Source organism: Cibotium barometz, chromosome 21 (genome assembly GCF_041138505.1).
Source record: "Cibotium barometz isolate CiBa-2024 chromosome 21, ASM4113850v1, whole genome shotgun sequence".
NCBI classification, from domain to species: domain Eukaryota; kingdom Viridiplantae; phylum Streptophyta; class Polypodiopsida; order Cyatheales; family Cibotiaceae; genus Cibotium; species Cibotium barometz.
In genome coordinates this window covers 52,748,656-52,885,245 of record NC_141066.1, presented here as the reverse complement: position 1 = coordinate 52,885,245, position 136,590 = coordinate 52,748,656, and the positions used below count along the sequence as shown (strand labels likewise).

Below are 136,590 nucleotides of genomic sequence, written 5' to 3'. Positions count from 1 at the left end.
TCTTAAGAATATCTTGACCTTTGAGAAAGATTAAAAATAACCTTATAATCTGGTGATAAAAAGGTTTTAAAAACGTTTGTGATCTAAACCTTATACCCTTAATGAGGAGCTTTTTTATTGAACCTTTGTAAAAGGATTGTTTGTGAATAAATTACACCTGGTCAGAGGAAAATCAAAGGAAATAATGTGGAAAAGAGAAAAGGAAGAAATACTTTGTCGCCTTAACTTTGTAGGGGCTATGTGGGCATCTTCACGGTGCAACGACTTTGTCAACTTACATAAGTGGTTCGTCTTTCAATGTTAGTTAGCCAATCACGTGGCTACATATTGTGAAGCCTTATGCATCAAATCTATCTTGGAGATTTCTTCATTAACACTTCAGCAAGGCTTTTGAACACTGATGTGTCTTATGTAACCCCTTCTTGGTTTGCAAGCTCTATTTCAGAAATCGCTGCCGACATTCATGGTAGCTTCATCAACTTTGTAGTCCATACTTTGTGTTGTTGCAACCATCTTTACAGCCAAGGGCACTGTACTTGTTGGCTCCTTGGTCAAGCACGCCTTGCATGGTTGGATGCTTAATCAAGAGAATGTAAAAAAAATGGATGATGAAGCATCCATTTATTCTTAGTGAATGTGTCTAGACTGGGTCATTTTTCCTTGTAATTGTGCACGAGTTAAAATAAACCTAGGTAAAGACTAGAACAAGCTCATTGGCAAAATAGAATATGCTCTAGGTGGCACAACATGGAACCTACTCATTTATTGTGAGGAGATGGAGAGATTCCTTTGGGATCTTTAGATACATGTACTTTCTGCTGATTTCATGAATTAGAGCTTAGTGAAATGCTTTAAAGGTTAATCTTTTTCATGTTTTTCATGATGATTCAATTTTCAAGCTTTCCATTGTGCTAATCACTATTTTTTGAGTCCACTATTACCATTACAGAGTGATTACCAGGCTTATTTCCAACCTCGTTGAGTTTATTCCTTGCAAGTATGAGTTGTAGATTCATTCTCTTTGAGACTTTGTGAATTGTTACTCTCTCTAGACAGTGGCTTTTTTTTTTTCAACTGGCCTTTGGCCCAAGATCCTCCCATAGTTACTAATTTTCACCACCCGTATAGGCGGCCGCACGTAGGTGCTTATTTATCCACCCGTAGACATGCCACCGAGGCAGTACCAAGGGGGGTTTTGAATCCAAGACTTGAACCCAGGACCTCTTGGTCCTAGGCAAACACCCTCACCACTTGAGCTATCACCTCATTGGCTAGACAGTGGCTTTTTAAGATAGGGTTTAAATATTCTTTCTCTCACTGTTTGTTGGGTACACCCTGTGAATCTGTAGAAATGCATATGATGTTAACATCTTTACAGCTTCATTAATGAATCTGTTTTTAGATCTTCGTTGAGATCTATATCCCTTAGGTCTTGCCTTGCCGTATCTATTCTCAACCTCTAGGCATTTGTAATACAAATCAGGCCTTCTTTGTGATAAATTTGTGTGTGCGCACATGCAAGCACAGTGTTGCCAAGCGTTTTTGAAACGGCTTATAAAACCAGTATTTTAGAAATGTTTCAAACATTTCTTATGTCTCAGAAATGTTATTTAAACTTTTCATGGCCTGTTGCATACAAAAACTCCTGAATAATGCATCTCATCAATCTCCATCCTGCCAAGAAAGTGTACAACACGAAGTCTCCGCAATCATGGCCTGTTGCATACAAAAACTCCTGAATAATGCATCTCATCAATCTCCATCCTGCCAAGAAAGTGTACAACACGAAGTCTCCGCAATCATGCGTCACCTCCCCCTCTCCTCCTTTGTGCTGCCCCCACCTCCCTCCTCTTGATACCTTCCGCCCGCCTTTGCCCTCCCTTCCCTCCCCTTCTCCTGCCCAATGGCCCCCTGTGTGCTGCCTTGCACTGTCTGCCCTCCTTGTTTTCTTGGTGCCCTGCCTTCAACCGTCCTGCCTACTCATGCGTGCCCCCTGTTTTCCACCCTTCTGCCCCAGCTCATGCCTCCTTCAATTCCCTCAGCTGCCCTTCCTTCCGCTTTCTCCCCCTCCGTGTCACCGCCTCTTCGAACCTCCCCTTTGCCTTTTGCCTTTCTCCTCAACTAGTGCTTCTCCTCTGCAAGTTGTTTACATTCCGGCTGTTTTCTTTCGGCAAGTGTTGGCTTCCTTTGGTCTTCACAATTTCAGGGCGACACCATGGCAGCCACTCCATCATCCCCGACCGAGGCTGCTGCCCCCTACCTCTTCTTAAAAGCGGACCTCCAGCTCCTAGCATCAACAGTAGCATCCCTCACACCTCAACACTGGTTTGCAAGTTTGCAAAGTAGCTGTCTACCGCACTGCCAGATTCGTGATTTGGTCCAGGCCAGCCTCCTTGGTGAGCCCGGCAAGATCATAGATATCCATACCCTCTAGTACGGCTACTATCAAGTGGAGTTCGACACCCCAGCAGCTTCGGACCATGTGCTTCGGCTGAGCCCCGTTGGCGTTTTGCATTACATGGCATTTTTCGCATGTTGGCAGCACGGTTTTGATCCCGCCTCCAACCCTCTAGCTGGAGTATCTGGATTCCCAGTCACATTCCCTTTTCTAGGCCTTTTTTCCGAGAAAGATGCACTTCACCTCCGCCTAGCTGCTCTATGATGAGAAGGCTATCTCATATTTGGGGGAGGAGGGGGGGGGGGGGGGGGGGGGGGGGGACAACCACATGGCCCACGGGTGGTCTCTAATGCCAAGTGAGATCACCTCCTCTATCCGTAAGAAAAGGGCCCGGCCGCCAGAGCCTCAAGAAAGCTTCCTGCCGCTTCCACATGCGATCAAAGCCACACCTGCAACTTCCCCCAGTGACTGCGGAGGGTATGAATGATGTCGAGTCAAATGCTCTCGATGGAACAAGTGGCTGGGAATCCTTCACTCCGGATCAGCTTTTCCCCTCCGGAGACACGACCACACATCATCTCTTTGATGCCTCTAGGGGGAACCCATCCTTCAGCGGGTGGAGTACTCAGGCCTTCCAAGCTAGTGTTTCATTTGTTGTAAAATGGATCACCTCGCCACCCTTCCTTCCGCTTTCTCCCCCCTCCGTGTCGCCACCACTTCGAGCCTCCCCTTTGCCTTTTCCCTTTCTCCTCAACTAGTGCTTCTCCTCTGCAAGTTGTTTACACTCTGGCTGTTTTCTTTCGGCAAGTGTTGGCTTCCTTTGGTCTTCACAATTTCAGGGCGACACCATGGCAGTCACTCCATCGTCCCCGACCGAGAATGCTGCCCCCTACCTCTTCTTAAAAGCGGACCTCCAGCTCCTAGCATCAACAGTAGCCTCCCTCAACACCTCAACACCTCAACACCTCAACACTGGTTTGCAAGTAGCTGTCCACCGCACTGCCAGATTCGTGATTTGGTCCAGGCCAGCTCCTTGGTGAGCCCGGCAAGATCATAGATATCCATACCCTCTAGCGCGGCTACTATCAAGTGGAGTTCAACACCCCAGCAGCTTCAGACCATGTGCTTCAGCTGAGCCCCGTTGGCACATCAAGTGGAGTTCAACACCCCAGCAGCTTCGGACCATGTGCTTCAGCTGAGCCCTGTTGGCGCTTTGCAGGCCCAAGCATTTTTTGCATGTTGGCAGCACGGTTTTGATCCCGCCTCCAACCCTCTAGCTGGAGTATTTGGATTCCTAGTCACATTCCCTTTTCCAGGTCTTTTTTTCCGAGAAATAGATCCTTCTATTAGTTAATGAAACAGTCACAATGGGCCAAATACACCCTCGCTTCATGTAGAGGGCGGGGATCAAATAATCAAAAGGGGTGGACCAAGATGCACTTCACCTCCACCTGGCCGCTCTATGATGAGAAGGCTATCTCATATGGGGGGCGGGGGGGGGGGGGGGGGGGGGGGGGGGGGGGGGGGGGGGGGGGGGGGGGGACAACCACTCGGCCCAACGGTGGTCTCTAATGCCAAGTGAGATCACCTCCTCTATCCCGCAAAGGGTATGAATGATGTCGAGCCAAATGCTCCCGATGGACTCCGCAGGCAAAGTGTGGGTACCCTCGATGGCTTCGTTGCATCTAGCTCGCCATATGTGCAAAGCTGCAATGCTACTACAAATCTCCCATCTCTCACATGAGCCTCGTCTCCAGTGGTAAGTCCCTTTTCCAAGCCTTAGGGAGTACATCATTAGGGAGAAAAATAGAGCAGGTTTGGAATCCTTGACGACAACAGCCTCAATTCTGGCACGAGTGGCTGGGATTCCTTCACTCCGGATTAGCATTTCCCCTCCGGAGACAAAGACCACACATCATCTCTCTTTGATGCCTTCAGGGGGACCCCATCCTTGAGCTGGGTGGAGTACTCAGGCCTTCCAGCTAGTGTTCATTTGTGTAAAATGGGTCACCTCGCCAAAGATTTCCTCATTGGCAGTCAAGCCCTCCCACCCCCCCCCCTTCTCCCCGCCAGCAGAGTAGAGAGAGTGGTCCGAGCGCCTTAGCACCACCTCCCCACCCGATGAGACAGAGCCTCGACACCCTATGCCCGAGGACGAGGATGGGGCTAGACGACCGAGCCAGGAGGAAGCAATACCGACACCTGGCCAGAGCAGCCAGGCAGGGATTAAGGCGGGAATAGTCGCGTCAAAGAACCGTTTTGAGCATTTATCTCAGGATCACTTCTAGAGTGGAGATCCCACCTGCTACCAGACGGTCCTAGCATCGGGTCCAGCCTAGAGACCAATCAAGTACAAGTCTTACCAATTTTTCGGCACGCACCCCCCCCCCCCCCCCCATCATTTTCTAGAAAACAGGTGCCCTCTTAGGAGCAAGAGCAGGACCAGATGCCATCTTCCCCCACTCCCCAGGATTACTTTCCCTCCCTCTCCTCACCTCCTGCCTCCTTCTTCACCCCCCAAGCCCCCTCCTCTAATGCTCGCTCCTTGGATCCCCCCCTCCACCCTCGCCCGCAGCCTCTCTCCCATCCTAACTCCCAAAGCCTCCTCCCACCTCAACACCCCTAGCCTCTTGAGCACTCGCCCTCACCATCAACAGCCTCTAACCTGGGAGGAGTGCCAGGAAAGTTCTGTCCGCAAATTGATCCACCACTTCTAGGAGTTTGTAGCAATGACAGTTGTCACTTCCCCAATGAGAGCCCCCCTCCATCCCCGCCACACCCCCCCCCACCCCCCGCGCGGCCCCGGGCAAGTCATGGACAGCCAATGGACTTCATCTCAGTCACAGGGGACGTGGGGGACGAACTCCTGGGACGGGGAACACCGTCACATAACGTGCGGGAACGGAAACGGACAGGGGACGGCCAGGGGACGTGTGAGCCCACACTGTAACAAGGGGACGGCGATTTCGGGATGGCGGGACGGCGATTTGTGTGGACGGAACGGGACGGGACGGTCAACTAACCAGTTGCGCAATGTTGACCAATCTGCCGTTGGGCGCCTAGCCGTTGAGCAGCCATCCCCACTTGGCCCATGGCTATAAGAAGAGCCCCCATGGCACATGCTATAGGAAACTTTCAAGTCTTCAAGGCTTCAAGACTCACCCCGGGCCTCCTTGGCACTTGCTCTAGCCTCTTAGCTCTTGCCTCTTGGCACTTGCAACACTCCTCAAGGCTCAAGCAATGCTCAAGCTCAAGCCTCAACGCTCCTCAACTTTCAAGGCTCAAGTCGAAAGCTCATTGGCTCAACACTCCTCAACTTTCAAGGCTCAAGACTCAAGTGGGCATTGGGCAACCCCGGCAAGGCCCTAGCTCTCCTCAAGCCTCAAGGCTCAAGTGCATTGGACCTTGGGTACGTTGTAATTTCAAGTTGTCACTTGTAGTCTTGTTGCTCTCCTACACTCACCTCTTGCTCTAGCCTCTCCATTGGCAAGCCTCTCCTACATCTCTCTCCTCCTCTCACCTCCATTGCTCAAGCCTCTCCTACATCTCTCTCCTACACTCACGGTCTCACCTCCTCTTGCTTTAGCCTCTCCTACATCCCTCTCCTACACTCACCTCCATTGCTCAAGCCTCCATGGCATCTTCATCGCGACCATCCCCCGCACCTTGTTCCAACGGCGCCAATACGAATAGAGGAAGGAGGATCGAAGGTTGGTCTTGGTGGGAAGAGGTCAACTCCGATCATCCCGGAAGTGGAGGCGGCTCTCGCCCATGGTCCTGCAAGCTATGTCCATATAGACGAACGGGTGGGGCGGATAAAGTGAGAGCTCACCTCTTGCATGAGCCCGGTCATGAGGTCCGATTTTGTGATCAGGTCACACCGGAGACGAGGAGGAGGCTTCTTGAACGTGTTGCCGCACATGAGGCCTTGCTTTCAAGGAGGAGAGTGCCGCATGTGGCCGTGGATCCCGCACACTAGTGAGGCCATCCCAAGGTTCAGCATCCACATCGGCATCCCCATGTGCATCCACTTCATCGGCACCCGCAGGCGCATCACCCGCCCCACAAGAACGAGCCCCAACCCCATCCTTCTCCATGCCGACCGCATCCACACACTCACCCGGCAAAGTACTCTTGAGGATAGTTGGGACCCCAAGAAGAAGGAAGAGGTGATACGGCCCATAGCCCGTTTCTTCTTTTATGACCACATTGCTTTCCATGCTGCAAGGTTAAATCAAGAATTAAGATGTCTAGCTTAAGATCTATCATTTTACAATGTTCCTCTTACAAGTTACTTGAACTTTGAACTTTGAAGTTGATCGGTTATTAAATTATTCATTTTTTGTGGATAGATCGGACTACTTCAAGGTCATGGTGAAGAAGATAGGGAGTATGGTCCAAACTATACGCCCCCATCATCGGAGTTCTTGCGCACCACATTGCTAGAGAAAGAGAAGAGGGTTGTGGAGCCAAGCAACAGAAAACACGAAGTGACAATGGGCAAGGAATGGAGTGTCCTTGATAGCCGATGGATGGAGTGATACGCGGAGAGGTCCATCCATGGCCTTGTTGCATATTCCCGCGGTGAGATGGTACTTCATCGCCTGACATGATGCTTCTAGGACCGGGAAGAGAGCTGATGTGCTAGCAGCAGAGTGGGCTAGTGGCATAGAGATCATTGGCCCAGACCTAGTTGTGGGCTTTGTTGCTGATGGGGAGGCTTCAAACAGGGCAGCCGGAGCGATCATTGGAGCATGTACCCCAACATCACCGTGTCATTTTGCATGGCACATTGCTTAAATAATGTCTTGAAGGTATTGGGAACTTGCCATGGATCCGGCCTATCATCCAAGTGGGCAGCCAAATAGTGACATTTGCCACAAACCATCAGTTCCTACGCCATGAATTCTCCAAAAAATCTAGCCGTCAGCTCCTCAAATACTCAGATACGACTTCTTGATGCTCCACCAATTGAAAGAGTGTAGTGGTTGCATTGAGACAGTTGTTCATAGTGACGAGTTCACTTCTTCACCATTGGCTTTCACTGAGACAGGAGCTCTATGCAAGGAAAAAGCAAAGAGCCCTGATTTTGGGAAAAAGTGAAGTGCATTGATGCTATGGTTCAACCTATTGTCCACTTGATGAGGCTTGTAGATGGTATGAAGCCATGCATCGGCAAGGTATATGAGGCTATGCACAGCATGATTAGAGAAGCTGAGGGATTTGGAGCCAGATGAGGACAGGTAGAGGAGATCCGTGCCCTATGTGCGCGTAGGTGGAACTCCTACTCCTCTCCTTTGCATGCAGCAGCCTATGTGGTGGACCCTGAGTTTCAAGGTAAAGGGCAAGAAAGTGACGCAGAGGTGAGCAAGCTATGGAGACTTGTCTTGACTCGACTTGTGCCTGACCCAAATGTTAGGTGGAAGATCCGTGACCAGTTGTCCAGGTATAGGAGCTTTCAGGCTCTTATGGAGACATTGGATGCACAGGATGATCGCTTCAAAGTTGGGGCCTGCTTTGTGGTGGGAAGATTTTGGTTCGGATGGACTTGAGCTTCCAGCATCTAGCCATCCGCATTCTCCGCCAAGTTCCTCTTGCCTTGCTTTGCAAGAGTGCAACTGCAAAGGCTGATGCATTTACCGAGTGGGACATGTCTCAAGATGATGAGGAGTTGGAGGAGCAAGTGGAGGACATCTCTATGGAGCCTCTACGCATTGCAGGGACCCATGATCGTGAGGCCAGCACTTCACATGCCCCTTGAGGCTTTTTGACATATGTACTACTCTAGTGATACTCTCTTTTTTGTATGCCACTTACGTGGTTAGGGCCTAGGCCTTTGCCCTTGTCTTTTGCTTTAGCCTTTGGCGACTGGGTCCTGGGTGCCCGATCTCCTTTTTTGTAACACCCATTTTTTTGCTAGTATGACTTAATATTGATGCTTTGGAAGTGTAAAATGACTTTTTTTAGTATTGTTAAGTTTCTTAAATGAGTGCTTACTTAAAATTGCATATTTTGTATGTCGTCCCATGCCGTCCCTCGTTCCCTGTCCCAGTTCCGAGGAATCCCCGTCCCCGTTCCCCATCCCATTCCCCGTTCCCCGTTACGAGGAATCCCCATCCCCGTTCCTCGTTACGATCCCCATTCCCCGTTCCCCGTCCCATGTTACTATGCTTCAGCTTCCTCAAATGCCTACCAATGGATGTAGGTGCTTTTACAGACGCTTCAGCTCCTCTATGAGTCTGTCATCTTTCACAGATCCAGACTAGCCACTCCAGAGAGTGGACCTTCCCACTAAGTGCAACAGTAGAGCGTGAGTGAAGTCAAGAGTCGGTCTCCTCCACTATTCATGGACACGTGACAGAGCTTTCTCACCACCTAGGACCTGTGCCTCACAGACATTTTCTCTCATTTTGGCCCTTGGCCGCATGGAGCTTGGAGGATCATGCCACGAAAGCCAAGATAGTGAGCTCAAGAGCTCAAGCTTGGGGGTGATCCTCTTCGTCTACCTTCATATATTGTTGGAGGTCCCCCTTCTGCTGTCCTACAATACCTTTACTGTGACAGCTCGAGCCAAGTTAAAGCAAGACAGCCGATTTAGAGCGGAGTGGGCCCACATGGAGCATGGGATCGGGGAACACCTCAGACATCTACGCACCAAGCCAGACCGTGACTACTCACCAACCCACGCCCAAGTCTCACAAGGTGGAGGGCAGCTTAGACACATCTCACCCCACTAGACCCCTTTGATGGGGATGGTCTCTTGGAACTTTCATGGATTGGATGGCCAGCTTCGTGAGGAGCTTCAGAGAGCCTTAGTGGGAGGCGCTATCCACATTCTCTTTCTTCACAAGCATCACTTGTCAGCTGGTCGTACCGCACATGCGGTAAGATTTTGCAAGGCACGAGCCACACCTTTTCGTCACCCGCATCTGGGATCTAGGGTGGAGTATGCATCTCAGTTTGTTAGCAACTTCTTCCAACAATGGTGGACTCCGGCACCTTAGTTGCTAGGGAGGGAACAATGGATGATTATCAAACTTGGGGACGACCGGGTGTGCCTCCTCAACATTTACACCTCTACCTCCATGGCAAGAAGAGCGGATTTCTGAAGCATGATTCAGCAGGGTCTCCCTCACATTGATTTCTATCGTATGCGGAGCGACTTTAAATATGTTCGAGACCATGAAGGATAGACTAGGTGGTAGCCAAGATACCATTTCTCGTGCAGAGCTTGCGGCTTGGGAGCAACTTGTCTTCATCACAAGGGGACAGGAACCCTAGCATCTCCCGAAGCTTCGGTGTAGCCAGGGAAGTCTAAGATTCCCCAAATCTAACAGGAGGAGCACATGCCCCAACCTCTCCCGTTTGGACCATTTCTGTTTGGATGAGTGTTAACAATCCTAATATGGGATTGATCATGGTGATAGACACAAGATTAACCATAAGATTAAGGTGGGTTATACCACACTAAAAACTCCATGAGTAGAGAGATAGAGAGAGAGATTGCACACTCAACACTTGATCTCTAATGCATTCACAATGAACCATACAATGATATAGGCTTTCTAACCTTATTCCACCTTACACATCATCATCCATGTGGCACTCTCTTTTCCACTCTTTTGGTCAACACGCACACACCATACAATATTACATATGGCATTCTTATCTTACCACAATATCTTGCACCTCTAGGGTGCTCTCCCACATACACCCAACACTGCGATTACATCTCTCAACACCCCCTCTTAATTGAGGTGTTCCACAACCCACCTATCACCCATAACACCAATGTAGCATTGCCAAATACAACGTGTCTCTCAACAATCCCCCTAAATGTGAAATTGGACTGTTAGCCAACGAACGTGTGTGTGCGTGTCTACCATCTTAGACACCAAGTCCATTTTGAGCCGACTTGCTCACAACGGAACCACTGAGTCCGATTTGAACATAGAAATTCGGGTGGAAACCAACCCATGCACGTGCACCTCGCAAGTGCATCGCTCATGCACACATCATGACAACCATTTTGAGCTTCTCGGTGAGCTTGGGTAGGGCAACCCTCATACCAATGGGTGAATACACATCTCGTTTTGATCATGCAGGCTCGGGCACGGTTGCCCTCATATACATGGGTGAAACAAATACAATGCCTTTTGGCCGAAGCTGGGAAACAGACCCACGTGTGAAGTAACTTTTGCCGTTACATCATCTCACAAAACGAAAACCAATCCAAATTTACAACTCCTTACACCATGTGGACAAGGCTTTCAGAAGCAGTGTGTGTGAATGAACCCTTGTTTAAGTGTGTTATACACCACACATGAAAACATTAGGTTTTTCAAACCTTATCTTTCTATCCTCCATAAAAAAGATAAGGAATATATGCAGCTTCTGTTCCAGCGGTCATCGTCACTACCGTTTCTCACTGCCATAGGCTGCCTTTGTTCGCTACCGTGCTTTGGTGATCTCATTGTGCTTCCTCACTTTGTCTCTCTCTACCAGGTGCTGCTAGCTCTTCTATTGTTGTGAACATTGGATGCTTCTTTTGCATCCATGACTGTCTTCATCACTGATTATTTGCTACAGTTTGTGAGGTTGACCACCATCGCTTTGTTGCTTGTGAGCTGTTTTCAACTGCTGCTTTAGCATTTTCTCAACTTTGATCGTGGAGCTGTTGCAATTGCCGCTTGCCTCTTCGCATATACAGCCGGACATGTCAACACCACCCCGGCGCACTTCGCAACACCCAAGCATGTGGTTGACTGTTCGCTTCTGTCTCAGTGGTGGCCCTTTGTGGCCACGTGATGCGGCCGGCTGCCTACTGCTACAGATAGTAGTTCTTCTCTCTCAGGGTTCTAAATGTTGCTCACTTGCTTACTATTGTGCAATTTAGGGCTACATTGTGAGCTACTCTTTCCGAGCTTCCTCGTTCTTGCTGCATGAGGCTTCTTCTTGCTACCATGACATGCCGCATAAGATTAAGGTGGGTTATACCACACTAAAAACTCCATGAGTATAAAGAAGAAGAAAGAAAGAAAGCTGTATTAACGTCTACTAAAGGCCGAACTCAACCTATGAGACAAATCAATGTACAATTGTCAGGATGTCCAGAAAAAAAGGACAAAATGAACTTTAAATAAACTATGAAAGTACTGAGCTAGTGGGGGGGTGTGATGAATGAAGCACTACTACTAGAGGCTCAGTATGCAACCTATATGCGTAGGGTATACAAGAATGCAATGCAGACCTGTCTAGCTCCAACCAGTACTATAATCGGGTGTAATAAGTGATACATAAGCGATGGCGAGGAAAATATCCCTCGGAGCATGATCTCCGGGTGTGAGTGTAAGTGAGCGAGCCGCTCCTGGATATGGTGCTAATGTCGAGCCCGTATATCTATGATCTCCCTCTCATGTAGTCTAGGAGTCTGGTAGCCTGGTACTCTCGGTCTCCGTCTGGCTCGGAGGTCCGCAGCGCGCTGAAGTGTAACCCCCTCCTATGTCAGAGTAGGCACTGGAATAGATCGTTGGAAGAAATCAATGCGTTGGAGGTGTCGCCCACCTCTCCCTACGGTATGAGTCCGTAGCAGTGTCTCTCTGTGGCGTTGTGTCTCTAGCAAGAACTGGCCAAATCTACGCTGGTTTGCAGACTCCATGATCTGGCGGAGTGAGGGATGTCCACTAAAGATGGTGGTGTATCTCTTTCTAATGACACTATATGCTTTGCATCTGAGCTCCCATGGTCTCCACCTCTAGTGTGTGCATCACCTCGAGGTGCTCGAAATCATGAATGTCACACCGTCGGCTATGTGTCCGTGCATTGAAGTCCCCCATTAGGAGGACTTCCCCCAGGTTGGAGTCGTGTATGATCTCATCTGAAAGTGCTGCATATGGTGACTCTCCCAATGGCCCTGTGTCCTCCTCCTCCTCTCTACTCTCCTCCTCTGCTGTCATGGCATATCTTGATCCTCTAGGAGAGAAGTAGCATAAAGCAATGTATAACACCCTCTTTGCCGAGAGCTGCAGTCTGATCCACATGTATCTAGCCTCCTGGTTAGGTGCTACCACCTGTAGTAGGCGCTCATGTAGTTCTCACCTGAAGAGTGCCGCTATACCTCCATATCCACTCGATGTGCTCTGCCGTGTGGTCCCCCTGTGTGTAGACTCCCACTGATAACCCTCTACTTTGGGTAGCCCCCTCTCTAGGCTCTGGTGTCTCTATAAGTAGTATGATGTGCCGTCCCTCCATAGCCGGTGTCCCATAAGCTGCCTGGCGCTAATCGGTGGCCTTGCCATCGATGATGACATGACCATCGCGATAGATTGCTCTCTTGTTCTCTTTCCGGGCCTGTAGGACTCTCGGCATGCATGTTTTCCTATGTTCTATCTGCATCCTCGTAAGGTCCTCATCTAAATAGATGGGATCTCCCTGTAATCCTCATAGAATCACCCTCTTCCTCATGAAGGTGGTCCTGCTTGTCTCCCCTACAAACTGTAGGATGAGGGCTCGCTTCCGTGTTGAGTCTTTCCTGACTCTCCATGCTTTGGTGAAGGGAAGAGGGAGAGGAAGAGAGAGAGAGAGAGATTGCACACTCAACCCTTGATCTCTAATGCATTCACAATGAACCATACAATGATATAGGCTTTCTAGGCTTATCCCACTTTAAACATCATCATGCATGTGGCACTCCCTTTTCCACTCTTTTGGTCAACACTCACACACCATACAATATTACATGTGGCATTCTTATCTTACCGCAATATCTTGCACCTCTAGGGTGCTTTCCCACATACACAACACCGCGATTACATCTCTCAACAATGAGTGGGCCTACGGACGAGGCGGTTTGGTGGGTATTTTAGCTAGCACTACCTTTTCAAACCATTCACCCGTCATCCTCTCGCTAGAGGACCCTTGGCAACATGATAGTTACTAGAGGCTCGGCATACCCGAGAGCTTGATCCATGACCCGGAGATTTCAAGAAGGATTGAGGAGCTATGGGAGAGATTGGCCTTTCATGAGGGTACAGTGGCAGAAATGCTCAATACTGGGCACCGTGAGATCAGGACCAAGCTAGGACAATTTAGAGAGCAGTAGGGAGTCCAGAGCCTAGCCTCCCTTCAATGCTAGCAGGAGCGCACCCCAGACAGCCATTGGATTGAGGCTCAGATAGCCACAGCCCCTACTGAGATCAGCTCCATAGATGAGAGGAAAGTGGAATAGGGATTCCATGCCCCTCCATCTTTCAAGACACGGTCTGGAGACAGAGGCACAGAGGATTTCGTTGAGAGGACACAAGACCTCACCACTGCAGGGATGGCATTAGAGGATCAACACCATTGTCTCTGAACCGTCTCAGGTTCGAGCCATAGCCACTAGCTTCTTCAGTTTCCTCCATACTGCAGTGTCTCACTCCCGCTGGTACAAACACATGAGGTGGTCCCACCGGCTCTCTAGAGTTTCTTGATGACACCCTTCTCTTCTGAGGAGATTGTTCACGCTTTGCAAGTGCCCTAGTAATGATAGGCTTATGATTCCCTTGTTTCTTCGGCACTGGGAGCTAATGTATGACAGCTTACGAGTGGTCTTCAATGAGATCATGATTTTTGCATCCATGCCAGAGGGACTGCCAGAGGGTTTGACTTACTTGAACCCCAAGGAGGGAGGTGACAGGTTGGAGAATCGCCAGTGAAGACTTATCACTCTCTTGGGGACAGCCTACAAAATCCTAGCCAAAACCATCGACCACCATTGAGTGCAGCCCCTCGCCATTTGGAGTTTCTTAATGATGCACTTCTCTTCCGAAGAGATTGCCAAGGGGGCGAGCATCCCCATGCATGCTTTTGGGGGTGATTGCTCCGTGGGTGCAGCCAAAGGGTGAATTTCCACCACACGGCCTGCTTGCTCTGGCCCAAACAACAAGGTATCAGAGAGCGGGCCGGATTTGCTGGACCTCACTGCTATGCACCTTGCTTGTCCGGTTGCGATTCTGGTGGCTGCTCGTCTTGTTGATGGGGGAGGCATGCATGCCTGTCTGGGTGGCAGTGCTCTGTGGTGTTGGTTCTCTCCATTCGGTGCTGCAGAATAGCATCATGGTTGGGCAGTTTCATTAAGGGGGCTTGTTGGATTAACAATGCCCACCCTCCTAAGGCATTACTTGGAATTGTTCCACGTGTGGCTGAGAGCTCTTGTGGAGGGTATAAGGGCTGGTGGAGACGGGGCCAGATACCCCATGCACGCTTTTGGGAGTGCTGGCTCCGTGGGTGGCTAGGCGGCCGGGTATGGGATCTTCGCGGCCCACTTGCTCTTGCCCAAAATGTGTTTTGCACCATTTCAAAACATAAGAAACGTGTTTCTATGCAGCTCTTTGAGTGTGTGTGTCGTACTGTTTCAAAATCACACATTTCTACGGAAACATGTGTGCGGAGTGAATGCATGCCTGAGTGCATGCACATGTGTGTGTCTAGTGCCAGTACAGTCTTGCTTACACCCCTGCTTAAACTAAGTACAATCTTTGCTTGCCCTCATGCTTAAACCAAGTGTCAAACCTTAGGAACATCCTGGTGTTAACCTGCTACCTCTAGCATTGCTCCCACCACCATCTTCTTTTCTCAAGAGAAGGATATGTCCTCCTCATCTTTGGACCATCTCCCTGCTCTTATGTAGGGTTAATCTTGCATTCAAAACCATCTCAGTTCTCCACACTATTTTGAGACTTTCGACCTAGAGTCTCCTTATCTTCAGACTACCCCGTGTAACTATGGTTGTCAAGTTTTGAGAGAAGAGACCCCAATTCCAAGCCATACATTTGGACATAAATGGTCTAGTTCAAGGATGAGAGTGAAGAAATTGGTTTAAACACCAACAAGTGCCAATAATGGCCGTGGTAGGGATTGCAGTTCCTTGCATTTAATCCATAGTGTGGTAACGTTTAGAGTTAAAGTACTCTATGAGAAATATTACATTTGGAGGTGAATGGTCTAGCTCAAGAAGAAATTGATTTATAAGTTGAATCTATAAATACCACCAAGTGCCAATAATGGTCGTGGCAGGGGTTGCAATTCCTTCTATTGTTCCTTTTCATGGAGATAGATGTTGCACCCATTTCGAATTTCGAAAGCAACTAAATGTGGCTTTAGACAAGCAATTTCCAAGAATCTACAAATTTTGTTTTTTCTAGTAGGTTTGCCTGTTGGGTCCCATGGCGAGGTGTATGACGGTAGCAAGGCAATTTTTACTGCATAAAATCACCAGTCCAACCATGGTTGTCACGGTACGAAAATACGATACCGTACGATACGATACCGTATGGGAATTTTCGGTACGATATGAAATTTTCGGATATCGTATGGTAAAATACAGTTTTTATGTTTTACACTTACAACCTATGGAGCTTCAAGCTTGAATGTGAGGGAAGGTTGGGAGGGGAGGAGTCTACAGTGCTTGAGGAACCAGAACATGGATATGTGTCTCTCTCGGTTGGATCTCCCGATTGTCTCCAAAAAAGAACTTGGATGGGTAATGCAATACCAAAGGTCTCCCAGTGTAGCGTTTATGACTAAGGGACCGTCCTTGCACAAATACGAGGAGTGCATCTAGGGTGATAAGTTTAGGGACTCCTCTCTAAATCAAAATTGCCATGTCCAAATCTTCTCCCTCGTACATAACTTGAGAATCTAATTGTCTAGCCTACCTATACCAGGGATCCCCAAGTGATGTAGCAAGATTCTCTCATCCTACCAATCAAGTGTACACTACCAGTCTACATTGCCAGATTTTTTAGGTCTCTCAACAACCCCATATGGAATATTGAGTGGACACGAAAGTTGCGAAGTATTGCGAGCATTTGGGATCTTCGTAAAGCAGGGTTTCTATATTTTTTAAGCATTTGGAAAAAAAAAAATTCAAGGAAAAAAATTTTGGGAGAAAAAAAACCTCGTACGATATCGTACGGTATCGTACCGTACGGTACGAACTCATTCGTACCGGTACGAGAAACAACTATGAGTCCAACCAACTCTATAACAACTAACAGTGCATGCATGGGCACGGGGCCCTTCCCAACATCAAAGATAACGCATTACTCTCTCAAAGAAGGGTTATATTTTTTAAAAATTGTCCATACCTGTGTGATATTTGTCCGATCCAAACAATCTACACAGTTCACCCGTACAACCCCCCTCTGCTTTTCGATGTCTCCATCCGGTGTCACCAGGAAAAAACTGCATCAGAAATAACATGGTGTCATGAAAACAAAACAATTTCCTTGGGGAAATAAACGTCTAGTCACCAATGGGCCTTACTTACCCCTGCCAGTTACATTCCTCCTTGATTTGATCATAAAGAAGTGACAAACGCTCAAAATGTACATGCCCGCAGGTTCTATGAAAGTCGAAGGGTACATATCTGCAAAAACCAAGCCACCAGCATCGTTTTCAACTTCCCTCTATCGTTCTCCTCCTTACCAACAGTCTTTTCGTTCTTTCACCCAAGGAAAAATGTACCCCATGCACTATTAGGGCAAGAACTAAATAGAGCCATTACAAAGCATTTGGCAGATATGGCCTCCCTGCACAATGAGTTGTTACCAAGATCATTTTCTCACATTGTCGGCGGATAAGATGCCATGAGACCTTTGTAAACCCATCTGCCAGGAGACTTCAGGAATCCGGATTCTTATGTCACGTGGACACAGGATGGGCCAGATCAGAATCACCTCACATAGACTCCACACTAAGGCCAGAATAAAGGTGGCACCCATACGGGAGCATCCAAAGCTACTAGTATGCAAGATATGTGGTATGCCAAGAGATTGAGACCATGATATGCGGGAGACTTCCTTTTCTTTAGTGGACTCCTCCCATTCGATGTTTAGTTATCCCTGATGAGAGACTCCTTTTCCGGTAATAAAAATGACCACATGTACCTGATATTCTGATCAGCTATATTTTGCATGGCACTACCATATGCTAAGCTTAGTATCTCTTCACTCCCTTGCTACAAGACCAAAAGAAAACAAATTAAGAAAGACCATTCTTTGGTTTAAAACAAATCAATAAAACAAGTCCAACGAGATCATTAGTTTCAAAGCAAAGGCTAGTTAGGGCATTACTTGGTTCACCAGATCAACCACCAATATTGAACCATATCGCTGTACAAGGTCATGAAAATGACGCTCCAGAACCTTGGGCTGCATGGACATGGTCAATAATAACCTATCAGAGAATCAAAAATTTGGTATAGAAAGTGTTTAATCCGCATTTTTCTCTTACCAATGTTTTCTTGTAAAGTGAACAACACTGGATTTATATATATAACTAAATGATTAGATGTTATATGCATATGTGCACGAACAAACACATTGTATATACGTATGTACATATGTACGCATTGATCTAAAGATTTCACACACTGGAATCCTAGCATGTGTTTGTACAATATACATAGTAGCTCGTCTTCATTTTCTCTTTTTCATTACCGCACTTGGATGCCCTACTCTCATTTCTAATCCTTGTGGGAACGAGCTACTTGGTTTTTCAATTCACTATCCACCTCATTGCCTTACTGAGAGTGGATGGGTATGTATTTTTCTTCCATTACTTTCCCCTATAAGCCATGTGTATATTGCTAGGAACATATCTATTTTTACTCCCCTTTTACCGGATGGCCCGTTGACCTTGTACACAAAGCAACTGCACTAGTTGCGTCTCCAACTCAGCTTCCAATGCCTTGGACAGACGATACGGAAACTTACGGGGCAAGTCAGTTCCAAGTACCAAATCGATACAATGGTCTTCAGGACAAGAGGGTGGGGGTCTGGGTGGGAGATCATCTCGCAACATGATGTCCTAAAACTGTTGTGGAGGAGTCATGTCATCTGTGGCTCTAATGAAGTTGCCGTGGATGTCGATATCTATTGTGGGCGGACAAATCATCGCACACTCTACTCCCTTTCTGATAGCTCTACTAGCCTGGAGGTGGGAAATGAGTGGAATACCTTGAATGCTCTGATCCCCGCAAACGATAGTGGGCTCAAGAAAACCTTCAAAGATTGTGAAGGTGTCCTACCTCCAATCAGGAATGGGCACATCCTAGCAGAACCACTGAATCCCTAGAGGATTATGTTGCGTCCGAGGAGGGGCGAGACAATGAAATCCTTCTGTAACTGGGCCTTCTGTACTGTGAAGACAAACTATTGAGCTTTCTGGGTGATATGGGTACACAGGCCGGGAGTGAACCCATCCATGTCCAAATGATAAGGCACTAGGGCACATCTCATCTTGGTCGCCAACCACGGAGAGATGGCATCTTCGGAACTGCCCATGTCGAAAAGAACAATGAATTGTTGCCCCTTCGTCGTGCCATAAGCTCTAATAAGACCTTTCTGATGCTCAACAACTCCGCTCTCCTTATCATCGAATACCACTGCGGGTATTATAATCAAAGCGGGCAAGAGCTAAATAGCATTCATGGTTGAGGGAGGGGGTGGAGGGGGTGGTACAGCTACGGTGGTAGCCTTTGTAGAGGCTTGTTGTTTACCTTTTTCCGCTTGCCATTTGGAACAATCCTTCTTTGCATGTCCCGTTGGGTGGCACAAAAAGCAACGGTTCTCTTTGAAGTACCACTCCTCATCGTACTGTAAGAATCCTCCGATAAGACGCTCCTTGATCTTTTCTTCAGGGATCTTCTTGGGTCCATCTTGTTGCTCCTTCCTAGTAGAAGAGCTATTCTGGCCCTTCTTCGTCTGGTCATTAATGTTCGGTGCCCCCTTACCTAACTATTGATTAGACACTTGATTCTACTAGTTGGTCTGCATCTACTGCTACTAAGGTTTGGGGGTGACTGGAGCAGTTTTGGGCTTGCCTCCATTGAGAATCATCTCATGGTTTTGCGCAAGAGTCAAAACCCTATCATAACTCTCGGGGTTCGAAGTTTCGAACAGGGATTGTCATCGTCTGCTTTTTGCGGAAGCGTTTCTTCGAATGGTTTTTCTTTTTTAGTGATGTCTTCGGAGCTTGATGCCATGGTGGATGGACGAGTGGTTTTCTCGATCTTAGCTTTTCCATCCACAGAATGCTCTCACCTAGGTTGTCGGGTTGAGTAACGTCCCAAGCTCTAATACCAATGTAGCATACGCCAAGCTAGTAGCAAACAACGAGGCCTTCTTTAACCCTGAGTTTAGTGACACTTTAGCAATCCTTTAAACAGCATACATGACTCTGAAAGATGTAGTCAAGATGACACTAGATGGGGTCCCAAGTTACCCACTCAAGGGCCCCCCCTGCAAGCACGAGTATTTGATTTATTTCTTCTTGGAGAACTGAATACAAGCTGAACTGTGTCCACAAAACTGAGCGGACAAACTGACTGACTAACGACCAAATGCAAGGACAAAGTGACCAAACGCTGGACAGAACTGTGCATAAGCTGTAGGCAACTGTCAAGCTATCTTCAAAGAGAATACACCGGCCCGAGGCTGAGGGTTGGTGTGCTCAGAACTCTGGGAAGAGACTAAGCTTCGATTGCCTTGGCTTGGAAAGCACAAAGAATGCTGAAAGTATGCAAAGGCTGGAGGCCTAAGCACACATGCTTGACTGTTTGCTTGATAACTTGGATTTTATCTGATCATCTATGGATTGACCATGGCTTGCCTTTTTATATGACTACTAGGTGCTGGTCGGCTGGTTTAAAGGCTGTCAGCCTATTTAATATTTGCCACAGCTGGTTTTACAGCATTAAATGCTAGATTATGCGTGGGCTTTTCTTGTCTGCTGGCCATCTGCTGCCCAAGACATTTTGATGGCTGCCAACTATGCATAGATGGTGGCTAAGGGTGTTTACAGCCCTCGCAAGGTTGTCCCCTCCTTGGGGTTGGCCTCTACTACATGGATGCAACTAGTATGCTGCTGATGCATTCTTCTCCTAGGCTGACATCTACATGCACCTACATGAGGACTCCTTGCTGAATTCTCCAAAGTGGGTTAAGAGGACTAACCTAACAGAACTCTATGGCTGGGAGACTGACCTATGTAGCTCGTGCCTGACATGTCCCTGACATGTCCCGGACTGGGGCTCACAAAGGGGTCACGGCATACAACAAAAATACCCTAACAAGGTACTACTTATGTACATGATTTTTTCATTGTTGATGAGCCACTGTGTCGCCACGTACCACTGCATGGGCGCACGTGAAAACTCCTCTCTGTATAAAATGGCCACTCCTCCGGAGCCTCTAGTGCCTCTAGAGAGAAAGAAAGAAACAAAGAAAGTTGTATTAACGTCTTCAAAAGGCCAAAATGACCTATGAGACCAAAAGGTTACATCACATCCATGAGGTACATAATCCTGGGTACAAAATAGTAATAAAGAAAGATAACAAAAATCTAGAACTTTAAAATCTGATCTAGGTACATGAGCAGAGCTCTCATATCACCCTAATACATCCCTCATGGGCCGCTGTGACATGGTGCTCAAGGTGGTAAAACTGAGCTGGCGCGAGAAGGCCCTACGATGATGGGAGATGATGGACAGGATCTTCCTATGGTGGCGTGGCCGTGGGCGAGGGCCATGGGGTCTAAGACGTCGAGCTCTGCATAACTCAATGGCTCTATCGAGTGTCATACCTCTCGGCCGAGCTCTTGCACTAGCCTGTGGTCTGGGTATGATGGGTGGATCGGCCCTCGGAGTGCTGGTATGGAAGAAGCAGTGAGAGCTCTCTGTGCTGGTCCTCGCGCAAGTACAGCTAATCTGGATCTCACTAAGGACTCCCTATGTCTACGGAGCTCTAGAAGAAAAAGTCCTAGGCATCTCTAGTCCGGAAAGTCCATGATCTTGGAAAGTGGTCCGAACCCAGCTCGGAAGAGGCAGTGGAATCTCCCCCGAATCTCATAGTACACGGGGCATCGACATATGTAATGGTCCTCTGTCTCGGGCTCTGTGTGACAGAGCTGGCATATCCTATCCTCTGGTGCGGCCCATATCTGATAGTCTCCACTCTCAGCTGGTGGGACGAGGTGCGGATCTGGCCGATCGCACATCTCACCCCAAAGGATAGGTGTATGTCCATGTAGCGTGGACGGATGATGAACCCATCCTCTGTCAGGCATAGGAGGTAATCTCTGTAGAAGGCCATCTTTGTCCCCAGTGGATGACTAGGTGAACTCCATGTCCTCTGGGTATCCAGTCTGACAATGTCCTTCTTGTTACCCTGTTCCGCTCTGTGCCGGGCCAAGAGCAAATGACGGGGCCTCTATGGTGTATTGGAAGGGAGTGCCTCCATCTGCATACCGTGCATGCCAAACCAAGTGCCTACCTGTGCACACTAGCACTCCATATCTCCCTCAAGTGTCAACTGTCTCCAGGACTCCAGGGCTGGCCGGCGGCATCTATCAAGTGGAAGCTCCCATAGCCTATGCCAGTATGTCACTGTCTAGAATAGAGCCTCTGTCACTATCGGTGCAGCCCCCATCTCTGCCCGCACAATCTCATGTGGCACTGATGGTTTACTCCTAATCATGCGTGAGATCATCGCCACTAGGGGCCTCTCCATCGGCCGCCTTTCGCATCGAGAACAGAGGTCCAGCAAAAGTGATCCCAACTCATACATACGAGGTAACATACTCCACAGGCTCTCCACTGTATGTAAATTGTACTGCAGATCTACTTATCCACTGTGAGGAGGTGTTAAAGATCATGACCTTGGTCTTTCCAAGGTTCACAGTAAGGTCCCGGTCCTAGCAAAAGGCATGTAATGCCTCTGCAGCCCCTCTGGTGAATCAGAAATAAGAACAATATCATCTGCATACAAGAGGATCGGTATCAAGACTCCTGCCAAATATCCTCTTGGTCCTCCCTGTCTCTCTATGTAATCCAACATCTCATCAATGTATAGACCAAATAGAGTAGGAGACAAGGGGCAGCCCTGCTTCACCCCGATAGTGCATGGGGTCACCTGCTTTCAAGATACTTACAATATTATTCGATGACCAGCTGATGGGGAAGCCTTCACATAAAGCCCTCTTAAGCATGTGAACCAGTAAAGGGGCTAGCGCGTTTCAAACTTTCCCATCTTGGCATGTGAAAAATCAATACCATATATGATATTTATATGCCAGAATATATGGGATCATTGATAGCATTGATAAAATGATAATATGTTGAATATATGCATGCTTGTATTATGTATCAGGATTTAGTAATAAGTATGTACTATCATCTATGCATAATGGGCCCATGGCCCATGGGATAGCAAATGCCAAATATGCCAAGGCAGTCATCCATGTTCAAACTTCAAACTCAAAGTTTCAAACTTCAATCCTAGATAAAAACAATGCAAGAAAGAAATGAGCCATGGTGTATGCTGAATATGTACAAACTACAAAGTTCAAATGCCAAACTTTAACTTCAAAGGTTGCAGGCTGCAGCCTGCAGGTTTCAATCATGATTCATTGTCTGGCGTATGTGTTGCCATATAAAGGCTCCTGTCACCACCGTCCCTGGAACTGAAGCATCAATGGCACGCATAAACATTACGCCCTTGCAGGAGGACACCAAAATGTTATAAACATTCCTTTTCCGCATATCTGTCCAACCATCACATAATATGGTGCATCCATATTTATGCCATGTTGCCTTCAAAGGCTCCATCTCAAGCTGTACAAGATCTTTCTCATCTCTCAAGTGCTTCTTGCGTAAGGAGTAATATTTGGGACCCTCCCACTCATACCCAATGCGGCTAATGGCTCTCATGGTCTTCTTCCATCTTGGAGTGCGCACAATGTGAAATGACAAAGCACACTGAATAAACAACCTTGTCAAATCACGGGTGGCCTCAACAACTGCTGCGTTCTGAAAACGAGCTTTAATGCTTGCACTCTTCAAAGAAGGCCTAATGGGCAAGGAAGACCTGTGGGCACAAGGAGCAGAGGTAGAACCTACAGCCGTTTGACTCTGCATCTCTTGTTCATCACCCACTCTAGCTCTTTTGGTGACATCCTCCTCCTCTTCCTGCATGTCATCATGGCTGCTTCCAAATCCTTTCATGGCTGCTTCTTGCTCCCTCCTCCATTGTAGAAGAGAGGCTTTGATATCCTGGGGCACTTTATCACAAGCACCAATGCCTTTGTCTTTTAGACCTGAAAAATGAGCCTTTATCCTGTTTGCAGATCCACCTGAGACCTTATCACAATACTTGCACTTCCATTTTTCAGTGCCTGAACCCCCATACTTGCCCATGGGAATGACATGAGTCCACATTGAATCTCTAGCACGAGGCATTTTGGAAGCCTGGAAGGATGTTGCCCAAATTTCAAGTTTTGAAATTGGTGCAAAAATCAAGCAAAAATATGAAAACAGACAAGTACCAACCTTGCTAGCACGGTGCACAGGTCCCGAGGGGGCGGGTGGCGGAGAAATCACACGAACGAAGGCAAGCGTGGGGAAGGACAGTCAACTTTCTCCTCTGTACTATGCACGGCGTGTTTTTTTTGCTCTCTGGAAAGCGACTGAATCGACTGATATGACCCGTCTTAAATAACATTAAAAAATAAAAAGCCAAGTTTGAAACGCGTTTCAAACTCCCAGACGTTTGAAACGTTTCAAACGGGTCTGCTAAAGTTTGAAACGCGTTTCATAGCAACTATGATGGGGGAGAGGTGGCTGCTCGAGGACATGGCAGAGAGAGGTGGCAAGGTGTGCCAGGTGTTGGGTGAAGTAGAGAGAGAGAGAGAGAGAGAGAGAGAGAGAGAGAGAGAGAGAAATATATATTAAACATCTTCAAAAGACCTAGTGGGTCTATAAAACCAAACATGATACAACGGTGTCCATGTAATCTCGTCATGGTACAAAAAAAAACAAAGAATAGAGCTATGAGCGCAGAATGTCAAATCCGAGCAATATGATACAAAGTGGGACCATCATCATCATACAACCTATGGAGCTAACCCCCTATATCGAGCATGGGGTTAGCCTATAGAAGGCTCTGCAAATCCATCGGGCATCGGAAGGTGGCTCTATGCCTCTCCAAGATCTCCTGAAGCTGGGGGGTGATGTCTGTGTTGCTGGCAAGGTCCAAGGAGTTTGGGGCATCGTGCTCACTATAGTGCCGTGGCCCGGTCTAGAGTCACGTGAGTGGGGTCTGGCAGGGGGTCGGGCACTCAAGAATGTGTGGCTCGATGACGTTGTGGGTATGTCATCCATGGCTGATGGGGGCGTCCTCTCGTGCTGAGAAGAACTGAGTGATGATCGCATGGGGCCCAAGTGGATGTCTCCCATGGGGTCTCGACTCCCTAATCAATGTGGCGGTGAAGCTGCTGTCATCCTGAAAGAGCCTGATAAATGGGGAGTCTGGGTCATACTCCAGTGGGGGGAGGCGATCCATCTTGAGTCCCGACTCCGTACCTCGTGAACCAGGTGCATACTCAGCTATACCATCACTCATGCCCATCTGCTGCTAGCTGCTGGGAGGACTCTAGGGCAAGCCTCGGGAGTCTTGAGGAGGGCATGGCATTGATCCTACGAATGTATGTGACTGTCAGGAAGAGTGGCTCTACTACAATGGGTGTTGCCACAAACTCTACTAGGATAATATCATGTGGGACCGATGATTTGTTGCGCATCATACGGGAGAGTATCATGACCTGAGGCCTCTCTATCCTCGGCCATTTGGCTGTTGTAAGATCAAGTGCCCAAAAGGGTGCTCCATACATCAATGCTGGAGTGACCAAGGTATCAAATAGCCACATCTTAGTCCTCGGCTGTTGGAAGTGGGCTTGGAAGCATTGTCTCTCCATGAAAGCAAGAGAAGCATACCCTCGTATCAGTCTAGCCTCTGCAGCATGGCTCATCGAGAAGACTGGTCCTGTAAAAGTGACTCACAAGTACATATATGAGTATGCAATCTCCACTGGGCTGCCCATATAGGTTAAGCTCAGTCAAGATGTTGAAAGAGGGGATGTGTTGAAGACCATAACCTTGGTTTTCCCAAGGTTCACTGTGAGATCCACCACCACCAGGTACAGCCGCCGCCACCAGGTACAGCTCTACGGATGGGCGCTCCTGCACAAGGAGCTGCTGCTACTGCTGGGCGCTGTTGTGCATAGGGTGGTACTGCCACTGCCGCCAGGTGCTACCGCCGCCGCCGCCGCCAGGTGCTACTGCTACGTATGGATTACAGTCGGGCAGCAAGGGGCAGCCAAGCGGGCAAACAGCAACAAGGGCCAGGAAGGTGACCAGGTGGCTGAGCATGGACTACTGTCAGCAAAAAGCAACCAGACAGGTTTCAGGAAGAGGCTGCACGTGTGGAAGACCAAGTGGCTGCACATATGGGCTGGAGCTAGCAAACAAGAGCCAGGCGGATGCAGGCAGGTTGCATCTGTGGAAGCAGCCCGCAGAGACCAGAGACATCTCAAGGCGACTGTTGGGTTGGACAGCACGACTCTCTCTCTCTCTGGGAAGAAGGCGAGCTGAAGGAGACACCGAGGGGCTAACAGCCAAGGGGTCTCTCTCTCTCTCTCTCTTCGCAAAGTAGGCTTTGTTTACGAGATTTGGATGCAAAGAATCAAGTTAAGATGCACAGGATGACATCCTTGAAAGAGATGTGTGTTGCTCTTCATCTTGGACCCATGTGTATTCAGGGATTGCTTGACACATCCTCTATCTTTCTCTCTCTAGGTCTTTGACATCGCGATTGGATGGTGCATATATGAGGATTTATCTGTCATGGGAAAACAGGACATTGGTGTTTCGAGAAGAAACAGGACTTTGGTGTCGAGGATACAGGACTATGGTTTATGAGATACAGGTCTTTGGTTTATCGGATACAGGTCTTTGGTTTCATGAGGAAAGCATGTCTTTGGATTCATGTAAATAGGTTTTAGTTTTCTCGAGGTTACATGCAAGCTGTGACTATAGGAAGGACATATGGTTTGGTACAGCCCTACTGCTGTTTGGGGAAGGGTTGTGACAATCCATGATTGAGATGGAGAAGACCTTTTCAAGCAGGGAGGTGTTGTACAGGTGTGCCTTCTCTATGGAATGCTTTGCTGTACTAAGCGAGAGTTCTTATTGGAAAAAGTCTTGGGTGAAAAGCAAAAAGGGATCCTATTGGTAAAGGATTCGTCAAGTTGTACTTTGTACTCATATTTGATCAAGTAAAGAAATACCGCAAGGGGCGCCACTGCGTTTTGGGGCCAATCGGTGTCCTTGTACTATTTGCAGGAGCACTCTAGCTTCCCTGTTTGTTTTACTTTTCGAGGTTCCCATGGGTGATGAAGTGTTTTGTGTGCGAGTGTTTGTTCCACCGCCCGTCAGATTTCTGAAGGCCGGTTTCACTGCCAGTAGTTTGGCTCGAGGCACTGTATCAAATGCTTTGCGGAAATCCACAAAGCAACAGTGAACCCGTTGGTGTCATGCTTTAGCCTCTTCTATGATGGCTCAAAGGGTGAAGATGTGATTCAAAAAGTAGAGAATGACCTACAGAAACCTGTCTGCCCTGATGCTCTGTGCCCATGTCTCTCTGCTACTGTGTTGAGCTCAAGCTCAAGTACTAACCCATAAAGTTTGGCTAGTGTGTGGCCAATCATGATAGTCTTGTAGTTGTTGGGGTCCATGGGATCTCCGGCTTTATGGATGGGTGTGACGATACAGGCGGTCCAGGTGGGTGGGAAGCCTTCCGAAAGAGCCTGATTGAACATATGGGCCAGGAGGGGTGCTAGAGTCTCCCCTACATGGGAGATGTGCTCTGCCAAGAGGCCCTCGTGGTCCTCTCATCTACCATTTTTGAGTCTCTCGATGGCTTGGGCTACCATGACGGATGTGAACAAGGTGGATGTGATGGTGGTGGGATGGGGGGCTCATTTGGTACTTTGTATAGGGATCCTACATATGTGTGCCATATGGATGGGGATGTGATGGGTATGGGTGGGTGTTTCTCCCAGATTTTCTTCCAGCCCTCAGTACAGTTCACACCTTTGAGAGATTGGTATAAGTCCTTGTATTGGCCGTTCACATGTGCTCGTTTCTTACTTCTGGTTGTGTATTGGTAATCTTTTGAGAGATTGGTACAAGTCTTGTATTGGCCCTTCACATATGCTCGTTTCTTACGTCTGGTTGTGTATTGGTTAATCCTTTGAGCATCTCGCTCTCGGGTTTGACCAGTGAAGAGATGCTCACGTTGTGCGGCATTCCTCTTCATACCAATCGTTCTCGGGCATGATGCCAGTGGGGGGTCTCGCAATATATCGGTTGGCGGATGGAAATGCAGCTATGGCAGAGGTGTGTTTGATTATCGTGAGCTAAGATTATCGTGAGCTAAGAGGTGAGGTCGGCTAGTGGGAGATTGGGGTTTACATGTGTTAGATGTCGGTAGAGATGGTCGGAGTAAGTCGAGTCCCCATCATGGTGGTAGTGAATCTGGGTGTAGTGGGAGATAGGCAGAGGTGGTGAGGATGGGCGGGGAAAGCTGAGGCTGAAGGAGAGATGGGCATGGTTGGCTCCAAGGGGTTGGGTCGGAATGGTGAAGGTATGTATGGATGTGGCTAAAGCCGGAGATCCCATCAAGTAATCCACTGTACTCGAGCCTCTACCATGTGGGAAGCATGTGAGAGCTCCGGAAAAAGGCCAATGGGACATCCCGTTGAAGATGGCTAAGCCATGTGTGGTCCCCAACATGAGGAACTCTATCCCTGATGCTGTAATGTCCCCTCTACCCTGTAATGCTCACTGAAGGCCAATCTTCTCAGAGTCAATCTCCTGCATGGTCAGTTGCTCCTGGTCATATACAGATGCCTACTTGCTCCCAGTCCTGGCGTTGAAGTCCCCTAGAAGGAGAACTTCGCCCAAGCGTTAGAACTCAATGATGTCTGCATGGAGGGGATAAAACTACTCTCCCTCCTCCAGAATAGCATATGGGGACTTCCAAGGTGGGAAGTAACATACTGCAATGTGTATACAACTCTCCAGTGTGACTTGCAACCTCACCCACATAAAGTGTGCCTCTCCGTCCCTGCCGACTATGGTGATCATGGGCTGTAGATGTGTCCTGAATAGTACTGCCAGACCCGCATAGCCCACCACGTGTGTCTCCTCTTGGTAGGCGTATGCCCACTCATAGCCTGAGATATGTGGCAACCCTCTCTCCGGGCTCTAGTGTGTCTCTGTGAAGAAGATAATGTCCGCCCCTATAAAAGCTTCCCTAAGTCCCCCAATGTCCAACCATAGTGTCCCATTGCCAAACTGACAACTCCAAGTGTATGGTCCCACAGACCCCGCGTCCTTATTTGGGACGCCGCTCTGTGATGATGACTCGCCCGTCTCTGTATACTGCCCACTTCCTCGCCTTGCAGGCCTCGTGCACCTCGGGCATGTTCGCCTGTCTCTGTGCTCCAAGGTCACTGCGAAACGTTTCACTATCGAAATGAAACGATACTGAAACAATTTATTTTGGAACAAAACATTTCAACACCAGGTAGGTGGACAATGAAACGTTGGACCGAAACGATCATATACATAAAATGTGAAGGTGCTGGCTAGTAGTTATAAGATGATACTAGCATATTTATCATCAATAAACAAAGAAGACATACAAAAGAGAAGAGAAAAGAACAAATAGGATGAAAGAAGGAAAGAGAGAATTATAAAACCTAAAAAGCGCACAAAATCAAAACCTTTTTTCCCACATGAAATGATATGGTTTCAATGTGCACATGAAACGTTTCAACACTGAAACGTGAAACGAGTTTCAAAGCCATCGAAACGAGTTTCATGGTGACCATGCTGTGCTCTACCTGGGTTTGGGTAAGATCATCCCCTAGGTATATCTTCTCCCCTCGGAGAGCCGTCCGTGTGTCCATGAAGGCGTCTCAGCTTGCAAGATCTGAGAATTTCAAGACGATGGGGCGCTCCCATGAGGTGTCTCGTCCCACACACCATGTGTACACATAAGGGGTCCCTTCCACTTTGAGTTTCTTGCATAGGGCTAGAGCGTCAACCTTGGGAGATTCCCCCTCCTTTAGGCCTCTCACCCTCTCATGAAGAACGCAGAACTTCCTCCTCTTCTCCTCTTCCAACGTATCATGTATGATGGGCGTAGGTGTGGGGTGTTTTCTCACCACTTCTATCCATTCTTTCTATACTTGCTTAACCACTACGGCCCACCCTTTCTCCATCTCCTTTTCTATGGCTACTAAACCTTCCTGCAATTTGTTTTTTAGGCTTTCAACCTCCGAGACGAGGGAGGAATTAGTTTCACCTTCTTCTTTCATCTCTGCTTTGCATACACATAGCTCCTCCTTGAGGTCTTCAATTGTGCTTTCCACTTTCCCACTTTGGTCACATGGGCTTCCTTGAGCTCTTTGAATTCCCTGTCATGTGTATCTTCCTGGCATATCAAGATGTCCCTGATAACTTTCAGCCCATCTGCCTAGGGGGTGCTTCTTTGGCTTCTCCGAGATTGTGAGCACGTGTTTCTCCATCTTGTCAATGATTGCATTCAATTCTGAATGCAGGGCCTCCCATTTTCGGGATCTCTTCATCTTGGTGCTGACAGCGACATATTGTAATGCTCCTCTGTCTCAACCTCTGTGTGGCATAATCGGCATATCCTCTCTGGGTATCCATATAAGCTTCTCGGCTCTTGAGATGCGCACAACTCTACCTGTCTCCACTTTGAGGCGGTGGGATGAAAGACGTGTTTGGCCACTCGCAATCTGCATGGCATAGGACATGTGAACACTCAAGTAGCCCGGCTGCTAGATGAATCCATCCTCAGTGAGTGTGAGGAAGTGATCTTTGTAGGAGTGCATCTTCGTGGGGAGCTCCGGAGGCGTGATCCATGTGCAATGGGTGTAGAGGCTGAGAAGATGTGACCGGATAACCCGGTTGGTATCCCCGTGAGACAGCCGGAGAAAATGTGAGTTCAAACTCTACTGAAGGGGGGGTAGGCGGTCCATGGAGAGACCATATACTGAGAACCAAGTGGAAACTAGTCCATACCATACTCCAAAGTGGTCCTCAAGTACTACCTGTCTTGAGGACTCTAGGGCAAACCTCCAGTACCTGTGGGGATCCCTGTGACTGATGCAATGGAGGTATGTGACTGTCTGGAAGAGTGCATCCACTACCATTGAGGTTGCAGCAAACTCTGCGTGGATAATCTGGTGTGGGACTGATGGTTTGTTGCGGATCATATGGGATAACATGATGACCTGGGCTCCCTGGAAATGTGTCCGGGTGTCAAAAAGCTAGCCCTTCGTCCTGGGCTCCTGGAAATGTGTCTGGATGCACTGCCGCTCAAGTAAGCTCAAGGCTGCATATCCCCATGTCACTCTAGCATGTGCTGCGGGAACCATGGTCAAGCGTGGGCCACTCAAAGTGACACCAAGGTAGATATAGGATGAGACAATCTCCACAGCATCCCCTCTATATGTGAAGCTCAATCTGGATGTGAAGGGGTGAGAGGTATTGAAGACCATTACCTTGGTTTTACCAAGGTTAACAGAGAGGTCCGCTGAGTGCAAAAGTCATGTAAGGCATCCAACTGTCTTTGAAGCCCCTTGGTTGAGTCTGAGAGGAGGACGATGTCATCTGCATAAAGTAGTATGGGGATCAATATGCCTGCCAACGTGGGACCAGCCCCACCTAATCTGTCAATGAAGCTCGAGATCTCATCAATGTAGAGGCCGAAAAGAGTGGGTGATAGAGGGCAGCCCTATTTCACCCCAATAGTGCTGGAAATCTCTTGTGATGTACCTCCTGGGGCTCTCACTTGTTCGGTGACGGACTCATAGAGGCGATGATGCTCCAAACCATGTCAGATGGTACTCCGATCTCCTGTAGACGGTGTAGAAGGCGGGCTCGGGGTGCACTATCAAAAGCTTTGCGGAAATCCACAAAGCAGCACTAAATCCTCTGATGTCGTGCTCTACCCTCCTCGATGATGGCACGGAAAGGTGAAGATGTGGTCAAGGGTAGAGTAGCTCCTCCGAAAGCCAGCCTGTCCTGAGGCTCTGCATGCCTGGCTCTCTACAAATGAACTAAGCTCTGCCTCTAGCACTCATCCCTAGAGTTTGGCCAATGTGTGGCCAATCATGATTGTCCTGTAATTATTAGGATCAAGTGGATCTCCGACTTTGAGGATGGGGGTGATGGTGTTGCTGGACCAAGAGGGTGGAAATCCTTCAGAAAGGGCTCTATTGAACATGTAGGCTAGTAGGGGCGTCAGGGTATCATCCAAGGTGGTACCAAACGTTATGTACTGTACGGATCCGTACGTACTGTACGTTGTTTGGTACGGGAAAAAATTTAAGGTACGGAAAAATACGTACCATTGGTAAAAATACATAAAATCTCAGAAATTTCAGCCACCTACATGAAATTTCAGTCCATGTCCACATTGACATATAAAACTTTTGAAATAGAGACACAACAAGGTCACAAACCTACTGATTCAAAAGTGAGAAATTAGAATCACAAGTCGTCAATCATACTTAATAAGCTAATCGTACTTAATACTTAATACTTATTACTTAAGACAAGTCACATTGTCACAAGTGAGTCGTGACAACTCACAATTCACATCAAAAAATGATGAAATTTGAAAATGAGTCTATGAATAATGACAAAATGTGCCATGTCCATACAACACCAAATCAAAACTAAGGTAATCCAAATCAAAACTCATCATCCGATGAGGATGATGACCCTGTAGAATCAAGCATATAACCCTCCGTGATGACATTGCCCTCGTCATCATACTCAGGCCCTGTCATCATGGGCACAGGTAGGTGGGCTGCCTCAGATGTCCCTGCCCCAGCCTCTGCATCATCCTGCTGGGTAGTGTGAATGAGGCGAACGGCCTCATTCGCACGTGCTCGAGGAGTCTGAATAGGCAGCTTCCCTCTCCGGGAGCCTCTCCGGCCAAAACTCTCTGCATCCTGCTCTGCAGGTCCCTCATGTAGCTGAATTTTATAAGCCCGGGCTCTCGATCTCGTCACCCGCCTGTCTACACTCTCCAGCTCTCTATGCAGGAGGCAAAGAATCTCGTCCTGCTCATCTCTCAACCGTTGCTTTGCCTCATCAATGGTGGTAGGATCTGGGACCAGCTTGACACGTGTTGGATCCACCTATTCAACGTAAAACCAAAGAGAACGCGGAGTGTCAACGACTCAACTCTGTGTATACTATAGTATAAAAGCTATGTAAATGGGAGGCCAATCCCCATAAGAGAATGAATAGGATAAACTCACCTGTTTTGGGGTGCCCAAAGCATGATAAGCTCGTACGAGCTTCATGTTGGCCCTACAATAGACCAGTCTCTCTAGTTGAGAGGTGCTCAAACAATTGCGTATCTTTGTATGTATGAGCGAGTAAGCGCTCCAGTTGCGCTCACAAGCACCTGCTCAACAATCCTGCACTCCAATTCAAAAAAAGTGCTTCATTCATGTGAGCTCGGCAATTCCCAACAAGCTTCACAAGACTAGTTCATATGGCATAGTACATACATGATATACATACCTGAGATAGCACTCGCAGAGCTATATCTGTAAGCTCTGGAAGACCCTGTCTTCCATAGTTTTGCCACCAAGTAAGAGGAAGCTTGGTGGCCTCTGATCTGAGAGCAACAGCTCTAGCAAATGAGGGTCCCAAGTTGTTGACCCAGCTGTGCAGAGCTCCGCATCAATCTCCAATTGCTGCTCCACATCATACGTACTATTAATGTACCTATCTCGTAAGGTGAGCAGCTCCCTATCATGAAAGAGAAGTGGCGTCTTGTAGAAAGGATGGAGGAATGCAGCCATCCCATGAATCGGGCGACTCATATACCCCCATCGATAATCCACAATAGCCAATATATCATCTCGGCTACAAGAGTAAACTAAACAGAGAAGTAGAGCAATTAGTAAGTCAAGACTCAAGAATCAAGATTCTGTAATCAGCCATCAAGAATCAAGATTTTACTTACCAATTCTGTGTCAGGGACGTACAGGCTGTAATATGACTCTTCATCTCCATGAAGAGGTGGTACACTAAGACCAAAGTGGAGCCCTCCATGTCTGTGACTCGCAAAAGTACAAATACTGGCTGCAAAGCCACTAAGAGAGTTTCCATATCCGTCCAGAGGGTCTCATCCAGTATCCGTCTTTGTATGTATTTGGTGGGCTCTGTCTATGAATGATACAAATCTCTCCACTTTGGATCCACAACTGTCTGTAATAGTGGATCTCTCAATTTGAAAAGCCTGTGTAGCACCAAATACATATAGGCAAATCTTGTCTTGGATGGCCGCACCATATCTAGGTTGTTGTGGCTCCTAAAGACAGCCAATGCCTACTGCTTCTTTCTGAAGAATATAGTGATCTTCGTGGCATCAGAAATTGTGGGTTGCATCCAACTCAGCTTGCCTATGTCCTCCATAAGCAAATCAAGGCAATGGGCTGCACACAGAGTCCACACAATGCGAGGAAACTCCGCCTCCACCATGTCTCCCATTGCCTTGCAATTAGCAGCACTGTCTGTTACAACCTGCACCACATTCTCTGGACCAACCTCAACAATTGCCTGGCGAATATGCTCATAGATACTCTCAGCAGTGATGCGTTCGCCTGCCTTCCCAGCATCCACAGCGCGTAAGAAATACGTACCAAGACATGAAGAGACAAGAATATTGATGATATGTCGTCGCCGTGTGTCACTCCAGCCATCCAAAATGATAGTGTAACCAAATTGTTGCCAACCTGCTTTCACTGGCACCAATGCCTTGTCTATCAAGGCCTTTTGCTCATCAAGCATCGTGGTGCGCATCTTTTTGTACTCAAGCCCTGACCATGACTCCGTGTGTCCAACCTGGGCTATAGCTTTGACCATCCTCTTCCATTAGTCAATCCTCAAAACATTGACGGAGATATTGCACTCTATGAGAGTGCGAGCAATCTCCATCTCAGCCACCTTTTGCCATTCTTTGACCCAAGACTGTGCATGCACACGAGAAGGCAAGGTGGTTTGCCTTTGCGTATATGTATCACCCTCATCCTCATCTTGCATGACAGAAGGCCTCTTTCTGGCAGACGATGCCTGCTCAGAAGAGGCAGGCTGAGATTGTGAATCCTCATCAACCTGCGTGGATGGACCTACCAAGTCCCCAAGAAGAGCATCATGAAGCGCATCATGTGTCTCGTGCGTTCCTCTTCCTCTTCCAGCTGCCCCCAATGCAGGGAAATTTTCAGCAATCAACTGATCTCTCAATGCTTGTGGCACTCTCTTGCACCCTGCACAATTGTTGGTGGTGCCAATGCCTGTGAGGTGCTTGATGACACGAGTAATTGTACTCGTGAGGGTGAAATTGCAGTACTTGCACTGCCATTGTCGAGTGCCACTACCTGCCTGCCCTGGAGTAGTCACAATGCGAATGACGTTTGTGTGCTCCTTCCAGTATGGGTTCTCTCGCTTCGGCATGATTGCTCTGACAAATTCAATGCACAATGCCGTACAATTTCAATCAGGATTCAGCCATCATGCAACGCATAATATTTAGTGGGCAGCTCAGCTGAGAGGGAGAGGGAGAGGGAGAGAGAGAGAGAGAGAGAGAGAGAGAGAGAGAGAGAGAGAGAGAGAAATGAAATGAAATGAAATGATATATTAACGTCTTCAAAAGGCCAAAATGACCTATGAGACCAAAAAGGTTACAACAATTGGTGGATCTGATACAATGTCTGTGTAAGAAAAGCTAAAAACAACTAACTGAAACTGAAATAACTGTGAGGAAAAGTACGGTACTAGGAGCTCCTAATGGATAACATCTGGGAAGAAAACTCTAGCAACAAAGTTAAGCATCATACACATCACTATCCAAAGATGTCTCTCATCGGTCGATGGCGGATATCCTCAATGTCCTCCATGGTGAGTACTCTGACTGGACGTCTCCCATGCCGTGTGCTAGTATGGTCCTGATCCTCTGTTGTAGTCTCCGCCGGTGTCGAGATGGGCCTCTCATCTTGGGGCGCCTGGACCGCCCCAGCTCTATAGCCCGATCAATCAGTGTACCTCTAGTGCGGCTATACTCTGGGGCTAGCTGCAATGCCTGCTGGCCTGACTGCTCAATCTCTAGTCGAAAGAAGTCTGTAATCTGCCTTTGTAGGTGTGTCTCCCTCTCTGATCCCGTCCCTCTCAAGAGACCCTCTCTATGTCTACGAAGCTCCAGCAAGTATAATCCGAGACATCTCTGATCCTGGTATCTCATGACTCTAGAAAGTGGTCCGAAACCCTCTCTAAACAGGCAGTGAAAACGGCCTCGTATCTCATAATATACTGGACAGTGACATATGTAATGTAACTCTGTCTCTGGCTCCATCTGGCATAGCTGACAAATCCTGGCCTCAGCTGGTACTCCTCTGAATCTGCCAGTCTCAATCTCTAGCTGGTCTGAGGATGTGCGCATCTGACCAATAACACACCGTACCCCATGAGAAAGATGAGTATCCATGTAGCTGGGTCTAATCACAAACCCATCTTGCGTGAGCTGGAGAAGATGATCTCTATAGAAAGCCATCTTCGTACCAAGCTCCTGTGTCGGCTGTATCCATGTCCTCCTAGTGTCCAGCTGAATCAAGTCCTGCCTGATAAGTCTGGTAATCTCTGCCCGTGTGAGAGAGAGGGAGGGTGCATCCAAGGAGTACTGAAATGGAGGTAGCCTTTCCATACTAAAGCCATGCAACTGGAACCAAGCTGTCATCTGTGCATACCAACATGATCCGTCTCCCTGTGATGCCAACTGTCGTGAAGACTCCAGGGCTAAGCGAGCATATCTGTCTCTAGGGAGAGCCCAAGTGCTATGTATAAAGGAGACTGATCGAGTGAGTGCCTCTACCACCAATGGGGGGGCAGCCATCTCTGCACGGATAATATCATGTGGAGAGAGAGAGAGACTTGAAGGAGAGAGAGGCTGAGAGCTCAGTGCACGGTCCACAGATGGTGGGCTAAGGCTCTGAGAGAGAGAGAGAGAGAGAGAGAGAGAGAGAGAGAGAGAGAGAGAGAGTTATGTTGTTGCCTTGGGGGCCTAAGCAAGGGTGGGGGTAGAAAGGGGGGCGAACAGAGAAGATGGCGAACAGGGCGAAAGCAGGCGAATAGAGAAGATGGCGAACAAGGAAAGGCGCCGGGAAGGAGGCGAAGTGAAGGGAAGGCAGAGGTGACAGTAGCGAAGAGAGAGAGAGTGCGACTGTAGAGGAGAGAGAGCATGGCGACTACTGGCCCTTACCGGAAGGTGTACGCCGTACGGCCTCCAGAGTCCAGACGCTATCGCAGGCGAAACCCAAAAAAAAAAACGTTTATCGCAGGCGAAACCCCGAAAAAAAAACGTGCGTATCCTCGTACGGTACGGATGTACGGTACGGATTGGATCCGTACGTACGTTTTGATCCTACCTTGGTATCATCGGCATGCGAGATGTACTCGGTAGTGAGTCCCTCATGATCGTGGGCTCGCCCATTGCGTAGTGTACGAATGGCCTTGAGGACCATGCCCTTTGTGAAGAAGGTGGAGGTAGTGGGACGGGGATTTGCTGGTGGGTGTAGGGGTGGCTGATGGGGGATATGATAGAGGGAGCGTGCATAGGAGTGCCATGTGTCCGAGCAGGTGATAGGTGTGGGAGGGCGATGTTCTTGGAGTTTCCTCCAGGCCTCTTTGCAGTTCCGCCTTAAGAAAAGTCGGTATAACTCATCCTCTTTCCGAGAGTTCTAATCCTCTTTCCGAGCGTAGAACTCCCTTTTCTTGCGTTGGGTGAGCCATTGAGAAACCCATTGCGTTTGGCGCTTCGTGATTTGCCCAATCCGTACCTCATGCTTAAGACAGGAGCGTGTGGCCCGGCATTCGTCATCATACCAACAGTTCTAGGACATGGAACCGCAAGGTGGCTTGGCGGTAGACCACCGGGTGCAGATGAGAGAAGTGGTGGCGGATGTGTGGAGTATGGTGGTGAGCTCTAATGTGAGGGTGGATAGGGGGACAGTAGGTTCCACATCTTGGAGTTGGCAGTAGATGTGGTTGGAGTAAACAAGGTCAAGCTCGTGATCAAAAAGGACCTGAGTGTAATGTGAGATGGAGGGCGGTGATGGAGGGACGGGTGGTGTGCAGGTAAGAGTGAAAGAGAGGTAGGTATGGTCAGCTTCAAAAGGGGGTGGCGGGATGGAGAAGTCTGCAAGAAGGTGTGCCAAAGCCGGAGATCCCATAAGGTAGTCCATGGTGCTAGTACCTCCTGAGTGAGGGAAGGAGGTGAGGACGCCGGAGGAGGGCCATCGGGACATCCGGTTATAGATAACGATACCATGTGCGGCTCCCAGCTCTAAGAAATCTCCCATACACTGTGACCTGTGATGATCGCCACAACCCTATGTCATCACGTCCAGCTCCTGTAGTCTGATAGGGTCATCTAGAACGAGTAGTGGGACCTACTAACTTCCCGTCCTGGCCCGCACAGGAGGACTTGCCCCCAGCTATGAGAACTCCATGATATCCCCATATACAAGGACTAGCCATGCTATGTGGCGTAAGGGGAGTGGCGTGGTGCAAAATAACACACAGCAATGTGGATGACTCTGTGACTGCTAAGTTGTAGCCGCACCCAAAGATATTGTGCATCCTCGTCCTTCGGGACGATGCAAAGAATTTGTGGAAGAAGGAATCTAAAAAGGAAAGCTACCCCTCCAGAGCCACGTACTCCTCCTGATATGCGGGTGTCGCCTCGGAAAGCTAACTCCCACTCATACCCGGCTATGTACGGTAAGCCCCTCTTGAGGCTCTGATGAGTCTCTATATAAAAAAGGACATCCCTGGCTATGAGAATCTCGCTCAAGCCTCCTGGATTCGACCACACCATGCCATTGCAGTTCCATACTACAAACCTCAGGTGTTTCGTCTCATAGACCCTGCGTCCCTATTTGGGACGGCGCTCAGTGATAATGACCCTACCATCTCTGTAGATAGCCTACTTGCCTGCTCTACGGGCCTCATGAACTGTCACCATCGCCTCACACCAGTGTGCCACCTGTGCTGGAGTGAGATCATCTCCCATGTACACGTGTGCCCTTGAGGGCAGCCCGCCTGTCTAAGAAGGCCTGTCTGCTCGTATCATATCCTTGCCTGCCCTCCATGTATCTGCAAAGGGGGGAGGTGATCCCATCCACTCTTGGCATTTGGCAAAGCGTCATGGCATCCTCTTTGGGGAAAGCCCCCGCACTCGCACATGGAGGGCCCTATCCTTCCTGCGTTTCTCCTCCTCCAGAGTCTCATGTATGATGCTCTGTGGGGGTTTGTGCTTCTTCACCACCTCCGCCCAATCTTTCTTAGAGGTCTACAGTTCTTCCCGCAGCTTATCACTCGCGGGTTATAACTGCTCCAAGTCAATCCTTAGACCTTCCTGAATATTCAGTTCCCCTTCCTCCACTGTATGGTCCTTGACCGTAGCCTTTAGGGCTTCCATTTCTGCCCGAAGTTCCCCTATCATTGGGGCAGCTTCTAGCATTCCTTGTTGATGCAGCTCGGTCTCTTTCAACATTTGAATCACCTCTTCCTGGTGGTTCACCTGTGCTACCAATTCTTCAATCTTGTTGATCTTTCCTTGTATCTCCTTGTGGAAGCCTTCCAACTATTTTTCATGTTGGTTCAGAACCCTGTCTAGCACCTTCTTTTTTTCTTTCCTTGTATCTCCTTGTGGAGGCCTTCCAACTATTTTTCATGTTGGTTCAGAACCCTGTCCAACACCTTCTTTTGTTCGCCCAATAACTTCTTGGTGTTGTCCTCCACTGTCTTGATGCCATGACCTTGTGAATTTGTGCAACATAAGTGTGAGCATGGTGGTTGGTGAGCAAGATATATATTTAAGGTTCATACATGGGACAAAGGTCTTATTTAAACAACCCCATGTGTGGAGGGGACAAGGTATTTAAACAACCCCATGCGTGGAGGGCACAAGGTATTTAAACAACCCCATGTGTGGAGGGGACAAGGGAACAAAGGTCTAAAACCTTTAAAAATAAAAGAATACCACTTTTAGAGCATCGTGGCCCTTTTGGGAGGATCCATGCTACTATTGGGATTCCTTGGAAAAAAAGGCGGCTGCAACATACGTGGGGGGGCTGGCTTTTTCGTGGAAAGGAGGAGCTGTTCGGCTGGGCACACGGGCTGTAGCTTACGGTGTTTCTCTCACACGTTTTTGTGAAGTGCGGGGCAACAGACAGGCAACTAGCTGTCTTCTCTCCTTGGGCACACAGTCCATTGCGCGTGGAAGCTCTCTCTCTCTTGTTGGCTGAAGTCGGCTGGGTTGCAGAGAAGCGTGGACTGGACAGAACTCCCTTTGTTTTTTGTCTATTGGATAGCTGCAAGCGCAAGGACTGAATTGCTCTCTCTCTCTCTCTCTCTCTCTCTCTCTCTCTCTCTCTCTCTCTAGGCGGGCAGTTTGCTGGTGGCCATAGAAGTGCACAACCGATAGGCTTCTCTCTCTTTCTTTCTCTAGGGGAAAGCGACACAAGAACTGTAAGTTTCTCTCTCTTTGCAAGCAGAAGGGACTGCAGGAAGTGTCTAACCGAGTCTCTCTTTTCACTGGCTCGTGACTGTTTCAGAGTTGTTTCTCTGGCTCTTTCTGAGAGGAAGGGTTTGGCAGTTTGGAGGGTGGAAACAAGAAAAGTTTTTGGACTGATTTGGAAGAGTTTACGGACTGTTTCATGGCTGAGTTTGTGGCTATGTGCATGGGCCAGTTAGATGCATATTCAAGGCCTCATGGATGCACTATCTTGGCTGATTAGAGGAGAATAACAGTGTGGTGTTTTTGGGACACAAGGTTGTGTGTAACCTCTATGCTAACAGGTCCAGAGGATTGGCAGATAGGACATGCAAACATACAAGCCATGAATGGCCATGATATACTCATTTAAACTCTTCCATTGAATTTAAATAAAGAAATACCAAAAGGGACGCCAAGCTTTGGGGCCAACAGGTGTCGTTCTTCTTTTCGTCTAGAAGCACTCAAGCTCCCATACATTTGTCTTATTTGCTGGATTACAATTGGTTTGAGTGACTACTAGTCTACCGCACTTTGGTTTCAACCAAAGGCTGGTTTCACTTGATGTATGCCTCCAGCTCTTGTAAGATTCCTCCCTCCAGCTTTTGAGATGTAAAGGTGTAAGAACCTCCCCTTCTGTTCTTAAAATTATTCCCCTCTCTGAAATAGAAGAAAGATCTTGTTTTACCCTGTTTTGACCTAGAGAGAGAAAATACCTAGAGAGAGAAAATATCTAGAGAGAGATAATCCAAAATTGAGATATCTTTGGATATAAAAATCCTCCTAGTGTCTAAAATGGTTTCCTCTGAAACAGAAGTTCAAAATGAACTTTCCAATTTGCATTAGAAATCAATTAAAAATGATATAACAGACCTTAACCTAAGAGTCTAGATTTTCAAGAATTTCTGGATTATAGTCCAATTAAGGTTCCTATGGACCAATAGGATTGATCCAAGTTTTGGAATGAGATAAATCCAAAGAATAAAAGAAAATACCCAAAAATGAGTAAATGCTCACATAAGATGAAGAGTTGACTGAGTACAAGGTTTATTAGTTAAAAATTAAGAGATATTACTAAAAAAAATGAGATATTTTAAAGAAATGATAAATTTTTGACACCTTGGTAAGAAAGGGGAGACCTTTGAGGTAGACATGTATTTCACACATGTGGATGAGTTTTTAATTCAAAAAAATTGTGATATATTTTTATCTCTCCTCTCTCTTGGATAAAACTGGATCAAGATATATTTCACTTGAGAAATTTGAGAAAGAATATGAAAATATCCATCGAGAAAAAGTACCTTTAACTAGGCCAAGCAATTGGTAGAAATTTAAAAAAGTCCCATCGGTATCGAAAATAAAAAATGTTACTAAATGTGAATAAGATGTGAATGCGATGTGATAAGAAGTGAGTGGATGTGATAAGATGTGATGTGATGTAAATGGATGTGGATATAGATGTGATAAGATGTGGTGTGATGTAAATGAATGTGGATGGGATGTGAGGTGATGTAAATGGATGTGGATGTGAATGAAGACATGAGAATGAGATATGAGGATATGTGAAAGGATGTGATGTGATATAAATGGATATGGATGTGGATGTGATAAGATGTGATGTGATATAAATAGATGTGGATGTGAATGTGATAAGATGTGATGTGATATAAATAGATGTGGATGTGGATGTGAATGTGATGAGATGTGGATGAAATGTGATGTGATGTGAATATATATGGATGTGAATGTGAATAGATATGAACGAGATGTGATGATATGTATAGGTGTAATGTGATGTAAATGGATGAGAATAAGATGTGAAGTGATAGATGTGAATGTGAATGAATGGATGGATATGGATAGACGTACATGTGAATGACTGAATGGATGTGGATGAATGAGATGAGATGTGTATGGATGTGATGAGATGTGGATGTGATGTAATGTGGATGGAATGAATGAGATGATGTGGATAGATGTGGACGTGATGTAATGTGTATGGAATGAATGAGATGTGATGTGGATAGATGTGGACGTGATGTAATGGGGATAGAATGTATATGATGGGATGGGGATGCAATGAATGTGATGCATGTGAATAGATGCGATGGGATGTGAATGGATGTGAATGGATGTGAATGTGGCGTGATGTAAATAGATGTGAATGGATGTGAATGTAACATGATGTAAATAGATGTGAATGGATGAGATGTGATGAGAATGGATGTGAATGTGAGGTGATCTAAATAGATGTGAATGTGACGTAATGTAAATAGATGTGAATGGATGTAATGTGATGTGAAATGGATGTGCTATGATATGATGTGAATCAGGATAGATGTGAATGGATGGGATGTAATGTGAATAAATGTGATATGATGTGGATCGGAGTAGATGTGAATGGATGTGATGTGAATCGGGATAGATGTGAATGGATGAGATGAGATGAGATGAGATGAGATGTGAATGGATGTGGATGTCATGTGATGTGAATCGGGATAGATGTGAATGGATGTGATGTGATGTGAATCGGGATAGATGTGAATGGATGAGATGAGATGTGAATCGACGTGATGTGATGTGATGTGAATCAGGATAGATGTAAATGAACGAGATGTGAATGGATGTGAATGGATGTGAATGGATGTGAATGGATGTGGATCGGAGTAGATGTGAATGGATGAGATGTGATGAGAATGGATGTGATGTGAATCGGGATAGATGTGAATGGATGAGATGTGATGAGTATGGATCAGAGTAGATGTGAACGGAGGAGATGTGATGTGAATGGATGAGATGTGATGAGGATAGATGTGATGAGATGTAATATGATGTGATTGGATGAGGATGGATGAAGGACGATAGGAATACATATGATTGGATGTTGATTAAGCAAAGTAAATTGATGTAGAAGAATGTGGAATAACGAGAAATTATGTGGATTAATGTGGAAAGATGAGAGTTCGTTAGAAACTGTATTTATGACCTGTTTTTAAATGATTGTTTTATGTCAAGAATACTGGGAAAGCATTTTGATCATCTTGTGAATGAGGTCGTGGAGACCAAAGTGATAAAGTTGCAACAGCTAACGGAGAGTCAACGGAGAACGTCTCGCGTAGTAAGGTCGGCCGAGGGCTTGACCAACCTCGGTTCGATTTAAATGGTGAGCTTGCAGTACGGTGGATGAGGGACCAAGGAAACGGCCTATGAGTGAAGCGCTAGCTGACCTGCGAAATATCCTAGAGGGTGCTGACCATACGGTGCTCGGGCTCTGGGTCGCCGAAGATACCCACGCGTGCATCGAGGAAAAAAATGGAACAAGGTGTTAGAGTTGTTTTCTGACCTCGGGCATGGATCTGGTTGACTAACCTTGCTAGTCCTCAACAGATGAGTCTAAGGCTCTTTTATATGGATCTGTTGGTTGATCTTGCTGATCTTCAACGGAGAGTCCATCTGGATTTTTATAAGTGAATATATTTCCAGGTACTACGAGCTAGGAACTATTGAAAAAGACCCCTGAGTGAACAGGTGGTGAGCGTTCTGATTGCCAATGATGCCATAGGTACACCGATGAAGGAATGATTGAAAGTTAGAATTCAAGCTAGATATTTTGGAGGATTATGATCAGTGATACTATGGTTTCATTAAAAGATTGTTTTAAATGAATCTGTGAAAAAGACAATTTCATATTGGGTGTGTAAGTGGTGTGACTATCTTGAAGTTTGCTTGAAGCGCCGGCTAGGGGACCTGGGAACTCTTTTCCTTGATACCCGAGGCAAAACATAACCAAATTCCTAAATGGATCCTATCACTACAGTGGTTGGTGCACGGTTGGCTAACAAGGATGGAGTTAGGTTGGACTGATGGATCCCTAAAATGAGACTCAATTCTACTATGTTACGATAGATGAAGTAAATCCCAGATAGTCCTTGTTCTATGGAAAAGAATCCACGGCTATGCCTCTTGACAAGGAAAAAAGCATTGGTTTCTATGATCCAAGTGCAAGTCTCTTCCTTGATCTGACCATGTGACTTACTGGTTTGGTCGGGTAGGTTTGGTTATAGTTAAGGCTCTTGACTACGTTAGAATAAAAATATCCTGGAGGAATCGCCCGTGCTTTCTAGGCAAGGGAAGTTTTTCCAAGTTCGGTTTTGGAATAAACCAAGGGATTAGTCTCTTGTCCGGATATCCGTGTGCGAGGCCTGCGCAAGAAGTGCTACTTCCGCTGCTAGCACCCCCTAATTCGTTGCGCGGAGGGGGTTGGGATCTTTCAGCTCCTGTAGATTCATTGTGGCTATTTCTCCCTAGTTGCTACCTTGGGGGCCTGAGCAAGGGTGGGTGGGAAAAGGGATGCGGAATGAGCAAGGGTGGGTTCTTGTGGCTGTTGTAGTGTAGCGTGAGCAGCAAAGCAAGGACGCAGAGCAGCAAAGCAGGGACGCGGACTGAGCAATGGTGGGTTCTTGTGGCTGTCATAGTGCAACGTGAGCAGCAGAGCAGGGACAGAGAGCAAAAAAGAGTAAAAAGGGGCCAAAAGCATGCAGCTTATGGCTGTCGTAGTGCAACGTGAGCAGCGCTAGCAGAAGGCATAGGAGCAATGCGAGTAGCAGAGCAGCCCCTCATGGGAGGGAACATACAGTGTGCGTGCTCAAGGCAGTGGCGTGAGCAAGTCGCGCTACAAAGAAGGCACCATGGAAGCAATACAGAAATGAAATGAAATGTTATATTAACGTCTTCAAAAGGCCAAAGTGACCTATGAGACCAAAGTTACAACCATGTGACATCTGATACACTATCTGGAAAAGAAAAGAAAGGACTGAAGGTAAGTATCTAGCCCTACAATACATCAGTAGGGAGCATCCGGAAGCAGCAACTAGGGAGAGTGGGAAGCTAATGCTACTAGTCAAAATGGGGTGCATGAGTACATGGATACATGAATACATGAATATGGGGGGGAGAGAGAGAGAGAGAGAGAGAGAGAGAAAGAAAGAAAGTTATATTAACGTCTTCGAAAGGCCAAAATGACCTATGAGACCAAGAGGATACATCATATCCATGAGGTACATAATCCTAGATACAAAATAGTAATAAAGAAAGATAACAAAAATCTAGAACTTTGAAATCTGATCTAGCTACATGAGCAGAGAGCTCTCATATCACCCTAATACATCCCTCATGGGCCGCTGCGACATGGTGCTCAAGGTGGTAAAATTGAGCTAGCGCGAGAAGGTCCTACGATGATGGGAGAGGTTGGTCCGGATCTTCCTGTGGTGGTGTGGCTGTGGGCGGGGGCCATGGGGTCTGGGGCGTCGAGCTCTGCATAACTCAGTGGCTCTGTTGAGTGTCACACCTCTCGGCTGAGCTCCTACACTAGCCTGTGGTCTAGGTATGATGAGTGGATCGGCCCTCGGAGTGCTGGTATGGAAGAAGTCAAAGAGAGCTCTCTGTGCTGGTCCTCGAGCAAGTACAACTGATCTCGATCTCACTAAGGACTCCTTGTGTCTACGGAGCTCTAGAAAAAAAAGTCCCAGGCATCTCTGATCCGGGAAGTCCATGAGCCTGGAAAGTGGTCCGAACCCAGCTCGAAAAGAGGCAGTGGAACCTCCCCGGAATCTCATAGTACACGGGACATCGGCATATGTAATGGTCCTCTGTCTCGAGCTCTGTGTGACAGAGCTGGCATATCCTGTCCTCTGGTGCGGCCACCCTAGGCCCATATCTGGCAATCTCCACTCTCACCCGGTGGGACGAGGTGCGAATCTGGCTGATTGCACATCTCACCCCAGAGGATAGGTGTATGTCCATGTAGCGTGGACTGATGATGAAACCATTTTCTGTCAGGGGCATACGAGGTGATCTCTGTAGAAGGCCATCCTTGTCCCCAAGGGCCCACTAGGTGAACTCCACGTCCTCTAAGTATCCAGTCTAACAATGTCCTTCCTGATAACCGTGTTGCGCTCTGTGCGGCTGAGAGCAAATGACGGGGCCTCCCTGCTGTACTGGAAGGGAGGGAGTGCCTCCATCTGCATACCGTGCATGCCAAACCAAGTGCCTACCTGTGCATACCAGCACTCTGTATCTCCCTCAAGTGTCAACTGTCTCGAGGACTCCAAGGCTAGCCGGGGGTATCTATCAAGTGGAAGCTCCCATAGCCTATGCCAGTATGTCATTGTCTGGAATAGAGCCTCTGTCACTATCGGTGCAGCGCTTATCTCTGCCCACACAATCTCCTCTGGCACTGATGGTTTACTCCTAATCATGGGTGAGATCATCACCACTAGGGGCCTCTCCATCGGCTTCCACCCATCATATACCTCCTCTGTATCTGTCTTGGCCAGCTCTCTCCTCTCTCTCCTCTTGTGGTATAAGGTAGGACCCCAGATGGGGGCACCATACATTAGTGCAGGCGTAACTAGCATAACAGCACTCTGTATCTTCCTCGAGTGTCAGCTATCTCCCGAGAGAGAGAGAGAGAGAGAGAGAGAGAGAGAGAGAGAGAGAGATGAAATGAAATGAAATGATATATTAACGTCTTCAAAAGGCCAAAATGACCTATGAGACCAAAAAGGTTACAACAATTGGTGGATCCGAGAGAGAGAGAGAGAGAGAGAGAGAGAGAGAGAGAGAGAGAGAGAGAGAGAGAAATTATTAGCGTCTTCCAAAAGACCGAACTCGACCTATGAGACAAATCAGTGTACCTGTGTGGGGTATCCTCTGTCATCCCAACAAAATGAAAAAGTACTGAACTAAAAAGCTGAATCTGGGTGTGTAATAAGTACAATGAGTGGGGGAGGGGATGGAGCTCTACTACTAGGAGAATGCAAAGCTATATGCATGGAGTATACAATCATGATATGCAACCTAGCTAGCTCCATCCTATACCATACTGGGGGTATAAAATGAAGGGGGTGTCCACAGCTCCCTGAAGAACATGCCTGGGTCTGCTCTAAAGCGAGCCAGTCGCTCCGCACCCCCTCTATGAAACTGAGCTCTGATCTCTGTCATCTCTCTCTGGTATAGGCGTGGTGTCCGAAAGCCAGGTGTCCTCTGTCTCCTGCGGACTCTGAGTGTCTCTGCTATCTGGAGAGTAATTCCCTGCTGTGTAGGGACTGGGAGTGGGGTGGATCTCTGAAAAAATGTAGTAATCTGTGTCTGTCGTCCCCCCCTCTGGAGCTGTTTGAGCCTGTAATGACGTCTCTCTGTGACGCTGTATGTCTAGAATAAATCTCCCCAGTATGCGCTGATCTGCTGCCTCAAAGAGCTGGCGTAGGGAATGTGGCTCTCTGAATAAAATGGGATATCTCTCTCTGATGGCTATATACGCTCTGCATCTGCATACATAATGCTCCTCACTCTCCACCTCCTCTCTACACAATCTCCATACCCTCTCCTCTCGGGGGATCCGTGCTAGCATCTCTCTGAATCTGTCTAGCAGGCATATAGTCTGGAATATGGCTTCTACCATCATAGGAGGCGCAGCAAACTCTGCTCGGATAATGTCATGAGAGGTACTGACGGTTTGCTGCGTATCATGCGTGCCATCATGAGGGCCTGTGGTCTCTGTATCTGTGTCCACCAATGGGTAGCAAGGCCTTGCGCCCATACCGCTGCTCCATACATCAGTGCCAGTGTGACTAATGTGTCAAATAGCCACCCCTTCGTCTGGGGCTCCTGAAAATGCGCCTGGTGGCACTATCTCTCTAGCATAGCCAATGCTGCATATCCCCGTGTCAATCTAGCTCTGGCTGTTGAACCCATGGTTAAGCGCGTGGCTGCTGTAGAGAAGGTAACCCCTAGGTACACGTATGATGTCACCACCTCCACCTGGCGTCCTGCGAGAGTGAATGTCAGCTGACTCCTGTCCTGTCTCGATGTATGAAAGACCATAACCTTGGTTTTTCCAAGGTTCACAGTAAGACCCCTCGTGTGCAAAAATCATCAAGTGCATGTAGATGCTGCTGTAGACCTCTTGGAGGCTCAGACACTAATACAATAACATCAGCATAAAGCATAATATGTACTGAGGTACTTGCTAGATCAACTCCATCTCCGCCTCCCCGTGTAATGAAGTCAGCCACCTCATCAATGTATAACCCAAATAGCGTGGGGGAAAGTGGGCATCCTTGCTTCACACCAATGGTGCTAGCAATAGTCTCGGACATACCTCCTAGGCATTTGACTCGCCCAAAAACCTGCTCATATGATGCATAGATGCCCCACGTCATATCTGCTGGTATGCCAAGAGACTGGACGCGCTGAAAGAGCCTCTCTCGTGGTACTGTGTCAAATGCGTTGCGGAAATCCACAATGCAGCAATAGAGCTTTCTCTTCCTCACTCTCGCCTGATCAATCATACATCTCAAAGTGAATACATGGTCAGTGGTAGAGAAAGCTCTCCTGAAGCCTGCTTGCCCTAATGAGCGTAACCCTGCTCGCTCAGCATATAAGCTAAGCTCTTGCTCCAACACTACACCAACACGTGGCCAACCATAACCGTCCTGTAGTTGCTCGGATTGAGCATATCCCCTGTTTTGTGGATCGGCACAATGGTGTGCATCGTCCACTCCGCAGGCAAACCCTCTCCTGGTGCCCTGTTAAAACGGTGTGCAAGAAAAGGAGCCAAAGAATCTACTGCATATATGAGATGCTCACCCTGTAGGCCCATATGGTCGGCGGTTTGTCCATGCTGTAGGCGGCAGATAGCCTCCTTTACCATCGAGTGGGTAAAGAACCTAGATGTGGTAGGTCGAGGTTCCTGTGGCTGAGGTATAGGTGGCTGCTGTGGGGCGTGGTATAGGCCCTCTGCATATGTGTGCCATGTCTGTGGGTCTGCAATGGATGTCATTGTCCGGCGCTCTCTGAAGTGCCGCCATCAGATAGGGCTATCTCTACTCATGAAGAAATGGAAGATCTCTAGCTCATGTATCTCTGCGAAGGCCCGCCTTTTGAGGCGAGTAAGTCTCCTCATCTCTCTCCTCGACTCCTGCTCTGCGATGGCTCCCAAGGCTCTCTCTATGCGGAGCCGTGAGTATAGGGCTCTGCACTCGTCATCATACCATCTGTTCTGGGGCATAGTCCCAGATCTCGTAGACTCTCCTAAGTGGACACGATGTGGGAAGCTCTATAATGCAGCCGTGTGTAGGAGTGATGCCAGCTGGGCTGTAATGGTATCCATACGTGCCAAGGGATCCATGAGTAGGAGCCCATCCTCTACACTGCCAGTGTATATGCCTGCCATGTCATGTGTGAAGTAGATGGTAGTGTGTGGCGTCGGTATGTGGGGGGCTGGTGATACTGGTGATCCAACTAGTGAAAATGCCAAGTATGTATGATCTACCCCAATAGAACGAGGTGGGATGGAGAATGAGGTGACAAGTTGTGATGCCTCCAAAGACCCCATAATGTAGTCTACCACCGTGCCTTCGGTCCGTGTATGACTCCTATGTGGGAAGCATGTCAGCCCTCCTGATCCCGGCCACTGTAGCATCCCGTTATAAATAACGAGACGATGCCTGGCTCCCAACTATAGTAAGTGGCCCCATAATGTCCTCTGTCTGGTCCAGTGTCCTCTGATGCCCGACTAGCCCCTATCTCCTCTGGATCCACAGGGTGGAGGATCTCCATGTCATCATAGTCATACACCTCACACTGTCTGCTGTGTGTGTGGGCATTGAAGTCACCCGTATAAAATACCTCCCCTAGTGTAGAATAATGCATAATCTCCTCTGACAGAAGAGTGTATGGCAAGGCTCCTGTCCCCTCCTCGTGTGGCATGTCCTCTGTAATGACATAGGAGGATCCTGATGAAGGAAAGTAACATAGGGCTATGTATACAACCCTATCCTGTGAGAGCTGTAAGCTGATCCACATGTATCTGGCCTCTGGATCCAGTGCTACCGCTCTCAGTCTCCCCTGTAGCTCCCGTCTGAATAAAACTGCTACTACCCCCAACCCTCTCGAGGTACCGTGGCGTGTGGTCCTCCTGCATGCTGACTCCCACTGGAATCCCTCTACTCGAGGTAGCCCTCTCTCTGGGCTCTTATGTGTCTCTGTCAGAAGTATGATGCCTCTCCTTACCATAACATGCTCCAGTCGTCCATGCTGCACCCATAGTGAACCATTACAGTTCCATACTGCCATGTGTATCTCTGTCAGTGGCCTGGTCTGTCTCATAGACCCCAAACCACTAATCCAATCAGGTTTTTGAACAAATACCAATCAGGTAACGATAGCCATTTTACAAGGCATCTATGCAATCATGAGATGTAACTTGCCAGCAAGTTTGATAACGGATTCCTTGGCTCCAACCATTCAAGCATTGGCTTTTGACCGCATAGAAAGAGTTCGGAAAGTGAGAAATGAAATGAAATGATATATTAACGTCCTCAAAAGGCCAAAATGACCTATGAGACTAAAAAAGGTTACAACAATTGGTGGATCTGATAGCCATTTTACAAGGCATCTATGCAATCATGAGATGTAACTTGCCAGCAAGTTTGATAACGGATTCCTTGGCTCCAACCATTCAAGCATTGGCTTTTGACCGCATAGAAAGAGTTCGGAAAGTGAGAAATGAAATGAAATGATATATTAACGTCCTCAAAAGGCCAAAATGACCTATGAGACCAAAAAGGTTACAACAATTGGTGGATCTGATACAATGTCTGTGTAAGAAAAGCTAAAACAACTAAACAACTAACTGAAACTGAAACAACAACTATGAGGAAAAGTAAGGTACTAGGAGCTCCTAATGGATAACATCTGGGAAGGAAAACTCCAGCAACAAAGGTAAGCATCATATACATCACTATCCAAAGATGTCTCTCATCGGTCGATGGTGGATATCCTCAATGTCCTCCATGGTGAGTACTCTAACTGGACGTCTCCCATGCCGTGCTAGTATGGTCCTGATCCTCTATTGTAGTCTCTGCCGGTGTCGAGATGGACCGGCTCCTGGACCGCCCTAGCTCTATAGCCCGATCAATCAATGTACCTCTGGTGCGGCTATACTCTGGGACTAGCTGCAATGCCTGCTGGCCTGAGAGAGAGAGAAAAGAAAGAAAGAAAGAAAGAAAGATTTTATTAACGTCTTCCAAAAGACCGAACTCGGCCTATGAGACAAATCGGAGTACCTGTATGGGGTATCCTCTGTCATCCCAACAAAATGAAAAAGTACTGAATAAAAAAGCTGAATCTGGGTGTGCAGGGGATGGAGCTCTATTACTAGGAGAATGCAAAGCTATATGCATGGAGTATACAATCATGATATGCAACCTAGCTAGCTCCATCCTGTACCATACTGGGGGTATAAAATGGTATACAAAAGGCCAAAATGACTTATGAGACCAAAATAATTACATCATGTCCATGGAATACATCATCATGGGTACTAAAATGAAAGAAAAGGACAAAGCTAAAATGCTAAATCTGAGATGTTAGGGCTGATCCATGTACAAAAAGCGAGCGAGCGAGAGAGAGAGAGAGAGAGAGAGAGAGAGAGAGAGAGAGACCGTTTGTTCAACATTGATTAGCTTTGGTTGTGGCTTGTATGTCAAATCTACAATTTGCTCCCAAAGCAGAGGAATAGATCCCCGAACCTGCACAAATCATTCATCTACGTTTACTGCCATATATAAATACTCATCTGTCTTTGACTATTTACCATTAAAATTACTCCAAATTTTTTAAAAAAAAACTTTGTGCGATCAATGAATTCAACTTGTGGCATAAGAAAAGAAAACATAAAGACTAGAACCAGCCTCCAGAGAATGAGGAGCTATATCACAAACTTCTAAGGAGGACCACATTGATCATAAGAAATTCAACACAGAGAAGCTGCCATTCATGCCTTCCAACAATGTGGATAACAATATTAGGAGGTTGAATGTACCTCTTCATGGTAATTACAACTAGGATGCATTTACATGGCACATAAATCATTGTCCAAGAAGTCACTTTACATCACCTAGTAAAACATTAAAATCACCCCATCTATTGAGAAAATAGCAGGCATCATATCTATCATTATGAAGCTCCTTAGGAGTACTATCCAGTCAAAAATAAAATGATCCACATGTGCAGTCATGTAAAACCCTGTCACCAGCCTAGACATTTCCCAATATGAAAGGCGTCTAGTGGACTCCAGGATGTCTAAATATTTGGAAAGCACAAGCTTTGGGGGATTATCCTAGAATACAAAGAACCACACTCCTAAAATTTAGGAGAGTTGCTATTTTTGGCCCGACTCCGATGGAAATTCTATTCGCATCATTACATCTGGAATTGAGCAGATACCAAGAGTTGGCAAAGTGCCTATGACAGAATGTCTACTAGTTGGAATATTTTTAGAGGTAAAGATTATGAGAGAACCCATCTCTTAGATTGGGACATGTGGCAAGAAAGTGGATCAAAGTTAGACAAGTGGCCTCACACTTGTCAAAAAGTGGATCAAAGTGAGACAAGTGGCCTCACACTCGTCACTCTAGCTATTGTCTGACTCTCCACTTGTCATCATAGCCTTCTCTTTCCATTTTCACTCATGGGAGCCCCAAATCTATAAATTGGAGCCCTCTCTCTTCATTAATGGAGGCTCTCTTGTTGCACACTAGCCTCTACCACCGTTATAGGCTGCCCTAATGATGGCAACTCTCTTTCTCTCTCTCTTGAAGGCTGCCCATGAAGAATACCGACTGTTTTGGAGGCTTCCATCGCGAAGAAATACTGAAGGCAAGGGTATTTAATCATTTATTTTGATTTCTAGCCATTGTACTTGTTGTACCAGCCCTTGTACCTGTTGTACCAACCACTATACCAATTGTACCAACCACAGTACTGACTGTACCTGTTGTACCAGCCATTGTACTTGTTGTACTGGCTGAATGGAGAGTTGTACTTGATGTACCAGCTCTATTGCATGAAGACCCGTGGTTTTTGGGGAAGAATCAGTACCCACACTGAGGTATATGGGTTATATTGTTGGCTCGGCATTTCTACAGCCTCTGTTCCGGTTTGGTAGCCTCGTGTTGGGCTGTGTTATGGCATTTGTATATGGATGATCCGGCATCTCTCGTGCGGAGAGTAAGGCCCACAAAGCTTGTACATGATATTATTCTCCTTGGGTAATAATATACTCCAAGGAGGGGGAGGGGGGGGGTTGGGGGCTGAGTAAGGCCCGCAAAGCTTGTACATGATATTATTCTCCATTTTCAGCATTTGTGGATGTTTTGTCCAGCTTTTATGTTTTATGCAAAGTGATGATGGATAGGTGTTAAGGCTGTGGCCATGTTTAAATGTTTTAATATGCATTGATGGTATAAACAAGTGTGTCAAAGGCCCTAGTCCCCCGGGCACCGCCGCGAGTTACAGCCCCCATTGCCCAAATGGCCATAAAAAACAGCAAAACAAAACAGGAAGAAAAGAAATGGACATAAAAAAAAGTCAACAAAAAAAAACAACCATTTAAAAAAAAACTGTTTCGCTTGCATAGTTTCGTACCGTACTGTTTTTTTATGTACCGCATGAGCGGGACTAGTTTCACAAACAACTATGGGTATGCTTAGGTTCACTATGCTATGGGAAATATAGTGTTCTAGGAATGGTGTCACCAAGGCCTGAAAATATAGGTTGCTAATATGCAAAAATGCAAAATGTGCAAGCCTTCGTAAGGACTGTGGCACGGGTATTGAGCTTATCTTCAAGAAAACAATAATTTCACACGTAAAACCCTGAGAAAAATCTGAATTTTTTTTAATTTTTTTTTAAAGAGAGTAGAGAGAGAAGACACCACACGGGTCAAAATAGCCTTGGGCCGACCCCCCCCCCCCCCCCCGCCTCCCTCCTCCGAGTTATATTAGGTAAAAATCCTTGCAGGAGTCTTGAGTACAAGTTCTTAGAGCTAGAGAGCTCTCTTGTCTTTTTACATGTCTCCACAATGAGAGAATAGCTGAATTTATAGTTCTTGCCCAAAAGCACTTGAGAAAGGTGCTTTAAAACTCAGTTAAAGTCCAAAAGCCATCTTTTTACTAATGAAAGCTCTTCTCTTTTTAGTTTTTAAAAAGCTTGTAATCTTTTGCTTTCCAAAAGCTAGTTACATCACTCCAAGCCTGTAAGGTGACCTCGTGTTGCTTTCCTGCCACAGCATCCACGCCACGCCACTTTTCTTTTCAGCGCATTGCAATTTTGCATATCAGCAACCTGTAATTTGATGCCTCCGTGACGAATGGACTCTTGTAAACTTGGGAGGAACTGCAGGTTGTGGATATTGTGCAGGTCAAATCCAAATGCAAGTTGAACAATGAGCTTCTCATTCAGATGAATAATCTACAAGACCCCAGTTTTGTAGTGTTGATGGATAGGTTCACATTACACTAACATTGTGTCACATGTACATATCAACTGATGTTGTCTTGCTTTTTTCTCATTTCTCCAAGTGATGCTAGCCAGTCATTTCTCTCAGAGCTGCCATGTGGAGGTTAACTATAATCCAGTAGACATGTCAAAGTTTGATTTCACAGTAAAAGGCAGAGTGTGCAGAGATATTATCCCAAAGTTCCAGTTAATTCCTATCTACTCTGTGCTGAGGGATGTGGGATTCTCTTTCAACAGCTAGGAAGCACAAGTATTTGCATAAGTGTATTTTGTACATGGTAACTTCGTATTGGACTAACTTGCGTCATGGGTGACTGCATCTGCTTATATGTAATGTGTCCTTTTATTTTCTTTTAATACATATATACATATATATTTCCAAAAATAAAAAAGATCCAAAATAGCCCGTGCGCTTGTATTAATACACTGATTTAGATCTCTGAACCGCATAACTGAGAATTAGTGATCATTCTCTCCTTCAGATCTCCCCCTTAATGATGCGCGTATTTTCCTTCACAGCCATCATATCTCTAAAGTACTAGTACTTTACTTTGCCAGGCAGTTTTGTGAGAAGATCTGCAACGAAAATTTGCTACTTCATCACCTGTGGAGCAATACACAAGTTTCACTTCAACCCCTTGAACCTTTTTCCAAACAAAATGATAATGAACAAGGTATTTTGCCCTGACGTGAAACATAGGATTCTTTGCATGTTGAATACAACTCTCGAGTTATCACAATAAATTTGAGTTGTGTCTTCTCAATTTTCCAGAACCCACCAAGGGTGCCAACACTGGACTGTTCCAGCCAGATCATCCCAGGGTATCACATTGGCCGCCACACCGCCATAGTGGATCACCCTGACACTGGACCACCCCAGGGCATTCGGTGGACTATCCAAACCAATGGATACACGAGAGGTGCAAACACCGGCATTGAAGGCACCAACTAACACTCCAACGGGCATCTACCACAGATAGGAGATTCCATTGAAGCCTATCACTCCAATGGCATCTACCAAAGATAGGAGATGCCACCGACACCACCAACTCCACCATGTCTTGCACGAATCATTTAAATGTCATCCTTCATCCATCATCCTTTATCCTTGAGCTTCCCATCTGATCCTGTTTGTCGAGCCTATTCATTGAGTGTTGTAGTCACTTGTCATCGCCACCACGTGTATCGTCCTACTCATTGTGACCACTATTCGGTGTGCATGGTAGAGTGAAGGGCATGTAACAGAGTCTTGGAGTAATGCAAGTGTTGTTTAAAGTATTCTTGTCACTCTTGTCATTGTGCTATGAACGCATTCTAACCTCCCTCTTCATGTGTGCACTGTGTCGTGAGCATTGAGGACTCCGGATATACTGTCCAGTGGAGAACCACCACTTTAGTGTGCCGGGCAACCAACCTTGCTACAGATACACAAAATTTGGCAAGCCCGGTGGGACACTCGAAACTTGGAGTCCTATCAGCTCAACTCTTATCTATGTGTCCTTTGTATGCCCAATAAATGCTCTCGTGTTCGTCCGGTCAACCCAACCAAGAGTCCTACTCAATAGGCTGCTATAGTCGAAAGAGGTTCAATTGCTTTCCCTATGGCAGCCAATCTTGGTAATCCTACAGTAAACAATGCTGATGGCCCAGCCAGACCCCCCAGTCCAGCCTATGCTCTTGGCACAGAACCCCTTCCCACAGTGTTGGGCCCAGTAAATGTCAAGCTTCCCACTTTCAGAGGATCCACCACTAAAGATCTAGATAAACACATCCAAAGGTTCATTTCTACATGCAAGAGCCGATGTCTTGAGCCAGAGGATGCCTTCTTGGTACTCTTTCCGTCCACTCAAGAAGGCTCTACAGACAAACAGTTCAGTCAGTTCCCAACTGACCCCATAGGTCTAGTGGAGGGCGTCATTGTAGTAATCCCAAGGAATCCCATTCTTGCTCGACTTTGTGGTGATCCGGCTCCCTGAACAGGGGGGCTTACTCATTACTCATTGGTCGACATTGGATTAGAAGTACAGGAGTACTGCATGACTCGGGTTCTGACCGTTTGTAGATTCCCCAGGAGCACGGTCCACATAGGAGCTAACATTGGAAGGAGGTATGGAGCAAGGGATCCATGGTGCCACACTATCCCCCATTTTGTCTCCCAACCCTCGATCGACCACGTCTTGGCCCATGTCTGAAGAAGGTCTTGTTCCCTATGGTGATGAGTTGGAACTACTTGATTGGCTCCAAGCGGCGAAAAGCCTGACCTCCTACATGATGGACATCACGGAGGTATCAAGTGACTCGACCAACTCTCAATCAGAGCACTATGAGGCAGTAGGTCTAGAGGAACCTGTCACAAGCCGCCATAGAGGGCGTAGGGTATTCAAAACCTCGCTCAAATAAGGTTCGACAAGAACCCGACCACAAGCCCGACCAAGCTCCCAATGCATAGCACAAAGAATCTACACAAGTGCCCGTGGAAGAACCTGCCATCCCCTTGGGGGAGTGTCCTAAATCGTGGACGGAAGAACAATACGGCACTTTTCCAATTTATCAACAATCAGCTCACAATCCCACTCTCATGAGACAAGGGAACCACTCTCTCTTCCCTCTTGCCAAAACCCTGTCTAGAAATTCAACCTAGGTACTACAAAGGAGCCACGACCCATCTTGTTAGCCTCTTGAGCCTCTTGGTTATGGGACCACCCAATCCCACTTTGCAAGCTGCCACCTTCTTCCAAACTTACAAGGATGTCTTTGCTTGGATATACAAAGACTCGGATGATGTCCAGTCGACATTGTTGTTCACAACATACTACTCCAAGAAGGAACTCAACCAATCCATAGAGAGGCCCACAAGCTCAACCAAAGTATACAAAGCCAGTCAAAGTGGGGCTAGAAAAGATGGAGGAAGCCCACATCATCTCTCCAATACAACACTCCGAATGGCTTTCACCTATGGTCATCTCTCCTAAGAAGAAAACCAACAAGATATGTGCCTGTGTGCAATTCCGATCCCTCAACAAAGCCACCATCAAGGACAGATTCGCACTCCCATTCATGGATCATGTCTTAGAGGATGTGGCCAGGCATGCCATGTACAGTTTCATGGACGGTTTCAGTGGGTACAACTACGTAGCCATCCACCTAGCGGACCGCTCCAAGGCCACATTCATCACCTGATGGGGCACTTGCATCTACAACAAGATGCCATTTGGGCCATGCAATGCCCCCAGCACTTTCCAACGAATCTTCACCAACATCTTCAAGGAGTACCATCTTAGTTTCCTCCGCACTTGCATTGATGATATCTCTAACTTAACAGACACTCAACTCGTCTCCCGCATAAAAGCTTTTTCGGAACACCTTACATGGTTAGCTTTGGTTTTTGCCAAAACTCGCTCTTCCCGATTACGTCTCAATCCCTTTTTAAGTGCAATTTCTTAGTGGTCCAAGGCACACTCCTAGGTCACATCATCTCTTCTAAAGGCTTGGCACGCAACCCCAATAAGATTGGTCATCGTGCTTTGATTACCACCCCCCATCAGCCCCAAAGGAACCTGAACACACCGGCTACCATCGCTGCTTCATAGATATGTATGATAATGTAGCTCTTCCCTTGACCCACCTAGTCAAACCGTCCACCATCTTCCAGTGGTCCAACCCGGCGTCCAATGCCTTCACCTACCTTAAAAAGCGCCTCACCGCAGCACCCATCCTCATATCCAACCCCACTGGTTGATCATCTTTACATCCATAGAGATGCAAGCCTCGTTGTTGTTGGCGTAGTTCTCACCCAACCAGGACCGACGCAAGCCCCGAAGACCAGCGCCGGCTTTTGGTGAAACGCCGACCCTTCCAACTCATAGTCGGTTAGCTCTACAAGGCTGGTCACGATGGTGTCCTACGGCGGTGTGTCAACCCTCATGAGGTGGCTCACTTAGGACCTCGTGGTGGTCCTGGCCACATTTTGGGCGCCCTCTTGTTCCAGCACAACCTGCCGTGGTGTCCAACCATGTTCAAAGATTCCATCCAGTTCGCCAAGTCTTGTCACACATGCCTACAGTATGGGCCCAAACCTAACCATCAATCCAACCGGCCTCTTTAGATCTCGTGGGCCACCCCAACCATAGCATGGTTGCCCTTTGAGCGGTGGGGAATTGATTTCGTGGGCCCCATAGATAACGTGGTCCACCCCAACCGTTGTAGGTATATCCATGTCACCAATGACTATGCCACCAAGTGGGCAGAAGCTCAAGCCACCAAGGATTGCACGGCTAACACTGTGGGCCAGTTCCTATACGAGCACATCTTTGACCACTTTGGCTGCCCCTTGGAAATCACCAGTGATAGGGGCTTCCACTTCGTCAATGACGTCATCACCACCTCACTCAGCAGATACAAGATCTTCCATCGAAAATCATGTGCCTATTACTCTCGAGCAAATGGACAGGCTGAAAGCAACATAAAAAAGTGTTGCCGCTTACTCCAGAAAATATGCCACCAACACCTCTCCACTAGTTAGAGTCACTCCTAGCTACCTTGTGGATTATTGAATAGCATTCGTAGCTAAAACAACGCACAGCCCCTTTCAATTGGTTCATCCCCTCTAGAAACAATCTTGCTCTTTGAATTTAACAAAGGGTCACACCAGGTAGGGTCTGGCTGCCACGATGATGTTCAACACAATGCCACTAGCTTTAGATGACTTTCCTAGATCAAACTCGAGCGCTACCCAAGCAGTGGAGCTCAAACAAAACCACAGAAGGTGTGGCACGATCGCTACCTTTGGAAGCCCTACTTCCAAGAAGATTATCTCGTACTAGTGTACCAAGCACGTTTGCAAACACAAGTAAAGAAGTTGATTCTTGCTTGGGAAGGGCCATTTCTGGTCCACCAAATTCTTCCTCAAGGTGCTATGCAACATCGCACATTGGAAGGCTTTCTACTACCCTTGGTAAATGACTCAAGGATCAAGGTGAATAGTTCTGGAGCCTCTCCTTAAACCTCTTCAATCCTTACTTAACTAGACATTCCCAAGGGAAAACAAAAAACAGCCACTTGTTGAAATTCGTGGTGCTTATGCTAGATCAAGATGAGTGGAGGAGAGAGACCCAAGAACAAATCTTGTTTATTAAGTTGCTTATGCATACAAGTTGGCCTTTGCACACTACATAATGCCTTCTAGCTTCACCTTTAAATAGGTGAGCTAGTGGACCATAAGTCCATTCACACACACACCCTTCTCCTACCCTTTTACATGGCCTTAGTCTTTTAATACCCTCCCTCAATACCAACTATGAAAGAATTGGAATAGGTGGTATTCGACATATGTTGCCTTTATAACATTAGGCGTACAAGGTTAGGAATATAGGTGTTGTTACATTGAGATTTAAAACAAGTGCTCAGAGGAGTTAGAGGTTGATACAAAGTTAGCCTCTCACTCTTTGTTAGGACATTTAGAAGTGATATGTCCCGTTTGTTTACACTTGTTACATTTCATCTTGTTGGGATATTTGATCCAACAATTATTTGCCAAATGACCCACCTTTTTGCAATGGACACACCTTACTTTGATCACTTGATGTGACAAAGCTTGTTCGATATTCAATGAAGTGGTTGCACTTGAAGATTCAGCTCCTCCCTTTGGCCTCTTTTCTTCATCAAGACAAGATTAAATGACTCCTTCAAGGGTGGGATTAGGAATGTTCTTCAGGGTGGTGACTAGGGTGGGGTACACCTTCTTGACTGCTTTTAACAAAACAGTCACTGCATCATCTTCATCCATTCTCGCATTCACTGATGCAAGTTGAGCCATAAGGCCCTTCAAATGAGAGATAAAGGCTCCAATGCCGTCTCCCTCTTTGAGCTCCAAGCTGAAAAATTCAATTTTAAGTGAGATCTTGGAATTCTTACCACGAGCTCCATAGAGCTTGTCAAGCTCATCCCATTTCTCCTTTGCAGTTGGAAGCTCGTCCACATGGTGAATAAGAGCCTCATCAAGATGGAGCATGATGATGGCTTGTGCCCTCAATATCTTTAGTCTTAGTTCGATCAATAACCTTAGTGCCGGAGATGAATGGCCAAAAACCTTTGGACATCATCTTATACTTGACAAGAACTTGCCAAGTGTGGAAGCCCTCTCCTGAGAACTTCTTAATTTGGTTGTTTTCCTTTGACATTGGGTATTGAAGGGAGATTACAAGAGTGTTAATGGGCTGATTTATGAAGAAGAAAACCAGAAAATTGTGATGTTTTGGCTTAAGTAGAAAGAGAATGGCTTATGAGAGTGCAACAACCCTTAATCAAGCCAAGGATGTTGCATAAAAAGAGATTAAGTTGATGAAGCTTATGGTTTAGCACTTAGGGTTTGTGCCCAACCACTAATTCTGATGGAGATGAGCTTCATTAGTGTCAAAGAACACTTTCTTTGGTGATTAAGATCACCATTAGTATTTAGCAGCACTATTAATGCTTAAGAGCACATTTTTAGTGTCTAATGACACTTGCATTGGTGATTATAGATACACCATTAGTGTTTAAGAACACTCTTAGTGCTTAGAAACACTCCGTAATGTCGAGAGGCTCCCCTTTGCTGATGGCTGCACCCACCAATGGTGTTTAGCAATACCTTTAGTGCTTATAAGCACACTTTGGAATGTCGAACAGTTGATGAAGCTTAATGAAGCTTGATGACTATGAGACTCATCAACACCTCATGGTGTATGCCAAAAACTTCAGAGCATCTGGAGCAAAAGCACTTTCAAGAAGCATTTAAGTGATTAAGATCAATTAAGCAAAGATTAGTGTAAAAAAACACTATTTTGAAGCTTTTATTGAAGCTTCCATGGATTCCTCACAAGGCTGCCCTGGTTTTCTGCTTCTTCGCACGCGTTGAGCAGCCATTGAGGCTCATCTCGTGACTGTAGAACCTTGAGGCTTAGGGCTTCAAAAGCCCTAAGCTTATGTGGCTTAAGCTTGCCCACAGAAGGCGCATTGTTGTACGAAACCAACGCTGCAGTGAAAGCGTGCGCCGACCTGCTCAGAGATCAATGCCGCGGCTGAGTGAGATGTAAACCAGAAATTGGTTGTACGAACCTGAGCGCCCGGAGGTAATCTTCATCTTCCTAGTTGAAATCATGCCAAGATATGGCCTCCACAAGCAGCTGGAAGGCCTCCACTGGCTGGGGGGTAGATGAGATGCACTCAAAGAACACTTTGTTGACCTAGTCTACACCTTGCAAGTTGCCTAGCTCTAGATACCATGTTGAGATTCGTGGTGCTTATGCTAGATCAAGATGAGTCGAGGAGAGAGACCCACAAAATACAAGAACAAATCTTGTTTATTAAGTTGCTTATGCATACAACTTGGCCTTTGCACACTACATAATGCCTTCTAGCTTCACCTTTAAATAGGTGAGCTAGTGGACAATAAGTCCATTCACACACACCCCCTTCTCCTACCCTTTTACATGACCTTAGTCTTTTAATACCACTCATGCGGATGCCACACAACTCCCAGCCCTCTCTTCATAACCGTATCCCCCATGTCTTATCATCCTTGGTCCCCTTCTGTCACATGCACTCTGCACTCAGTGCATGGTGACAAGATGGCTCATCATCAGCAGTGCAACATCTGTACATTATTAGAACCCAGTAGGATGATATTTGTCGTATGTCATGACCCCATTGTATATCCTCAGTCCAAGATAAGTCAGGCACGAGCTACATAGGTCATTCCTCAACCTTAGCAGGTCAGTCAGTCAGTCAAGTCCCTTAGAGAGAATCATTCATGCATGTAGAGTCAGTAGAAGCCTTAGTGTTTGCATCAGAAAGCACTCTGCATTTGCATCCATAAACATTAATCAAGATAGTAAGCATTAATCCAAGTACTATTCAGGCATATATCAGCATATTCAGCCTATCCCTCTCATCCCGAGAAGGATCTTCATCTAGGACAGCATCATAGATCTATTTAGATCTCATTGTAACCCATTCATCTAATATAGTTGCATTGCATTGCATTGACACTATTTGTCTATCTCTTAAGCATCATTAAGTGAAGTTTAGTTAGCCTAAGGTTGTGATTACTACGATCAATCCCTCACATGTCACAGCAATAGAAATCACTGGCCAACTGTCTAACCATAAGAGGATTTGAATGAGGAGTGTGAATTCTACAACTACTTGACACTATCTCTGGCATGAGATGGGTCGTGAGTAGCAAAGAAATGTTTGTTGCATCTGCCACCCATTTGGGTCCAAAAGGATTCTTGGGCATGGCAGCGGTACTCCGCATGCTTCGCAAGAGAGTGATAAAGCTCTGCCGCATGCTTTGCAAGAGAGTGATAAAGCTCTGCCCTAACAGTACATAAAGAATCTACAACCCAGTTAGCATAAGGACGTTTCTCGTGCTCTTTCTGTAAGGCAGCCAGTCTACATCTAATAGCCCTTTCTAAATCCAATGCCTCTTGCCTCTTAGAATGCACACATATGTGATAAAAGTCACTAATATAACAAAGAGTGGAGGCCACGCTTTGCGAGGCCTGCCAGAAATCATGAGATCTCCAAATATCAAGCATCTCGATGACATTTCTACATCTGAGAACAAATGATCAGGGATGTGTACATGGGGTGCTGATCCATGGTGACTCGGATCTCTAATGCATAAAACCATTGGGCAATGATCCGATTTTGAAGTGCCTATAGCAATAAAAGTATGGCCCCCTCTATCAAGCACCCAATCATCCACATAAAACGGTCTAAACATGCATAAATACATCCTGCATCCCTTCTCCTGTTAGACCATGAATAAAGAAGAGTGGATGGTCTCCTCGAAATGTCATCCTCATGCCAACAATCTCTTCCATGAATGGAGAGTATAAACCTCTCCTAGGACGCTCTCTCAAGAGGATGCACTAAACCCTCATGTCCATCTCTTTTATCCATTGGCATCTCAACCATGTTAAAATCCCCACCAATAATCCAATGGTCAGCATGAGGCATCAACGTAGTGAGAGATTTTGAAAAGACAATCCTCTCACCTCTATGGTTAGGAGCATTGAGGTTCAGAATACCAATGCATGTAACACCGTGCATAAGAAGGATCCACTGCGCTCTCGCAGACAAATTGACACCATGTCCAATGATGCAAGGCTCTTAAGACCAAAGCTGAAACAGAAATATAAACACCACCTTTGGTAACAATAGCTGGCGACCAAAAGGTGTGTCCCGAGAGAAGCTTCCTTGATCTCCCACACTGGCTCGCATCCAATTTATGCTCTTGCAAGAGTAATACATCCATAGGTCCACATGTAACTGCACTGTGAAGCTGAGTTTTGACAATTTGTTTCCGCCGACATGGAAACAAACCCTCGAGACCCTGAATGTTCCATGAGACAATCCTCATAAGGACTCAGAGTAGGAACGACCAGATCTCGTGGTCGACGGACGACCCCCTTTAGAGACGAAGATACGTCTCGCATAGGTAAGGGAGGAAAAATCTGACGATGAAAACCTTACCTCCCGTCTCCACTCCGAGGAAAAGCTAGGGCTAGTCCTCAAAACTGAAGAGGTACCATGACCATGCGACTGCGCAACATCATCCTCGAGGGTGCAATCATCTTGTAACTGTAATGCAACATCCTCCTACAAGGGATCCAAATCATGTGTCTGGCCTCATTCTTCAAAGAAGGATCCACATCCTGTGAGGCAAGGCTACATAAGGGTTGGGGTGCTCCACTAGGGTTGCGGGTAAAGGAGCAGGTATGGGGATCCGAGGGCGCCTGCCATCTCTAACCACAACCCAACGCTATGTGGTTTGTTGGGGCATAGGGAAAATTGTAGAAGGCATCTGTTGGGTAGGACCATGCCGCCTCCAGGCATGGCCTCTTGATCTAGGGCAATCTCTGGCAATGTGACCCTATCACAACGAAAAATCCGACACTGGCCAGGTCTACCTACAATCTCCATCCTCTCACGGAAATGAGAGTCGTCGGGTCTCTGAAGCATGAAATGGTCGTCAGTAATCGATGGATCAAAAACGAGCACAAAGACTCGGGGTACACCATCAGAAGTGGCGGTAACAACCACGTAAGTTGAGGCGGGAGAGCCCGGAAGAGCCAGTACCTCTAAAACCTGGCCAAAGGGAGCCCCTATGGAAGCTAAGAGCTTCCAATAAGACCTAGGAAGAGCAAGGAACCACAATGAGACCAAGGTAGGGCGCTGATCCTCCGCCACTAGATCAAAGCCCATCTGGTACTAAAAGAAGAAAATCATCCTAGAGCCAAGAGGAAAGCGGCTGCCAGCCAACACCTAAGAAGTAGCTTTTGGAGAAGGAAAGTCCACCTGGAAGAAGCCTCGACCAAGCAAACGTGTATCCTGGAAGTACACAATCAGCTCCGAAGGGAGAGCTACTAGAAGCCATTCACGGGCCTACGAGCGAGAGGGGTGGGAGCCATAAACCCTCGCAATAAGGGTGGTCTGGACCTCAATGTTAATGTCATGCTGAAGAGAGGTGAGCTCGTCTTGAGAAAAATTGATGATTCTCCCGACCTGTGGGGGTGATGAAAGATTGGTTGTGGCGGAAACCATAAAGTTAATCGACGATGGGCGGCCGACTCGAATCCAATTGAAAGAATGCTGCTTTTATGAAAAAGGCAGCGGGGGGAGGAAGAGGCGGGTGAGGGTGAGGAAGAGAAAGCAGCGGGGGGCGGAAGCAAGGCAGGGGAGGAGGCAAGGGACAAGGGGGGGCAGCAGAGGCGGAGGGCAGGGGAGGAGGCAGGGGCAGCGGCGGAGGGAAATGTGGGAGCAGCAGAGGCGGGAGCAGAGGGTGGGGGGCAGAGGCGGGAGCAGATGGTGGGGGGCAGAGGCAGGAGGAGCAGAGAGGCGCGGGAAGGCGGTGACAGAGGAGGGGACCGAGGCAGCAGAAGGTGGGGGCAGCTGAAGAAGGCGTGGGCAGCAGAAGAAGGCGCAGGCAGCAGAAGGCGGGGAACAGAGGCGGGGGCAGAGAAGAAGGCGGCAGGATCAGCAGCGCGGGCTCAGTCTCTCAGCCTGGACCTCGATCCATTCATGTCCCCTTCACACCTTCCCCTAGCCGCCCCTCCATACCTCCTACTCACTTCCCCCACGCCTTCATACACCCCCCAATTTCATGGCAGCCGCCACCTTCTACTCGCCCATCCCATACCTGTCCCCCCTTTTTCTGCCGTCCATCTGCTGGCCGCCCCTTCACACCTGCTAGCCCGATCTCCTCTTCGCCTCTGACCGGCCATGATCGCTTCTCGCCCTTCCCGAACCTTCATACTCGCCTCCCTCCCTCCATATTAATGGTCACTCTTCATCACCTCCTACTCGCAGCATCAGCCGTTTCATACTCGCCTCCCATGTTTCGCAATGTTCTATAATCTTTTCTTACAACATATGAGGTCTTGACCAGGAAAAGTGTAGCAAAGAAGATACCTGGACATAAGAAGCCACATGATTGCTTGTCATCAATATCTGCTCTGTCTCGACAAAGTTGGCTGTGTGACCTTCAAGGTCAGCTCCTCTACGCCACATTCTTGTTCCTGCCAATACTTCACAGTTTTAAAATCCAACAGTAGCAAGTTCTTTCAAGCTGTAGAGCTAATTTTCTTTGTAACCTTTACCTAAGCGTCGGTTACATCGTCGTGCAAACAAAATGATGTTTAAATGAGCCTCTTTAACCGGTACTGGTATTTCCTGAAAACGTGTGTGAATCAAGGAAATCGTGTGCTTCTTCTCAAAAAAAACTGGCCCATGGCACTAGGTAGTAATAAATGAATCGGAGCTTTTAAATGAAGGATATTGCCTTGAACAACAGGTAGAATATAAGGTTCCAGCTGCAAGGAAGGGACAAAGCTTCATAGGATGTTGTACAGAAAAAAACCCAATTAAAATCAAGCAAAACATAACTCAATTAACCTTGCATTTGATCAGGTCCTCTAGGATGTAGTTATTCCAAAGGAATCTTGGGTCCGCCTACATAAAACAAACAAGTAAACAGTGCATGCATGCGCGTATGTGTGTTGGGAGGTGTGGGTATTGTGGAGGAAGGGGGGAGGGAGGGAATACTGAAAAGATAAGATAGAATCAAGTGCAATTCACTCACTTGAACCACAAAAATATTTGAAACTCAAATACATTTTAATACGAGAGAGTATGGAGAAAAACACCCACCTGCTTCCAAAGTGGCTGTGAATTCCTTGCACCTACAAAATAGTTTGCTCTTTGCAAACTGCAAAAGAGATGAGAAAGGCCAATCTTTACTTTGAGTGCAAAGGACCTCAAAAATTATTTGGTTTTTTTCTCAGAGAGTTATAGCTAAATGTATTGGGCGTCGGATTCAAACTCACGCCCCCTCATGGCGAGCGTAGTACAATATAGCCAACATCATCCAAAACAGAAAATTTGAGAAGCATTTCTTACCTTAGAGTTAAATCAGTCTCATAAGAGAAAAATAACCCTGGAGTTTTTTCCACCGTCTTGAGTAGAGTGACAAAATGAGCTTCATCTTTTCTCTGTCATTTCAAGTCAAGTGTTTCAGGATAAGTGAATATCTAGGTGTAAAAACATAATCATATTGAGAAACTATGATCATAATCACTAGCATAAAATGGATAACCTGACAAGAATCTGAGAAAAGTGTTCAAGACAACAAATGAAGGGAAATTATAAGCAACCTCTTGTGCCGTTAGCATGCTCAAGCCTGAGTTACAGTACAGAAACTTCATTGATGATACGAGGTAAACAGGGCTCCCATTATAAGAGCCAGCATGCTCCCTTCCAGTAATGACTAGTACATAAAACCCTGTGCAAAAGCCAGAAGAAAACACTCAGGGCTAAACAGAAGGGGCTTTTCCCTTTCATGAAGCTATGCTATGGAAAGTATACATACAGAAGGGGATGCTTCATTCAAAAACAGGAATTCATACACCAGAGCTACTTTTATTAGCATTAAATCTACAAACGGAGCATCTTTAGAATCTTTAAATCCATAGAAAAGTTGTTATACCCTTTGAATAATGTATGTGAACCCCCTCCGCCCAAGTGCACAGAACCAATAATAAAACCTTAAGAAAGTAATTTTTTTGCGCTGTGCACAATGTCATGGACTCAAAACCATAGATGCAATGGATAACTTTATGGGCTTTGCTTCAAATGGATAGGAATTGATAAGTAGAGATATTGGCAATATGCAAAAGGGATCTCTCTTTGAACATGCCTGCTAAGAGCTTGATGACGCCAATCACTCCATAAATTGTGCTTGTCCTCAACAGTTGCTGTCCAGAAAATTGTGGCATCTCATCTGCATGCCAAAACAAGAAGGCTTTTAAGTTGGAATCAAGATACACGCAATTCTAGAACCAAAAATTCACATGGTAGCGAGGCACAAGGCATTAGGCATACCTGAATCCAGTATACAGAAGAAGAATACATGGCAAGCAAAATTAGCCAACTTAATGTCTTTTCTTTTCTTTCATTTCTTTTCCTTTTTTAACAGGTTCTTCTAAAAAGCAGAGTCTTCTGTCAGCAGGCCCTTGCCACATCACATCCCCCAGCTGGGGGCTGAAGTTCAAACCCAGGCACCTAACTTTATATATTACTCTCAAAAAAATGGGCAGATTTTTTCTAGAAAATCATGATACTCAGCTCGAGTCTACCGAATCAGGAAAAACAAACGAAGTTAACAAGCATGGGTAATCAGTCTCCTGTTTACTAATGTATATCAGTCCACTTAGGTCAAAACATGATAATGAATATTGAAAATAGTCAGGCCTCCATGCATCTTTGGCAAACACAAATCCATTCATATCTCAAAAGCCTAAGAGCTTTCTTCTGATGTGTCGTTTTCCATAGGACTTCCATAGTCTGAGACATGAAAGCAATGATATGTTTCTTTGTCCATACTAATAGAGGCAGAAAGACTGTACATAAGCCATCAAGATGGACTGTGTACTATCCTCAGTCATACATGTGAAGGCCAAGTACATCTTCTAAATTACCCAGTATTTTGCATCGCTAACAGATACATTCCACATAATGGGTAACCCAAATGTCTTAACAATACTGTTGGTCGAAAAATCTGTATATGCCATGATAAACTGTTCCAATCCGATGCTGTAAGTGGTATTTTGGATTTGCAAAAATTAATGAACAATCCTGCAGCTTCCCTAAACAATTGGAGATCCCTCATAAGGGTTTGCAAATCTTGTGTAGTGTTTTTGGGGAAAAAAAGGGAATCATCAACATAAACCTATGCCACTAAATTACAACCATCTGGCAATTGCCAACCATGCAAAAGTCCTTGATACCTGTGTTTGTCCATATATGGAAGCAAAGGGAGAGTGCCAATTGTATATAGTAATGCACTCAAAGGGCAACCTTGCTTGACTGATTTACCAAATATCCAAGGACAAGACAATCCTTTGCCCAATATACAACGCACTGTACTATCTTGATAGAGCCAATAAATGACTTGAAAATTTGAGACTTCTTTGCTGAAAGTGACGCCATGGCTAGTCTGTACCCTATAGGTACTAGGCTCGAGCTGCAAAGAACTTGGGCCTCACGTTGGGCAGTGGGCACTGTACTATGAAAAAACCCTACACTATACCAATGTACTACACATACTTACTAGTACATATAGAACATAGTATGTACTACGTACTATGTACTATTGCACATACTTAATAGTACATTGTACTATGTACTATGTACATTCAAGTTTTCAGCCTTCAACTATCAAGTGTCAAATCGTCAATATTTTCAAGTCCCAACTCCCACATGCATATATAGCCCCAAATTTAAGACCACGTATGAAAAGCCACCAAGAGCTAACTCATACTTTATCATACCTATCATTCTCTGTGATGTATGGTAGTATGAAATGTATGATATGAACTATGTGCACCATAGAAGAGGTAGAGGACAAGGCCCACTCTATGTTCAGATGCCTAGCATATCATTAGATACGGGAGAGATTTCACTGCCTCTTCAAGGAGGGATTCAGGCCGCTAGCACAGGTGATGCAATATGAGGACCAAAGATGTCTCCACATATTGCTCTGATAGCACTCAGACAACATGCGGACGGTATTAAGAGGACTTGCTGAGAGACAAGGCCAGCCCATACAAGACGTTGCCCAAAGATCCATCACCGATTTCTTCATGGCACGAGCATCCACATCAGCCACCAATGCCAACAGCACCGCATCGACATCAGCTTATAACAACCATACACAAGAGCCATATTCACATCCTCCGTGCTACATGCCAAGAGACCCCGACCAAGAGCACCGAGGATCTCCACCACACTGAGACAAATCCATGAGATTCTCCGACATGACATGCTCTCACCATAGCCACATCTGCCATCATGAGTGAAACCGGCCTTCAAATAATATTATTATTTTTATCATCAAAGGTTTTAAAAACCTTATAACCTCAAAATCCCTTTTGCCCCCTTTCACACTTGGGCTGGCCACACTTATGAGTTTCCTTTTCACATTCAACTGATGCCTGTTCACACTGTGCATCCCGTGCCCGTGCCCGTGCCCGTGCCCACCTGCTTGTTGTCTAGAGAGAAAAACACACGGTCGTAACATACCCCCCTCTTGAAAAATAGCAAGCGTCCTCGATTGCACTCAATAACACAGTAAGGCATCCAATGAAGAAAGAGTCCCCATATGACCAAAGCAATGCCGGTGATGAAACAATCATCCTGAACAATAAGGCCACACTGTCACGTCGAAGTAACAAACAACTCTTGCTTGTTCCTTCAGAACCTGTAGCAAAAGTCTAAAATCAAGTGGAAACACGTAATTGTGTTAGCCAAAAACAAAACCATGCATCATTCTACATATGACAAACATATGCATGACACATATATGCTTTCGCAAACAATACGCTCCTCAAATAGCTCTACCCACTCCACAATAACAGTCTCAGGGTTGCTCGCAAGCCTTACACCCATGGGTATCCCTGTAGGACCCACGACTGAAGGTACAACATGAGCATATGAAAGCACTCAATGCATCTAAACTATACATCCACTAAGTACTTTCCACATATGTCCCTCTTGATGCTTTACCCACTCTGCACATGGCCATCCCGCAAGGGCCACTCAGTGATACACCATGAACATGGTAAAGTACCTGATGTATCATACTAATATACATGCATCTCATCCTGACACAACCAGAGTATTACCCATGTATTCTCAAGGGTGCCACGATCCAATGGCACCAAAATAACATAATACCTCGGCAAGTGTATAAATACATGCACAAATAGAGTTCAATCCATATATGAACCAAACCAACTCTAGGACTGCTCGCAAGACTTATGCCCTTCATAGAGTCTCGAATGTTAACTCAGGTTGCTGCAGACTTTGAGCTAAACCAAACCATGCCATTCCAAAGGAGACCAACGCCACAAATAGCATCATCTCAATATCCAATTGACCAACACCTTGGTCAAGAACAACCAGAACCATATGACAAAGATCAATGTCCCAATCTTTCTCAGTGATACCTTAGTGCCAAAGGCAGAAACCATCCAAAGTTGCAGTTATAGTTCAAGGTGCGGCCGACTGTGAACCATACTCAACTTTACCATCTCATGTGACTAGTACACAATATCATAGAAGTCCCATAAGCAGATGTACTGTCAGCCTCAGTACCTTCGGGTGAATACAAAGATGTCACCAAGCGACTTCTAGATGAAAACTGAGCCTGTCTGTAACAAGGGAGCAGAGGTGCTATCCTCCTCTTGAGCATCAGGCAATGCTCCAGACCCATGCTTTGCTGAACCTGAATGAACCGTAGCAAGAGTCGGCTCCAACTCAAAGACATCAAGATAAAGCTGCAATACCTAAGGTGAATATGCTAAGTCACCCTCCTCCATCCACTTCGCAGCCATCGGTGAATAGTTCTTTAAACTTCACAAGATAGCGACGGGAAACTTTACCTTGTACCTTTCTTTCTTTGTGTGCCAGTATCTGCTCAGGAATAAGAACCTCATCAAGTTCCTCCGCTTCCGTCTGAGCCTCATCTGATACATCCTCAGGCACCCAAAACCTGCTTATACTCCACCCAAGTGGTAAGCAAAAGTCCCCAATGACGCATAGTAAACATAGAAAGAAGCTGCCTTCCGAACCCATGAAGCCTCTGTGAAGATACCACTGGTGACAAAGTGTCAAAAGCCATAGTCTTCAACCCATCTCTTGCACTATAACACTTCAACTACTTCTTGTTCGTGGCTGACTACTTCCTGTCCTTGGTGTCTTTTCTCCTCAGCTTCATCTTTAGCTTTTGCTCTTCACCTTATACAGGTAAAGGCACACAATCCTACACTGCCTCCTGTACTTCCTTTTCACTTTCCACATGTTCAAGCTTTTGATGTGACTCTCATGAAACAACCACGAGCTTGCCTCCTTGAGAAAGTCGACGATGTCCCAGCAATGGAACCCTGAAACCGGCCTTCAAATAATATTATTATTTTTATCATCAAAGGTTTTAAAAACCTTATAACCTCAAAATCCCTTTTGTCCCCTTTCACACTTGGGCTGGCCACCCACACTTATGAGTTTCCTTTTCACATTCAATTGATGCCTGTCCACACTGTGCATCCAATGCCCGTGCACGTGCCTGTGCCCACCTGCTTGTTGTCCAGAGAGAAAAACACAGGGTCATAACAATGAGGCTCTTAGAGTCATGTTTGAGTTTTCAGTTTTCACGTTTCTTTTTGGTTTTTCCATGGCATTATATATACCCATGGTATCATTGTACTATTATTCATGGTCTCATATGCCCATCAGGTCTTTTGTAGATCTTAATCTCTCTCATGGATCCGGTGGACCCACCTCGAACGAAATGAGTTCCCTCGGACATGGCCTTCGCATTCCAACGTGCCTGGCTCCCTGGATGTCAACCAGGGTCCCCTCATCAACTCCAAATCTAGGACATGCTCCAACATCATCGAGCTACCTTTGCACATGGCGTAGCCAAGGGAGACCTCTCGACCATACCCATTAGTCCCATATTGATATTTTGGAGAGTGGTATAGGGACTGATGCTCCTCTCATGTTTCGTGTTCCCGGTATTCAATGATAAGATTTCCATGGGCAGTTTTGTATCACTCTAGTCAGAGAGTTTTCAATTGTTCTACTTTATTTTCCATTTCATGATGAGATATCCCATGGACATAATTGTATCAGTCTCATACCATTGGGTCTTTAGTAGACTCTTTCTCTCGGATAACCGCATCAAATATGTGCATTGTGCATCAGATCTCGGATGACCGCATTTTCCAGCTATGCTACCAAGAGGCAGAGACAGAGAAGCACTACATTTGCCGATGACAATCTATTATGAGATCCGAGGGAGATACATTGCATGGGACATGTGAACACTCAAGTAGCCCGGCTATTGGATGAATCCATTCTCAGTGAGTGTGAGGAAGTGATCTCTATAGAAGTGCATCTTCGTGGAGAGCTCTGGAGGTGTGATCCATGTGCAATGTGTGTAGAGGCTGAGAAGATCTAACCGGATAACCCGGTTGGTATCCTCGTGAGACAACCGGAGAAAAGGGGAGTCCAAACTGTACTAAAGGGGGGGTAGGCAGTCCATGTAGAGCCCATATAGTGAGAACCAAGTGGAAACTAGTGCATACCATACTCCAAAGTGCCCCTCGAGTGCTAGCTATCTGGTGGACTCCAGGGCAAGCCTCGGGTACCTACGGGGATCCATGTGACTAATGCGATGGAGGTATGTGATTGTCTTGAAGAGTGCATCCACTACCATCGGGGCTGCAGCAAACTCTGCCTAGATAATCTGGTTTGGGTTTGCTGGTTTGGTGGGATCCTACGGGAGAACATCATGACCTTGGGCCTCTCAACTCGCTGCCAATCCTCATCGGATAAGTCTGGCCCCCAGAAGGCTCCTCCATACATCAAGGCTGGGGTGATGAGGATGTCAAAAAGCCAGCCCTTCGTCCTGGTCTCCTGTAAATGTGCCTGGAAGCACTGCCGCTCAAGTAAGCTCAAGGCTACATATCCCCGTGTCACTCTGGCATGTGCTGCGGGAACCATGGTAAAGCGTGGGCCACTAAAAGTGACACCAAGGTAGACATAGGATGAGAGAATCTTCACAGGATCCCCCCTATATGTGAAGCTCAATCTGGATGTGAAGGGGCGAGAGGTATTGAAGACCATTACCTTGGTTTTACCAAGGCTAACAGAGAGGTCCCGTTGAGTGCAAAAGTCATGTAAGGCATTCAACTGTCTCTGAAGCCCTTCGGCTGAGTCTGAGAGGAGGACGATGTCATCTACATAAAGTAGTATGGGGATCAATATGCCTGCCAGTGTGGGACCAGCCTTGCTTAATCCATCAATGAAGGTTGAGATCTCATCAATGTAGAGGCCGAGAAAAGTGGGCGATAGAGGGCAGCTTTGTTTCACCCCAATAGTGCTAGAAATCTCCTGTGATGTACCTCCTGGGGCTCTCACTCGTCCGGTGACGGACTCATAGAGGGCGATGATGCTCCAAACCATGTCAGATGGGACTCCGATCTCTTGTAGACGGTGTAGGAGGCGGGCTCGGGGTACAGTATCAAAAGCTTTGCGGAAATCAAAGTAGCAGTAAATCCTCTGATGTCGTGCTCTACCCTCCTCGATGATGGCACGGAGGGTGAAGATGTGGTCAAGGGTAGAGTAGCTCCTCCGAATGCCAGCCTGTCCTGAGGCTACGCATCCTTGGCTCTCTGCAAATGAACTGAGCTCCGCCTGTAGCACTGATCCATAGAATTTGGCCAATGTGTGGCCAATCATGATTGTCCTGTAGTTATTAGGATCAAGTGGATCTTCGGCTTTGAGGATGGGGGTGATGGTGTTGGTTGACCAAGAGGGTGGAAATCCTTCAGAAAGAGCTCTATTGAACATGTAGGCTAGTAGGGGCGACAGGGTATCATCGGCATGCGAGATGTACTCGGCAGTGAGTCCCTCATGATCCTGGGCTCGCCCATTGCGTAGTCTACGAATGGCCTTGAGGACCGTGCCCTTTGTGGAGAAGGTGGAGGTGGTGGGGCGGGGATCTGGTGGTGGGGGGTAGGGGTGGCTGATGGGGGATATGATAGAGATAGGAGTGCCTCATGATCATGGGCTCACCCATTGCGTAGTCTACGAATGGCCTTGAGGACCATGTCCTTTGTGAAGAAGGTGGAGGTGGTGGGGCGGGGATCTGGTGGTGGGGGTAGGGGTGGCTGATGGGGGATATGATAGAGGGAGCGTGCATAGGAGTGCCATGTGTCCGGGCAGGTGATAGGTTTGGGAGGGTGATGTTCTCAGAGTTTCCTCGAGGCCTCTTTGCAGTTCGGCCCTAAGAAAAGTCGGTATAACTCATCCTCTTTCCGGGTGAGCCGTTGAGAAATCCGTTGCGCTTGGCGCTTTGTGATTTGCCCATTCCATAGCTCATGTTTAAGACGGGAGCGTGTGGCGTGGCATTCGTCATCATACCAAGAGTTCTGGGCATGGAACCGCAAGGTGGCTTCGCGGTAGATCGTCGCGTGCAGATGAGAGTAGTAGTGGCGGATGTGTGGAGTATGGTGGTGAGCTGTGCTATGAGGGTGGATAGGGGGACAGTAGGTTCCACATCCTGGAGTTGGCGGTAGATGTGGTTGGAGTAAACAAGGTCAAGCTTGTGATCAAAAAGGACCTGAGTGTAATGTGAGATTGGGGCTGGTGGTGGAGGGACGGGTGGTGTGCAGGTAAGAGTGAAAGAGAGGTGGGCATGGTCAGCTTCAAAGGGGGTGGCAGAATGGAGAAGTCGGGGAGAAGGTGTGCCAAAGCCGGAGATCCCATAAGGTAGTCCACAATGCTAGTATGTCCAGAGTGAGGGAAGGAGGTGAGGGCGTTGGAGGAGGGCCATCAGGACATCCCGTTATAGATAACGAGACCATGTGCAGCTCCTAGCTCTAAGAAATATCTCCCATACACTGTGATCTCCTCATGGTCCTCTGATGATCGCTGTAGCCCTGTGTCAGTGATGTCCAGCTCCTGTACTCTGATAGGGTCATCTAGATCGAGTAGTGGGACCTGTTGACTTCCGTCCTGGCGTTGAAATCCCCGAGCAGGAGGACTTCCCCCAGCTGTGAGAACTCCGTGATATCCCCATATAATGTTAAGTACGTAGATAACGAGACCATGTGCAGCTCCTAGCTCTAAGAAATATCTCCCATACACTGTGACCTCCTCACGGTCCTCTGATGATCGCTGTAGCCCTGTGTCAGTGATGTCCAGCTCCTGTACTCTGATAGGGTCATCTAGATCGAGTAGTGGGACCTATTGACTTCCGTCCTAGCGTTGAAATCCCCGAGCAGGAGGACTTCCCCCAGCTGTGAGAACTCCGTGATATCCCCATATAATGTTAAGTACGTTGACTGGCCATGCTGTGCGTAAGGGGAGTGGCGTGGTGCAAAATAACACACAGCAATGTGGATGACTCTGTCACTGCTAAGCTGTAGCCGCACCCAAAGATATCATGCATCCTCGTCCTTTCGGACGTTGCTGAGAATTTGTCGGAGATGGGATCTAAATAGGACAGCTACCCCCCTAGAGTCACGTACTCCTCCTGATGTGTGGGTCTCGCCTGGAAAAGCTGACTCCCACTCATACTCGGCTATGTATGGTAAGCCCCTCTCAGGGCTCTGATGAGTCTCTGTAAAAATAATGACATCCCTGCTTGTGAGAATCTTGCTGAAGCCTCCTGGATTCGACCACAGCATGCCATTGCAGTTCCATACTGCCAACGTCAGGTGCTTGGTCTCTTAGACCCCGCGTCCCTATTTGGGACGGCACTCACTCTACCATCTCTGTAGATAGCCCACTTGCCTGCTCTGCGGGCCTCGTGAATAGTCACCATCGCCTCACGCCGGTGTGCTACCTACGTTGGAGTGAGATCATCTCCCATGTACACTTGTGTGCCCTTGAGGGCAGCCCGCCTGTCTGCTGGTGGCATCAGGGAATCTGATGATGAGGGGCCGCTCTTGTGTCATATCCTTGCCTGGCCTCCATGTATCGGCAAGGGGGGGGGGATCCCGTCGACTCCTAGCATCAGGCGAAGTGTCATGGCATCCTCCTCGGGGGAGGCCCCCGCCTGTAGCCCCCGTACTCGCACATGGAGGGCCCTATCCTTCGTGCGTTTCCCCTCCTCGAGAGTCTCATGTATGATGCTCTGTGGGGGTTTGTGCTTCTTCACCACCTCCACCCAATCTTTCTTAGTGGTCTGCAGTTCTTCCCGCAGCTTATCACTCCCAGCTTTCAACTGCTCCAAGTCAGTCCTTAAACCCTCCTGAATATTCAGTTCCCCTTCCTCCATTGTATGGTCCTTGACCGTAGCTTTTAGGGCTTCCATTTCTGCCCAGAGTTCCCCTATCATTGGGACAGCCTCTGGCATTCCTGTTTGTTGCAGCTGGGTCTCTTTCAACAGCTGAATCACCTCTTCCTCGTGGTTCACCTGGGGGCTCAGTTCTTCAATCTTGTTGTTCTTTCCCTGTATCTCCTTGCGGAGGTCTTCCAAGTGTTTTTCATGTTGGTTCAGAACCTTGTCCAGCACCTTCTTTTGTTCGCCCAGTAACTTCTTGGTGTTGTCCTCCACTGTCTTGATGTATGCCTCCAGATCCTGTAGGTTCATTGTGGCTATTTCCCCCTAGTTGCTGCCTTGGGGGCCTGAGCAAGGGCAGACACACAGTACACCACACAGTGAACTCAAGGGAGGTGGTGCGCACAGGAGCGTGGGCGCGTGTGTACGAAAAGGCGCAGAACAGCAAGTGCGGAGGGGGGCGTGAAGAGAGAGAGACCACCAGCGCGCAGCGCGAGCAGGGTGGCGCGGATGGGTGGGTATGAACAGGCGCAGGAGAGGCGGGCACGAAGAGAGAAGAGAGACCAGCAGCGCGCATCGTGAGTAGGGAGCGAGGCTTCTGCAATGTCACGCCATGGAGAGAGAGAAAGAAAGAAAGTTGTATTAACGTCTACTAGAGGCCGAACTCGACCTATGAGACAAATCAATGTACAACTGTCAATGTCTTCTGGATGTCCAGAAAAAAAAAAGGACAAAATGAAGAGAGAGAGAGAGAAAGAAAGAAAGAAAGAAAGAAAGATATATTAACGTATACGAGAGGCCAAAGTCGGCCTATGAGACAAAAAATAATACAACTCTGTTCTTCCGGTCATCGGAAGAAAAGAAAGAAAAGAAAAAGTGTGCATGTGTCTGGATACAACTGTGAATCATCATGGATCGGTATAAGGGGGGGTGGGGATGTGGATGGAGTGCTAAGGCAAGATGCATCGCTATATGCTGAAGGGGTAGTACAAGCATGCTATGCAGATCTATGGCTAACTCCATCCAGTGCCATAAGAGGGATATAAGATATCATACATCGCCAATGCTGAGGCTGTGAATAGCGTGAACATGTACCCTGAGTCTGAATGAAAGCGAGCTAGCCTCTCCTGTGTCTCCATCTGGTGTCTCATTCGGATAGCTGCTATCTCTCAGTGACGGAGTTGGGGTGCTCTATGTCTAGTCTGTCTAGGTCTCCTCCTGGCTCTCAATTCCTCTGCTCTATGTCTAGTCTCTATGTCTAGTCTGTCTAGGTCTCCTCCTGGCTCTCAATTCCTCTGCTCTATGTCTAGTCTGTCTAGGTCTCCTCCTGGCTCTCAATTCCTCTGCTCTCTTTGCGGTCACCCCATGTGGTACATCAGCTGGCACTGGCATAGCTCTCTGGAAGAAATCTGTGAGCTGGGACTGTCTCCCACCCCTAGTGGGAGCGGGTGTCTGGAGGAGTCTCTCTCGAGAACTATGAAGCTCTAGTAGTAGTCTGCCAAGCTGTCGCTGGTCCGAGGCCCCCATCAACTGATGTAGTGAAGAGTGCTCCTCAAACAATCCTGCATATCTATCTCTGACCCCCTGGTGGGCTCTACATCTACATACAAAGTGATCCTCAGTCTCCACCTCCTCGCGGCACAATCTGCATATCCGCTCAGCTCTGGGAACCCGTGCCGCTCTCCCAGCCTCTATCTCTAGCTGATGTGATAAGACTCGTAGCTGTCCAAAAGCAACGCGAGAGCTGTGTGGCATGTATACATCCATGTACCGTGGTCGATGTATAAACCCATCCCCTGAGATGCTCATAAAGTGGTCTCTGTAATACCGCATCTTCGGTGGTAGTGGGCTCTCTGGTGCTGTCCATGTCTCCTGTATGTAGTGCTGCCATATGTCCTGTCTCATCACTCTGTTCCTCTCATTGAGAGAGAGGTAACCCCGTGGAGCAGACTGATCATACTGAAAAGGTGGCAACCGCTCCAGCCTCGGCCAGCTGTCTGGATGCCTCAAAAGCTCGGCGGGATAATCTCTCCGTGGGCATCTCCCTCATCCTGTATATAAAGGAGATCGTCTGGAACAATGCCTCCATTGCCATAGGTGGTGCAACAAACTCAGCTCGAACAATGTCGTGCGGGACGGATGGTTTGCTGCGTATCATCCTCAAGAGCATCAAGATCTGTGGTCTCTCCAGCTGTACCCATGTGGAGGCTGCAAGCCCTGGTGCCCAAACCGCTGCTGCATACATCAAGGCTAGTGTCACTAATGTATCAAAGAGCCACCCCTTCGTGCGGGGTTCCTGAAAATGTGCCTGATGACACTGACGCTCAAGGCCAGCAAGAGCTGTATACCCCCGGGTCACTCTGTCTCGGACTGCTTGAGCCATGGAGGAGCGTCCAGCTGAGCTAGTAAATGTGATGCCAAGGTAAACATAAGAGCTCACCACCTCGACCCGCCCTTCTGCTAATGTGAGAGTAGTGTGGCTCCTGACTGCGGGTGAGGTGTGGAAGATCATAACCTTGGTTTTCCCAAGGTTCACTGTGAGCCCCTGCTGTGCGCAGAAGTCATCAAGAGCCACAAGGTGTCTTTGAAGCCCAACCTGCGTGTCGGATACCAAGACGATGTCATCAGCATAAAGCATAACATGGACAGTAATACCTGATAGCTCAACCCTAGAGCCTCCTCCATGTGTGATGTAATCGACCACCTCATCAATATAGAGCCCAAAGAGCGTGGGGGAGAGCGGGCACCCCTGCTTCACACCAATGGTGCTAGCAACTGTGTCGGACAAGCCTCCTGGGCATCGGACTCTCCCAAAGACCTGCTCATATAGCCTCTATATGCCCCACATCATGTCTGAAGGTATGCCTAGTGTCTGTAGTCGCCGAAAGAGGCGCTCTCTGGGCACAGTATCAAATGCCTTGCGAAAAACCACAAAGCAACAATAGAGCCGTTGCCTCCGTGCCTTGGCCTGATCAATCAGGCACCTCAATTAAAAATGTGGTCGATGGTCGAGAAGGCTCGACGGAAGCTTGCTTGGCCTGCTGCTCTCAATCCCCCAACCTCTGCATGAAAGAGAGAGAGAGAGAGAGAGAGAGAGAGAGAGAGAGAGAGAGAGAGAGAGAGAGAGAAATGAAATGAAATGAAATGATATATTAACGTCTTCAGAGGCCAAAATGACCTATGAGACCAAAAAGGTTACAACAAATGGTGGATCTGATACAATGTCTGTGTAAGAAAAGCTAAAAACAACTAAACAACTAACTAAAACTGAAACAACTATGAGGAAAAGTAAGGCACTAGGAGCTCCTACTGGATAACATCTGGGAGGAAAACTCCAGCAACAAAGGTAAGCATCATAAACATCACTATCCAAAGATGTCTCTCATCCGTCGATGGCGGATATCCTCAATGTCCTCCATGGTGAGTACTCTGACTGGACGTCTCCCATGCTGTGTGCTAGTATGGTCCTGATCCTCTGTTGTAATCTCCGCGGGTGTCGAGATGGGCCTCTCATCTTGGGGCGCCTGGACCGCCCCGGCTCTATAGCCCGATCAATTAGTGTACCTCTGCTGCGGCTATACTCTGGGCCTAGCTACAATGCCTGCTGGCCTGACTGCTTAATCTCTGGTCGAAAGATGTCTGTAGTCTGCCTCTGTAGGTGTCTCTCCCTCTCTGATCCCCTCCCTCTCAAGAGACCCTCTCTATGTCTACGCAGCTCCAGCAAGTATAATCCGAGGCATCTCTGATCCTGATATCTCATGACTCTAGAAAGTGGTCCGAAACCCTCTCTGAGCTGGCCGTGAGAACGGCCTCGTATCTCATAATATACTGGACAGTGACATATGTAATGTAACTCTGTCTCTAGTTCCATCGGGCACAACTGAAAAATCCTGGCCTCAGCTGGTACTCCTCTGAATCTGCCAGTCTCAATCTCTAGCTGGTGTGAGGATGTGCGCATCTCACCAATAGCACACCGTACCCCATGAGAAAGATGAGTATCCATGTAGCTAGGTCTAATCACAAACCCATCCTCCGTGAGCTAGAGAGGATGATCTCTATAGAAAGCCATCTTCGTACCAAGCTCGTGTGTCGGCTGTATCCATGTCCTCCTAGTGTCCAGCTGAGTCAAGTCCTGCCTGATAAGTCTGGTAATCTCTGCCCGTGTGAGAGAGAGGGAGGGTGCATCCACGGAGTACTGAAATGGAGGTAGCCTGTCCATACTAAAGCCATGCAGTTGGAACCAAGCTGTCATCTGTGCATACCAACATGATCCGTCTCCCTATGATGCCAACTGCCGTGAAGACTCCAGGGCTAAGCGAGCATATCTCTCTAGGGAGAGCCCAAGTGCTATGTATAAAGGAGATTGATCAAGTGAGTGCCTCTACTACCAATGGGGGGGCAGTCATCTCTGCACGGATAATATCATGCGGTACGGAGGCCTTGGCCCTAATCATCCGGGAAATTATAGAAACCAAGGGCCTCTCCATACATCTCCATCCATCAGTGCTACCAGCTCAGCTGTGGTGATCCACTGAGGGTCCCCATATCTCCACTCCATACAACATGGCTGAAGTGACCAAAGTGTCAAAGAGCCAGAGCTTTGTTCGAGGTTCCTGAAACTGAACCTGCGAACACATCCTCTCTAGTCTCCCCAATGCTGCATAAGCTCTGGTCAATCTGGTCTCCGCTGCTCGCCACTAAAAACCACACGAAGGTAAGTATATGCATCTGTATACTCCACTGTCTCCTGACCATATGTAAAGGTGGGTGCTGACCTCCTAACCCACTGTGCTGTGGTGTTAAACACCATCACCTTGGATTTACCAAGGTTAACAGACAATCCACTGTCCTATGCAAACGTGTGCAATGCATCCAAATGATGCTGCATCTCCTCTAGAGAATCTGAGCTTAGCACAATATCATCAGCATACAATAATAGCGGAATCCATGTCCCTGCTAGCTGTGCTCCTCTGTCACCCTCCCGCTCTACATAGTCCGAAACCTCATGCACATACATCCCAAATAAGGTGCGAGAAAGGGGGCAGCCCTGTTTCACCCCAATAGTGGAGTGAACCATCTTAGATATACCCTAAGTAGTACGTACCTGCCCGACAACTGTCCTGTATAAAGCCATGATTCCCCAAATCAGCTATGTGGGCACTCCCATCTCTTGTAGTCTGCGCATTAGTCTGGCTCTCGGTACTGTGTCAAAAGCTTTGCGGAAATCCACAAAGCAACAATAAATCCTCCTGCCATATAATCTGCCCTCCTCAATAATACTTGTGAGTGTCAAGATATGGTCAAGAGTGGAGAAACCTCTCCTGAACCCTGCCTGCCCTGATGCACGTATGCCCTCTCTCTCTGCCCATCTACTCAACTCCTGCTCGAGAATAGATGCATATAATCTAGCCAATGTGTGACCAATCATGATGGTACGATAATTCCCAGGAAGCATGGGATCCCTTGACTTGAAGATAGGCACAATCGTGGACATATTCCAAGTCTCAGGAAAACCCTCACACACGGCTCGGTTAAACATCATAGAAATAAGTTCTGCAAGCATATCTCTGGCATGAATAAAGTGTTCTGCTACGAAACCATCATGATCATATGCTCTCCCAGTCCTCATCCTGTCAATAGCTGTCCTTACCATCTCAGCAGTAAAGAAGGCACATGTCTCTGGGAATGGCTCTGATGGGTCTGGCAGGGGCAGCTGTCCTGGTGCTGTGTACAGGGATGCTGCATACTCACCCCAAATCTCTGTGGAGGTAATGGCTGGTGATGGTGAATGCTCATGGAATAGTCTCCATGCCTCTGAGTCCTGACTCATAAATAACTGATACAAATCCCTCTCTAACTGAGCAAGATAAGCCCTCTTCTTCCATCGCACTAGGTGCCGAAAGGTAATCCGTGACTGTCTGTGAGTGGTAACACCCATGAGCACTTCTCTCTGTAATCTAATCCTCATCTCTCTGCACTCCTCATCATACCAGCTGTTCTCGGGCATGTTCCCAGATCGTCTCCGTGTAGGCTGACTATGGGGATATGCCTCTGCTGATGCTGCAGCATGAAGCGTCTCTATCCATATCTGAGTGAGCTCATCTAATGGCCGTCCCGACTCCTTGGCACATAAGCGTTTGTATATCTCAACCGTGTACACGGTGTCAATCTCCCTCGTAAAGTTATAACGAGTGTGTGGAGAGACCTGTCCCAATGGAGCGGTGCTGAACTGAAATGTGAGAGTGAAGGACAAGATAGCATTATTCCAACCGGCCTAGTGCCTACCATAAAATCCTGAAAAGAGGGAATGAGACTGGGCTGAGCCATAACATAGTCCACTGTACTAGCACCATGCCGATGTGGAAAGCTAGTGAAACCGCCCGATGTCGGGAATCTCCGTAGGCCATTTAGGATGGCCAATCCATGTGCAGTCTGTTGGGGTAAAGGCATTATGCCCACCCTTATAGTGTGTACAAGCCCATAAGTTTTATAGTACATAGTACACTTAGTACTTTTAATGTACTAAGTGCACTATGTGCACTAGAGCAAATATACATGTGTGATAGGGGAGTCACACACTCATACTTTGTGAGTTGACTTATCCCCACATGTCTCTCTCTCTCTCTCTCTCTCTCTCTCTCTCTCTCTCTCTCTCTCTCTCTCTCTCTCCCTTCTTCTCTGAGTGTGTCTCCCACAACAGGTGTGCGTGTACAGGTCTTACTGTTGTGCTCTGTGGAGCGTAGGTTTGGGTTGTGCAGGACTCCATGTGTGTATGCGAGTACAGGAAAGCAGTGTCCTGTTGAGAGGCTCTTTACTTGGCTGTGTGGCCAAGGTGTTGTCCACAAATCAGGTACTGTGTGGGCAAATGGTGAGCAGCATCTATGCCAAGCAGCAATGAATTGACCACCCACAATAAGGTCAGTGTTGGTAGATGCGGTGAGTAGTGTGTCCCTATTGTGCTGCCAAGCATCAGTTGCCGTCAACGCAGGAAAGCTGCCAGGTGTTGGAAGATTGATGCGCAGGGTCTCAATAGGCAATCAGCAGGGCAGAAGCATAGGGACTTGTGTTGCCGTGTGTGGGTCTGATTCGCCACCCTGCATAAGCATCAAAAATTTCAGTGTCCTGTGTGTGTACAGGGTAGAGTCGCGAGGTGTGTTGAAAGCAGGCAAAAGATGTTACAGAGGTCAACGTAGACAGGTGTAGTCGTTTGCAGTTTGCTAGAGCCTGGATCTGCAATCCGCATAGTGGGACTGTCGAGAGCGTGTCTAGCTGGCCTGAGGCGATTGGACCAGTTTGATATCTTCAGCCTGTGAACTCGGCTACACGAGTCAGCAAATACGACGCCCCCCCCCCCTTCCTGCAACAGAAATCAGAAATTTCAGAGGTATTTTGCTTCAATTTTGGGATTTGCATGTCCATTATCATCAATTGAGCAGGTACAGATCCTAATGGCTCAGATTTGAGCACAATTGACAACATTGGGTGACATTGGTCACATTCCGGGTCAATTGGCAGGAAATTGGGTGTCAACATTTGGGGCTTTTGATGTAATTGTGCCATTGGGCATTCATACATGCTGTATGATGTAAGCAATCTCACATTCGGGGCTAAATTGCAGGAAATTGGAGTGCAAATCAAAGGGCTTTTGTGCCAATTGGGTTGATTTGCATGCAGGCACTGGCATTTGATGCTTTGGGCAATGTGTTGATGCCTGTCAAGCACTCAATGTGCCAGTAAATCAAGGGGCTTTTATGTATTGGATGTATATGTGGCCAGGGGGAAGCATTGTGAAGACTTTGGATGCCTTCATGTGCATTAATGTACCATTCATGATCAGAAATTGATCTTGAATCAAGGGGCTTTTCAAGATTTTGTGCTTGTTGAGCTTGGCAAAGCAGCAGGGAAGACTTTTATGCCTTGAACCCTCAGTAATCCACTTGCAGCAGTCAAGGGGCTTTTGCCCAATTTCTGTCCAGGACTGTTGTATGCAGTGGTGGGGACTGTTAAGGTCTGATTTTCACTCATTTGGACAGCCAAGAGCACATTTATTGCTACTGTACTTGTTGGTACAGATTTGGTACAACTTTGTACAAGTTTTGGCATGGCTGTACATTGATTTGAGTGAGGAAAAGGCTCATTTTCAGCTGCTGTACTTGCCGGTACAGATTTGGTACATCATTGGTGAGCACTTAGTACTGTTGTACAGTATTTTGGAAGGGGAACAGAGCACATCTAAGGTGCTGTCATAAATCTGCAGCAACCAGATTTTGGTGATTTTATCACATTCAGTGAGAAGAGAGTTGCATTCGTGCTTCCGCAGTGGGAGATAAACTTTGGGAGAACAACTGTGAGCACTTTGTGTGCTTTTGGTGCAGTGTTTGCACATCTTGCAGGGAGTCAGGCCTTGACTGTGTCAAAGGTTGCATATTGCTATGGCAACCACAGGTGAGAGCTCTTCATTGCTTCACATCAAAAAGCTTGAAGGCTCACATAATTATGACATTTGGCAAACCCAGTGCTATAATGTGTTGCTCCAGAAGAAGCAGCACAAGCCCATCAAAGAAAGGGGTGTAATGCCCGCTTCTCTTACTGCTGAAGAATGGGAAGATATGGATGACCTGGCAAGATCCACCATCATGTTGTTTGTGTCAGACTCTTTACTTTTCAGCATACGTGAAGAGAAGACAGCTTGGGGAATGTGGCAAAGATTGCAGGACTTGTATGCCCAGCAAAGTGCCTCAAGCAAAGTGTATTGGTTGAAGAAACTCATAGGTCTTCAAATGAAGGAAGGGGCATCTATGACAGCCCATCTAAATGAGTTTAATGGTGTTGTCAGCCAGGTCATCAATCAAAAGTTGGCAATGGACGATGAGTTCAAAGCCACCTTTCTCTTATGCACTTTGCCAGAGAATTGGGACACATTCAGGACAGCCACTAGCAATTCAAATGCTATGCTATCATATGCAGATGTGGAGGGTGCTCTCCTTCAAGAGGAGATGAACAGGAAGAACAACTCTGTTGGAAAGTCCAATGCAATGAATGCACGTGGGAGATCCCAGCAAAGGGGTAAAAGCCAAGAACGGGGAAGGAGCAAGTCCCGCTCCAAAAAGGACTTGGAATGCCATTATTGTGGCAAGAAGGGACATTTCAAAAAGCAATGCTACAAATGGAAGAATGATCAAAAGGAAAAGGGCAAAGGAAAAGACAAAGACAAAGATGAAGCCAAAGATGCAAAGCTGAAGGGTAAAAGTGGAATCAAGATTGAAGAAGTCAATGTGTCACATGCAGGTGACAGTGAGCATGAAGTCCTATTCATGTCTTCACTTGATGCCCATTCACTCCATGCAGGAGATGGTCATGGTATGCACTCATGGATCATTGATTCAGGTGCCTCCTTTCATGTCACAGGTTGCAGAGACTTGTTTGTCAGGTATACTGCTGGCAATAAAGGAGTAGTTTATTTGGGTGACAACCATGCATGCCAGATTCTTGGCAGAGGTGATGTGAGGCTTGTGTTTTCAGATGGCTCACAGCTTATGCTCCATGATGTCAGGCATGTGCCTGAGATCAAGAAGAACCTGTTTTCTACTGGACAGCTTGATGATGTTGGTTGTTTTACCACATTTGGTAGTGGAAAGTGGAAGATTAGTAAGGGCTCACTGGTTGTTGCCAGAGGCTCTAAGGTGGACACTCTTTACTTGATGCATGCTGGTGTTTGTCACCATGCTAATGTAAATGCAACCAAGCTACCGGAAATCTCTATGTGGCATAGCCGGTTGGGACACATGAGTGTCAAAGGAATGGAGCAATTGTCTCCTTGCCTTCTCTAAAGTTCTCAAGTTTTCAGTTTTGTGAGCATTGTATATATGGCAGGCAACTCCAGTGCCCCCACAAGAAAGCTCTTGGACAGAAAGATGCTCAGTTAGAGCTTGTGCATACAGATGTATGTGAGATGCCTCAGCTTTCTTTGGGAGGGGCAAAATATTTTGTCTTTTATTGATGATGCCACACGCAAGGTGTGGGTTTATCCTCTTCGTTTGAAGAGTGATACATTCTCAGTGTTTGAGAAGTTTGTTGCTCATGTTGAGAATCAAACTGGCAAAACACTGAAGGCTTTGCGTTCCGACAATGGTGGAGAGTATATGTCCAAACAGTTTCAGGACTTTTGTGATGCTAAAGGCATCAAGAGGGAGCTCTCTGCTCCTTATGATCCTCCACAAAACGGGACAGCAGAGAGGATGAACAGGACCATTCAGGAGAAGGTCCGTTCTATGTTGTCACATGCTGCGTTACCTCATGGTTTTTGGGCTGAAGCTGTTATGACAGCCGTTCATCTTATAAACAGGTCACCTAACACGAGGCTTGGTGGGAAAGTGCCAGAGGAAGTATGGACAGGGAAGCCTCCGTCCTACAAGCACTTGAGAGTGTTTGGTTGCGTTGCGTACGTGCACATACGCAGGGAAATACGCACCAAACTTGATCCTTAGTCTCACAAATGCATATTCCTAGGATATGGTGACAGAGGTGAAATGGGGTATAGACTTTGGGATCCAGTGAATAGAAAGATTATACGCAGCAATGATGTCATTTTTGATGAAACATGCATGTATAAGGAGCTTGCAAGGCAACAGGAGCTTGGCAGAGTCATCTTTGATGATGATGGACATCATGGACAACAACCAAGGGCTGTAAATCAGCCATTACAGCAACAAAACCAGTCCTTAAATGGTGCTGGAAATGGTCCAAATGGACAGCCAGAGATGGCAGAAGATATCTCTATGGATATCCCACAGTTAGAGGAGATACCGGGCATGATCTTTCAACCTTATGGCATGGAACAGGAGCCACCAATAGGTGATACGCAGACTGGACAGCAACCTGCAAATGATGATCATTGGGTACGGAGGTCCACAAGACCCTCCAGACCCCCTGACAGGTTTGTTCCAGGGGTTGACTACTTGATGCTCATTGACTGTGGTGAGCCCTCTTGTTATAAGGAGGCTTTACAGAGGGCTGACAAGGCTCTTTGGGAGCGTGCTATGAAGTGAGAGATGGATTCTCTGCACAAAAATGGAACATGGAAGTTGGTGCATTTACCTACAGGCAAGAAGGTTTTGCCATGCAAGTGGGTTTACAGGCTCAAAGTTGCACCTGATGCAAAGCCAAGATATAAAGCCAGGTTAGTGGCTAAGGGCTTCAAGCAAGAATATGGTGTGGACTTTGATGAGATCTTCTCTCCAGTGGTCAAAATGACCACACTTAGAGCTGTATTAGCTTTGGTTGCTCATGATGATCTGGATTTGATTCAGATGGATGTGAAGACTGCTTTTCTTCACGGTGATCTCCATGAGGAGATATATATGCAACAGCCAGAGGGTTATGCAGTGAATGGAAAGGAGAAGCTTGTATGCAAGCTGAAGAAGAGTCTTTATGGGCTCAAACAGGCACCCAGGGAATGGTATCATAAATTTGATACATTCATGAAATCCCAGGATTTCAGGAGGAGTGACATAGATCACTGCTTATACACCAAAAAAGCTTTGGATGGCAGTCTATTGATCCTCATCTTGTATGTTGATGATATGTTGATTGCCGGGAAATCTTGTAAAGAGATGGATGCCTTGAAGAAGAGGCTGCATCAGACCTTTGATATGAAGGATTTGGGTGATGCAAACCACATTTTGGGTATGCATATACTTCGGGACAGAAATCAGCATGTGTTGTATTTGTCTCAGAAGGAATACATTGGCAAAGTTTTGCAGAGGTTCAATATGGAGGGGGGGAAGAAGACTAGTACTCTTTTGCCTCCATATGTGAAACTCAGTGCTATGGACAGCCCACAGTCGGATAGTGACAGGGCTGATATGGCCAAGATTCCGTATGCTTCAGCTTGTGGCAGTCTCATGTATGCCATGGTTGCTACCAGGCCGGACATTGCATTTGCAGTGGGAGTGGTTACTAGATACATGGCCAACCCTGGCAAGAAGCATTGGGAAGCAGTGAAAGGTATCATGAGATACCTGAAGGGCACACAGGATATGTGCATCTGCTTTGGCAAACAGGATGCATTAGTGCATGGTTACACGGATTCGGATTATGCCGGTCATCCAGATAACCGGAAGTCTACTACCGGTTATGTGTTTACATTCACAGGAGGTGTTGTGTCATGGATATCCAGGATGCAGAAGTGCACTGCCTTATCTACTACAGAGGCCGAGTATATTGCAGCCACAGAGGCTTGCAAGGAGGCGTTATGGCTATCTCGGTTAGTGGTTGATTTGGGTTATACAGGGGATATTCCATTGTTGCATTGTGACAGTCAGAGTGCCATCCAGTTGGCAAAGAACCCTGTCTTTCATGCAAAGACGAAGCATGTGGATGTGAAGTATCACTTCATCAGAGAGGTGATAGAGGACAAGCTGATTCAGCTTGTCAAGATTCATACGGATGACAACCCGGCTGATCTGTTGACAAAGAGTTTGCCTCCACAGCGGTTTGCTCATTGCAGACACTTGATGGGCATTGGATGAGGCCAGTTTCAGCCTTGATATGGCCTTGTATATTATCATGTACATGCTGATTTTTTCTTTTCCTTCACTTAAGGGCACATTGCCTTTAAGTGGGAGGTTGTCGGGGTAAAGGCATTATGCCCACCCTTATAGTGTGTACAAGCCCATAAGTTTTATAGTACATAGTACACTTAGTACTTTTAATGTACTAAGTGCACATGTGCACTAGAGCAAATATACATGTGTGATAGGGGAGTCACACACTCATACTTTGTGAGTTGACTTATCCCCACATGTCTCTCTCTCTCTCTCTCTCCCTTCTTCTCTGTGTGTGTCTCCCACATGAAACCCTAACTGTTTCAGGCTACTTTCAGCTGAGCTTCTTTAGCTCCTTCACAGTCCCCATGTCTATCAAATACTGCCCAGTATGTTCCTCATCCTGTGAGAGTCTAGATAGGCCCATATCCCTAACATCAAGCTCCTTGAACATCTCCTCTGAGGTATCATAAAATACTGTCTGGTTATGGGCGGTCCTGGCATTTAAGTCCCCCAGGAGAATGATGTCACCATCCCTGGAGAACTTCGAAATGTCATCATCCAAAATAGAAAAGGGAGACTGTCCGCTAGGTGATGTATACACTGATGTACTAGGAGCAAAATAGCATATAGCATGTAGAGATATCTGCCCGTCTCTGCCCTCAGTCTAACCCACATGTACCTAGCCTGCTCATCTCTGCGGACTATATGTTTCAGTGGCTGTAGCTCCTCTCTAAACGATAGTGCCACTCCTCTTGAGTCCCGTCCTCTATGCTCTGAAATGAAATGAAATGTTATATTAACGTCTTCAAAAGGCCAAAGTGACCTATGAGACCAAAGTTACAACCATATGACATCTGATACACTATCTGGAAAAGAAAAGAAAGGACTGAAGGTAAGTATCTAGCCCTACAATACATCAATAGGGAGCATCCTGAAGCAGCAACTAGGGAGAGTGGGAAGCTAATGCTACTAGTCAAAATGGGGTACATGAGTACATGGATACATGGATACATGAATATGGGGGAGTACAAAAGTGACAGTGAGTACAACAGTATATGGCTGGAGTGGTAATCATCCTAGGAGCTCTAGCATGGGTCTCTACCGGATGGCCTGGATATCTGCCATAGTGAGATGCTTGGTCGGACGAGCCCGATGCCTCGCAATGATGCTCTGAATCCTCCGGTGTAGGCACCGTCTCTGATGTAAGGATCCGCGAACCCTCGGGCGTCTGGATCTGCCCAACTGGATAGCTCTCTCAACTAGAGTCACACGGGGTGCCCACTGTTGGACTGTCGGCTGTGTCCCCTCCCAGGTAGTCCCTCCAAAGAAGTCAATAATCTGTCTCTGTGTGGACTCTCTGCCAGTCGGGCGTCTGCTCCTCATAATGGACTCTCTGAGCCTGCGGATCTCCAGGAGATAAAAACCCAAGCATCCCTGATCACAATAGTCCATCACTCTAGCCAGTGGTCCAAATCCCTCTCTGAAAAGGCAATGGTAGCGCCCTCGAATCTCATAATATGCTGTGCAGCGACAGATGTAGTGCCTCTGTCTCTGGCTCTATCCAACAAATCTGACATATCCTGTCCCCTGGAGGTATGCCTCTAAATCTGCCTGTCTCTATCTCTAACTGATGTGAAGAGGTGCGGATCTGCCCAATGGCGCACCTCAATCCATGAGACAGATGGGTATCCATGTAGCTCGGTCTAAGTATAAAGCTATCCTCAGTGGTGCGGAGAAGATGGTCTCTATAGAAAGCCATCTTCGTCCCCAACTCCTGTGAGGGCTCTAGCCATGTCCTCCTAGTGTCCAACTGAATGAGGTCCTGTTTGATGACTCTACTAATCTCAGAATGTGTCAAGGTGAGAGAGGGTGCCTCTAGAGAGTACTGGAAGGGTGGAAGTCTGTCTAAGCTGAACCCGTGGAGCTCAAACTCGGATGCTATCTGCGCATACCAACATGAAGTGTCTCCCTCCATGGCTAGCTGATGAGAGGACTCTAAAGCAAGTCGTGCATACCGGTGCCGGGGAAGCTCCCATGTGCTATGAATGAAGGACACTGATCTGGCAAGAGCCTCTACTACGATCGGTGGTGCTCCCATCTCGGCTCGGATAATCTCATGGGGTACCGAGGCCTTAGCCCGAATCATCCTGGAGATCATGGACACAAGTGGTCTCTCCATCGATCTCCATCCATCGTATGTGCGTCCTGATCGACTGTGACGATCTAGGCTAGGCCCCCAGATCTGTACTCCATATAGCATAGCCGATGTGACCAGCGTATCAAAAAGCCACAGCTTAGTGCGTGGCTCCTGAAACTGTACCTGTGAGCACATCCTCTCTAGACCTCCTAGTGCTGCATATCCTCTAGTCAATCTGGCCTCTGGTGCCCCTCTCATGGAAAATGTGGGCCCAGTGAACACCACTCCAAGATATGTGTATGAGTCAACATACTCCACTGTCTCCTGCCCATATGTGAAAATAGGCGCTGATATCCAGACCCACTGAGCTGTAGTGTTAAACACCATAACCTTGGTCTTACCAAGGTTAACTGAGAGCCCACTGTCCTATGCATAAGCATGTTAAGTATCCAAGTGCCTCTGCATACCCTCTGGTGAGTCTGCTATAAGCACAATATCATCAGCATATAAGAGCAGAGGTATCCAAGTCCAGCCAACTGGGCTCCTCTGTCCCCTCGTGTCCCAATATAATTAGAGATCTCATCAATGTATAGTCCAAATAGAGTCGGAGAGAGCGGGCAGCCCTGTTTCACCCCTATAGTGGAGTGTACTGGCTGGGAGAGACCCTCTGAAGTCCGCACCTGCCCAACTACTGTCTCATAAAGTGCCATAATACCCCAAATGAGCTCACATGGAACCCCCAAGTCTTGCAGCGTACGCATCAGTCTAGCTCTGGGCACTGTGTCAGGCACAAAGCCACAGTAGATCCTCCTCCCATATGCTATGCCCTCCTCAATGATAGCCCTGAGGGTAAAGATATGATCCAAAGTAGAGAATCTCCTCTTGAAACCGGCCTGTCCCTGAGCTCGGACCCCTTGTCTCTCTGCCCATCTGCTCAACTCATGCTCAAGAGTAGAGGCATATAGCTTGGCCAGCAAGTGACCAATCATAATGGTGCGGTAGTTAGTCGGCAGGCTCGGATCTCCAGACTTGAGTACCGGCACAATCGTGGAAGTACTCCAAGTCCGAGGAAACCCCTCACACATGGCTCTATTAAAAATGAGAGCTAGCAAGTCTGCAATCATATCTCTAGCATGTATGAAATGCTCAGCTACAATGCCCTCATGATCCTGTGCCCTCCCTGTATGCAATCTGTTGATGGTCCTCCTCACCATCTCTGCTGTGAAGAAGGTAGAAGTGGGTGGACAAGGCTCTCGAGGGTTCGGTAGTGGTGGCTGCTCTAGTACTGCGTAGAGGGAGGCTGCATACTCGCCCCATGTATCTGGAGAGGTAATGGCCGGAGGGGGGGGTGCACTCTAAGCAATCTCCAGGCCTCCCCAGAATCCTGACTGAAAAACAACTGATAGATGTCTCTCTCCAGCCGAGCTAAGAATGCTCTCTTCTTCCGCCGAATGAGGGATCGGAAGATGATGCGTGACTGTCTATATGTAGTAACACCTGTGGCCACCTCTCTCTGTAGCCGGGCTCTGAGCTCCCTACAGTCATCATCATACCAACTATTCTGGGGGATGCCCCCAGGACGTGGTCGTACTATGGGCTGCGTGTGTGGGAAGGCCGTCGCTGCAGCTGTATGTAAAGCCTCTGTCAGGATCTGTGTGAGCTCTGCTAATGGCCTCTGTGGATCGTCTGCACTCAAAAAGTGTAGATCTCTGCGGTGTATACTCCATCAGTCTCTCTACAGAAGGTATATCTCAGGTGATAGGAGGACTGCCCAACCTAGCGGGTACTGTAGTGGAAATCCACCATAATGGAGAGAAGTGCATGATCCACCGTAACTCCGATGGGCCTGGGGCCAATCGCAAAATCCTAGATACTCGGGATGAAGGTTGGCGAGGCTAAAACATAATCCACTGTGCTGGCCCCATGTCTGTGTGGAAAGCAAGTAAAGCCACTGGCAAGTGGATACCTCTCTAGGCCATTTAAAATGGCCAGCCCATGTGCAGTCCCCATCTCCAAGAGGTATCTCCGAAGTGTCAAAGAAGGAGGTCTGGTACTGAGCTGTTCGAGCATTAAAGTCCCCAAGTATGATAACATCTCCCTCCCCGGAGAACTCCAATATGTCCTCATCTAGAATCATATATGGAGATTGCCCCTTGGGCGCTGCATAATGAGATGTGCTGGGTGGAAAGTAACATATGGCAATGTATAGGGGTCTACCCTCATCTGCCCTCACTCTGACCCACATGTACCTCGCGCTCTCATCACGGCGCATAACATGGATGAGTGGCTGAAGCTCCTCTCTAAAAAGAACTGCAACTCCTCCGGATCCGCGACCATATGTGCTAGCTGTGCTAAGGTGAGGTCATCTCCTAAAAAGATGCCCGTTTTCTTAAGGGCGGAGCGCTTGGCCAAGAAATCCTTCTTGGCCTCCAAGGTGGGAAAGCGTAAAATGAGAGCTCTCTCCTTCGAGCTCTCTCCTCCATTCTTGTCTTTCTTGCCCACTCTCCTAGCCCCCGTGTGTGTAGGCCTCGAAATGCCCATGCGTGTGTATAAATCTTTGGCTTCCTCCTCTACATTGTCACCGTCCTTAAGCCCCGTGATCCGCACATGAAGTTCCCTTGTCTTTCTTCTTTGTTCCTCCTCAATGGTTAGGTTGATAATCTTCGAGGCAGATGTGCTTTCGGCCTCCTTGTTCTTACCTTTCTTGACCACTTCTATCCATTTCTCCGCTTTATCTACTTGCTTTTGCGTCTTCGTGAGCACCTCCACCCACGAGGAGGTTTCCCGGGCTTTCTTTTCTTCTCCCTCTTGAAGTGTTCTCACTTGGGCCTTGATGGTGTTCAGCTCCTCCATCATGACGGGCTGAATTTCACCTTCCTCGAGCTTATGTTGAGCACGTGCTTCTTCTATCTCTATCTTGAGATTTGCGATCTCTGCATCTTGGGCTGCTATCCGCGCTTCAAGCTTCTTGACTTTGTCAAGAAGGCTCCGGTTGACCATATTAAGTGCATTGTCCGTCTCTTTCTTGTGTTGTTGGATGGCTGCCTTGATCAGGTCTTCAATGTCGATCCTCTCCATCTTGTCTTGGGCTGAAAAAGGCTGGTTTCAGGTTAAAAATTAATTAACCCTTGGCCATAGGAAGAGCTCTGTGCTTGTGTGCAGTGCTTCCCACAGAGAGAGAGGCCAGAGGGGGCTGTTGCGAAGAGAGAGAAAGATAGGCAGCAGGCGGGGGGGAGAGAGAGAAAGAAAGAAAGAAAGAAAGATATATTAACGTCTACGAGAGGCCAAAGTCGGCCTATGAGACAAAAAATAATACAATTGTGTTCTTCCGGTCATCGGAAGAAAAGAAACAAAAGAAAAAGTGTGCATGTGTCTGGATACAACCTTGAATCATCATGGATCGGTGGAGCCCATATACAAACAATATAAGGGGGGGTGGGGATGTGGATGGAGTGCTAAGGCAAGATGCATCTCTATATGCTGAAGGGGTAGTACAAGCATGCTATGAAGATCTATGTCTAACTGCATCCAGTGCCATAAGAGGGATATAAGATATCATACATCGCCGATGCCGAGGCTGTGAATGGCATGAACATGTTCCCTGAGTCTGAATGAAAGCGAGCTAGCCTCTCCTATGTCTCCATCTGGTGTCTCATTCGGATAGCTGCTATCTCTCGGTGACTGAGTCGGGGTGCTCTATGTCCAGTCTGTCTAGGTCTCCTCCTGGCTCTCAATTCCTCTGCTCTCTGTGCGGTCACCCCACGTGGTACATCAGCTGGCACTGGCATAGCTCTCTGGAGCAAGGTTGGGAGCAAAGGTGGGTGGGGAAAGGGGGGCAAGGGCAGAAGCGTAGGTGGAGAGTGAGCGGGAGTCGGGCAAAGAAAAAGAGGGGTGGGCGGCGCAGCGAACAGTAGCGAAGCGTGGGTGGAGAGTGAGCAGGAGTCGGGCAAAGAAAAAGAGGGGTGGGTGGCGCAGCGAACAGAGGGCGGGCAGCGAACAGTAGCGAAGCGTGGGTGGAGAGAGAGAGAGAGAGAGAAGAGAAAATAGGGCAGCGAACAGTAGCGAAGGGTGGGTGGGGGCGATGGGTAGAAGCGAACAGTAGCAAAGCGTGGGTGGAGAGAGAGAGAGAGAGAGAGAAAGAAAGAAAGATATATTAACGTCTACGAGAGGCCAAAGTCGGCCTATGAGAAAGAAAGAAAGAAAGAAAGATATATTAACGTCTACGAGAGGCCAAAGTCGGCCTATGAGACAAAAAATAATACAACTCTGTTCTTCCGGTCATCGGAAGAAAAGAAACAAAAGAAAAAGTGTGCATGTGTCTGGATACAACTGTGAATCATCATGGATCGGTGGAGCCCATATACAAACAATGTAAGGGGGGGTGGGGATGTGGATAGAGTGCTAAGGCAAGATGCATCTCTATATGCTGAAGGGGTGGTACAAGCATGCTATGCAGATCTATGTCTAACTCCATCCAGTGCCATAAGAGGGATATAAGATAATACAACTGTGTTCTTCCGGTCATCGGAAGAAAAGAAACAAAAGAAAAAGTGTGCATGTGTCTGGATACAACTGTGAATCATTATGGATCGGTGGAGCCCATATACAAACAATATAAGGGGGGTGGGGATGTGGATGGAGTGCTAAGGCAAGATGCATCTCTATATGCTGAAGGGGTAGTACAAGCATGCTATGCAGATCTATGTCTAACTCCATCCAGTGCCATAAGAGGTCAAAATTGGCCTATGAGACAAACAAGTAGTACAATGATGTTCCTCCAGTCATCAAGAGGAAAATGTGGAGAGAGAGAGAGAGAGAGAGAGAGAGCTGTATTAACATCTACTAGAGGCCAAACTCGACCTATGAGACAAATCAATGTACAACTGTCAATGTCTTCTGGATGTCCAGAAAAAAAAAGGACAAAATGAACATGAAATAAACTATGAAAGTACTGAGCTAGTGGGGGGGTGTGATGGATGGAGCACTACTACTAGAGGCTCAGTATGCAACCTATATGCGCTAGGTATACAAGAATGCAATGCAGATCTGTCTAGCTCCAACCATTACCATAATGGGGTTGTAATATGTGATACATAGGCGATGGCGAGGCAAAAATACCTCGGAGCATGATCTCCGGGTGTGAGTTTAAGTGAGCTAGCCGCTCCTGGATATGGTGCTGATGTCGAGTGCGTATCTCTGTGATCTCCCTCTGATGTAGTCTGGGAGTCTGGTAGCCTGATGCTCTCGGTCTCCGTCTGGCTCGGAGATCCACAGCGCGCTAAAGTGTAACCCCCTCCTGTGTTAGGATAGGCACTGAGATAGATCTCTGGAAGAAATGAGTGAGCTAGAGCTGTCGCCCACCTCTCCCTATGGTATGAGTCCGTAGCAGTGTCTCTCTATGGTGCTGTGTCTCTAGCAAGAACTGGCCAAATCTGCGCTGGTCTGCGGACTCCATGATCTGGCGGAGTGAGAGATGTCCCCTGAAGATGGTGGTGTATCTCTTTCTGATGACACTATATGCTCTGCATCTGCATACATAATGTTCCTCGCTCTCAACCTCCTCCTGGCATAGTCTGCATATCCTCTCTGCTCTGAGGATCCGTGTTGCCCTACTTGCCTCAATCTCAAGTTGGTGTGATGACACTCTGAGCTGGCCAATCACCACTCGGGCACTGTGAGGCATGTACACATCCATGTATCCAGGTCTTTGTATGAATCCATCCACTCATATATGCATAAACTGATCTTTGTAGTATAGCGTCTTCGGCGGTAGAGGCTGACTGGGTGTAATCCAAGTCTCTTAAGTGTATCGCTGTCATAAATCCTGCCGAAGGACTCTGTTCCTCTCACTGTGAGAGAGCTGGATGTGTGGTGCATGTATATTATACTGGAAAGGTGGCAGGTGATCTATGTCAAGACCATGCTGAGTGAGCCACTGTATCATCTGTGAATACCATGATCTCCTATCTCCACTCTCTACGAGCTGCTTGGACGCCTCAAAAGCTCTATGTGAGAGTCGATCTGATGGCATATCTCTGATCCTCTGTATGAAGCAGATAGTCTGGAAGAGGGCCTCTACTAGCATAGGAGGTGCAGCAAACTCCGTCCGGACAATGTCATGTGGGACGGAGGGTTTGCTGGCGGATCATCCGTGAGAGCATGAGAATCTGAGGCCTTTCTATCTGAGACCATGTGGAGGTGGCGAGCCCAGGTGCGCAAACTGCTACAGCATACATCAAAGCAGGGGTGACTAGTGTGTCAAACAACCACCCCTTCGTGCGGGCCTCCTGGAAGTGTGCCTGGTGACACTGTCTCTCTAGCATGGCCAGAGCTGCATACCCTCGTGTGAGTCTATCCCCGGCTGCCTGTGCCATAGTAAATCTTCCTGGCGGAGTCATAAATGTAATCCCCAGGTACACATATGAGTCTTACCACCTCTACCTGTCCTCCTGCTAGTGTGAACATGGCTTGTCGTCGAACCGGCCCTGAGGTGTGGAAAATCATGGCCTTGGTTTTCCCAAGGCTCACTGTAAGCCCCCTCTATGTGCAGAAGTCATCGAGTGCATGGAGGTGGTGCTGTAGTCCCGTCCGCGACTCAGAGACCAAAATAATATCATCTGCATATAGCATAATGTGGATTGTGGTGCCTGAGATGTCTACGCCGTCCCCACCACCGTGACCAATGAAGTCAGCCACCTCATCGATGTATAGCCCAAATAGTGTAGGAGAGAGTGGGCATCCTTGCTTCACACCTATGGTGCTTGCAATAACATCAGATAGCCCCCCTAGGCATCATATGCACTGGAAGGCCTGCCCATATAAAGCATAGATGCCCCAAACCATCTCTGATGGGATCCCCAATGACTGTAGGCGCTAGAAGAGTCTCTCTCTCGTGGCACTGTGTCAAATGCTTTGCGGAAATCCACAAAGCAGCAATGTAATCTCTTCTCCCGCGCCCTAGCCTGGTCAATCAGACATCTCAGAGTGAATATATGGTCAATAGTGGAGAAAGCTCGTTGGAATCCAGCCTGCCCTAGTGCTTGCAGTCCCTCCTTCTCTGATATGAGCTCAACTCTGCCTTGAGCACTGCGCCATAAAGTTTTGCCATGTATGACCAATCATGATAGTCCTGTAGTTGCTGGGGTCTAGCATGTCTCCCGCTTTCTAGAGAGGCACGATGGTGTGCATAGTCCACTCAGCTGGTAGGCCCTCCACTAGTGCCCTTATTAAAGAGCTGAGCAACAAAGGGTCCCAGTGTGTCAGCTGCATAATAAGATGCTCACTCTGTAAACCTGTGTGGTCAGCCGATCTCCCATGCTGTAACCGGCGGATAGCTCTTTCTACCATCGAGGCGGTAAAGAAAGTAGAGGTGGTTGGGCGGGATTCCTGTGGCTGTGGTATGGGCGGCTGCTGAGCGATATGGTAGAGGCTCTTTGCATATGTGTGCCATGTCCCGTGTCCTCCACCTCTAGTGTGTGCATCACCTGAGGGTGCTCGAAATCATAAATGTCGCACTGTCGGCTCTGTGTCCGTGCATTGAAGTCCCCCATAAGGAGGACTTCCCCCAGTTGGAGTAGTGTATGATCTTATCTGAAAGGGCTGCATATGGTGACTCTCCCAATGGCCCTTTGTCCTCCTCCCCGCCTCTACTCTCATCCTCTGCTGTCATGGCATATCTCGATCCTCTAGGAGAGAAGTAGCATACAGCAATGTATAACACCTTGTCTACTGAGAGCTGCAGTCTAATCCACATGTATCTAGCCTCCTAGTCACGTGCTACCACCTGTAGGCGCTCCTGTAGCTCTTGCTTGAAGAGTACCGCTATACCTCCAGACATAGTAACATGGGACGGGGATGGGGATTCTTGGGAACCGGGACGGGGAAGGGGGGACAGCATGGGACGGCATACAAAATATGCAATTTTAAGTAAGCACTCATTTAAGAAACTTAACAATACTAAAACAAAGTCAATTTACACTTCCAAAGCATCAATATTAAGTCATACTAGCAAAAAAATGGGTGTTACAAAAAAGGAGATCGGGCACCCAGGACCCAGTCGCCAAAGGCTAAAGTAAAAGACAAGGGCAAAGGCCTAGGCCCTAACCGCGTAAGTGGCATACAAAAAAGAGACTATCACTGGAGTAGTACATATGTCAAAAAGCCTCAAGGGGCATGTGAAGTGCTGGCCTTGCCGGGTTGCCCAATGCCCACTTGAGTCTTGAGCCTTGAAAGTTGAGGAGTGTTGAGCCAATGAGCTTTCCACTTGAGGCTTGCTTGAGCCTTGCTTGCCAATAGGGGCTCTTCTTATAGCCATGGGCCAAGTGGGGAGGGCTGCTCAACGGCTAGGCGCCCAACGGAAATAGGGCGCAACGGTCTGCTGACTGTCCCGTCCAGCTCCGTCCCACACAAACAGCCGTCCCGCCGTCCCCTTGTTGCAGCGTGGGCTCACATGTCCCCTGGCCGTCCCCTGTCCGGTTCCATTCCCGCGTGTTATGGGACGGCGTTCGCCCCCCACGTCCCGTGTGACTATGCCTCCAGATCCTCTCGATGTGCTCTGCCGTGTGGTCCCCCTGTATGTAAACTCCCACTGATAGCCCTCTACTTTGGGTAGCCCCCTCTCTGGGCTCTGGTGCATCTCTGTAAGTAGTATGATGTCCCGTCCTCCATGACCTCCTCCATCCTCCCAGGATGTGTCCAAAGTGCTCCATTGCAGTTCCAAACTGCTGTGTGTATGCGTGATCTCATGTGGCATTGATGGCTTCTATACTCTTGTGGTGGCGTGGCTGTGGGTGAGGGCCATGGGGTTTGGGGCGTCAAGCTCTGCATAACTCAGTGGCTCTGTCAAGTGTCACACCTCTTGGCCGAGCTCCTGCACTAGCTTGTGGTCCGGGTATGGTGGGTGGATTGGCCCTCCAAGCGCTGGTCTGGAAGAAGTCGGTGAGAGCTTGTGTTGGTCCTCGAGCAAGTACAGCTGATCTGGATCTCACTAAGGACTCCCTGTGTCTGCGGAGCTCTAGAAGAAAAAGTCCCAGGTATCTTTGATCCGGGAAGTCCATGATCCTGGAAAGTGGTCCGAACCCAGCTCAGAAGAGGAAGTGGAACCTCCCCTGAATCTCATAGTATACAGGGCATCAGGATATGTAATGATCCTCTATCTCGGGCTCTGTGTGACAGAGCTGGCATATCTTGTCCTTTGGTACGGCCGCCCTGCGCCCATATCTGGCAGTCTGCACTCTTAGCTGGTGGGACGAGGTGCAAATGTGGCCGATCGCACATCTCACCCCAAAAGATAGGTGTGTGTCCATGTAGCGTGAGCAGATGATGAAGCCATCCTCTGTCAGGTATAGGAGGTGATCTCTGTAGAAGGCCATCTTCGTCCCCAGTGGACGACTATGTGAACTCCATGTCCTCTGAGTATCCAGTCTAACAATGTCTGTCGTGATAACCCTGTTCCGCTCTGTGTGGCTGAGAGAAAAAGACGGGGCCTCTATGCTGCACTCGTGCCTCCATTTGCATGCCGTGCATGCCAGACCAAGTTCCTACTTGTGCATACCAGCACTCTGTATCTCCCTGGAGTGTCAGCCGTCTCGAGGACTCCAAGGCTAGCCGGGGGTATCTATCTAGTGGAAGCTCGTATAGCTTGTGCCAGTATGTCACTAGCTGGAATAGAGCCTCTGTCACTTATCGGTGCAACCCCCATCTCTGCCCGCACAATCTCATGTGGCATTGATGGCTTCCACCCATCATATACGTCCTCTCGGCCAGCTCTCTCCTCTGTCTCCTCCTGTGGTATAAGCTGGGACCTAGATGGGGGCACCATAAAGTAGTGCAGGTGTAACTAGAGTATCAAATAGCCAAAGCTTCGTCGACGGCTCCTGAAACTGTATCTGTGAGCATTGCCTCTCTAGCGAGCCAAGGGTTGCATATCCCCTCATGAATCTAGCTTCATGCGTCTTTCGCATCAAGAATTGAGGTCCAACAGAAGTGATCCCAAGGTATACATATGAGGTAACATACTCCACAGGCTCTCCACTGTATGTAAACTGTATAGCAGATCTACTTATCCACTGTGGGGTGGTGTTAAAGATCATGACCTTGGTCTTTCCAAGGTTCACAGTGAGGTCCCGGTCCTTGCAAAAGGCCCATAATTCATCCAAAATGCATCTGTAGCCCCTCTGGTGAATCAGAAATAAGAACAATATCATCTGCGTACAAGAGGATCGGTATTAGGACTCCTGCTAAATGTGCTCCTGGTCCACATCCCACTTGATGAGCTTACCACACAGCTCACAGCCACCCTCCATACGTCCGCTGCAGCTGACTTCCCGCACTCCAGAGCCACCCCTACATCACTACGAGGGACTATCCCACAGAATAGCTGGTACAACGAGGAATGTCGTGATACCTGAGCCCGTCTACATTGGGAGGTGTCTCTAGGATCCACCACTCACTAGCAGGTGCGAGTGGTCTTCTGACGTCTCACATGGAGGGAGAAGAGAACCTACCTAGCTAGGCTTGAGCTGGAACTGTACCAGCTATTCTTGGGAGGGACTATAAGGAGGCCTAGACGATCTTCGAGGATCATTGCCTGCTGACTCCGATTACTTCACCTGGCACTTGGCACACCTATACCACCTCTCACTACCATGCCCCGGAGTAGCCACCTCTCCCCCATCCACCCGAAACCTGTCCCCCACACTCTTCCTTCTTTCACCTGAGCATGGTGAGAGATGCTATTGATAGGATACAGATTGGAAGAGCTTAGGATCATGATGGACTCCTCACTGAGTATTTCTCTCATGCTAGGGACACGCTAGCCCCTTTATTGTTTCACATGTTTAACAGGGCTCTATGTGAGGGATTCCCTGCCACATGGTCATCGAATACTATTGTACCTATCTTGAAAGTAGGTGACCCTATGGACCCCAGCAACTACAGGACTATCATGGTTGGTCACACCTTGGGCAAGATTTATGGTTCGATTTTGGAGCATGAGCTTAGTAGATGGCCCAAGGAGCAGAGACACAGAACACCAGGGCAGGCAGGCTTCCGGAGAGGACACTCCATACTAGATCGTATCTTTACACTACGGGGGATCATTGAGGAGGGGAGAGCTCACGGGCATTGGATATATTGCTGCTTTGTGGATTTCTGCAAGGCTTTTGATACCATTCCACGGGCCAGATTGATGAGGAGACTGCAGGATATGGGAGTGCCAGTAGAGTACAGGCTCCAGGAGGTGACTGAGAGATCATACATAGCACTATTGGGGTGAAGCAGGGCTGCCCCTTGTCTCCTACTCTATTTGGTCTATACATTGACGAGATCTCGGATTACATAGACAAACAGGACACCTCACAGAGAGCCATCACAAATTTAGCAGGAGTCTTGATACCAATCCTCTGTGTGAGGTGTTCTGTCGGAGCCGGGACTGTCTCTCAACATGTTGCCTCAACACTACATCCTTCTGTCGTCTGAGCTCCATCAAGTACATGCCCAATCACCTTTGATCCTGAAACTGTATCACTCGTGTGAGTGGTGCGAATGCTCGCAGAAGAGGCAATGGAATCCCCCCCCGTATCTCGTAGTAAGCCGGGCAACTGAACATATAATGGGCCTCATCCTCTACTGCTCCTGTGATGCATATTGTGCATGTCCTCTCCTCATGTGGGATATCCTCAGGTCTGCCAGTCTCTACTTTGAGGTGGTGGGAGGATACCTTGAGAGAGAGAGAAAGAAAGAAAGATATATTAAGCGTCGACTAAAGACCCAATGGGCCTATGAGACCAAAGTGATACAATAATGTCCATGACATATCTCATCATGGAATGGAAAATAAAACAGAAAGAAAACATAAACATAGCTATCTCACTTGGGTGATACAAAACTTGGGTCTGCAGACTCCATGATCTGGCGGAGTGAGGGATGTCCACTGAAGATGGTGGTGTCTCTCTCTCTAATGACACTATATGCTCTGCATCTGCATACATAATGCTTCTCACTCTCAACCTCCTCCTGGCATAGTCTGCATATCCTCTCTGCTCTAGGGATCCGTGCTGCCCTACCTGCCTCACAGTGCCCGAGTGGCGATTGGCCAGCTCAGAGTGTCATCACACCAGCTTGAGAGAGAGAGAGAGAGAGAGAGAGAGAGAGAGAGTATTAACGTCTTCAAAAGGCCAAAATCACCTATGAGACCAAAAGGTTACATCATATTCATGAGGTACATCATCTTGGGTACAAAATAGTAATAAAGAAAGATAACAAAAATCTAGAACTTTAAAATCTGATCTAGGTACATAAGCAGAGAGCTCTCATATCACCCTAATACATCCCTCATGGGCCGCTGTGACATGGTGCTGAAGGTGGTAAAACTGAGCTGGGCGCGAGAAGGTCTCGCGATGATGGCCCGGATCCTCCTGTGGTGGCGTGGCCATGGGTGAGGGCCATGGGGTTTGGGGCGTCGAGCTCTACATAACTTAGTGGCTCTGTCGAGTGTGACACCTCTCGGCCGAGCTCCTGCACTAGCCTATGGTCTGGGTATGATGGGTGGATTGGCCCTCGGAGTGCTTGTACGAGAGAGAAATTAAATGATATATTAACGTCTCTAAGAGGCCATAATGGCCTATGAGACCAAAACTGAGAGTACATATGAAGTTGGTGTCTCATCAAAGAGAACAACAAAATGAAACTAAAAAGTACAATAAACTGACTATCTTACAGTTATAAGAACTGTAAGTGAGACTCCTAGATGATAATGAGTAGAAAATACTAGAAAATGTATATCAAGTAGATCCATGTATGCTGATTAGTTGAAGTGCTGCGCTCTCCTCAGATCAAAAAAAATATGTCCGCGATGGGGCTGTGAAGAATGGAGAGGTCGTGAAGCGAGGTAGGCGCCTTCGATGTCGAGCAATAATGGCTCTGATTTGGCGATGGTAAGGATGCCGTGGTCGGGATCCTAGTGGGCGTGGCCAACAAGCACGACATAAGACGACTGCTCTATCAATGGCGACTCCCTGGGAGCGTGGTTGGTGTCCTGATGGCCCGATGGAGGAGGTATCAGGAGGTGTGGGTGGGCTGCTGGTGTTGATGCTGAAGAAATCTGTCAGGATCCTCTGTCTAGGTACATCATGGCTCGGTCTCCTGTCTGTCAAGAGGGTCTCTCTATGTCTCCTGAGCTCAAGTAGGAACAATCCCAGGCATCTCTGATCCTCAAACTCCATGACCTTGCGTAACAGCCCAAAACCCTCTCGGAAGAGGCAGTGATGGATTGCGATTGGCCAGATACGTCTTTCATCCCACCGCCTCAGAGTGAAGAAAGGTAGAGGTGAGCGCATCTTCAGAGCAAAGAAGCTCACACGGAGACCCAAAGAGGAGAGGATCTGCCGACTATGCCACACAGAGGCTGAGACGGAGGAGCATTACATATGCCGCTGCCCAGTATACTATGAGATCCGTGGGAGGTTTCACTGTCTATTTCGTGAGGGATTCGGTCCACTCTCCAAGATCATTGACTTCAAGGACCAGCGTTGCCTGGGCCTCTTGGCCATACAGTCGGTTGCTGGCCTCTTCACTCAGAGTTGGCCGTACATAAGTTTTCTTCTCCCTTCTGCTGCTGGCCACTTGCAAAGTGATCGCCTGCTGGCTGTTCAGGATCTGCTCAGCATCCATACAGTAGTACAATTCTCACACGTGGTTTCAGCTGGAGTTCTTGTCTTTCACAAATCTGGCCATGCAACAGACAATGTTTGAGGCTGATTTTGGCACTGTTTTTGAGACTGTTTTGGACAGCTTTTGGTGCTGTTTGTATCTTCGCTCTAGACTGAGATCTGGGCAAGAGTTGTGCTGATGCTTTGTGGAAAATCCGGTGCAAGTCGTACCCGCACCTTGGTTTCTTGTAAAAAGCTTCTATCTGAATAATAAAGAAGTTCCTAGGGAGGCCGGCCGTTCTGGCTCAGTGCGGTGTTACTTATATTGTTTATGGTTCTTTCGCTGTGTCTGTCTATCACTCCGGGTCCCCGATTCCGGTGACACCCATCCCCAGACCCCAGCAATGGTTACTCATGCCTCGTGGTGCCTATGGCTATATGCTGGATCCCCTATCAGATATCTACATTGGGACCTTGGTGGATGGGAATGGACTGATGTGACTAAACCCATGAGGAGCATACCTTTCTTCAGCTACACTGTGTGTAATGCAAGGTTGCTCATGCTTGGACAAACCCAGAGGGTTCCCAATCTTAGGCCTCACTAGGAGGCTTATGACATTACACCCCCCATTCAGAGGAGATTCTGGCACAGACTTTGACAATTGTACAGGAGGAGCTATATTTCCTACTTCTTGCTGTTTCTACATGGTGGGTTGCCCACCAACCAATGGAGATCTATTTTTGGCATGGATCCCTCTTGTCCTAGATGCCCAGCTCTATCCTAGAAGTATCATTCCTTATGGGAGTGCAAAGGAGAACAGAAAATTAGGGTATCTTTAACCCAGATCTTGGGCAGATTGAGGAGTGATCCTATCTATATTACTTGGGGTGCTATTGCATGGTTGACTCAGTCTGGCCCACAGCTTCGTTTTTAGGGCAGTGATGCAGATCCTGTTATTCTTGTCCGTAGGGCATAGCTCAGACATGTTTGCTTCAGGATATCCCTCAGTTATGTTACACAATACCTCCGCTAAGTATTGACACTACCTGAAAGATTATTGGCATGGTATATCTGGAAGACTAGATGCTCAGAGGCCTTTGGTGGTATTCATATTTTTGACACCCAGTGTATCTGCAGTATATGGAGTGACATCGTTCATCTTTTGGCCACCTGGGCCATATACAGGGATCTTCTAGAGCTGTGCAAACAAAACGCAGCAGATTTATGAGAGAGTGGAACCATGGTACTTTCTCTCCTCCACTCCTACGAGGCTTTTATAGCAGCATAGTGCCCCCAATTGGTTGAGATCTCCCTACCTTTTGGTTTGAGATCTCCCTTTGTATGATTTTATATTACTTTCTAGAAGTCTCTTTTCTGGAAAAATAAACATAAATTCTGAGGGACCTAACTTCTTCACCTTCTGAATATACAATTAGCATGCTCAATAACCATCAGCATCAACAATAAATTGTTGTGACAAAATGACCACATGTGTTCATGCTTAAACTTCTCGCATTAACAAAATATATATCGTGATTTGAACAGGTTAATCATCTTTTAAGCACCTGGAATGTCATCTTAGGGTTCACTTAAAAAGAAACCTTCTTCAAGATGGAGACAAAATCATTTTCAAACATATATGGTAAAGGAGGTGCATACATACATGAAAAAAAAATTGAACAGAAGGGCGATAACGTCTTACCGAACAGCTCTAGCTTTCCATCATTGCGGTCCATAAATAGATATTGACGAACTTTTCCATCTGTTGGCTCGATGATAAAGTGATCTGAGTATTCCAAAAGACACATTTGACTGCACAAACCAGGGGCATACCTATATGTTTGCATTTCTTTCTCCTCCTCCTCAATTTTCAAATGATCTAATTGACCTGCTTCAAGGCACACATAATTAATCAAACAATCCCCACCATCAACGGTATCTAAAGAAGTGTGAGTGCAATGCTAGACATAAACATAATATTCACCATGCACTACAGTATTTTAAACCCTCTCTCTCTCTCTCTCTCTCCAGGGCTGGAAGAAAATCTTGGAGAAATGCCCACCCACACACAACACATCTCCATCCATATGGCACACATGCATGATCCCAATACGAGGTACCAGATCAGCCCCCCATCTGACCACCATCACATCCACACCCTATCACTTCCACCTTTTTCACACCCACCTTGGTGGCCTGAGCCATCTGGAGACTCAAAAACGGTAGATCACAGGACCACAAGGTCCTCTTGGCAGAGCACATCTCCCATGCGGGGGAAAATCTGGCACCCCTCCTGGCCCATATGTTCATCCAGGCTCTTTCGGAAGGCTTCCCACCCACCTGGACAGCCCATACCATCACGCTCACCATAAAGCTGGAGACCCCGTCAAGCCCAATAATTATAGGGCTAGTATGATTGGCCACACATTGGCCAAACTTTATGGGTCAGTACTTGAGATGGAGCTCAGCACAATAGCAGAGAGACCAGAGCACAATAGCAGACAGACAGGGGCACAGTGCATCAAGGCAGGCATGCTTCGCAGGTCATTCTCCACTTTGGATCACATCTTCACCCTCTGAGCCATCATAGAGGAGGTTAGAGCACGACACCGACGGGTTTACTGCTGCTTGATGGATTTCCGCAACAGTGCCCTCAGCCAAACAACGGCAGAGACTCCAAAATTTGGGGGTACCATCAGACATGATCTAGGGGATCATTGCATTGTATGAGTCGGTCATAGCGCTAGTGAGATGCCCAGGAGGATAATTAGAGGAGATCTCCAGTACTATCAGAGTGAAGCAAAGATTCCCACTGTGTCTCACTCTCTTTCGCCCCTAGATTGACGAGATTTCGGCCTTCATTGATGGAGGAATGGGAGGAGGCATATCATTAGCAAGCACCCTTGTCTCCTTTATGTGATGACATTGTGCTTATTGCAGATTCTCAAGAGGCTCTCCAGAGGCACCTTGACACGTTACAGGACTTTTGTGCACAGCAAGATCTCAAAGTAAACCTTGGGAAAAGGTTATGGTCTTCAACACATTCCCTCTTTTCACATCTCAACGGGGTTTCACCTCCATGGGCAGCCTAGTGAAGATTGCACACTCGTATGTGTACTTGGGAGTCACTTTTACTCGACTAGTCTTCTCGATAAGCCATGCTCCAAAGGCTAGACTGATGCGAGTGTATGCTTCTCTCACTCTCATAAAGAGACAGTGCTTCCAAACCCATTTCCACGAGCCAAGGACCAAGATGTGGCTATTTGACACCTTGGTCACTCCGGCATTGATGATGGAGCACCCTTTTGGGCACCCGATCTCACAATGGCCAAATGATCGAAGATGGAGAGTCCTCAGGTCATGATGCTCTCCCTTATGATACGCAGCAACCATCGGTTCCACATGATATTATTGTTACAACCAATCCTAGAGTTAGGTCCTGCACTTGAGTTATGGTGGCTTGTACTGAAACATGGCTATTGCATTGGATAAAGAGAGAGAGAGAGAGAGAGAGAGAGAGAGAGAGAAATGAGATGAAATGATATGATATATTAACGTCTTCAAAAGGCCAAAATGACCTATGAGACCAAAAAGGTAACAACAATTGGTGGATCTAATACAATGTCTGTGTAAGAGAAGCTAAAACAACTAAACAACTAACTGAAACTGAAACAACTATGGGGAAAAGTAAGGTACTAGGAGCTCCTAATGGATAACATCTGGGAAGGAAAACTCCAGCAACAAAGGTAAGCATCATATACATCACTATCCAAAGATGTCTCTCATCAGTCGATGGCGGATATCCTCAATGTCCTCCATGGTGAGTACTCTGACTGGACGTCTCCCATGCTGTGCTAGTGTGGTCCTGATCCTCTGTTGTAATCTCCGCCGGTGTCGAGATGGGCCTCTCATCTTGGGGTGCCTGGACCGCCCCGGCTCTATAGCCCGATCAATTAGTGTACCTCTCGTGCGGCTATACTCTGGGCCTAGCTACAATGCCTGCTGGCCTGACTGCTCAATCTCTGGTCGAAAGAAGTCTGTAGGTGTCTCTCCCTCTCTAATCCCCTCCCTCTCAAGAGACCCTCTCTATGTCTACGCAACTCCAGCAAGTATAATCCGAGGCATCTCTGATCCTGGTATCTCATGACTCTGGAAAGTGGTCCGAAACCCTCTCTGAACAGGCAATGAAAACGGCCTCGTATCTCATAATATACTGGACAGTGACATATGTAATGTAACTCTGTCTCTAGTTCCATCGGGCACAACTGACAAATCCTGGCCTCAGCTGGTACTCCTCTGAATCTGCCAATCTCAATCTCTAGCTGGTGTGAGGATGTGCGCATCTGACCAATAGCACACCATACCCCATGAGAAAGATGAGTATCCATGTAGCTAGGTCTAATCACAAACCCATCCTCCGTGAGCTGGAGAAGATGATCTCTATAGAAAGCCATCTTCGTACCAAGCTCGTGTGTCGGCTGTATCCATGTCCTCCTAGTGTCCAACTGAGTCAAGTCCTGCCTGATAAGTTTGGTAATCTCTGCCCGTGTGAGAGAGAGGGAGGGTGCATCCACGGAGTACTGAAATGGAGGTAGCCTGTCCATACTAAAGCCATGCAGCTGGAACCAAGCTGTCATCTGTGCATACCAACATGATCCATCTCCCTGTGATGCCAACTGTCGTGAAGACTCCAGGGCTAAGCGAGCATATCTCTCTCTAGGGAGAGCCCAAGTGCTATGTATAAAGGAGATTGATCGAGTGAGTGCCTCTACTACCGATGGGGGGGCAGCCATCTCTGCAAGGATAATATCATGTGGTACGGAGGCCTTCGCCCTAATCATCCGGGAAATCATAGAAACCAAGGGCCTCTCCATACATCTCCATCCATCAGTGCTACCAGCTCGACTGTGGTGATCCACTAAGGGTCCCCATATCTCCACTCCATACAGCATGGCTGAAGTGACCAGAGTGTCAAAGAGCCAGAGCTTTGTTCGAGGTTCCTGAAACTGAACCTGCGAACACATCCTCTCTCGTCTCCCCAATGCTACATAAGCTCTGGTCAATCTGGTCTCCGCTGCTCTCCTCAAGGAAAATAGTGGGCCACTAAAAACCACACCAAGGTAAGTATATGCATCTGTATACTCCACTGTCTCCTGACCATATGTAAAGGTGGGTGCTGACCTCCTAACCCACTGTGCTGTGGTGTTAAACACCATCACCTTGGTTTTACCAAGGTTAACAGATAATCCACTGTCCTGTGCAAACGTGTGCAATGCATCCAAATGACGCTGCATCCGCTCTGGAGAATCTGAGATCAACACAATATCATCAGCATACAATAACAGCGGAATCCATGTCCCTGCTAGCTATGCTCCTCTGTCACCCTCCCGCTCTACATAGTCCGAAATCTCATCCACATACATCCCAAATAAGGTGGCAAAAAGGGGGCAGCCCTGTTTCACCCCAATAGTGGAGTGAACCATCTCAGATATACCCTGAGTAGAACGTACCTGCACCACAACTGTCCCGTATAAAGCCATGATTCCCCAAATCAGCTCTGTGGGCACTCCCGTCTCCTGTAGTCTGCGCATCAGTCTGGCTCTCGGTACTGTGTCAAAAGCTTTGCGGAAATCCACAAAGGAACAATAAATCCTCCTGCCATATGATTTGCCCTCCTCAATAACAGCTCTCAGTGTCAAGATATGGTCAAGAGTGGAGAAACCTCTCCTAAACCCTGCCTGCCCTGATGCATGTATGCCCTCTCTCTCTGCCCATCTACTCAACTCCTGCTCAAGAATAGATGCATATAATCTAGCCAATGTGTGACCAATCATGATGGTACGATAATTCCCACGAAGTATGGGATCCCCTGACTTGAAGATAGGCACAATCGTGGACATATTCCAAGTCTCAGGAAAACCCTCACACATGGCTAGTTTAAACATCATAGCAATAAGCTCTGCAAGCATATCTCTGGCATGATTAAAGTGCTCTGCTACCAAACCATCATATGATCATATGCTCTCCCAGTCCTCATCCTGTCAATAGCTTTCCTTACCATCTCAGCAGTAAAGAAAGCACATGTCTCTAGGCATGGCTCCGATGGGTCTGGCAGGGGTGGCTGTCCTGGTGCTGTGTACAGGGATGCTGCATACTCACCCCAAATCTCTGTGGAGGTAATGGCTAGTGATGGTGAATGCTCATGGAATAGTCTCCATGCCTAGCCTGAGTCCTGACTCATAAATAACTGATACAAATCCCTCTCTAACTGAGCAAGATAAGCCCTCTTCTTCCGTCGCACTAGGCGCCGAAAGGTAATCCGTGACTGTCTGTGAGTGGTAACACCCATGAGAACCTCTCTCTGTAATCTAATCCTCATCTCTCTGCACTCCTTATCATACCAGCTGTTCTGGGGCATGTTCCCATATCGTCTCCATGTAGGCTGACTATGGGGATATGCCTCTGATGCTGCAACATGAAGCGTCTCTATCAATATCTGAGTGAGCTCATCTAATGGCCGTCCCGGCTCCTCGGCACATAAGCGTCTGTATATCTCATCCATGTACACGGTGTCAGTCTCCCTCGTAAAGGTATAACGAGTGTGTCTCGAGACCTGTCCCAATGGAGCTGTGCTGAACTGAAATGTGAGAGTGAAGGGACAAGATAGCATGATCCACTCCTACTCCAACCGGCCTAGTGCCTACCATAAAATCCTGAAAAGAGGGAATGAGACTCGGCTGAGCAATAACATAGTCCACTATACTAGCACCATGCCGATGTGGAAAGCAAGTGAAACCGCCCGCTGCCGGGAATCTCTATAGGCCATTGAAGATGGAAAATCCATGTGCAGTCCCCATGTCTATCAAATACCGCCCATACTCAGTGTGTTCCTCATCCTGTGAGAGTCTAAATAGGCCCATATCCCTAACATCAAGCTCCCTCAACATCTCCTCTGAGGTATCATAAAATACTGTCTCGTTATGAGCGGTCCTGGCATTGAAGTCCCCTAGGAGAATGATGTCACCATCCCTGGAGAACTCCCAAATGTCATCATCCAAAATAGAAAAGGGAGACTGCCCACTAGGTGATGCATACACTGATGTACTAGGAGCAAAATAGCATATAGCAATGTAGAGATATCTGCCCGTCTTTGCCCTTAGTCTAACCCACATGTACCTAGCCTGCTCATCTCTGCGGACTATATGTATCAGTGGCTGCAGCTCCTCTCTAAACAATACTGCCACTCCTCCTGAGCCTCATCCTCTATGCTCTGAACGAGTCTCCTGTCTACAAGCTCTCTCCCATCGGTATCCACTAACATGTGGCATGGACTGTCCAGGAGCCTGATGTGTCTGAGTAGAAGATGATGTCCCTCCCAATGAAACTATCCTCAAAAGCCCCTACATCAAGGCGTAGAGATCCATTACAATTCCAAGTAGCAACTTTGAGTGTAGTCCCATAGGTCTCGCGCCGTCATGAAGAGCGCCTCTCCACAATCACCGCTCTACCATCTCTATAGAAGGCCACTTTCCCTTTCTCTCGGGCATAACTTCTTTCATGTGGGCAAGCTGCGAGAGTGTGAGGTCATCTCCAAGAAATATTCCCCTCTTCTTGAGTGTAGGACGTCTCTTCAAGAAGTCCTTCTTCGCTTCCATGGAGGGGAAACGAATGATAAGTGCTCTCTCCTTAGAAGATTCGCCACTACCTTCTCTCTTCTTTCCCACTCTCCATGCCTTTGTGTGTGTGGTTTCAATGCCCATCATAGAGAAGAGCTCCTTGGTTTCCCCTTCCGCATCATCACGGTCTTTTATACCAGACACTCGTACATGTAAGGCCCGGGTCTTTGAGACTCGCGGCGGGTGCCCGAGGGACTAGGGCCTTTGACACACTTGTTGATACCATCAATGCATAATAAAACATTTAAACATGGCCACAATCTTAACACATATCCATCATCACTTTGCATAAAACACGAAGCTGGACAAAACATCCACAAATGCTGAAAATGGACCTTGCACGTGTGACACCGCATAGACGCCAGAATGGGCCAACCCCCCCCTTGGAGTATTTTATTAATATCATGTACAAGCTTTGAGGGCCTTACTCTCCCCACGGGAGATGCCGGATGATCCATATACAAATGCCATAACACAGCCCAACACAAGGCAACCAAGCCGGAACATAGGCTGTAGAAATGCCGAGCCAACAACATAATCCATATACCTCCGTGTGGGTACTGATTCTTCCCCAAAAAACCACGGGTCTTCATGCAATAGAGCTGGTACAACAAGTACAACTCTCCATTCAGCTGGTACAGTACGTACAGTGGATGGTACAGTAGGTACAACAAGTACAAATGCTGGTACATCATGTACAGTGACTAGTGCAGCAGGTACAATGGCTGGTACAGCAAGTACAGAAGTTGGTACAGCCGGTACAATGGGTGGTACAGCAAGTATAAGTACAAGGACTGGTACAACCAGTACAATGGCTGGTACAACAGGTACAAAGGCTGGTACAGTCGGTACGGTGGCTGGTACAATAGGTATAGCAAGTACAAAACCTGGTACAATCGGTACAAGGGCTGGTACAACAAGTACAATGGCTAGAAATCATAATAAATGATTAAATACCCTTGCCTTTAGTATTTCTTCGTGATGGAAGCCTTCAAAACAGTCCCCAACAGCCGATATTCATGGGCAGCCTTCAAGAGAGAGAGAGAAAGAGAGTAGCCATCATTAGGGCAGCCTGTAACGGTGGTAGAGGCTAGTGTGCAGCAAGAGAGCCTCCATTAATGAAGAGAGAGCGCTCCAATTTATAGATTTGGGCCTCCCATGAGCTAAAATGGCAAGAGAAGGCTACAATGACAAGTGGAGAGCCACACAATAGCTGAAGTTGACAAGTGTGAGGCCACTTGTCTCACTTTGATCCATTTTCTAACAAGTGTCAGGCCACTTGTCTCACTTTGGTCCACTTTCTTGCCACATGTCCCAATCTAAGACATGGGTTCTCCCATAAACTTTATCTCTAAAAATATCCCAACTGGTAGACATTTTGTCATAGGCACTTTGCCAACTCTTGGTATCTGCTCAATTCCAGATGTACTGACGCGAACAAAATTTCCATCGGAGTTAGGCCAAAAATAGCAACTCTTCTAAATTTTAGGAGTGTGGTCCTTTGTATTCTAGGATAATCCCCCATTCCCAAAGCTTGTACTTTCCAAATATTTAGACATCCTAGAGTCCACCAGACTCCTTTCATACTGGGAATTGTCCAGGCTGGTGACATCCTCCCCAACTTCTTAAAAGTTGTCCGCAACTTTAAGCTTCAAGCCATATATTCAAGATATAATCATGTCCCATCAAGTGGGCGAGACGAGAGAGTCTCAAAAAATCTAATATAACTGTGTTCCAAAGAAATGGGTGAGACAAAACAGTCCCATAAGTTGAGATATCATAATCATGTCCCAAGTAAATGGGCGAGACAAATCAGTCCCATAAGTCCAGATATCATAATCCATGTCCCAAGTGAATGGACGAGACAAAATCAGTCTCCTGCCAACAAGGCATCGGTCCACATAACTCTTGGCATAGACATAAGTCCCGTGCCAACCAGGCGTCATGTCCACTTTACCACTTGCACTCTGTGTTGGTACTCTGACCACACACCTTGGATGATAGGTGGGATCAAGTAACAAGATAAAACAATCACTCGCAGCAGGCATAGATAACCTGGTGTTCCATAAGCATTTCTGCTACACATAGTTTATAGGCATTTCGGCCACCAATAGTATGTAGGCATTTCGGCCACCAATTCACACTACCCTCTCAAGTGCCCATGTTCCCTTCCATCTACTCTCTTTTGTTCCACCCAGATATGGTAGAAACAATCTTCAAGAGAGCACGTAGGACAAGAGAACACTACACACGGCATGTTGTGCTCAGCACTACCCTCTGAAGTGCCCATGTTCCCTTCCATATGCTCTCTATTGTTCCACCCACACATGGTAGAAACAATCTTCAAGAGAGCACGTAGGACAAGAGAACACTACACAGGGTATGTGAACAATGAGTTTCATAAGTCCAATGCATCCCAAATAAAGGGAGCCATAAAGAATAATCCATAAACCTGAGGATAGATCCAAATCCCTAGAAAAGAAGTCCAGGAATCCATAGACCTGTATACCATAATCCTTGTATACCATAACTCTTACCACATACTCCGTGCTAACCACACACCTTGGAGTAGAGGTGGACTTTTATCCATAAAAGCATTATATCCATGAGATACCCAAATATTTCTTCTCTATAAACTGGGACAGATTCGTCCATAATCTTGTCCAAGAAAGAAATCTCCATAGATGTAATCCATCCCAGTAAAGGGAGCCATAAACAATGTTTCCCTGAAACCATATGTTTCCCTGAAACCATCTCAAGGCAAACAACACCACCTTTCTCCTTGCATGGCTATACAAGGGTTAGTGAACATCAAAAACAGTTCATAGTAAATAGCCAAAATCACCAACTTTGCAAACTCAAAGTATACTTAGGTCATGAAGCCAAAAGAAATATCTCGTCACCATATCCTTCAGATATCCTGAGATATATCTCCATATAGGTTGCCTATAAGCTTGATAATATAATCCACAATATCCAAATGGAAAGAGTGCTAAACGTGTGCACATAAAGCCAACTCCATACTTCCAAGATAAAATTTTATGAATTCATAAATCCTTAGATCAACAAGCTGTCTACTACTCATGCTCTTGCTTCATAAGCTATGGAGCGGCTGGCCATGCTTAACAGCAATGATGATAAGTGTGATCCCCACTTGAGATCTTTTTTCTTCCTTCTTGATAGAAGGAAGCCTATGCTCTGATACCAATGAGACTCGCGACGGGTGCCCGGGGGACTAGGGCCTTTGACATACTTGTTGATACCATCAATGCATAATAAAACATTTAAACATGGCCACAACCTTAACACATATCCATCATAACTTTGCATAAAACATAAAGCTGGACAAAAAATCCACAAATGCTGAAAATGGACCTTGCACGTGTGACACCGCATAGACGCCGGAATGGGCCGACCCCCCCCCCCCCTTGGAGTATTTTATTACCCAAGGAGAATAATATCATGTACAAGCTTTGAGGGCCTTACTCTCCCCACGGGAGATGCGATTATCCATATACAAATGCAATAACACAGCCCAACACAAGGCAACCAAGCTGGAACATAGGCTGTAGAAATGCCGAGCCAACAACAAAATCCATATACCTCCGTGTGGGGACTGATTCTTCCCCAAAAAGCCATGGGTCTCCATTCAGCAAGTACAACAAGTACAACTCTCCATTCAGCCGGTACAACAGGTACAACTCTCCATTCAGCCGGTACAGTAAGTACAATGGCTGGTACAGCAAGTACAGTGGTTGGTACAACCGGTACGATGGCTGGTACAGCCAATACAGCAAGTACAAATGCTGGTAATGGATGTACAATGACTAGTACAGCAAGTACAATGGCTGGTACAACAAGTATAGAAGTTGGTACAACCGGTGCAATGGGTGGTACAATAAGTACAAGTACAAGGACTGGTACAACCTGTACAATGGCTGGTACAACAGGTACAAAGGCTGGTACATCCGGTACGGTGGCTGGTACAGCAAGTACAAAAGCTACAACAAGTACAATGGCTAGAAATCATAATAAATGATTAAATACCCTTGCCTTCAGTATTTCTTCGCGATAGAAGCCTTCAAAACAGTCCCCAACAGCCGGTATTCTTCATGGGCAGCCTTCAAGAGAGAGAGAAAGAGAGTAGCCATCATTAGGGCAGCCTGTAACGGTGGTAAAGGCTAGTGTGCAGCAAGAGAGCCTCCATTAATGAAGAGAGAGCGCTCCAATTTATAGATTTGGGCCTCCCATGAGCTAAAATGGCAAGAGAAGGCTACAATGACAAGTGGACAGCCACACAATAGCTGAAGTGACAAGTGTGAGGCCACTTGTCTCACTTTGATCCATTTTCTAGCAAGTGTCAAGCCACTTGTCTCACTTTGGTCCACTTTCTTGCCACATGTCCCAATCTAAGACATGGGTTCTCCCATAAAATTTATCTCTAAAAATATCCCAACTGGTAGACATTCTGTCATAGGCACTTTGACAACTCTTGGTATCTGCTCAATTCCAGATGTAATGACGCGAACAGAATTTCATCGGAGTCGGGCCAAAAATAGCAACTCTCCTAAATTTTAGGAGTGTGGTCCTTTGTATTCTAGGATAATCCCCCATTCCCAAAGCTTGTACTTTCCAAATATTTAGACATCCTAGAGTCCACCAGACTCCTTTCATACTGGGAAATGTCCAAGCTGGTGACAGTCTTCCTCCTTTGCTCCTCTTCAAGGGTCATGTTGATGATGGTGGGAGTGGGGATGGGTGGCGATTCTTTACCTTTCCCTTTCTTGGCGACCTCGATCCATTTCTCCGCCTTGTCCATCTTCTTTTGTGTCTCTGTGATCACCTCCACCCATGAAGATGTCTTCTCTTTATGTTGCTCCTCCTCCTCTCGAATGATCCTCATTTGTTCCTTTATGGTATTCAGCTCTTCAATCAAGGAGGGCTGAAATTTTCCATCCTCAAGCTTGCCTTGTGAAGTGGCTTCCAACGCCTTTTTGAGGGCTGAGATTTCAGCCGCTTGACTTTTAGCATGCAATTTGGCCTCCACTAGTTCCTCCTTCAGGGCTGAAATCTCAACCTCTTGCCTGGATGTTCTCTCTTCGTGCTCTTGGATTTTGTCAAATCCCTTCTCGAGTTTGGAGAGGCGGTTTATGATTGCGGTAACGGAAGAGTCGACCATCTTCTTCAGCCAATGGACTTGAATTTAATCCATGACACCTGTGCGCAACGCGAAACAGCAGCAGGAGGGGGGTCAAGCCATGTAGAGAAAAGATTCAGCAGTAGGGCAATGGCGGGGCTGCGTGTGCAGGAGATGCAGCAAAAAGGGGGGGGGGGGTGTAAAACAAGCAGAGGGGTAGCGAGCAGAGGGGGGGGGAGAGAGAGAGAGAGAGTCAAACGCACAAATGAAGAGAGATACTCCATGAGTAAATGATGTGACGGTTTGCTTGATTATTTCAATGAAAGCCATTTCACGATTCAGAGTTAGTTCCTCTAGCATCTCTCATGTGGCCAAGTAGTCCATGACTTCTTGCCATTGGTTCTAACGTCGAGGCCAAGAATAGCTCCACATTTGGAAATTGATCCTTCACTTGCCCTTCATCGATCTTTGTTCCGAACGACCTCGAGAGGTAATCAGCTTCACAATGTGTTTTCTCGAGCTTATGGATGATCTTGAAGTCGAATTGTTATAGTAGCATCATCCATCTGAGTAACCTTCCTTGGATCACCACTTTGTTGATTATGTACAATAAGGCCTAGTGATCAACATAGCACAAGAAAAAGTTTCCCAGCAAGTACTGCCTAAATTTTTGGACACTGGAGACCATCCCCAAAGCCTCTCACTCTATGGTGGTATAGGCCTTCTCGCTGTCCGAGAACTTCATACATTAAAATACACTGAGAAATCAACCTTTCCCTCAGGTTGGGTTAGTATTGTCCCTATGGCTGATGTATTTGCATGGAGCTACACCGAGATGAAAGGGATTGACCCCTAATTCTACCAGCATCGAATCAATCTAAGGAAGGATGCAGTTCCAATCTGATAAAACAAAGATATCGGATAAACCCAAATTATGCAAAAAGGTGGAGGAGCTGGATAAGCTTCTACCTGTCGGATTTATATATCCAATCAATTGGGTAACATGGCTATCTCCGATCGTGATTGTCCCTAAGAAAAATCAAAAGCTTAGGGTCTGTGTGGACTATATGAAGCTCAATGCCGCAACCATCTCAAACCCCTTCCCTATGCCGTTCACCGACTCCCTATTGGATGCAGTAGTCCGCCCATGAAATATATTCATTATTGGATGGATGCAATTCCTACAATAAGGTCCATATGGCGCCGGAGGATCGGGAGAAGACGATATTGATCATCGAATGGGGTGCCTTCGTATCTAATGTGATGACCTTCGGGTTAGATAATGCTTCGGTAAAATTTCAACGGATGGTTCAGGAAATTTTTGTAGCGCATTTGACAAGCTTCATGCGGTTGTTGATTGATGACTTTAGTGTCTTCAGGAAATCATGCCAACACTTGACGCACCTGGTGACTTATGCTTGTTAAAATGCAGAGGTTCTAAACTAAGCCTGAACCCTGTGCAATGTGCATTTGCTATCTAGAGAGGTATGATACTTGGCCATATAGTATCTCAAGAAGGCATTGCAGTAGACCCAGCCAAGGTGGAAGTGAATCGAAAAGCTCTGGTTTGAACAAGTATGAAGGATTTGAGAAGATTCTTTGAGCAATACTTGAATCTCCTCCCATAATGTAGCATCCAATTTAGCACTGACTCAAATGAACTTTGGGTTTGTCTTTGTACCCAATCGGATGCCTATCCATACCTTTGTACCCAATCGGATGCCTGTCCATACCTTGTGTTGCGCCTGCCATCATGTAAGAAAATCCTCTTGGGTGGAATGGAGGCCTTTAGTATTACTCGGGGGGTTCACTAGCATGTGAGTTAATTAGGAGGGGTATATTAATTCAAAAAAATTACATAATTACATTTAGAGGAGGAGTTTTTTAACCACATTTTAAAAAACTATAAGTTTATGAAGAAAAAGGGGGTCATTTTATTCATAAAAGTATGTGTAAGTGTAAGGGGTTTTTTAAATACCATCTACATGAACATGGAAAATGACAATCCTTAGGTTGCCTAAGGATTGGTGCATTGATAGCCATTGTCTTGAGTGTTTGGAATGCCAATAATATCTAGCTATCTATGTGTGCAACATAAGAAGTGATGTCAAGAGGCAACCTTTGTCACCTATAAAGGTACATGTGATTATTGCTCTCCACTTGTTATAGCCACAGTGTTGTTTACATTAGCCTCTATGAAATCCTTCACTAGTGTATACTAGCTACTCATCTCATCAAAAATGCCATCCCTCATCACTCGCATCTCACAACGAGTGGGGTTATAGCATCTATAACCTTTCTCCTCAAGGGAATATCCAATAAAGATACATTTTTCTACCTTAGGATCAAATTGGCTTCTCAGTTCATCTAGCACATGTGCATATGCAATACAACCAAACACTTTTAAGTGTGCCAAATCTGGTTTTCTGCCGGTAAACTTCTGTTTAGGCGTCATGCCATGAACTGCTGGAGTTCTATTCATAATGTAAACTACAGTTTGCTACTACTTCAACCCAAAAATAATAAGGTATTCCCTTCTCGTTTTTCTCATTGCGCAAGCAACTTCTGCTACATGCATGTGTTTCCTTTCTGCAACCCCATTTTGTTGTTGGGTGTATCTGCATTTGCCTCTTTATCCCATGCTCTCTTAGATAATCACTACATTCATTAGAGAAATATTCTTAGAGATATGGCTCCACGTGCAAAGTCCCTAGCGTCCCATACCACCAATACACACCCATCGGATATTAGCACGGAATAGTCTCAAGGCCTCGTATCTAGGTCAAAGGAGATCCCCCCAAACTGACTCATAAAGTCACTTATATATGCCTCGTATAAGTCAAATATAGCACATGTATCATAAAAACTACTAATCTCCACTTAAGATGCCTAACCCCTAGGCGATGGTTAACCTAACCTAAAGGCTAAAGGTCTTAACCCTAGTTAGCCTTGAGACATAACATACTTCCCCCCTTTAGAACCTATCACGTGCATTCCCGCACTTGGATGCCATGTGGACATATATGTACAGTAGGTGCAGGACCTAGAGTGGTAAATGGCCCCTTGTGAGCCCTAGTCTGGGACGAGTCAGCAAGGGATCCACTCTAAGCGTCCACGGTCAGGTGTATTAGTCCCCTACATGGTCATGGTTCTGCACATGGAGCAATGCTAATCCAAACTGAGTCACCCTCTGGAATGATGATGTGGTGTTCCGAGCATTGATAGGCTTCCAGCCAAATGAAAGGGCACTAGGGTACCATACAAATGCATGTAGAAGCAAGAAGTGCAGGGCCATGGACTATGTCTATGTTGCCCTACACTTGGGCTACACTTGGGCAGCTCATGGGCCATGGTTTGGGCCCATGAAAGCCCTTCCGCATCAGTCGGCCAGCCCATAAGAGGGCCAGACCACAGTCGGCCAACATTCAACCTCAGTCGGCAAGCCCAAAAGAGGGCCAGGCCACAGTCGGCCAACAACCAACCTCAGTCGGCCAGCAGTAGGAGCCAGTCGTGTTAGAATTGTGCATCTCAACGTATTTATAGGCTTTACTTATTTTGGGTATTTTAGCTATTTCTCCAATTTTTTGGAAGTCATGAGCACTCTACCAGCTCACTCTCTTCACTATGAAAGGGGTCTCACATATTCACTCGATGTAATCCAATCCCAAGCACAAGTTCAACACTTTCTTGCTGGCTATTGCCATTGTAAAGCTTCATGCTATTATAAAAGGTGATCTTGTCCACAAGCTCTCTCCTTTGCTCCCTCTTCTCTCTCTTGTTTTGTCTATGCTTCCACCTGTGCATACTCCAACATGGTATCAATTGCTTAGGATCCTGGCTGCCCTCATCTGCGATTCTACTCGTTCTCTGCTGGCTGCGTTTCTGACTACTGAAGGCGGCTGTATCTCCTTAGGGCGCTTCTGGCTCGGGAGGACCAAGATGGTGTACTTCTCTAGTATACATGCAGTTCCCCCCATGTGCTTCCAGCCAAAGGAGGCTTGTGGGCGAGAGAGGGGGCTGGTAGCAACTCTATTTGTTGGTGCATGGAAACTGTGAGTTGGAGTTCCAAGCATTAAAAGTCTGGCAGGACATGGTCATCTTTGGTATAGCAGAGATTATGGACTGGATCTGTTCCAAGTTCATTGTTTGAGGGTTTTGGGACGTGATGTGATCTTATTCTTGGAGTTCACTGCACACTTGTGTGGGAATTCCGAGCCAAGCAAAGTTCCTTGCTATTCATGGTGGCATTTTTGTTTCAAGGAAACAGGTTGGCGGGTGCTCTCTCCGAGGTGATTCCGATATATGCATGCAGTACTGGAGGATCCATGGTTGCATCTTCATCAGCTTATCTTCTTCAGACTCTTGCACACTATGAGCTGCAGAGGGAGTGTTAGACATGCATCTTAGTGTATTTATGGGCTTTACCTATTTTGGGTATTTTAGCTATTTCTCCTATTTTTTGGAAGTCATGAGTAGTCGGCCAACTCACTCCCTTCACTATAAAAGGGGTCTCACATATTCACTTGATGTAATCCAATCCCAAGCACAAGTTCGACACTTTCTTGCTAACTATTGCCATTGTAAAGCTTCATGCTATTATAAAAGGTGATCTTGTCCACAAGCTCTCTCTCCTTTGCTCCCTCTTCTCTCTCTTGTTTTGTCTATGCTTCCGCCTGTGCATATTCCAACAAGTCGGCCAGCCCATGAAGCCATGTGTGAAAAGTGCCTATTTTATGGTGTTTAATCCAATCATGGAGTAATAAAAGCAGGCCAACAGTCTCTCTACATGCCGACCAACATATATAGGCCCTATATAACCATGGGCTTGGCAAAGGGCTTGATCATCTCATTATTCACAAGTGTTGAAGTACTCCAAGGGCCAGGAAAGCCAAAGGGAGGCTAACACAAGGTGAACTTGAGTTAAAGGTCAAGAATAGGTCATCTTCAGGCTGTTGTTTCCAACCAAGGAAGGTCTCCAAGAAGTCAGTCTTTCATACCTCTTCAGGAGTGCTACTAGCGTCGCTGGTTAGCATAATACTGAGCGCGATCCTGAGCACTCTCTACGCTTTCCCTTGCAACTTTCAGCATATCTTGCAAGAAATCCACTAATAATTGCACCTTGACCCCCCGTAGTTCTACGGCAATGGGTGACTTCGGCTGATACCCATACATAAGCATAAATGGGCCAATAGCTACATGCTTACTATTGTTATAACCAAACTCAATCTATGTAAGATACTTTTCCCATTCAAACAGTCTCTTGGAGACATACGCCCTCAACATATCCTCCATAGTTTGGTTCATCCACCATCCGACTCGGGACGATCCAAAGTGGCATGCTCAAGCGTGTTTCCAATTTGGAAAACACTAATTGTTGCCATAATTGTGCAGTGAATTTGGGATCCTGGACGCCAGCATAACATCAGCACTTGCACCTTTAAGGGCTCAACATGAGTTATACCAAGACATAAAAGCTCCATAGATTAGGATTGTGAGGATTCACAAGTTTTCAAATAGAACTCATTTAAAATTGTCAGAGAGGACGAGTGTGCCATTGTACACATTGGGTACTCTTGAAAAAGCTGAGAGCAAAAAGAGGGCAAAAGTGAATGGGAATATGAAACAGAAACAAGATCTGAAGCTAAAACATAAACTGAAACATCCATGGTTCCTCTTGAAGATTCTATCATGGTATGGTTAGACTTCCCTACAGGCAATGATGTTAAGCACAAACGCATGTTAATTAGCTAGTCATAACATCATGACAATAGACACTTGGGTGTCATTGTTTAGGACAACCTAAACTCATCCCTACAGACAATGGTCTTGCAAGAGGAGCCAATGGACAACATTGAGGTTCCCGGTTACTTTACCTATGCTACTCAAACAATTGGTGGAGATGTGGAATTTACATTCCATGTTATCCTAGATTCCCTTGAGTATGATGTCGTCCTTGGTGGAACTTGGATACATGACTCGTTGTATTCAATTGATGAATCCATGCAAACAGTCACCTCTTGAACACTCCTGTAGACATTGTACAATTGCTATTATGGGAGGAAGAGACTTTGCAGGAGTTGAAACTTCGAACATATCTTATTGAAAGATCCCTAGGATTTTGGTTGGATTGAAACTTTCCAATAAAATCACCACAGCTCAAACACAACTATATCCAACACGAGAACATAATCCCATGACCCTCAAGTTATGGGATTTATTAGGTCAACCAACACTTACGCTCATCCTGAAAGAATTTCCTTTACACAAGGCTTGAACATGCCATGTTTGGGGTACTTTGAACATACAATGTATATTGAAACTAACCCTTACTTGCAAGTTTTTTATGGTTGAGTATGTGTTGAAAGTAGATTTGATCTCGAAAACTCCTCTACACAATGACCTACCATTCAATCTCCTCAGGCACCAACGACCTAGATTGAATCATGGCCCCTACTAATCCGAGGTAATCCATCTACAAAATCCATCGAGACACTTTGCCACATTCTCAAGGATTTGCAAAACTCGCACCGGTACACTTTCGCACATAATCCTCAACAAAGGATTTCATGCATGACCAATAGAAATGCCAGCCAACCAACACCAAGGTTCTTTGTATACTAGAGTGCCCCACACTAGGTGCGTCATGGCACTCATGCAATATCAAAGCTTGGACGTCCAGATCCCTAGACACACAAACCTTGCCATCATTGAACAATAATCCACCTCTAATGAAATACTTTTCTCTCAGTAGCACTCATCACACTGTCCGGAATACTCGGATCTCATGGGCTACAACCGACTTGGACCAATTGCCGAATTCGACCAAAATGGGAATCATGTTGGCAACGCAATTTGAGAGATAGATAGAAGTCAGTCGTTACCTTAGCAAAAGCGATAGCATTGACCTTGGGGATACTACTAAGAGCATCAGCAACCCGATTGGTTGCCCCCTTACGGTAATGGATCTCAAAGTTGAACTCTTGCATGAGGTCAACCCATGTGGCCTTCCAACCCTTTAGGTCAGGTTGATGACAAATATACTTCAACGAGTGGTGATCTGTGCAGACAACAAATCGACCCACATAAAAATAGTGTCTCCAGATTTTCATTGCATGGATAACAACAAGAAGCTCCTTTTCCTGGGTAGGATACCTCATATGTGAGGTTCATTGTTCATCTCACCATGCATGTGGATTCATGTTGGGATTGTGAGAGGGCAATTCAATGAACACTCCACCATACACATGGATTCGTGTTGCGATTGTGGAGTGAGTGTTTCATTGTTTCCACACCATGCTTGTTGATCAAAGTTGGGATTGTATGGGAGAACATGAGAACTGTTGGGATTGGGAGAAAGGATTGCCAGAACTATGGAGAACCAGTTTTTCTGTCACCATGGTTTGTGCTCTTGAATGGCACCAGTTTGTGTGCATAGCACATGTTTCTGTGCGAGGCACTAGTTTCTTGTGCATGGCACTTATTTAAGTGTCTTAGCATCTGGTTGGTGATTTTCATTGGCATATGATTATCTCACTGATATTGGTGATTGAGACACAATTGGCTCTTGTGCCTGTGTCTAGCATATCTTCCACGGAATTCTCGCCCATTTATTTTGGGACATGATTTTGATATTGGTATTATGGAGACTTATTTAGTCTCACTCATTTCTTTGGGACATGGATTCTTCCATTATATTGGATTTTTGAGACTGTCTCGTCTCGCCCACTTGATGGGACATGATTATATCTTGAATATATGGCTTGAAGCTTAAAGTTGCGGACAACTTTTAAGAAGTCGGGAAGAATGTCACCAACCTGGACATTTCCCAGTATGAAAGGAGTCTGGTGGACTCCAAGATGTCTAAATATTTGAAAAGTACAAGCTTTGGGAATGGGAGATTATCCTAGAATACAAAGGACCACACTCCTAAAATTTAGGAGAGTTGCTATTTTTGGCCCGACTCCGATGGAAATTCTGTTCGCTTCATTACATCTGGAATTGAGCAAATACCAAGAGTTGGCAAAGTGCCTATGACAGAATGTCTACCAGTTGGGATATTTTTAGAGATAAAGTTTATGGAAGGACCCATCTCTTAGATTGAGACATGTGGCAAGAAAGTGGACCAAAGTGAGACAAGTGGCCTGACACTTGTTAGAAAGTGGATCAAAGTGAGACAAGTGGCCTCACACTTGTCACTTCAGCTATTGTGTGGCTCTCCACTTGTCATTGTAGCCTTTTCTTGCCATTTTAGCTCATGGGAGGCCCAAATCTATAAATTGGAACCCTCTCTCTTCATTAAGAGAGGCTCTCTTGCAGCACACTAGCCTCTACCACCGTTGAAGGGTGCCCTAATGATGGCTACTCTCTTTCTGTCTCTCTTGAAGGCTGCCCATGAAGAATACCGGCTGTTGGGGACTATTTTGGAGGCTTCCATTGCCAAGAAATACTGAAGGCAAGGGTATTTAATCATTTATTATGATTTCTAGCCATTGTACTTGTTGTACCAGCCATTGTATTGGCTGTACCAATCCTTGTACTTGTTGTACCTGTTGGGTTTTATGCTGTGTATGCACCCAGAGGAGTGCTAGTGATCATCAGTAGATTACTGGGGCACTTTTTACTTCAGTTAGTGGAGGTTTTTTCCCCCAGTTTAGTTCAGTTTCACTTATATGCAGTTTATAAGTGTTTTGGTCCACCCGGCACATTTATGGCCGGACATGTGAACACTTATCTTTTAGGGTCACTATCATGTGGCTATTGTACTTGATTTTTATCATTCATTGAAGCATATTGAAAGTTGTGTTCTCTCATCTTGGTTTCCACGCTTGCTTGAACCTGTGTAAACCCTAACCCTAACCCTAGAGTGCCTTCAATTGGTATCAGAGCATTGAAGCTCTGCATTGCTGCTGCCCGTAGAGCATACGTACACACCATTGTGCGCCGCCATCAGCTACACGTCCGCATTAGCAAGCGCCGCCTACAACCTCAGTACCTGGTCGCCTTCAGTCGGGTACTGTACCTGCATCGCCTTCAGATACTGTACCTGCCCGTGCCTGGTCGCCTTCAGTCGGCCTTCAGCCCGTACACCTGTGCGCCGCCTGCATTGCCTTCAGTGACTGTACCTGCCCGTACAGTCAAGCGCAGCCACCGTACAGTCAAGCGCAGCCATCATTACTAGTGCGCCTTCATTACCAGTGCGCCTGCTGACTGTACACACCTTCTGTATCTGACGACTGTACACACCTGGCGACTGTACCTTCTGTGCGCAAACTATACCTGATTCGAAGACGGCGCCAGGACAGTACTGTGGAACTGGTAGTACACGACTGCATTAGTACAGTCAAAGTACATGAACAGTACAACACCTCGACTGAGTTGCTGAGTACCTGCACAATACAGAAGTGGTAAGCATTACATATTTTGAATATTGGGCATTTTTATTTTCTCTGTGAAAATATACAGGCACAACAGGCAGATTTTCTAGCAAGAAAATATACAGGTTTTTTGCACAGTTTGGGTGCAGCAAATTTGGGCATTTTTGGGGCATTTTGGCATTGTGTACGCCATTTGCTGCTCTACTCAGTCATTGGTGCATTGAGCTGCACATTCAGAGGATTGAGAGTGCAGGCAGATTTGGGTGAACTGTATTCAGTGGTGTACAGTTGTTATCAGGGTTTTTGCTATTGGGTTTTTTGGTAAACAGGTACAACATTGTGCGTAAAGCATAATGGCAAATCAACAGCAAAGTGATGTATTCACATATTTGTCTAAGGAAGACAAATTGGATGGCACGAACTACTCCTTGTGGAGTTTTATGCTGAAAAATGTGCTTGTGGCAAAAGGTCTTTGGGATTTTGTTAGTGGTGATGAACCACGTCCAGGTCCATTGGCTCCAGAGACTCCTCCCCAAGGGGGTGCTCGTGGACGAGGACAACAGGTACAGGCTCCAGGACAGCCATTACCTGTTCAGAGAACAAATGCTCAAAAGACATGGGATGCCAGGGATGCACAAGCTTTGTCACTCATTGCATTGTCAATTCAGAGGTCCATTATACCTCATATCTGTTCAGCTGGCTCTTCACAGAATGCATGGGTGACTTTGGAGCAGATGTATGCTGCTCGTAATGAGGCTAGGATCTCATTTTTGAAAAGAGAGCTGGAAAATCAGAAAATGAATGAAGGAGATGATATGTCTAGCCACTTAAACAAGCTGCAGGATTTGAGAGAGCAACTCATCAATGTGGATGAGATTATTCCTGAGACACAGCTTGTGTCCACCATCTTGCACTCTTTGCCAAGATCTTACTTGGCTTTCCATACCTCTTTGAACCTCAGCATGAGGAATGCTGTTGAACCCCTCAAGTATCAGGAACTTGTTGCTCTCTTACTACAAGAGGAGCAAATGAGGAAGAATATGAATATGAACACAAATGCTGAACAAGCATTTACTACAGGTCAAAAGGGGAAAGGAAAAACTCAGCCAAAGAGTGCAAATCAAAATTCAGGTGATGGTGGTTCTTCATAGAATACCAAGAAAGGTGATGGACAGCCCAAGAAGAAGGGCAAATGTCATTACTGTAAGAAGCCAGGTCACTACATCACGGAATGTAGGAAGAGGATTGCCAAAGAGAAGGCAAAGGAAGCTGGGATGTCAGTTAATGATACTCCTAAAGCTCCTCCAGAGACTGCTTCTTTTGTTGAGGACAGGGATTACTGTTTTTATACATGCAGCTATGATGCCTCTTGGTCTTCACAGGCACTCAGTTTGACAGAGCATGCATGTACTTGGTATTTTGATAGTGGTGCCTCAAAGCATATCACATCTCGCAGGGATCTGTTTAGTCATGTTGGCCCTGCCCCTGTTGGCAAAATTGTTCAGTGTGCCAACAATGCTTCATATCCAGTTTGTGGCATTGGGGAGATTCAGCTTACAGCCATTGATGGCTCCATTCTCCGCCTTACAGATGCCTTATATGTACCAGGGATAAAGAAGAATTTGTTGTCCATTTCTTCTTTAGCACATTGTGGAATGCAGGTCTACTTTGATGATGATAAATGCATGGTCAGAGACAAAGCAAATGCCTTGACCTTGATGCTTACTGGTACATTACGTCATGGACTTTATGAGTTGGATGCATTTCAGCCAGTGGATCAGTCTGCTTATCATGCATTCACTCTTACTCCAGCTATGGTTGATGCGGAGTTATGGCATGCTCGCATGGGGCATGTAAATTTTGGTAGTCTTATGCTTATGCAGCGACATAATATGTTTACAGATCTACCTCTCATGGAGAAGCCTCCAGATCACATTTGTGAAGGATGTATTTTGGGAAAAATGCACAGGTTTTCCTTCCCACGTGATAGAGCAACTACAAAGTTGCAACTTATACACAGTGATCTTTGTGGTCCCATGCAGACAAAGTCATTAGGTGGTTGCTTTTATTTTGCAACATTTATTGATGACTTCTCTCGTATATGCTGGGTCTATCCTTTGACACAGAAATCACAGGTATATGATGCATTTTTGGCCTTTGTAGCACTTGCTGAGACAGAGTCAGGATGCAAGGTGAAGATTCTCCGTTCTGACCGAGGGGGGGAATATATGTCATATGTGCTGAATTCCTTTCTTGGGAGTAGAGGTATAAAACATCAGTATACTACTCCTTACACTCCATAGCAGAATGGGGTTGCAGAAAGAAAGAATCGGTCACTCATGGAGATGGCCAGATGTATGCTAAAGGCAAAAGACTACCACATATCTTTTGGATGGAAGCAGTAATGTGTGCTTGTCATATTTTGAATCGATGTCCCACAAAGGCATTGGTTTCTATTACTCCTTTTGAGGCTTGGCATGGCCGCAAGCCTTCTGTATCGCATTTTCGTATCTTTGGGTGTCTTGCATATGCACACATACCCAAAGAGTTGAGGAGGAAGCTGGATGATAAAGCCACAAAATGCATTTTTGTTGGGTATAGCCATGAGAGCAAGGGCTACAGGTTATATGACCCACTATCCAGGAAGATATTCATCAGTCGGGATGTGATTTTTGATGAAAAATCAGAAATATCCATGGCTGGTTATGAGGCAAATCAGGCTGAAAATGATGTGTTTGAAGGTCTACTACCCATGGAGTTTCATTCCACAGTTGGTGATCCAACTCATGAGGGTACTGGACAGCCAGCAAATGATGTAGGTGGTGCAGAAATTCAGCAGCCAAATGAGCCAGAAGCTGAACCAAATATGGGACAACAGGCACCACAGGTCAGACATATACCTAGATGGTATTTGAGGACATTACAGGACAGCCATTTAGAGGGTCCTCTTGCTGGTCGTACTCGTAGGGAGACAAGGACCAATGAGCATGCACACATCATGGATTTGAATCTGGTTATGGCAGCCAGTTTACAGGATGATGATGAGCCTGATTCATTTGTGGATGCACGAGATAATGTGCATTGGAACAAAGCCATGCAGGATGAGATTGATTCTATTAAAAAGAATCAAACATGGGATTTGGTTGATCTGCCCAAAGGCAAGAAAGCCATTGGTACTAAATGGGTCTACAAGTTGAAAAGACATGCAGATGGATCCATTGACAGGTACAAAGCCCGTCTAGTTGCAAAGGGCTATGCACAGAAGAAGGACATTGATTATGAGGAGACATTTGCTCCTACATCCCGTATGTCGACACTTAGGTGTGTCATTGCATTGGCTGCACATCGTGGTTGGGTTGTTCACCAGTTGGACATAAAGACTGCATTCCTACATGGGGACCTCGAGGAGGAAGTTTGTGTGTTTCAGCCCATGGGATTTGCAGAACATGGTCATGAGGGGAAAGTATGCAGGCTGAAAAAGGCCTTGTATGGTTTGAAACAAGCTCCACGAGCTTGGTATGCAAAAATAGATGCTTTTCTACTCACTCAGGGATTTGTGAACAGTCCATCAGAGGCCACTTTGTATGTGAAGAAAGAAGAGACAGATCTGCTGGTCATCAGTCTTTATGTGGATGATCTCTTGCTCATGGGATCAAATGATGACAAAATTGCAGCTTTTAAGGAGATACTGCAACAGACATTTGACATGTCTGACTTGGGCCTTGTACATTACTATTTGGGCATACAGTTTGTGCAGGATAACAGAGGCATTGGGTTGTTGCAATCACGTTATGTTGCTAAACTTCTGGAGAAGTTTAAATTTCAGGATTGCAAGCCTATTAGTACTCCTATGGAGCCTGGGATGAAACTGTCACTACAAGATGACAGTGTTTCCTTTTGATGCCACTACATATGCTCAGGCTGTTGGGTGCCTCATTTATTTGTGTAATACAAGGCCAGATATTCAGTATGCAGTCTCTCAGTTGAGCAGATTCATGCACAGCCCACGGTTGTCACATTGGCAAGCTGTGAAGCGTGTATTCCGTTATTTGCAGGGTACCTCGTCTCTTGGTTTGCTTTATCCTGAGGGGGGTGACATGCAGTTACATGCTTACAGTGATTCAGATTGGGCTGGTGACTTTGATACCAGACATTCCACTAGTGGAAATTGTTTCTTCCTTGGCGCTTCATGCATTTCTTGGCTAAGCAAGAAACAGACCACAGTGGCCACTTCGTCTTGTGAGGCAGAGTACAGAGCAGCCTACACTACTACTGTTGAGTGTGTTTGGCTGCGTCGTCTCATGACTGATATGGATATTTCAGTGGAGGAGCCTACACCTATCTATACTGATAGTCAGAGTGCCATTGCTGTGGCCAGGAATCCTGTGTTTCATGCTCGCACGAAACACATTGAGATTCACTATCATTTTGTTCGGGAGAGACTCCAGGCAAGAGATATCAGTCTGATCTACTGTCCTACAGATCAGAATGTGGCAGACATCTTCACCAAAGCATTACCACGTCCGAAATTTGAAGCATTCCGCAATGCTTTGAATTTGTTTCCTTTTGGTGGATGATGTACAGTGATCACATATCACTCCAGGGGGGTTTGTTGGGTTTTATGCTGTGTATGCACCCAGAGGAGTGCTAGTGATCATCAGTAGATTACTGGGGCACTTTTTACTTCAGTTAGTGGAGGTTTTTTCCCCCAGTTTAGTTCAGTTTCACTTATATGCAGTTTATAAGTGTTTTGGTCCACCCGGCACATTTATGGCCGGACATGTGAACACTTATCTTTTAGGGTCACTATCATGTGGCTATTGTACTTGATTTTTATCATTCATTGAAGCATATTGGAAGTTGTGTTCTCTCATCTTGGTTTCCACGCTTGCTTGAACCTGTGTAAACCCTAACCCTAACCCTAGAGTGCCTTCAGTACCACCCATTGTACCGACTGTACCAGCTTCTGTACTTGCTGTAGCAACCACTGTACCTGTTGTACTAGTCATTGTACATGCTGTACCAACATTTGTACTTGCTGTACCTGTTGTACCAACCACCGTACCAACTGTACCAACCACTGTACCGGCTGTACCAACCATTGTACCTACTGTACCGACTGAATGGAGAGTTGTACTTGCTGTACCAGCTCTATTGCATGAAGACCCGTGGTTTTTGGGGAAGAATCAGTACCCACACGGAGATATATGGATTATATTGTTGGCTCGGCATTTCTATAGCCTATGTTCCGGCTTGGTTGCCTTGTGTTGGGCTGTGTTATGGCATTTGTATATGGATAATCCTCCCGTGGGGAGAGTAAGGCCCTCAAAGCTTGTACATGATATTATTCTCCTTGGGTAATAAAATACTCCAAGGGGGGGGTCGGCCCATTCCGGCCTCTATGTGGTGTCACATGTCCAAGATCCATTTTCAGCATTTGTGGATATTTTGTCCAGCTTTTATGTTTTATGCAAAGTGATGATGGATATGTGTTAAGGTTGTGGCCATGTTTAAGTGTTTTGATATGCATTGATGGTATCAACAAGTGTGTCAAAGGCCCTAGTCCCTTGAGCACCGCTGCGAGTTACGCCGGAAAAAGCCATGTACTTAGCATTTACATGTCCTAGGGGTAGCTAATTCACTCCACTTGTCATCTCGCTCAATAACCCTCATCCATCAGATGAGTTCCAGACGCACAAAATATGCTTACCCTTAGAGACAATCTTGCAATGTCATCTTGTTTCGAAAGGATCCATCAGTACACATGTGCAAGTCTAAGAAGTCAGTATAGTGAAGAAGTTACAAAAGCTAGTGACAACAAGGGTGTAGCATTCGCAGCAATGGTTGAGGCAACACCAGAAATCACATGGGAGATAAACAAGACCAATGGGATTGACAACACAAGTACCAAGGGACATGCCATCATCACCTTCGTCTCAAAGGAAGCAAGGTTAGAAATCCTCAAGCAGTCCAAGCTTCTAAAAGGCACCAAGCTTTGGATATCTGAAGAGCTCGCACCGGTGCAACTCAAGCAAAGAGGAGCAGGATTCGAAAAGGTAAGGGCGGCACCCAAGGTGAGAGTCGAAGGAAGCGCTCTCATCCAGAATTCCATGCTGGCAAATGAGCTGATTACAGGAAGGGCTAGCCGCCATCCGAGACTTTTGGCCATAAAAACCTAGTGGATGTCTCAATAAGGATTTATTGTGTAAGCCTCGGGGGCTCTTGATGGACACTCATCAGTCCCTAACCAATGTAATGCAATTGTATTGGTCCCATTGGAAGTCTCAATAAGGAAATTATTTTCTTCTGTTTTTTAAACCTCAAGACCCTTGATAAAAATCAGTCATATATGGCTTCCCGTGGACCTTGATATCGTCATCATTATCTCTCTCTCTTTTTAATAGAAAGCATAAAGTTTCTCTCTGTGATTTTAAAAGAAAGAATTGCCATAGGCCATTCTTCCAATCACATTGTCCAAGTAGAATGGCGTTAGAGCTCTAGGGCTATTTACTTGCAGAATGTGTTTGAAAGAATGGCCCTATGACCATTCTACCATCCATTATATGCTTTAGAATTGCCCTAGGGCCATTCTTTCAAGCACATTGTGCATGGTGGAATGGCCTTGGGCCATTCCAATTTTCATTAATCTTACAAGAATGGCCCTAGGGCCATTCTCCACTCCCTTGTGTCAACTTTCTAGGGCAAATGTCTACATATGCACGCAAAATACGTCAAAATTGTCCATGGAAGAATGGCCCTAGGGTGAATCTCTACACATGCATGCATAACACAGTATGGACCTATTCCAATGCACATTATGCTTGCAAGAATGGACCTAGGGCCATTCTCCACTCCCTTGTGTCGACTTAATTTTTCTAGCTGTACAGATCAGGTAATTAAACTCCCAAAAAGAAACAGACAGAGAGCTCCATGCTATTTATTTATTTTCAGGATAACTTGTTTGAAAGACCCTACGGGTGTAAGCTGCGCGATGTGGGTCATGTGGGTCACATCAGTGACACAAATTCGAGGAATTCTAAAAAATTCTGGACACAGCAAATTTAAGATCGGAATCAAATAAAAATTTTGCAAAAATATGATGGTTAATAATACCAAAGCCAGACTCACCACCACCAGGGCTATCCAGCTTGCTCCGACCCGTAAGAAAACCTTCCATTCTTCTCTCTTTGAGCGTGTGCGTGTGTTTTTTCTGCTCTCTTGATCCAAGGAAGGGCCGCTTGAGAGTGTGTGCTTTTTTGTGTGTGCGTGTGTGTGCGCGCGCGCGCGCGTGCGTGTGTGTGTGTGTACAATTCCACAAAAAAAAAAGTGTGTGTGTGTGTACAAGGGCCCTTTCAATAAGCGGTGTAACGAGAGCTGAACGACTTCATATTAGCCTTTTTTTTTTTTTTTTTAAGGACGTACTTTTCAAACTTGTAGATGGAGGACTTAAATTTGAAGCCCATAGTCAACCCAGCAATAGTTCAGTGGATAGAGCAATTGTATTATTTTGGCAATTGTATTATTTTGGCAGTAGTTCGCGATTGTGTTATTTTCCAAGATTCTAGGTTCAAATCGTGTTGCTTACGGTGGAGACGTGTTTGTCTAAAATGTTGATAAATTTTCAAAATAGTGGCTTTATGTGGCCGTATGTGGCCTTCTTTTGCAACCCTAATTTCTAATCTAGAAATTTTGAAAGACTTTGATGCCCTCTGAAGGCTTCAAATTTCAGCACTGGCCCCTAGCCACGCCCCTAGCCACAACCATCCATCTCATTTCCCAGTTTGAATTGTCCTGCCATTTGTAGATTGCTAGGGGTTGTTCTCACACGTGCCACCAAAGGTTGTACTACCTTGCGAAGAGTAGAGCAAAACTCGTGGAGTTATTGCAGAGGAAGAGGCTTCTTCTTTTACCCAATGGTCACTACAGAGCACCCTCAAACTCATTTACCCAAGGTATAATGTTCAAATGCTCAAATTCTTGTTATTTTACATTTAAAAAATATCTCATTTAAATTAGAAATTCAATCAAATATTTTCTACACAATTTCCTAGACTAGAGACCTCTAGCCTTTATCCCATTTCGCATTAATTTAATGCCTAAGCCTTAGCAAAATGGTAGAAAATTAAGAAAAACCCTTTTTGTTTATCTTGATTAGATGTTCGATAGTCCACTCCCAACCATAGAACAATTTATTAATTTATCAAATTGTGGGAAAGCCTTAGGCCAAATTTATTTTTAGAGAGAGAAAATTGGTCTAAATGCATTTAATTAACATAAACCTAAGTGTAGATTAGCCCTTAGGTTAAATAAAAAGTGACACGATGTAATTAGAAGATTTATAATTAAATGTGAATTTACAGTTAGTGTTGGCGAAAAGCCAACGCTTACCATTATTCATATTACCACGTTACAGATAAAGAACATAAATGAATAGCAGTACCAAAGACAAGTAGTCGGCAAACCATCTGTACATTACTTGCTGCTTCTCTGAATACACATATGCTTTACAAGAAATTGCACTTTGCGCCATAAGATGTAAATACAAAGCGACACATACTTTCAGCATGCCTATTGAATAATAAATAAGGATAAATGCATAACTATTTGGCGGATAACTATTAACTGAGAGTAACTACGGGTTAACACCTCGCACACCCAGTGGGTAGTCTACTCGGCGGGGACGAAAGACGAAAGATGAACCCACTTGATGACGAGGATATGTAACTACGGGTTAGCACCTCGCACACCCAGTGGGTAGTCTACTCGGCGGACGAAAGATGAACCCACTTGATGACGAGGATATGTAATAATAAAATTGGATTTTGTAACTTCCTGATCAAAATCTTACTGAACACCTAATCCAGTTCTATCTAATGGGTTTCTCAAATCCTCATCTATAATATGGGCAGATGGATGTGCTTGCCTAAAAGGCTGAAATTGAGATTGTAAATAATCTAAAAATGAATGAGAATGTGTTTCTAGATTATTAGTTTCTGGATGATCTTCAATTTGCTCCGTAGCCTCCGACTGGTTACTCTGACCATATCGTCAGGTAACGGCACCTCTTTTATGTGCTCGAGTCGAGCCCTTCGAATATTGACCTTTGTTTGTCGAATCGGAGTTGCTTGACGACGGTCATCCAGGCAGTTGTTGCTGATTTAGAGGCGGCACATTACTGCTGAAGAGTGCGACAATGTTCTGCACTATTCGCACCAGTTGGAGGGGAGGGGCAGATTGTGAGAACGTAATGTCTCTACTGCTTCTTGTATACAAACTGCACACCATTCCATCTCCCTCTCCAAAACTCGAACTGAATTCTTGACCTATATGCACTTCCAAAACTCTGGCTTGGCCTTCACTTTCCTT

At 46.7% G+C, this 136,590-nt stretch overlaps 1 protein-coding gene across 1 annotated transcript; it reads right to left on the bottom strand.

The window, feature by feature from the left end:
* Nucleotides 1-16,467: 16,467 nt before the first annotated feature.
* LOC147627356 (phosphoinositide phosphatase SAC8-like) lies at nt 16,468-134,598 on the bottom strand. The gene is made up of 15 exons (XM_086815992.1): nt 134,353-134,598; nt 106,740-106,925; nt 67,550-67,633; nt 67,008-67,135; nt 66,754-66,845; nt 66,505-66,562; nt 66,250-66,306; nt 66,134-66,167; nt 65,955-66,035; nt 65,767-65,873; nt 51,453-51,539; nt 17,515-17,592; nt 17,329-17,399; nt 16,710-16,808; nt 16,468-16,624 (listed from the first exon to the last, which is right to left on the bottom strand). Exons 1-15 carry the CDS (start codon nt 134,399-134,401, stop codon nt 16,483-16,485), a joined length of 1,353 nt encoding a protein of 450 aa, XP_086672118.1. The 5' UTR covers nt 134,402-134,598; the 3' UTR covers nt 16,468-16,482.
* Nucleotides 134,599-136,590: the final 1,992 nt, after the last annotated feature.

Excerpts from the sequence above, each read along its gene's own strand:
- LOC147627356 (XM_086815992.1), bottom strand. The coding sequence starts at position 134,401 with ATGGAAGGTTTTCTTACGGGTCGGAGCAAGCTGGATAGCCCTGGTGGT. Across the intron at positions 66,846-67,007 it reads GCATGCTAACGGCACAAGAG|AGAAAAGATGAAGCTCATTT; the intron begins GTTGCTTATAAT and ends TTGAAATGACAG. Across the intron at positions 66,168-66,249 it reads AGGACCTGATCAAATGCAAG|CTGGAACCTTATATTCTACC; the intron begins GTTAATTGAGTT and ends CCTTCCTTGCAG.